A 144,179-nucleotide genomic window follows, 5' to 3' on the forward strand; every position below is an offset into this window, starting at 1 on the left:
AGCGCCCGCCCTGTGGAACGCCCTCCCATCAGAAGTCAAGGGAATAAACAACTACCTGACATTCAGAAAATACCTGAAGGCAGCCCTGTTTAGGGAAGTTTTTAAACTGTGATATTTTAAATGTATTTTAATGTTTGGTGGAAGCTGCCCAGAGTGGCTGGGGAGACCCAGCCAGATGGGCGGGGTACAAATAATAAATTATTATTATTATTATTATTATTATTATTATTATTATTATTATCTTTATCTTTATCTTTATCTTTATCTTTATCTTTATCTTTATCTTCTGCCTGCAACTGCTTTAATGATTGAATTTCTAAATAGCAGCCACACTGTACGGTACAATCATACCAAACAGCCACACTCTATGGTACAATCAATAGTGCCTCAGTCACAGTACATTTCAACAGAAACATTCACACCCATTTTACAAGAATACTTTTCTCTAACACAGGGTTATTGTGACTTCAAAGAGATGGCAAGACGAAATGAAAAATGTTCTTGCAGATAGACAACACAACACCAAGAAGTCTATGATAACAGAAGAGACCTAAGCCCTGTTGAGAAGAATGTTGTGTGATCGGGTTGTGGGTGTTTTCTCACTAATTTGATACTTTGCCAGTTGCCCCACTCCCATGCATACAGCATGAAAACCTTTGCATATAAGGAAGCCTTTGTATAGAAGGTGTTGGTACTCATATAGAAAGTCCTATGCAGCTTGGGAGCAGGATATCTAAAACATGTGGAACTTAAGCTCTTTAAAGTGTTCAGGAGGTAGCATACCAGTTATGCTTCCGTGGCTTCTGTTGTGATCTTGTTTTGGTCATCCATGCTTATTTCCTAACACAGCAGATTATAGCTATGGAGTGATAGATATTCCCTTGCCAAAATCCTGAAATAATAAGTACAATTCATGCTCCATTGAAACCACTGACAGATCTTCCTTGATTTTAATAGATCTGGGCAGCATCTAGTGTTTTTATTTATTTTACTCCTTCCTCTTTGTTTTAACAGTGAGCTGCCTTGCATTTTGTGCCTTGAACGCACAGCCAAGTGTTAGATTCATGTGGCCCCAGTTGAGTCTGTGTCCCTTATGAAAGTTTCCAAACATTCCAGCAGATTTGAAATGGTTTTATCACAAGAACACATGCTTTTGCTTCCCCATGGAACAATTGTAACCACATTGTCTAGATCAAGTTTCCATTTTTATTGTCCTAAGGGAGAAGGTAAAAGTCAACAAATGGAATGAATCGCTCTCTCTCTCGCTCTCTCTCTCTCTCTCTCTCTCTCTCTCTCTCTCTCTCTCTCTCTCTGACTTGCAGAGAATGTATCCCTTTAGATTCAGTACCAAAATCAAGGAAAATATTTCTTCTGGAAATTATGTTTTGACTTCTGGGTTTAATGTTTTTCCCTTCTAGTTTAAAGAAGTACTGTTTATAAGAAACAAACGTGAAGGGGCTGCTACATCTTGGTCCCCAAGGAGGGAAAGTGGAGTCCTCGGTGCCTCACTGGGAACAGTTTGCAAACCATTTTGCTGATAAAGCTGCTCATACATCTTCTGAATTGGAGTACAGTGGTACCTCAGGTTACAGACATTTCAGGTTACAGACCTGAAATAGAACTTTGCTTCAGGATGAGAACAGAAATCGCGCGGAGGCAGCACGGAGGCAGCAGGAGGCCCCATTAGCTAAAGTGGTACCTCAGGTTAAGAACAGTTTCAGGTTAAGAACGGACCTCCAGAACGAATTAAGTTCTTAACCCGAGGTAGCACTGTACACATTAAGAGCAGGATATATGGAGGTACCTTTGGGGTCTGCTTGCCCAATTTGGATGGATATGTTGCAACTGCTCTGGCCTAAGTGGATATTTGCTTGGAGGGCTGAGGCTAGGGATGAACGCATCTGTCAATTTTGGTTTTTCTTACTTTCCCATTTTTTCCAGTCATAAGTTCAGTTCTCCACATCCGTTTGAAATGTCCTCATGAAACCCCATCAGCATTTTAGTGTGAATTTGTATGAAATTCCCATTTTCTATGCAATTTTGCCTAATTTATCTTGTATTCTTTTATGTTGTGAACTGCCTTGAGATCTACAGATGAAAGAATAATTTAGCCATTTTTTATAAACTGGTTTCCCCCCATATTTGGCTTAGTTGACACCATCTTTGCATTACCAGGAACATTTCTCTCTACTGCATTACAGAGAGTCAGGGTGATGTGGCGATTAGAGTGGAACGTGGGCAGATGCCTTATACTAGTTCAGACCATTGGCCCATATGGTTCAGTACTGTCTACCCTGAGTGCCTCTGACCCTCCAGGAGACTTTCCCTGCCCTACCTAGAGATGCCAGGGACTGAACCTGGGAGGCCCTGCGTGCAGAGCACATCTCTACTACTGAACTATGACCCTTCTGGTGTGGGACTGGGACCTGGAGAGACCGGGGTTTGAATCCCTGTTCAGACATGAATATCACTGGTGATCTTTGGCCAGTCATTCTCTCTTGGGCTGTTGTGAGGATAAAACAAGGAGCAGATAAATCACATACATCACCTTGAGCTCTTTGTAGGAAAGGTGGGATAGAAATATAAAAAACAACAACAGGTATATATCTTTAGCCAAACAGGACCGTGAATGTGAATATGAATAGGAATGCTTTGATGGTGTTTCCTGCTTGGCAGGGGGTTGGACTGGATGGCCCTTGTGGTCTCTTCCAACTCTATGATTCTATGAATATGTGAACACTAATTATTATTATTATTATTATTATTATTATTATTATTATTATTATTTCTGTTTAATTGCCTCGTAAATCAGAACCGGCCTGCCTCAGCACTCCCTTGGAAACTCCCTTGGAATCCAGTAATGCTGGTTGCGACTGTGTTCGATCCGGTAGATCAGCAACAGGAGGAACCACCAGCCAGAGGTCCGATGTCTCCGGAACCAAACCATCCTCTCTCTGCTACCACTGTTGGCAAATGTCCCGTCCGGGGCCAGTTGTGAGACTGCCCCAAGACTGGAACAAAGCCTTGTGCACATTCCTGGCTACTCGAGACCGGTGGCACATTCAAATGCGATTATTCCCCAGCATGAAGAACAACACACACAAGCCATTAATGAGACTAAACAGTTTATTGTAGGTAAAATGCAGAGTATGTCTCTGCTTGCCAGCTCAGATAGTCAGAGCTGTGCATAAACACATCCAGCATCTCTCGAGCCAGAAGAGAAAGTAAAAAGTACAATAACATCACATGAGAAAGCAGATAAGACAGCTGGCTTTCTCACGGGTAAAAACAGACACAAATCACACCAGCCTTGATGCTGGTGGTTTTGCAGCTTGGCCTGTACAAATATCCCAACAAAAACAAGGAGCAGATAAATCACATACATCACCTTGAGCTCCTTGTAGGAAAGGTGGGATAGATTTTTTTAAAAAATCAACAGGTATATATCTTTAGCCAAACAGAACCATGAATGTGAATATGTGAACACTACTACTACTACTACTACTACTACTACTACTAATAATAATAATAATATTTGTACCCCATCCATATGACTGGGTTGCCCCAGCCACTCTGGGCAGCTTCCAACACATATAAAAACATAATGAAATGTCAAACATTAAAAACTTCCTAATACAGGGCTGCCTTCATGTGTCTTCTAAAAGTTGTATAGCTATTTATCTCCTTGACATCTGATGGGAGGTCATTCTACAGGGTGCATGCACTACTGAGAAGGCCCTCTACCTGGTTCACTGTAGCTTCATGTCTTGCAGTGAGGAAACTGCCAGAAGGCCCTTGGAGTCCGGCTGAACGACCGGGGGGCAGGGGGAGATGCTCCTTCAGGTATGCAGGGCCAAGGCTGTTTAGGGCTTTAAAGGACAGCACCAACACTTTGAATTGTGCTCAGAAATGTACTGGGATCCAGTGTAGATCCTTTACGACCAGTGTTATATGGTCATGGTGGCTGTCCCAGTTTTACTTTGGGGCATGTTGGAGGGCATGACTAAAACTGGCCCCCAAGGTTATGCTGCAAAAAGATACCTTTGGGCTTTGCTACAAGCAACAGAAGACAGACAAGATGAACATAAGTTATGTGCACTGTAGTTTACGTGAGTCCTGAAATGAAAATAGTTTCAATTCAAAAATACATTGGGCTGCTTTCCCCTCCCATGAATTGATGATTGGAAAGAAGCATATTTTGTAAACAACCTTTTGATCTTCCCACCCAGTAACAGCTCACGTGACTGACCTTTACAAGCAGTGTTCAGTGAAAAGGCACATACATATTTTCATATGATCTTTATTGCCATTTCATATTACGCATGCGGAAAATGTAACCTTTCGGATGTTAATAATACGAATGATTAAGATCACAACTGAAAAAAAGGACTTAAGACAGAGTGTAATTAAAAGCAGTTGAGCTGCTGCCTTAAACAGATTAAATTAAAACAATGTTTTAAAACATATGTGGAACTAGAGAAGTGAAGGGCTGCTTAAATGCATTGTCCTCCTGTATCCAGCAGATGGCAGGTACAGTTCTTCAAACTTCAGAAAATAACACAAATAATTCATTTGCTGATCTATTTTCACAACCAAGAGCAGTAAATATTGTGTACTATTTCTCTAAACAGATTCATTGCATATAATAGATAACAATGCATAACCAAGTTTTATTAAAAACAACAACAACAGATTGTTGCTAGGGGGAAAAATGTAGAGGGAATAAAACATTGAATAATGGGAAACAAACAGAATGGCCCAGTTTGCACGTAATGTTAAGCCAAACCATGGCTAAGTGTGAGTACACAAGTGTTCAGGTGCTGACAGTAACCATTTGCAGTAAGCCAAGAACAAACTTTGGCTATAGATTGTAGATTGTCTGGCGATAGACTATAAACCCGGGTTCAGACATAACACAAAGGCAAGCTATGGATAGCAGAGCAGCAGGAGGATCAGAAGAGGAGTGAAGCAGCCATGGTTTTTACCATCAGTATCCATACACTCACATGCTCACACTTAGCCATAGTTTGACTTAATATTTCATGCACACCAGGCCCATGCATCATGGGCTGCCATGACACAATGCATGATACAAACTTAGACGGTTGTCACTAAAGCTGCACTCCAACCTGATGCATATTTCTTCAGAAGTCATTCCCGCAGTGTTCAATGGGATTTACTCCCAAGTAAGCATGCATAGGAATGCAGCTCAACAAGATGACCTAAAACACAGTGTTATGCTTGCACTAGCATGAGGAGAGCAGCACAATGGGGAAATGTCATGGTTAATTCAGAGGAACAAAGAGATCTTCAGTAAAGACATGTGGAATGGAGGAGCACCTAGGACCCTCCAGGTGTTGCCAGACTAAAGCTCCCACCAGCCTCAACCAGCATGGCCAATGGTCAGTGTCATGGACTGGCTGGATGCAGAGCACTGGTGGGAGGTACCAGCTAGGGAACACCCAAAGGAACCCCCAAGGGAAGAAGGCTCCTAGCCAAGGAATTGGTGGTGGGATGATGATGAGAGGTCAGAGGGAGAAGAGGGAACAGACTGGGCGGAGACAGTGTCAGAAGCTAAAGAGGTAACAGGGTTTAGTGAGCAGGAAGAGGCTGTAGCAGATATCAGTCCAGAGGCAGAGGCAGAAGCAGAGGCTTAAGAGGAGTGGGGACCAAGAGGCAGAGATCAGGCAGGCTGCTGAAGAAGCCAGGGAATCTCCCCCTCCTGCTGTGACCAGCTCCCTTCTTCCCTAGTCTCCAAGAACAAAGGGTGGAGCAAAGAGAGATAAGATGAAAGAGCCTTGGGTTGCTGGGGAAGGACTTGTGGGAGGAGGAGCCATAGAGAGTGGTGGAAAATGGGGACCTTCAGTCCTTGCAACTGCCTCATTGGGGCAAGACCTGTGCTCATTAGGCCTGAGCTGTTTTGTTCCTTTCAATAAAGAGCGTTATTGCTGATTTAATCCCGATTCCAGTCTTGACAGTCAGGAATGATAGAAGTCGCAGCCCATCAGTATGATAATATTCCTGGTCACTTGCTCAACAACCCAAATATCCAGTTATTCCCAGGTAATGTTTATTGCAGCCTCCCTAGCCCTGCATTTCTCCATAGGCAATCATTCAACATGCACCAAGATAAGGGTGTTCCATAAACAAGGAAGGCCCAAGAAACAACAGTGGCCAGGGAGAGGCTCCTCATCCTCTGTGTCACTCCCCTGGCTCTGAGCCTTCTTCCCTTGAGGGTTCCCCAGCTGGTGCCCCACACCACTCCTCTGCATCCAGCCAGGCCATGACACTCTGTGGGTTGTCAATGTTCTGTTCCAGCATGGTCACTGTGGCTTTCTCAATTGTGCATCAGAAAGTAATGTAGCAGGCTCCATGCTACCATAGCTGTCAACTTTTCCCTTTTCTTGCAAGGAATCCTATTCGGAATAAGGGAATTTCCCTTAAAAAAGGGGGAAAGTTGACAGCTATGAATGCTACCCAATGCATTGATGCAGTGTATGGGGCAGCTGAACATGTCAATCTGCTGTCAGATATCTCTATGAGACTGGGTAGGTTTTCTTGTTCAACACCTCATCCAGGTTGAGGGTCTGCATCCTGCCCTTACTCTTTCCACTGAAGCACTAGCAAAAGTGATTGTGGGGGACGGGAGGAGCCAGTTACTCTGTTTTCCTCTGATGTTCTTCTATGGCTGATGGTGAGCTAAACCAAACAGCAATGGAGGGAGCCCAAGAAGGGAAGGTGGGAAATGGAGGGTGGGATGAGTTGAATATCAGTTAAGGCCAATTGGTCAACTGAACAATCAGATGATGGAGAACAGCTGAAGGTGAGGAAGCAAAATTAAAGGCACTATGAAACAATAGGGGGTTGCGACACCTTCCTGCACAAGGCTATTGGGACATGCCCTACCTCATTAGCAATACTCATTTCAGGTGTGTGTATCTTTTCCCATCTCTACTCTCTAGGAAACAAAGCCAGGGAATATAGAAAGCACCTCATGTGAGCTAAGGCTGCACCTTTTCACTGACTTACAGCTCCACATAGGGTGCCTTCCATGCTCACCTTTATGAAGGGCTGGTGGGGAGAGATTGTCATGGGCTATGAGGGCCCCATCATGTATCCCTTGTGCGCCCATGTGGTTAGAGTGTTTCTTTCTAGAGGTGCTTTCCTGGGTTATTCCCCGTTTGTGTATCTCTCCACAGCAGGATTCAAAGCCCCATTTCCTATTTTACATGGCACTGCTACTTAATCCATTTCTCCACACTGATTCCCTAATCCTAATCCTGCTCAAGGTGCTATTTATCCTGTCAGGGAATCCATGTAACTAACAACCCTGTGGCTGCTTTTAACTGAAGACAGAACTATTGAGTGATATCATCAAGTTTTCCCCAACATTTCCCCCATTAAGGCATTCCTTCTCCTATATCATCAAGTATGGGGTTTTGAGTTCCTTCTAAGATCTAGAACATTTTCAATGGAAAGGATATGAAAGAGGCTGGTTGGTTGAGGGGTCTGTTCTTTTCTTTGCATGCCAGCACCTTCGTTAAATCCATACACATTCCCTCCTGTTACCTAAATATCACAATACTCAATCATTAATGTGCTTTAATAGCTAATCAATTAATTAAACTATTTACGCTAGGGAAGAGCAAAGCATCCACTGATACATAATCACCATCATTTCAGATGAACCCCCCTGTCAGTGGCACATTTTGAAATGCATATATAATTATTTGGCTTCTGGGAGTGTGCTTGTCCTGCTTGATCCTGAATCTGAATGAAAGCCTTTCACTTACGTTACTGCCTGCAGCGAGCTCGCAAAGGTTGCTACAATGCTGTCCTTCAGTAACCTCTCAGCATCCTGTAGCCAGCTGGGCATAAAGGAAGCCTTCATTCAGAGAATGGGTTGCATGCAGCCTCTCCCTATGCTCGACTCTTCCTTTGTTATTTTCCTACCCCCACAATCCTTTGGTTTTGTAACTCCAGAGTGGGATGCAATGTACAAGGGAACAAGCGAGATGAGTTCTGGTGCAGCATTCTTGATGTGGAGCCATAGTTACAAGTGTGACAGCAGGGTCCCCAAAGAATGCACACTACTGTTCAGAATCACTTTGCTGGTTTTTAGATGCCAGGATATAACGAGTGTTGAGGGATTACTTTTGGAAAGGATCGTTTTCCAACCTAGATTGGGCCCTATTATAATATACAGCCACATCTATTTAGATTTACATTTCACATGAGATTCCAGTAGCGGTGAACAACTGATCTTACATCATTTATTCTCATTTTAAATTAATTCTTAAGATCTTTTGGACAGAAAAGTACTGTGTCCTCTCTGAATGGAGGGATGAAAAAGAAAATCTGGATAAATTTGAGTAGCAAGAGTTCACCCAAGAGGATGAAATATCTGTAATGTTCCTTCGGTCACTCGGAAGCTAAGAATCAAGCATCCAATGTTTTACAATTGGTTGGAAGCTGCCCAGGGTGGTTAGGGCAACCTAGTCAGAAGGGCAGCATATAAATAATAAACATTATTATTATTATTATTATTATTATTATTATTTCCTTCACCTGTCACCTAGTGGCAGACATTACATCAGGCTGTAGCAGAGAAGGGATTCAGAATTCATGACCATGCCAACAGCTCAGCTGAGAGACTTTTGACTCCTCTCGAACTTTTCAATGAACCTACTCTAGTTTGATGATTTCCTCCTTCCTCCCAACATTTTCTTTTTGTGCTGTGCCTTTTTAGGTTGTAAACCTGAAGGCAGGAATTGTAGTGATCTGTAACTTGCTCTAGAAGCCTTTACAAAAAAACAACAACCCCCCCCCCATAAGTAGGATAAAAATTGCTTAAATACCGGTAAATAACAGGGGAAGGCATTTTCTCGGTTTTCTATAACTTGATAAATTAATAAAAAAAAATTGCTGAGTTCTAAAGGAAGACAAAGCATTGCTCAAGTCACTGTGCCATTTAGGTGTAGGGAAGTTCCAGATTATCCCATATCCAGGATCTGGGAAAACATGAAACTGATTGTAATCATTAGCATTACTGCTTCTCATAAATAGGAACATAACAGCAACAAGAAACACCTGAGTCCACCCAGCTATAGCTAACTCCAGTGCCACCTAGTGACTAAACTTTATAAATACATTATCCACATAGTTGTAATCCAGAACCTAGGGCAGCTCGAAATGCCAATGCACAAACAGAAGGGTCTGGATATGGCCTGTGGGTCACAGGTTAGCCACCCAAGTGATAGAACTCTCTGCCTATTTGTGGGATGTAAACACAGAGCAGCCAAACACAACACTCCTAGAGAGGACATGAAGGTAACTCAGTCCTCCAGGCTTAACTTCCTGTTTACCTGGACTGAGTTACAGGAACCAGAAGTAGGTGTGGTCTTACCTGGGAGGAAGATCCCAAAGAAGACTCTCCATTTTGCCTCGTCCTTTGAAGAAGCAGCATGCTATCTCTCAGCCTGCAGCTGAGAGAAGCAGGGGTGAAGGCTGTTCCCCTATGGAAGCAGCTTCACTGCATGTAAATACATTTACCTAAGTTTGTCTGCCTCCTTGAAGCCTGTACTGTGACTCTTGGATGTCCGTGAGTAAACTCTATTATATCTAATAATCAGTACTGTATTGTGTCTTTTTGCTTTTAAGAGGGAACAAGGGGAAATATACCAGGAATATAGCTGGCTTAAGCAAGCCTATGCAAACGTTTTTTGCTGTGTTTTAAAAGGGAATGTAAACTCTGCTAAGTTTGGAGCTTGCTCACACAAGCTGGGATTGAGATATATAAATAATATATACTCATCCACACTCCTAAACATTCCCACAAAGGGTTATTGGCCCCAGAATTGCATATTTTTGTGTATTTTTGAAGGATTGCATTGGATTGTGTTTTTGAGTTGAGTTGGATTTTTTTTTAAAGTACTTCCTGGTGAGCACATGTTTCTTTGTCTTTGTTCTTTGTGCTGAAAAGGGATTAACCCCCTCCCCTCCCTCAGAGTTTACAGTACTCAGAGGCAGTGAAGATTTATTTGAGGTTTTTGTATTTTTGAGCATTTTTGAGGTTTTGATTTTTGGAATTTTTGACAAATTTTTGGATTTTTGAAATTTTTTCAACTTTTTGAATTTTAAGATGGCTAGTGTAGCTTTTGTTAGTGAAGCAAGGCCAAACTATATGCTGCTGAACGACCATAATTTTGTGCACTGGAAGCAACGCTTAATGGTATATCTGAGTGCAAGGAACGTTCTGCAGGCTATAAAAGATGAAAAGCCTACAGGAGATAAAGAAGAAGATTTAGCCAAAATTGAAGCCTGGGAAAGGAAGAATAGCGAAGCCAAGCACATAATTTTAAGTGCACTTCGCGATGAGCACCTATCCTTAATAAACATTGAGGATGATGCATCCCAGATTTTAAAAGACATTGAGCGGATTTATGGAGCATCTACACAGAACTCCTACAGGCATTTGCTAGATAAATTGCTCAAGTTAAAGATGAACTCCAGAGAGCAGTTCACAGAGCATGTTAAGAGTTTTTCAGAGATTGTGCAAAGAATTGCTCTCACTCCTGAAGCTCTTAATGAAGTGACTAAGGTGACTTTCTTGCTAGCATCGCTAGGACCAGCATTTTCTTCATTTAGAAGCCTAATGGATCACACAAAAGATCTGACTTTTAATGAATTAATCAGCCACTTAAGAGAGGAATGCAGAGAAAGCTTGGATTCTCAAGAACGCAACTCTAGGAGAAGTGACTGTAATTATGCTTCTAAAGCAAAGAATTCCCAGACCTTTCAGCAAAAGGCAGAAAGGAAGGAAAGATTTAAGTGCTCCATGCTGTTACAAGAGAGGAGTTTAGCTGTCCAGAATTATGAAAATGTGCATAATACGTGGATTTTAGATTCTGGAGCGAGCTCCCATTACTGTTTTTTAAAAGAATATTTTAATGAATTAAATGATCAAGAATCTGAGATCGAAATAGCTGATGGCCGCATTTTGAAGTCGGAAGGTGCAGGTTCTGTGCATTTGGAATTCAATGTAGATAATGAGTCTTTTAGAACCAGAGTGTCTGATGTTCAGTATGTGCCAGAATTGAACTGCAATTTACTCAGTGTGTCCGCTTTGGACAAGAAAGGCTTCAAGATCACATTTGAGAATGGACAATGTAGTGTAACCAAAGATGGTGAAGTGTATGCTGAAGCCAGACTAACAAATGGGGTTTATGAGCTTAATGTTTCAGAAAAGCAGTCTGCAAAAGTCGCCCATTCCAGCCAGAAGGATGAAGCAGATTTAACGCTGTGGCACCGAAGATTGGGACACAGAGACAGAAACGTCATTCTGGATCTACAAAAGAAGGATCTTGTAAGAGGTTTGCAGGTAAAAGGGAGCAACAACCAGGCTCCAACAAAATGCATAAGTTGTATAACTGAAAAGGCTGTAAAACCTTCTTTTCCACGTTGTGCAGAGCAAAGAAGTACTAAAGTTTTGGACATTGTGCATTCAGATCTATGTGGACCAATCAATGTTCCATCACTTGGAAACAACAAATATATATTGATATTTCTTGATGATTTTTCGAGATATTGTGTTGCATATTTCATCAGAGAGAAATGTGAGACAGTAGAAATGTTCAGAGACTACATTGCCATGGTCAAGAACAAGTTCCAGAGAGCTCCAGGTGTGTTGATGAGTGACAATGGAGGTGAGTACTGCTCACGTGAAATGCAAGATCTCATGTCCAAGGAAGGTATCATACATGTAACCACAGTCGCATATACCCCACAACAGAATTCGATAGCCGAAAGGAAATTCAGATCCATTATGGAAATGACAAGATGCATGCTAAAGGAAGCATCCTTGCCCCAAAGACTATGGGGAAATGCAGCCCATACAGCCGTTTATCTCCAGAATAGATTGCCCACCAAGGGGGCAGAGCGCACACCATTTGAACTTTGGCATGGAAGAACGCCTAATTTGTCACACATACGTGTGTTTGGTAGTCTGTGTTACTATCACGTGCCCAAGGAACACAGACACAAGCTAGACTCCAGAGCACAGGCAGGTATCCTGGTTGGGTACGCCTCTGGAGGAAAAGGATACAGAGTGATGGACTTACGAACTGGTAAGGTCAGCGCACAACATGCAATCTATTTTGATGAGCATGCAAAGGTTGACACAAGGAAGACTGTCATTGACTGTTCCAAAGAGTCAGAATGGACTCAAGAACTTATACACTTTCCTTCTGTAACCCCACAAAGTACTAATCTGCCTTCTAGTGTCATAGCGCCCCCTACAGGTGATGCACCAGAAGACGCAGAGGACCAGAATCCTGGCGGCTCCAGAGACGAAGAGGATCCAGAAGGGGACATGCCAGCGTTGGAGGATGATGAAGAAGCTGATGCGGTTCAGGAACCAGAACCAGAGGTCAGACGCTCATCCAGAACCAACAGAGGTGTTCCACCGGTAAGGTTGTCCTACCTTGCAGGGTCGGCGTCACCACAGGAACGTTCCACATGGGAAGAGATTCAGCGGATGCCAACTGCAGAAGCCAGTTTCTGGAAGAAGGCTGCGCAGGAGGAGATAGATGCACTGCATCAAAATAAGACTTGGACCCTCACAGAACTACCTCCGGGTAAGAAAGCCATTGGCTGCAAGTGGGTTTTCAAGGTTAAGAAGGGGTCAGAAGGGGAAGTGCAACGCTACAAAGCAAGACTAGTAGCACAAGGCTTTTCACAGAAATATGGTGAAGATTATGATGAAACGCTTGCACCAACTGTAAGATACAGTAGCGTGAGAATGCTTTTGAGCATAGCAGCCTCTAAGCAAATGGACGTACGTCACATCGATGTTTCGACTGCGTTTTTGCATGGGGAGATTACAGAACAGATTTATATGAAACAGCCTAAGGGTTTTATAAAACCGAATGAGGCTCATCTAGTCTGCAAATTAGAAAAGGGACTTTATGGATTAAGGCAGGCTGCTAGAGCTTGGAATCAGAAATTGCACAGTATGCTGGTGCAACTTGGATATAAGCAAGGAAACGCTGACAAGTGCTTGTACAGTAAGTCAAATAATGGACAATTTTCTTATATATTGGCTTTCGTTGATGACTTGATTATCGCAACATCTAATAACAGAGACTATGTGCAAATTGTGAAACACCTCAGCAAAGAGGTGGGAGTCAAAGAACTAGGAGACGTCAAGTACTACCTAGGAATCCAAGTGGAAAGAGAAGAAGACGGATCATTTCTTCTCAGCCAGCGACAGAAAATAAATGAACTGATTGAATGCATGCAGTTGCAAGATGCAAACACAGTTGCAACGCCCATGGCCACAGACTTCCTGAAGAATCAGCAGGATTCGAAGCTGTTGCCAGATAACAGTGAATATAGGTCGGTAATTGGTAAACTTTTGTATTTAGTTACCACATGTAGACCTGACATAGCCAATGCAGTGGGGATTCTTAGCAGGAAAGTGAGTTCTCCCACTGAGCATGATTGGGCTGGTGTGAAGAGGGTGGTGCGTTATCTGAAGGGTACAGTGAACTGTAAATTAAGGTTGCCAGCTGTCAGTGACCCTAAGTTGGTGGGGTACACTGATGCAGATTGGGCTGGGGATAATGCTGACTATAAATCAACAAGTGGTCATGTTTTTATGTTTGGGGATGGACCTGTTGTGTGGGGCAGTTATAAACAGAACTGTGTAGCATTATCTTCCACAGAAGCTGAATATATTTCTGCATCGGAATCGTGCCGAGAGATTGCCTGGCTGGATGAACTCATCAAGGACTTTGGTTTGGTGAGAAAGGAACCTGTCAGTTTGCTGGAGGACAATCAGAGTTGCATAAAACTGACACAGAGTGAAAAGTTCCTTGCCAGGACAAAACACATAGGTGTGAGGTACCATTATATACGTCAGGCAGTCCAGGATGGACTTGTGGAACTGTCGTACTGCTGCACCAATGAGATGGCTGCGGACATCCTGACGAAGCCCCTCCCAAGAGAGAGTTTCCAGAATCTACGTGTCAAGCTGGGACTCTGGGTGGTTGAATAAAGTTGTATGTTTTTGTATGTTGTGTTCGTCTGAGAAGGGGTTTGTGGGATGTAAACACAGAGCAGCCAAACACAACACTCCTAGAGAGGACATGAAGGTAACTCAGTCCTCCAGGCTTAACTTCCTGTTTACCTGGACTGAGTTACAGGAACCAGAAGTAGGTGTGGTCTTACCTGGGAGGAAGATCCCAAAGAAGACTCTCCATTTTGCCTCGTCCTTTGAAGAAGCAGCATGCTATCTCTCAGCCTGCAGCTGAGAGAAGCAGGGGTGAAGGCTGTTCCCCTATGGAAGCAGCTTCACTGCATGTAAATACATTTACCTAAGTTTGTCTGCCTCCTTGAAGCCTGTACTGTGACTCTTGGATGTCCGTGAGTAAACTCTATTATATCTAATAATCAGTACTGTATTGTGTCTTTTTGCTTTTAAGAGGGAACAAGGGGAAATATACCAGGAATATAGCTGGCTTAAGCAAGCCTATGCAAACGTTTTTTGCTGTGTTTTAAAAGGGAATGTAAACTCTGCTAAGTTTGGAGCTTGCTCACACAAGCTGGGATTGAGATATATAAATAATATATACTCATCCACACTCCTAAACATTCCCACACTATTGACATCAGGAAGGTGTTTTCACTGTACTCTTTTCAACACCTGCTAGTTTTATTGTGTAAACTGCTTTGAAGTTTTATAATAATCAAGCAGTATGTAAATCTTGTGAAATAAATACATGGAGATTTAATTGTCCCACCATTGTCAGTGATCAATGTTTGGCAGTTTTCAAATCACCACGAAACCCAACAATCTGTTTAGCAGTTATGTTTTTGGAATGGGTGTTAACATAACAACAATGCCTGTCATGCCACATTCAGTTAAACCAAGGAGGGGGAGGATGGTCAGCTTCTAACCAAAGCTGTTCAAAATCATTTGAAATCTGTGCTCATTTTTTCAAGGGATGATTGATCACAAATCTGTTTCTGTTTCTCTTCGCATTTGTTGTGTCCTTGTGATTGCAAATATAGCACAGTATTGCTCCTATACTCCCCCGACCGAATGTGGGCAGTTTAAGTATGTTTCCACAGAAATGTTAAAACACACTCAGCATCCATGGCTTGGAGCTTGAACTGCTGTAGAAGATAACTTGGCCTTCTATAGAAAGAAAGCATAAAATGAACATGGATACAAATAATTTTGTTTAATGGTACCTTGGTTTAAGAACAGCTTAGTTTATGAACAACTTGGATTAAGAACACTGCAAACCCGGAAATAGGTGTTTTGGTTTGTGAACTTTGCCTTGGAATAAGAACATGTTTAGCTTCCTGTTGAGTTGAGTGTGTTCCATTTGTAAATTGAGTCTCCCGCTGCTATGGGAAAGCATGACTTGGTTTAAGAATGCTTTGGTTTAAGAACAGACTTCCGGAACGGATTAAGTTCGTAAACCAAGGTACCACTGTAATAATAATAATAATAATAATAATAATAATAATAATAATAATAATAAATTTATACCCCGCCCACTCTGGGCAGTTCCCAACAGAATATTAAAAACACGATAAAACATTAAACATTAAAAACTTCCCTAAACAGGGCTGCCTTCATATGTCTTCTAAAAGTCATATGTCTTCTAAAAGTCTATCTGCCTTAACCCCATGCAAAGCCTCTTCTGCAAGATGAATAGCACCCAAATTTCCAGCATTGTAGTCCCTTGATTTGAATGATTTTTGGAACACTGACTAACAGAGGGGTCAAAGCTGCTGGGCCACTTCGGTTTGGGAAAAGGGCTCCTTTTGTTGATAGTTCCCCCCTTGGAGCCCTTCTTTTATTTCTGTTTGGCAAGACTTGTGTGCATGTAATGATGAACATGGCAGAAACCAATAAATGCAAACGCACCCCTCCTTGTTACATAAAGAGAAATGTGTAGGAGAATCTGGATATTTCCTAGCATCATGGGACACTTTGTCCGCCAAGCAGACAGTGTTAATCCTGAAATGTATGTAAAAGCTGCCCCAGCCATTTTGTTATGAAATACTGCACTTTACCAGAGCTAAATTGTGTATCCTGATGGAAGAGTCATTGAAGTTTGAGGTGAAGCTGCTGTCACCCAGGTTTCCCATAAAAACCTCCAGTGGCTCCAGAAAATATGAGGTCATTGCTGATGCTCTCAGACGTGTAATGAGGATCTTAACTCCTATCCAAATGTTATTTGATCTCTCATTTTTCTCCTGTAACAATAAGCACCTAACTCAGTAATTATGACTATCTTTTGTTAACAAGAGTCTAATGCAGACTTCTCCAGCCTGGCGTTGTGCTGTCCAGGGCCAATGGGAGTTGTAGTCCAAAACATATGGAGGGCACCAAGTTGGGGAAGCCTGGTCTAATATGTAATTTTTCGCTGCCTGTCAGTGACACATTATTTAATGTAAGGATGGGGAACCCGTGATCCTCCAACTCTCATCTACCTCACAAAACTTGGGGTTATGTTCAGTGTAGCGCCCATTCAAGCTTTCTCCGTGCCCCATCCATTATGAAGTATATTTGGTAGTGCTACAACCAGTGCTTTGCAATCAATCAATCAATCAATCAATCAATCAATTAGAAGCATTTAAACTGCTATTTTAAAAATCAAAACAAAACTAGTAAAACAGTAGTGCAAAAACAGATTCAGGGAAATAAAAAAAACAGGGTCCAATTTTATGGGTCTGGGAAAGCCTGGGCAAACAGGTATGTCATTATAAGATGCCTGAAGCAACAGATCATTGATGCTTCGCATATGGCAGAGAGAATTCCGTAGTAGAGGGGCAATAGCAAAAAATGTCTGTCTCTCTGGTCTCCACCCTATGATATTCTGTAGGGTGTGGAACCAGAAGCAAAATTTCACCAGATAATCTTACAGGTCTGTATAGAGGCAGGAGGTATTTCTTAAATAGACTTAAGTAGTATATATTTTTGTTTAAGTTTAATGATACACTCTCAAGCAGAGTAGCCATAATGGCATCACAGAACATCTGGAACAGATACACTCAGCAGATGCCTCTCAGTACCAAGCTTTAACCATCGCTTGGTTGTATTGGTGATGTCAAGCAGACTTCTTATATTAGTGGGAATAGATAAAAGTAATCCACTGTTAGGCAAGGCTATATTAATCAAAAAATAAAATTAAAAAATGAGATGGGAGAGGATTCTAGAATTTTCAAAGTGAAACCATAATTGTAGTGAGATGAGCACTCCTCATCCTACTCTCTTTTTAAGTGACTGATTCACCTACATATATGTAAATCTCTTGCCAATGGGAGAAAAATAGTTCTTTTTAAAGAACTGAAAAAGTATGGAGGAATGCAAGAACGCTCCTCTGCCCTCACTTCTGACCAGCTGGTGAAAGCCTAGCAGTGCTCTGGATAAAGTAGTTCATGTGCTCTGGTGCCTTTGAATAAGATGACAAAACATTGTACATCTGTATGATTCTTGCCCAACGTGAGTGGAATGGGGTGGGGGTGGGGATCTCCAGGTCATTTCATGTGTTTGGGCTTTCCACTACAACACCAACATGAGAAATTGCTGTCTGTGGTTGCCCTCAGAACCCTCTGCAGAAAATGTTAGTGCTTACTTGAGTATCACTCTCCTCTTTCATTTTCTAGTTCGGACTGTTATTAGGGTTAAATCCTCTGATGTTGAGAGCTAAAACACAGACATTAAGCATTGCTTCCTTTGAATTCGTGGTACTGTAGTAACTATTTCCATTTTATCGTTTATAGCAATTCTTTGAGGTTGCAAAGTGCCTTAGTGGGAAGCCCAAATGGACAGGTGATGGATGGTCAAAGGCACCTGTAATAATAGCTATGAAGTTCTTGACACAGGAAAAAAATATTTTGCTTTGATCACGTTGTTGTTGCTGGCATCTGTCTGTCTCATGAGAGAAGAAGAAGAGTTTGGATTTGATATCCCGCTTTTTACTACCCGAAGGAGTCTCAAAGCGGCTAACATTCTCCTTTCCCTTCCTCCCCCACAACAAACACTCTGTGAGGTGAGTTGTGCTGAGAGACTTCAAAGAAGTGTGACTAGCCCAAGGTCACCCAGCAGCTGCATGTGGAGGAGCGGAGACGCGAACCCGGTTCCCCAGATTACGAGTCTGCCGCTCCTAACCACTACACCAAACTGGAGAATGGAGTGTGCCTCCGGGGCAAAGTCAAATCACTGTGCTAGCAACACCAAAGTGACCTCCCCAAGGCAAAAGCCTGTGGAGTGTGTATGGAGGTCCTGGGATGGATGCCCAGATGACAAGACACCCTTCTTGGCCTCACTGATGTGACCCAAAGGAAAACACAACAATATGTTTGGAGTTGCCAGAAGGCACTATCCAACTGTTAACTCCATTCCAGATTTGTGTAGGGTTTACTCCTTAGCCTTTTCTTCTCCCAAAGATATATTGCAAAGCAGTAGAGGTCTAGGATCAATTTTTCTTCTCCTGGATGGACCACCTTCCCAGGTTGACAAGCCCCATCTGCCCTCCACTTCCTTCTACAGCATGTGCAGAAACTGCCTTCTTGACTGTTGGACTCACCATTGATCTTCTCCGCTCAATCCACCAGAGCTTGCCTTCACATGCAAGGGAAGTCCCTAACTCACAGAGGGTTTGAGACCCATTGGCAACCCTCACCTGGTTTAGCTAGCCAGTCGAAGCCATTTCCTGGGTGTGGCTGCTGTTGCATGCTGATAGCTTCTAGGAGACACAGGTGGGGACTAAAGGAGGACAAACTACCCCAGAAGGAGCACAATATGTCCCCCATCAGACATACTACCCCTCCCCTATTACCCCAACATTTTATTAGGGTTTTCTCCAGACTGTGTCAGTATTTTGTGGAGGGATTCAAATGATCACCTGAAATTTAGTTCTGTGCAAATAAAGCTGATTAAAACATGCTGTCACCCTGAGAAATTAAAAGTGTTGGATTAAAAGGATTAACGGGAAGACATATAACCATCACCGAATCCGGATTAATACTCATTGTAATACAGCCTCCATGCAAACAAATATGAATGAATGCTCAGCACCAAGGGGACAGTGTCCAACCTCCCTGTAAGCTTTGTGCATGCAAATAAGGATGAATGCTCACTAAACAGGTCATCTGGAGAAGCTCTGTTGTTCCACAGCCCCAGCAAAACTATCAAGACTTACATGTCTCAAAAACCAAACTACTGTAGATGTGATTTATAAATAGTAAATAGCTGCTGAAGGACCCCCAACAAGGACTGTGATCAGGACTGTGGCAGTGTGGCATGGTGCAGGAAAAGAGGGGTTTTAACCCCTTGCTCCCACTGCAGAACCATTCTGGACCTCTCAATCCCACAGCTAGTAACTGCATTGGGAGCCAGGTTCCTGCCGTCACCAGTGGAGTTTTCTTCCCAGTGCAAATAGCTGCCATGTGTGGAGGGGCATGGATTGTGAGTTACAGGCTGTACAAATTATATAAAGAACCAGATAATCATGATACCGCTTTAGAGGTTGCCCTAGATGTTGTCCAGTCTTTCTTTGTAACACTGAAATACCCCACAGAGATTTGGGAGGAAAAAACAGTAAACCAAAGGAGAATGAAGTTTTATTTTAATTATTGTTAAAATGCATATCCTGCTTTTCACATGTCTCAGAGTTGAGCACCAATTTTTTTAATGCTTTGTTTTTCAAGAAAACCATAATAAACTGAGATAAAATGGAAATGAAATTAACACAGTTCACTAGGTTACCTGCCTATTACGGCAAACATTTTAAAAACAATTTCTTGTGGCATTTTTTCACTTGTACAATTTTGTACCCTATGAGTCAAGAGAGTAACATGTTAACTAGCCCCAGATGCTTTGGGTTCTCTGTTGAATTAATTGTCTCCATACCTATCTGCATATAACCGAGAACAATTTGAAGTATATTGAAAGCTACAATTTATATTTTGTTTGTTGTCAAAAATTCAATTAAAAAAAACCTTATTCTCCAAATGAACAAAAACCTGTGAATCTCAAAACCTCATTGGCTCTTTCTCAGAGTAGATGGTCCAATATATGTTAGTTATTGTGTCTGGGTCTAATTAACAGCTGCCCAAACAAAGATGATGGAGTCAAAACACAGGCACAAATTAACCACTGCCTCATCATCAATTAACTTTATAACCAGCTTGTTTGAGCAAGCTCCGGAGTACTATGCTCCAGAGGCTGCCATTGTAACTTGGTACCATTAATAGCAGTATAGAAAGGGAAGCCAACAAATCAGTTCACCAGGAAGTTTTCCTGCATAAGGAATACTTAAATGAACAGGACCTGCCTAGTTCTTTTTCATTTCAATGGGGTTTGTAAGGAAACTCATTTTAACGTACATATGTGTGTGACCACAGGCAAGCAGACTTTTCTTGCACATAGTTTAGAATGAATTTGCTGCTTCCCAAGAAGATCACAGTTACTAAAATTTTCAGTAATTAGAATTTGCAATGCAGCTGTACAGCCAAATAATCCATACAAAAATGCATATATTGGGGTGAAGTGTGCATAAACTGCATATATTTTTGAAAATGATCATTTGGGGAAATTTCTTTGCAAAAATGTGCATATTGGGCAGAATTGCATATTGTTACAGGGCCTGGTGAGGTGTCCAACACAACATCTTGCCTGATCAGTTTCAATTGTGGGATCAGTTTCAATTGAACTCTGGGGATATGGACAAAGTTCTTGAACTGTTTCAGCCCACCATATGCTCTCTTGCCCCCTGCCCATCATGGTTAATTCAAGCTACCTGAGGGTGGCTGGCCAGGTGGGTTGAAGGAGTGGTTAGCCCATCTTTGCATGACATGATGGTGCTTGGTGCCTTGAAGGAGGCAGTAGTGCAACCACTCCTGAAAAAGTCCTCCTTGGCCCCAGAGGTATTTGACAACTACCAGCTGGTCACAAATACCTACTTTTTAAGGTAAGGTACTTGAGAGGTTAGCAGTGGATCAGGTGCAGGCACTCTTGGAGGAAATAGATTCATTGTGACCCATTTATCAAAACAATTGCTGTGCTTTGCCTTGTACAATGTAGCACTGGACTGGAACATGAGATACAACATCATTCCAAGACCTTTTTGTGCTTAGAATCTTGTGGGCATCTTAAAGTCCGATAAATTTATCATCCGTTTTCATAGACTAGAGTCTACTTCATCTGATGTATGAATTTGTTTTGGAAGATATATAGGGTGCTCATAGGGTGACACATAACGTGTCTAATGGAAGTGGACTTTAGCCCACCAAAGCTTATGCTATAATTTTTGTTTGTTTGTTTCTAAAGTGCTACAAGACCATGGAGGGATCCACACCATACATTTAAAACACTTGTATATCACTTTAACTGTCATGGCTTCCCACAAAGAATCATGGGAACTACAGTTTCTTAAAGGAACTGGGAGGGATCGCCTAACAACTTTAAGCAGCTTTAACAAACTACAGTTCCCAGGATTTTTCCCCTAGAGGCAATGACTGTTAAAGTGTCGGTGCTTTACTTTGGGGTAATGAATCGGAAGGTTTCCATACTCCTTCAAGTCTTATTCTTTGAAGATGGGAGTGCAGAGGTGTGTTTTGCATTTTCTCTAATAATGGGAAGGCAAACTCTTCTTTCCTCCAAGAGATGTAAAAGAGCTTCTGCTTTGTAAATGAAATTCACTAGATAGGATGTTTTTTCATGTTTGGTAAATAGAAAAATGACAGGTGGTGGGTGGGATTCCCCCCCCCCCCGATTATTCTTCACTCACAAATAAATCATTGAGGAGCAGCAGCAACAGCTCAAATGAGAGACGCAGCAGTCAGCTAAATAGATCCCTAGCTCTGTGTGGTGACAGCTTCCTCCCTCTCTTATCAGCATGTGACTGGCTCTTGGAGAAGGGGGATGGCACCACTCACTGCTGCTCTGCTGGATGAAGACAGCTAGGAAGAGTTGGCTGACAGGTTTAAGCTCCTACTTACATGCAAATCATAATAACCCAGCCCAGAAGCAGTCGCAAAAGCAGGAGGGATTCACATAGTTTCTTCAGGCTCTCCCAGCTAGCCTTGCTGTTATCTCTCACTAATACAACAGGAACAGCAGCAGCAGCAGCAACAGCAGTAGCAGTGGAAGGACCAGCCACAGCTGGGATGAAGGCAGCTTTGAAGGTACAGAGTGCTGATTTAAAGGGACAAGGGGAGCCTGGCTGCAAAGTCTTCAATCTTGAGAAGAGTCCAAAGAATTGTGGAAGGAAGGCAAAGTTGAGGTTGTTTTTTTTTAATGAAAATATTTATGGCTGGGTGGTGGAAAGAAGCTGAGGCAGAAGTATATGAACAATGGATCTGAGTGCCTTGGGGAATGAAAGGCACAGGGGTGCTGAAGAAGGGTTTTAGACTTTGGGTCATGAAGGGCCACAGGGAGAAAGCTATAAGGAACTTGAGTCCAGGTGTGTGAGAGAGAGAGGTAGTAAAGAAATGGGTTCACCCAGGCCAGCGGGATGACTAAGCTTGCAATATTAAATACACTTTCTCTGGATTAAGCCCCACTGGGACTTGCATCTGAATCAATATTGAATGGATTGACTGCCAGTGCAAGTGGAAGTAAGTTCCAATCAACATGCCAAGGAAGGGAGAGTTAACTGTAGGCACAGGAGCAGTCCTGCTGCATGGAAACATGAACTCTGAGGTAAAAGACCCAGAATCGAAATGTTATCTCCAAATGTTTTCTAGGAACTATTGCCTGGGAACATTGCAAGTTGAATCTCACCAGTATGCAGGAAGCAGAGGAAGGCTTGGGTGTTAGGGAGAAACTTTATTTATTTTTTAATTATTAAATGGAATGAGAAAGCTGTGTAGGAAGTTGGGTGAAGAGTAAAGGGAAGAAAATAGGGTGGTCAGCTTCTTCCACACTAGGGCTCTTGAACTTCTAAGAGCAACCAGATGCCCAGAGAGACTAAAGCACCACAGGTGAAGTTTTCTCCTTCCTACCAGGATCAACTTCATCTGCTCGATTTGACTTTCCACAAAGCCCTTAAAAGCCACAAGAGCCCCGCTAGAGGACAACCCCCCCCCCAAACTCGGAAGTAGGCAACCGGCTGTGGCATCCGGCTAGGCCACGGGCAAGGCTGCTACCAGCGCTGGATGCCTGCTTAGGCAAGGGCGACCCTTAAAGTTACGCGCCCGGTCCTGCTGCGCCCGTTTGCTTGGAAGCGAAGTGCAGGCAAGAGCAGCCGGCCGTGGGGTGCGGAAGGCGAGAGAAACGGCGGAGCCGGCTCCGCAGGGAACGGCGGGCCGCTGCCCCGTCTCCTGCCCCGCCACCCGGGCGCCGCCGGAGCTGCTGGTGCTGCTCCTGAAGCCGCCGGGTGGCGGCGGCGGCGGTTCTGGCGCCTGCTTTCCCGCCCTTCCTCTTCTCCCCCTCAGAGCGCGCTTGACCGCCCAGTGGCCGCTGCCGCCTCCGGGACTCCGCGCTTGGGAGTCGGAGGGTGGGGGAGAAGCTGGTGCTGCAGGCAGCTGAGGCGGCGCCATCCCCACCACGCCTGGCCGCTCTCCTCCTCCTCCTCCTCGGCATCTTTCCTTCGCCTAACGCCGCCACCCCTCCCCACCCCCGCCATTTTCAACCGGGTAGCGGAGAAGACTTTGCAGAAAGGAACTTTTGCCGGCCTGCTCTTGCAAACTCCGCCTGACTTTCTTTCTCTTCCTCCCCCCCCCCCTGCCTCTTCCTCCCTCTGTGTTGCGGGAAGTTGTCGATGAGCGCCCCGCCGGTCATCCGGCCGCCCAGCCCCTCGCAGCCGGGCAGCGGCGGCGGCGGCGGCGGCATCTCCTTCCACCTCCAGATCGGCCTCAGCCGGGAGCCGGTGCTCTTGCTGCAAGACTCCTCGGGGGAGTTCAGTCTGGCCCATGTCCGGGAAATGGCTTGCTCCATCGTCGACCAAAAGGTGAGGCGCCTCCTGTTGGGTGGGTGTGCTTCTTTCATTTCTCCCTCCGTCCCTCGCCTTTCCCCCAAGCCTTTGGATTGTTGGGATCGAGTGCCTCTGAGCGTGTGCAGAATGCCTGCCGATGCTACCCCGGCAGCTGTCCACATGGGTTTTTTTTGGGGGGGGGGAGGCGAAGTAAAGCGACAAGAAAGCGTTCGTTTCAGAGAAGTCTATACCCCGGGGATGTATCATTTATTTTGGAAAGGCGATGGTGGTCTGAAATGCACGTGTGTCTATTGTCCGACCGCTTTGTCTGCTATTAATTAATGGACCCTAAGGTCCCCGGGCGGGTTACTGCATTGCAACTCATCCTTCAACTCATATCCCGCCCCCCCCTTATACCCCCCCCCCCCTTATAGCCTACAGTACTTTTCGTTGCAACTTGTGCTCGTTGCGTCTCTGCAAGGTTGCGATTGCTACACGCGGCGGCCGGTTTCTTTTACCCCCCCCCCCCCCAGTTAACAGAGGTACTGCTCTCCACTCGATGTCCTCCCCGGGGTTTTGACAAAGGGAGGGGGGAGTTTGGAAAGAAGACGGGGAGGAGGGGCCGTTTTGAGACAGGGGCTCCCCTGCAGCTGTCTAAATAATAACAACCCGGCCCCGCAGGACCCGCTGGGGAAGGAAAGTTTCCACTTTGCAAGCCAGAAAACAAAACAAAGTCGGCACGTTTGGTAGGCTGAGCTCAGGCCAGCAATTCGACGCCCGCAAGCCGGCGCTGGGGCACGTGGGATGCCAGCTCTGACCTTGTTGCGAACGGGAGCTTACCCGGCCTCTTGGTTATGGGGAGAGGCAGGCTGCAAGGAATAGCCCCAGGCTGAAAGGTGAGGATGGCCGCAAGGAATGGTGGCTGAACAAGTTTACTCGTAGCAAGCCCCATCCATCTCTCTCCCCCCCCGTCATTCTGTACATAGAATTGCAGCCTTATAACTCAATTTTATGGCCGCCTGCTCAGAAGTAAGCAGTGTTCACAGTTCAGCCTTAAGTTGCAATTCTGTTTAGAGTTTACCTAGGTGAAAGTCCCCTTGAACTCACATGGGCTTTACTTCTCTGTAGGCAAATCGATAATATGGGTGCTGTGGAATTTTTATACTTCACACTTGTTTCAGCAGTCTTACTCATTCCTCAGAACTGCAGACCTTAAAGTGCTCTCCCACACTTTCAATGTCCTTTTTTTCTTATTACCACCTCCCATCACTTCTTAATTGAGCTCTGCCCTGTTTTAACCCCATCCCCTCCAGTGTCAAAACTTTGATATCCCCTCCCCATGCATGAGTCAGTTTGCTGTCTTCTAGTGAATACTGTAAAGCAGGGCAGGGAACTTGCAGTGGCTTCCATGGCTGCTGAACTCCAACTCCCATCAGCCCCAGCAAACATGGCCAATGGTAAGTGATGATGGGAGTTGTAGTGCAGCAAATATCAGGAGGGCCACAGGTTCCTCAGTCCTGCTGCAAAATTTGAATGGGAGATGTGTATCTGTAGATGTGTGAGGCATGCACTTGACTGAGGAAAAGACTAGTCAGAGCTCACACAACCAGCACACATGTGGAGTGTTCATTGTTATTTATACCATTTCCACCAAGTAGACCTGTGTGTGCCTTACATGTGGTTTCCAGGTGGTCTCTCATCTAGGGCCAACCCTCCCTTACTGTAAATTGTAAAACAGAATGGTTCTGCAATCAGGCCATTTTATTGGCAGGTTTGACTCTTTGAAAATGATGACATTTGCTTCAGGACATGCAGTCATGCAGGAAACCTTCGAAGACAGTCTTACGGCATGAGCCAATTTCAACACCATATCTTCAAGTGTGTTAAAGGGACTGAGAAGGCAGCAACTGATGGAGGCAGTTGGCTGTGAAAGTTTGGCTCACTAGAAATCAGGGAGTCCATGGGATACTCACATGTCACCGTTGGTTGAGTTTTTGCCATCTTGGTGCTAACCGTCATTTGTTTCCTATATAGTTCAGCTTCCTTCCTGCTTAACTTCTGTCTTTGTACCTTCTTTTGGGGGCGGGGCGGGGGGAGGGAGGTCATCATGCTGCCAAATAGTAATAAAAGTCCTGGATTTCTAATTTCTCATATGTGCAGCTGTTCTTTTTAATCTGGTCTATAGACAAAAGAAACTGCCAAGTTTAGTAAATTCTTATGTCTATGACGTGCACCTTTTTAAATATTTCTTGAATAAACCAGAAAGTTGGATATGCAATGGACAGTAGGTTCTTATATACTCTGATTTGACCAGTGCATCGTACAATTTCGTATAGCTCACTGTGTGTGGCGGGGTGTGTGTGGATATGCCAGTCAGGTACAATGCTCAGACAACGTCCCACCTTATTTTACTCTTACCTATGTTAGTCATGACCTAAATTGCCACACTCTGTTCCTGTTTCATGGATTTATTTATTTGTTTTATTAAGAGTCAGAGCAGGATAAAAAGAGTTCATCCCCTTTGTAGCAATTCGGTAAAGCTGAGCGGTGGTGATTTGCTCAAGGCCATCAAGTGACCTTCATGGTCGAGTGAGTGTTTGAACAGGGACTTCCCACATCAAAGCCCAACGATCTGTCCAATATTCTACACTGCCTGTAAGTAGATGGGGTGTCTGTGTGGGTAGCTATACATAGTTTGCAACTTTTGAAGCAGAGCTGAGTGTTTCAGCATACCCTTCAATGAGAATAGGGGGGGGGGGAGAAAGAAAATCAAGTACAGTAATCGGTTGATGTGAAATTGCAGGATGGTGGGGTGAGGAAAGAGATGTCTGTGTACTGTTGTTTTTTGACCTTCTGTTTAAATTGCGTTTTTCTAGCAGCAAGCTGTTGTGGGTTTGAACACTGGGAAAATGTGAAATCGAGCAACAGAAACACTACTGCAAGGAAAGATATGCCAATCCTGCATAACAAATCAGTGCCGACTGCATATCTATTATGTGAAAAAAAAATGACAGCCTGAAAATCTCAAAGGTGCCAAAGCACTTCTAGTCATGGAAAGTTGTGGAATAGCTATTGGAAATCATTACGATGCCCTAAAAACATAATATTCTGTTTGGTTAGATAGATGTATGATGGAAGCAGATATTCTTGTTCCAGGCAATCACAGTTCCAAGGGGCAGTCATGCAAGTTTCACATGCTCTCTGGAGTTTTGATTTTAACATTTTGCTGGGAGGGGACACCTCCTATCCACACGCAGATGATTCTGTTAACCGAAGGGTGGAGGCTGAAACTTTTTAGATTGTGGAGGGGGAAATGGCAGGAGCATAAATATGGAACTTATGTGTACTTGCTGCCCATTTTCTTTCCTACTGGAAAGATTTTGCCTGAAAAGGCTCAAGCAGGATCCAGGATATAAGGTGCAGGATTTTTGGTATCACACTGCCAAAACCTGTCATCCCAATTTATTGAAAGCTTCCTCCATGAAAGAGGTTCCTGTTCTCCTGCCATATTCACAAGGTGCTTTAGATTATTATTATTTTTTTGTGTGTATAGGGTTTAGCTCACCTTACCATGGTGAGGTAGCCAAGGTGGTTTGTGTGTGCTCTTTCCCATGAAACACTTCTCCTGAGCACTTCAACCTTCCCAGCTGCCTGTACGTACTGATCTAAAAAAGGGAAAGAGCTGCCTCATGTTGCCTTCCCTTTAATTGAAGACCAGAAAGCTAGAGAGGCTTAATGCCAATCTTCTGGGATTGGTGCACTCTCTGATTTCATAGTTAAGGGAAGTCTTTACTTTTACTTTGACAATCCCTCCCCCTGCCCTAATTTCTTTAAAAGTTAACTTAAAAAATAACAATGAAATGACAGTCAGGAGCATGGTAGATGGCCTCCATGGCTTCCTGCTCTTACAGAAAAGCCCAGCCAAGGCTGTTACGAAGTTTTCAGGGCGTGTGAGCACCTGGGGAGGCTGCAGAACACAAACTACTGGAGAAAGAGCACTTGCACCATCCCTCAACCACAGAGCAACATAGGAAGCTGCCTTGTACTGTCCACCTAGCTCAGCCAAACTGACTGGCAGTAATTCTCCAGGATATCCAATAGGGAGTCACTCCCTGTCCTATCTGGAGATGCTGGGAATTGAACCTGCATGCAAGGCAGATGCCGTACCACTTAGCTATGACTCTTCCCTAGTTGGTCCTACTCTGATTTTCAGTGTTTAGTCTGCTTCTCTAGGTCCTGCTTTGGTCCTCATCTCTGGAATGCAGAGTTACTGGCATTATGAAAAGAAAGGGCTAAGTTTTCGCCTTCTAGGTGGTAAAGTGATAGGAGTTGTGAGAAGGCAAGGTAAACAGCACATTCTCTTGTTCTGACACCTGCGGTGTGTTTAGCATGCTTTTTGATGCTTATGAAAAGCTTGTTCTTGGGGGACAAATTGAGCTTGGTGCAAATGGCTGTGATGATAAGTGTGTCAGGTCCCAGGCTGCCCTGGACAAAAGGGATGTGAAGGTAGGCAGGAGTCTTTCAAGTGGGCTGGTGCTGAATTTCAGCCTGGGGAATTGGCAGGTGACCTCTGTGCATAATGAAGGTAATTGAATAGCACTTAGTCAGCAGCCTGAACTATCTAGTTATAGAACCGCTGAAGACAAAGATGCTGTAACACTGGATAGAAATCGTTACCTACTTTGGAACCAAAGTCACAATTCTTGTCATGCAGCCACTATATTTTGTATTTAATTTGTGATTTTGGAAAAAATGCTTGTGACTGACTGGTTCTACGAAGCAGAGGAGTGCATACCTAAGGCTTGTAGGATCTGCTTTGTGTTTTGCTAGAACCATGAGATTAATAAAATGGAGCTTTGTGCAAAAGGTATATACATTTAGAATTAAATAATATGGTGTCTTTGAGTGCTGCTGAGCACAGGGACTCTGGGATGATGTAATCCTGTTGATTTCCCTGAATCTTTCATGGTTTTGATCCTTAAACTATGGTGTCTTTCTGGAATAGGGTAGGGGTACTGTACTTTGAAATTCAGTACCTACTTTGCCGAGAGTTTCTAGAAGGTTATTCTGAGATATTGTTGTTAGAGCCCTTGATCTGTACCATGTTGCTTAATATCTAGATGAAACCAGTGAATGAGGTCATTTTGAGGTTTGGTGTGGGTTTTTGTCATTATGTGGGTGACATCCATCTCTGTCTCCCTTTTCCATCTGGACAAGGTGATGCGTTCTCTGTTTTCCTCATTAAATGAAAATACTAGGTTGCATTTTAATAGAAGCTTCTGGTTTGCACATGGTTTCTATTTTCTAGTCCCCCAAATGTTGGCAGATTAATTTGTGCATTGTGTATTGTTACAGTAGTTTATCCACAATTTTAAAACCATGTCGTGAGTTGGTAATGAGTTAATCATCCCACCCACCCCCTGCTTTACCACTCTAAATTGCTCAATTCAAAGTTCTTGCATAGGAAGGAAATATGTTTGTTTTTGTCCTTGGATACTTAGGTATATTTTAAAAAATAAAAATGAAGAGAATTGTATGTTGAGTTAAATCTAAGGATACAATCCTGTGTAGTAGTAGTAGTAGTAGTAGTAATAATAATAATAATAATAATAGGATGCAATCCTGTGCACCTGAATACAGTGTCCTTTACTCCTGCAGTACCTCAAAGGCCACTTCTCCCCACATAAACTGCAGACCCTGCAATCATCAGCTGAGGCCCTTTTTCATGTGCCTCCTGAACAATTGGTCTGGAGGGTGGCAACATGGGAACGGGCCTTTTCTGCAGTGGCTCCCTGTTTGTGGAATGCTTTCCCCAGGGAGGCTTGCCTGGCACCTTCCTTACATATCTTTTGGCGCCATGCGAAAACGCTTCTCTCTAACCAGGCCTTTGGCTGATTAATGTCCAATGGCCTTTGTTATGTATTGGTTTTAAATGTGTTCGTGAGGAGATTATTGGTTTGTATTTGTATTTGTTTTATTATATATTCTGTGTTCTCATTTTGTATTATGTTATGAACAGCTCTGTGATCTTTGGATGAAAGGCAGTATACACATGTAATAATAATAAAATACAGTAGTACTTCAGTGTAGCTTTTGTGAAATACAGTGCAGACACTCTTAACAAGACGTCTAAGTAAACTGGCATAAGAGTGCAAGAAATGCATTCTAATGGGGAAAGGGGGAAATGATCTAAAAGTGGAATAGTGCATATTTAATGCTGTGCTAACCTTTGTATGAAAATAGAAGATCACATGATAAAACTGCTTCTCTAGAAGGGTTCCAAGTTCTAGAAGAAAAGTCCCAAGTTTCTTAGTTCAGTGTAGGTTAAACTTTGTAATTGGAATTGTATTTTGGTATGTTATAGGAAGCCAGTGCATATTCTGCATAGTTGATATAATGTGATTTCAGGGATTCTGTATTCTGAAAAGTGATGTCACATAAACTTGTATGGCTAGTAAATCTGTAAAGAGTTTGTGAATATAACATGGTTGTGTGCTGTTTCCACTGGGAAATGTCATACTTGCTCACACATATATTTTAAATCTGCACTACAAGTGATTATGAAGCTAATCTGATTAGATTTGCACTGCAAGGATCTTCTGGCAATTGTTATTTTTTTTAAAAAAAATCTGAACAGAAGATGGAAAGCATCTAGGAAGGAATTGCTAAACTTCAATTAGTTATGCTAAATTTCCCACCTATTTTCAGTGTATCATGATTAATCCCAGAGTATGGTTTTACAGCTTAATTACAGTATCAGTTACTTATAAGTAAGTTCCACTGATTTCAGTGGCTTTGGATGTAAGAAATCCAGCTTTATATCCTACTGTATTCTGAAGCTCACTGGGTAACTTTGTGCAAGTTTCAGAACAACCTACCTGTCAGGGAACTGTCCCTGCTCTCCCCGGCGCAACTCAGGGTGGTGGAAGGGCTCTCGGGATGCTACAGAGAGCCCTGGCCCCACCTGACCAGCAGCACTTCTTCCTCTAGCGGGGGAAACAGTGACGTCTCCAGCGGGGAGGGGCAGGCAGTTCCAGGCCTTCGGAGCAGAGGCTCTGGGGATGCTGGAGAGACCCTGTACTCCCCTCGTTCAGCGGGTGGGCGGGGAGGGAGGGAGACACGCCAGTTCTGGTGCCCCAAATGCATAGAGGGGTGAAACGTAGGGAAGGGAGGCGGAGATTTGAGATTCCGAAATTCATATGTTGGGGTCCCAGCCGGAAGGGGCCACTCCCGGATTCTGCGAGTGACTGATACAGACTTGTACTTGTAGCTCTGCACTGTAAATAGTATGGACAATAAACCTGTTAAAAGACAGGTCAGAGTCTTGCCTGGTTACTCGTGAGCAACCACCCCACGGACCCTACATTACCTAACAGGGTTATGCTGAGGATAAAATAAACCCCCATTTAAACTGCTCTGAGTGTGTTGGAGGAAGATCAGTAAGCTTGTGGCTTTTGAAGTTGGTTGGGTTTTAGTGTTTAAGCTTGCATCTTTCCCCCTGACTTATTCAGAAATAAGTGCTTTTAATCATGTACAAAAAACCTACCAATGAAAAGCAGCTAATATCTCACTGTATGCAATGATGGAACAAGAACTTCCATATGAAAGAAATATGGGCTTCAGACTAAGTACGCCTCAGCTCGTCTCATTTAAAAGTGAAGACTTATTAGCATAAGTTCTTGAACTCCTAAGTTTTTGAAAATGACAGCACACAATCCTATTGATTTCCTATGCTATGATTTTGTTATTGTTTTGCTTTGTTATAAAATTGTTGCAATGCTATTGTTTTGTTATGTTGTTGTGAAATTTTTGTAGCGTTTGAAATGCATCCCTGTTTCTTTGTTGTAAGCCACTTTGAGCCTGATTTTCCATGTGTGTGGAAAAGCAGCGATACTGTATTGGTCTTTACAGCCACAGCAGGCGCTGTAACTCAGTGATTTGACTTGACCCCCGAAGATGCACTCTTCCATTTTGTCTCCTGAGACAGATGGATTCCAACCAGATGGATTCCAGCCTTCTGACTGTGCAGCTGTTGGCCAGTTTGTCTGAGCCCCAAAGACAACAGCCCATCATCTCTGACATATGGATATGGCTATGTTGGGGGAAGGAGAGACTTATCTGGCTGCATCCCAGCTGGAGTCATTACCTGACTTGTTCTGCATGGTTCCCTCCTGCTTCCTGAGTCTGAAGTACCAAAACAAACAAACATGATGCAATTGTCTTTAATTGTATGCCTCCCTTCTTTATTCAACCTTTGATCAGGGGGCCTCCAACCTTCAGCCCATAATGCTAGAGATGCCACTGAAGAGCAAATACAAATATGGAAAAATAACACTGAGGATGTTTGTGTACTAAAAAGCCCTACTTAGATGTTTAAAAGTGACTTTTGAAAGCCACAGGAGACCTATGAGTTCATGATTAAATATCTACCTTTCGGTTATTCACATGGACAAACCATTGCTGGCCTGGGAAGTTTCTGGCTTGTGCACCCAGTGTTCAAATGTTGGTGGACAGACTTCTGCTTCTATTTTGGTCTCCTGGCACTTGGGAATTCAAATGCTGACAACAGGGTACATTTGGCACACTTGTTTGAGCCATATGGAACAATTTGCTCTGTGTACCCTGATTGTGATGCCCATGCTTTTTGCTTGTGACATAAATGCCTTGGTTCTGTGTGTGTGTGTGTATGTGTGTGTGTGAGAGAGAGAGAAGAGTTTAAGGCAAAAATCTTAACCCCAAGGCCTCCTGTCCTACTTTGAATGTATCCTTGTGACTTGAGAATTGATTGAAGCTTTAGAATGATACAATAGTTTGCATAAAGTTGACTTGGTTTTGAATATTTTTAGGATGAGGTTTATCTAAAGTTTTTGATACGTTATTTCTGTATGTTACGTGTGTGTGGAATGACAAAGAGTGGAATGCAAGTTTTCTGAGAGTCTGCTCAAGCATCTGCAGTTAATGTTTGCAACTGAAGAAGCATGCAACACAAGGACATGTGTGGATGAGAACCACAAACTTTGATGTGTTAGAATTGTAGTACTGTACAGTGTGCATTGACCTGATATGCTAAAGTATACAAGAACTTCTGTTTGATTATTATTATTTTTTACAAAAAAAAACCTTTCATAGTATGAAATGCTTTTTACTTATCTGGATATTTTCATAAAGACTTTGGTCGAAGATAATTGCTAATACATATTCTTTGAGTTGTTTGTCATGAAAATATATTGTTACAGAGGTTGTGCGCCACCCCGCAATCTCTGCCAGGAGGTAGGTAGCAAAATTCCAGGTGGTTCTAGGCGCTTACTCAGGGTCATGTTTCCATTGGGAATCGGGCACATCAGAGACTGTAGTGTTTAAAGATACATGACAAAATAAAAAATTCTTTCCAGTAGCACCTTAGAGACCAACTAAGTTTGTTCTTGGTATGAGCTTTCGTGTGCATGCACACTTCTTCAGATACACCGAAACAGAAGTCACCAGATCCTTAAATATAGTGAGGGAGTGGGGAGGGGTATTACTCAGAAGGGTGGTGGGAATGGGTGATCAGCTGATAGGTGTGGAAAACCTGTTGACGACTCTCCAATTAGCCTTGCAGGGAAAGGCAAGGGGTGAGATGGCAAGGAGTGAGTGTATCTGAAGAAGTGTGCATGCACACGAAAGCTCATACCAAGAACAAACTTAGTTGGTCTCTAAGGTGCTACTGGAAAGATCTTTTTATTTTGTTTTGACTATGGCAGGCCAACACGGCTACCCACCTGTAACATGGGTTTATTTTACACCTATATACACCTGGGTCTAGGTGGAGGAGGTGAGTTCACAGCATTATATCTTGAGAGGGTCTTGCTCCCCGCAGCAGCACAGCATTGGAGTCCAAGGCATCCCACCCACCATTCCTGTGGCTCTGTCCCAGCCTGCCAAAATGGTTTTGCCCCACATGACCTGTGCCTGGAGTTCTGGCACCTCCTTCCTCCTTCCCAGAAAATCCTTTGCCAAGCAATTCCCACCTTCTGTGACAATTTTCCTCTGTAACACCACACCCACGTCGCCCTGGCAACCTTTCCCTCTGTTACTTGCAGGGATTTTTATCCTGTAGATGGCTTAATGGCAAAACTATCATCTCTCCCTCTGCACCTCTGTCTGGCAGAAAAACCAGTTCCGCATACCAGCTTTGATTAAACCCCAGTACCCAAGAATCTAGAGGGGGAAATATGGCACCCAGGGTGTGTGTGTCCCTGTTCCCCCATTAACCTATAACGATACATTTGTTATGCACTGTATTTATGCAATCATGGTCTCAGCTTATATGGTATTATATGATTATAGGCCCTATTCTGAAATTCAGGGTGTTAGAGAAATTTTATGCTACAACTATCTTCCTGTCAATCACATGATGTCACTATGATATTACATGATTAACACACAGGTTGCCCCACCCACCTTTCAAAATCCCTTGTGCAAACAGTGCTTGATTTAAGGCAGTCCCCGCCACAGGGATGACAGATCTGAGCAAACTAGAGTAACACATGACCTTCATTTCTGCTTCTTTCATTGCTGCATAAAGGACTGCATTCAGTTTGAACTGGGATGTGTAAAACTGCATCAGACTAGGACCCCTTTGTTATGAGTAGTATAAGTCCCCAGTGGTACTTGCACAACTCCAGGCATGTCACTATCCTCGGATCTGGAACAAAGCATTTTCATTTTTCAACAACTGGAAATATTTGGAAAATGTGATTTTCCTAAAGTTGTGTTTTTCTTTCAGAGTGGTATGCAGATTATACATTGAAAGAACAACAGGTGCATGATTTGTTGTAAACTGATAACCAAGTGAGGTTGTGGGTAGGTTTGGGCAGGTTTCTCAAGTTAAATTTCCCCACAGGACTCTGAGTAAGAATTGGAAAGTGCTTCATATGCTTAAAAATGCTGCAGAAATGATTAAGAACGATTCTTCTGTGTTTTACAGAGGATTCTCTGAAAAAAGTTTTTAAAAGCCTTTGAGTGTCTTCATATGGTTTGCTCATTCATCACCTCAAGTGTGGCAAATCATCCAAGTGGCCTTGTAGTTGAAAAGGATTAAAAAGTCATCCAGTGACTTTATCAGCACTTGAAAAATATCTCTTCCAGAAAGAGAGTGATTTATGCAGCAGGATACAAATGTTATACTTAGCAGACAATTGTTTGAAATGTTGCATTTTAGTCTCCCATTGTAAATAACAAAACCACTTCTTCAAGTTAAAGATTAATGAGAAACATTGCATGCAACAATTTGGCTTGTTTGCCAAATTAGGGAAAATAGATTTTCACATTTTTTTTCAATCATAGTTCCAACTTCACATGGTTTTGGACAATCATTTTCCTGCCTCTTTTAATTGCATTGTCATAATACAATGAGAGAAAAATATTTGTTTTCAGACAAGCTTATGTGTTAGCTCCATCTGCCACCCTTACATTGGCAATTTACTGGGAAAAACTAGTTCCTGTCACAATGCAGGTAATTAACTAGTTTATTTAATTTTATTTATTGCATTTATATACCACTTTTATCTTCCAAGGATCTTAAGGTGGTGTACATGGTCCTCCTCCCCATTTCATCCTCACAACAACCCTGTGAGGTAGGTTAGGCTAAGAGATGTTGACTGGCCCAAGGTCACCCAGTGAACTTCATGGCTGAGTGGGGGTTAGAGAGCATAGTCATTTCTGCTCCCCTCCCCATTCCCAACATCATGCGGTCCATGGGATGTTAGCTGTGTTCTGCTTGTCCTGATAGTGGAGATAACAGCTGTTAAAAGCACAGGAACCCTGTTTTTCCCATGCCAACCCTAAACTCAAGCATAGGCTTCCATACTGTAGCAAGCCCCATTAAACACAGAGTGGCTTGCATCTGAATAGACATGTGTGCCATTGTACTGTAAGTTAACCATACAATGAATTTTAATGGGCACCTGGCTTTAGGGTTTACACGGCAAGTGGCTAAGCTGCTTGCAAAAAGTTTCACATTTTGCAATTGCCATTTGGGAAGGGGATTCTTTAACATCCACCCACACTTACTGTGTAGTAGTATTTGCAAAAAATTAATGTCCAGGGCAGTGTTTCTCTGCCTTTTTAAACCAATGCTACCTTTCAGCTAATGTAAAAATTCCACATGCAGTTAAATCCTGGCTCCTGTGATCATTTTTTAAACATTCAAATAGCTTGAAATATCATGGCGTTTAATTTTTAACTTATATTGTGCATATTCCCAAGATCTGCATATGCCCTTCTTGGGGGGGGGGGCATGTGTTCCAGTTGAGAAGCAGTGATCTAGGTAGTTGCTGATCTCAGATAAACCCACCACAGAAAAGATGCACCCTGGGTGTTAGGAAAAAAGGAAGGGCAAACTATGGTGAAAACACACAGCTCTGTAGGAACTCAGGGATGCATATTGCCTGGTGTCCAAACAACTCACTTATCAACCACAGTACTGAATTCACTCTGTTACGCCCTCGGCACAATGCACTCATTGGCTAAAACACTGACAGAAAGGAGTAGCTAGGCTGGCTCATTTTTCAGAAATTGCTTAGAAGGGTACCAGCACAGTTTGTTTCAAAACTTTCAATCTAGGCAGTTTTTCAAAGCTCCCGTTGTTCTAGGCGCATTTTGCGACAGGGAATTGCATTAGCGCGAGCAGTTTCCGAGCTCTGGGTGCAGTACTGTGCCTAAGATTTCAGATTCAAACTGCAGAGTGGAAGGAAAGGAGGGCCTTTTTTCTGCCCCCCTCCCCCGCTTCCAGTTACTGTACTCTCTGAAGACCTTCTTAAGAATATTAGGGGGGTGGGCAGGGGAAGGACTAGACCATGTGAAAAATGAACATCATATTTTAGCTGCGTTTTATTCATTTTCAGCTTTGTATTCTTATAAAAAAGCACGCCTAGACGTGCACTTTGTTGCACCCATAACCTAGGTTTAAGGTGCCATTTAGCTCCTAGATTTCATATCTGTTTCTAATACTGCTTCTAGGTAGGCTAGAGACTTGCGTTTTTTTTAAAAAATGAAAGCTTAGCTTCTGGGGTCTTATTCTGGGGGTGACACTGGAGGAATCGACAGGTGGTATGGCACCCACAAGCACTATCTAGTGCAGTGCTGTGACTTTAGTTCCTCAACTTTTTAGAAGATTTCCCCAGCTCTGCACGTCTATCTTTTTAGCGAGAAGTAGCCAGGATCCCATCTAGGGCATTCGGAAAGCTAAGTATTTGTACCTCTTTGTATCAAGTTCATTCTCCCTCTCCCTGGTCCATCGGAGATGCAGAAGGTCCACATAAGGATGTCTATGGAAAACAGCCTCTTCCCCCTTTTTTTGCAACCAATGCTGCATGATAAAAATGCATGCATGAAGCTGCTCTTATTTTGGAGGGCTAGGCAGACAAACCTGTCCACACGGACTGAGTGGTATTTTGACTGTTTATGTAGCCACATTCACTTTGGGGAGAAGCTCCTCCTTTTCACATTACTAATTAGCATTGTGTATACAGTTTCATCACATATGAGTGCAGCTACCATATTGTAACTGGAGTACACTTTCTCCTTTGGCACAATTCTCATCCATAAATGTAGTGTGGTGATCTAATAAATGATTATTGGTTCAATTCCATTTTCTTGCTGTATGTGTCCAGATGTTTTTTTGGATTATGCATTCCAGTAGGGAAGAGCTTTAGCTCAGTGGTAAAGCACATGCTTTTGCATGCCTAAGGTTCCAGATTTCCCCTGCCATCTCCAGGTAGGACTGGTGAAAACTCCACCTTGCTACCCTGAAGATTCACCATCAATCAGGGTAAGATGAACTGATGGTCGTACTTGATATAAGGCAATTTCCAATGTTCCTGTGTCAGTGGCAGGGAACCATTTTGGTCTGACAGGCCCAATGTTATTGATCCCCACCCCTGCAGATCAACTTTGACAGGTGGGTGGGGCAACTCTCCAATCAGTCTTTAGTTTCTACAGGATTCAATATGTTTGGTTTTTAAGCAGTTTCCTCGCCTACTAAAGTTAGTAATCACTGTGTGTGTGTGAGTGAGAGTGCGCGCGCAAGGGGGTGGGGTGGGCAGGCAGGCATCAGAGTTTTAGCTAACAGATTCTTCGGTGCATTGTTATGAAGGGAGCATGAGGAATCTCTAATTTTAACAGCATTGCATCTGTCAAACCTCATCCAAATGTAACAGCAGCAGTTGAAGCATAATTGCTTCAGCAATAAAGAGGATGACATAAAGTATGCAGTGGCTGGAAGGAAAATTATGCCAAAATTGCTGCAACCCCCCCCCCCCCCAATCTCTAGGAGAAGTTATTGTATGATTAGAATCACATGTTGTGAATACTATTTTTAATTTCCCGTTTGACAGTGCATCTTCCATTGGGGGTGTTGATCTGGGTTGGAATCCCAATGGGGACCATGTTGGACATAGATGTGAAATGCCTCTTGGTTACTGGCAGAAGACTTGTTTCATAATTTCACAACAGGAGTGCCTTCTCATTGCATGTGTGTGATTATGCTTAGATGGACTGTCCTGGAGATTATCCTCCCTATGAAGGTATCATTGATTTTCCTGATGATTTAGGCTGCAATCCTTTAGCCACTTACCGGAGAGTAAAATCCACTGGATTCAATAGAACACATTTCTGAATAGACATGGTTAGGACTGTGCTGTTTCATTTCTTGTAGTGGAGAATGATAAAAACTGACTAGTATTAAGGTTAGTAATGTGGGCTTCTGGAAAATTTGGAACTGGAAAAAATGTGCTGATGCCATAAATTGAGTGGGTTCTGATTTAATATGTTCATTTTGACTTTATGGAAAGCACTCTGTTCTCTGTCATTGGCCAGGGAAGCGTAGGTCAATGGAAGGCTGCGCCTGCTGCCTCTCAGAAAGAATATCATGGCAAAGGAAAAACCAGCCTGAGGCTTACTTCCTCCATCCCTCCCAGAGCACTCTGCTCTAACTACCAGTCTAACTGTCCTGGGACTTCATAGAAACATAGGAAGCTGCCTTACACAGAGTTAGACCATTAGTCTATTTAGCTCAATGTTGTCTACACTAACAGGCAGTGACTCTCTAGGATTCTCTCACATTTCTGTCTGGAGGTGCCAGGGACTTAACTTCTGCAGATGCTCTACCACTGAGCTACAGCCCTTCCCCTTCAGAGCAGAAGAGACACATGCTGCGTTCTCAACCACCGTCCAGAGAACTCTCTCTGTGTGTTGGCTGCAGGGGAAATAGGTGTGAGGGGCTGAAACAGTGGCAGCTTGCCAGTAAAATTGTGTGCGGTTGGGAAAATGGCACTGTGGGTACATATTACATACCACTGCGGCAGGTATTCTAGAAATGAAACTTCTGTGTTTTTGCCTTTGTAGCTATTAACTTTTAATCATTAACAATTGCAATTAACATTGCAGTGCAAATGCCCTTCTGTTACCTGCTGTGGTCTGTGAATAGGATTCATTATATTAGATTATAATTACAGCTGACTTTGAAAAGATCAAGGAGGGTTGCATTAGTTCAAGGATACAGCTTGCCACTGGTTTGCAAGTTTTGTGGGCTGATCCCATACAGTTCTACTTGAAAATTACTTTTTTTAAGTGTTGTTGAAACAGCCGTAGAGCCTGTGAAAGTTTAAATTTAGACCAAATGATACCTTTGCATCCCTTTCTTGTTTTTTTATAAGCTAAGTGGCCTATGAAGGCGGTGTAAACTTGGCAAACTGCTTTCTCCTGAGTTTGGATAAAAAGCCTTTTTGATATTTGAATAAAATAAAGTGTCATTTATTTGTCTGTCCCAGAGTCAACTCTTAAGCCTGTAGGCCAACCATGGGAAACCTGTAACACTCCAGATGTTGTTGGACTCGATAATTTCCATCAGCATAGTCAGTGCACAGGGATGATGGGAGTTGTAGCCCAACAGCCTATGCAGGGCCATAGGTTTCCCATGCCCACTGTAGATCATTGTCAAAGATCCTCAAGACTTGACTGACCTTGGTAGCCAAGCCAAAAATTATTAGGATCCTGTGTGCTTCTGTGCAAGATTGGAGAAAAACCCCTGCTCTTGTCTAGTTCCAAACTTGAGGGTGGGTGCAAGGGAATGGCAGCAGCAGGCTTGTCTGGTTGGCTATGCAGCCCTGGGATACTCTCTTCCCACCTGTGGAGCTGGGGATGGCAGCATGTTTCATTGAATAACTGGGGATGTTGCATCATCATTCTGCAGCTCCCAAGTTTAGGAAGAAGTCTGGGGTTCATAACACTCTCTAGACAGCAGTGGCACACTTGCAATGAGTAGGAACACAGAGCCATGGCCAAGAGAGTATTTTGATTCATCTGCAGGGCTGAGAGCTTGATGATATGTAAAGTTTTGTGAAAATGTGTCAACAGTTTGATTATGTAACAAAATACCTATAGATTTGGGGGGGGGCATAGAAACACTCTCAAATTAATTATTCAACAAGTGGAGTTGTAGCATTTTTGTTTTATTAAACAGATCTACTAGTCTATATATTTGTCTGTATACACACACACACACACACACACACACAAAATGTTAGAGTACTAATAGAGTAGTAACCCTAATAAATAATTAGCTGAAGCTGTGTGTGTTTGATGCAATCATATTCAATTAATGTTTGATGTTTTACTATGTTTTTATATATGTTGTAAGCCACCCAGAGTGTCTGGGGAAACCCAGCCAGATGGGCAGAGCATAAATAATATCATCATCATCATCATCATCATCATTATTATTACTATTAGTATGTCAGGTGCCATATTGTATATGAGAACTAGCAGAGACCAAATGCTTCTGACATCAAGCGCCAGCACTTGTCTGCTTTAATTTTGGCTTATTTTTTACATGCCCGCACTCCCCCCACCCCACCAAGAGCTGGCATTGCAATTGTATGGCATGGGAAATAACAAGCCGACTGCATTACCTTCTTTTATCTCCTTACTGAAACCAGAACTTGGGAGGGTAGGGGAATGCATCTTCCACAAAGCCCAGGTCCTGGCTTGTCTGGACAAAAAGATTGTCCAGTAGCACCTTAGAGACAAACTAAGTTTGTTCTTGATATGAGCTTTCGTGTGCAACTTAGTTGGTCTCTAAGGTGCTACTGGACAATTATACACACACACACACACACACACACACACACACCTACCTAACAGGAGAACTTATTTTGTGATGCTAGTAGCATTCATCTGTGTTTATTTCAAGCTGACCTGATTAACTTGTCCTATAAAAGTGTTCAGAAAACAGTCCACATTGAGGCTGTTGTGCATCTCCCCTCCCCTCCCCCTTCTTTTTTTTTCTTTTTTGACATCTGCAGTTCATGTGACTAAATATTTGATTTGCTGAAATGTACATTTTGGATTTGACTGTCATGGTGTTTGCTCTGATATGACTGACATCTTACAAATGCCTCGCAGCAGTAATTGCCTCCAACTCCCAGCATCACATTTGAAGATATTAGTATGCATGGATGTGTGTGAAAAAGAACTGCAGCTGAAGGGGTGTGCTGTTGCTCATCATACTCTGCAACCTAATCTTGGTTTTTATTTGTTTCATGGATTGAATGAAAATGTGGAGGGAATTTGAACTAGGGTTATTATCAGTTTTGATTGCACCCATTTTTTCTTCTGCTTCTGTTAAAAAAAACCAACCATGTATTTTAAGGAGTAATAGGAAGGCAGTGGGGAGGAAGCTGGTTCAACAATATGTCAGTATCATAATTGATGAGTGGTGCTGCAAGAAAAGGTGTCATTAAAATGGAAAGGGAAATATTTCAGTGGGTAGAGTAACACATGTGGTCTGGCTAGGATACATTGCAATTAGATATTTACAATTAAGAACTGGGTGGAAAAATTAAGAAGGTGAACTACTAGTAGTTGGATTATTCTTAATATGTCCATACTGTTGCCATACAACTGCAGAACTGAATGGGGGGGTACTTTGTAGTGGTTATTTTGTATTCTTGCAGTTGGTCGGTCAGTTTGAGTGCTGATAGAAAATGAGAAAAAATGATGGCAAGTCTAGCATGGCAGGAAATTGTCTTTTTTGAAAATACTGTATTTTGGATGGTAAAATTGGCACTAGACACTCCCTTGCAAAAAAAAAGAAAAGAAAAGAAAATATCATTGCGGTCTGAGCTAAATGCATGTGTGTAGAGGTCAGTGTGCAGCTGTTGGCTTCTAGACCCAGAGGGCAGGCTGCACCTACCGTACTTGGCCTGTTTTGCCCCCAAAACCATTGTGGCAGATCTGATAATCACTTCCCCAAATGTGTCTCTGGTTTGTGGGCTTTTAGGTGCTTTTCATTCACATCCTTATGCCCCTGAGGTTGAGGTAAGGAGAAGAAAGAGCTGGAGAGGAACTTCATAAGGAGCAAAATAAAAAAATAAAAAATTCATTCCAGTAGCACCTTAGAGACCAACTAAGTTTGTTCATGGTATGAGCTTTCATGTGCATGCACACTTCTTCAGATACACTGAAATAGAAGTCACCAGACCCTTATATATAGTGAGAGAGTGAGGAGGGGTATTACTCAGAAGGGTGGTGGGAATGGGTCATTGGCTGATGGGAGCATTGCAAAGGTTTTTTTGTGGTGTTGATGAAGTTTCAGAAAATGAATGAGTTTACTTTGGGTTTGGTCACTGAAGGGTGACTCAGCCTTATATTTTGTACCTTACACATTTGTCACTGTTGAAAGCGATTTGCTCTTTAATATTTTAAAGTGACCTTTGAAATTTGAATCATTGTTTGTCTACAGGACTAGTAAAAAGATTTTATGTATTGTGTGTATGAAGAAAGCAGACCAGTTGGCACAAAGGAGTAGTAATATCACATTACTCCATTCCCGAATATTCTTGCTGCGTATTATTTCAGTTTAATCAGTTCCTCTGATCTACTGTTTGTTCTTCATTTGTTTTTCACCTATTGATTCCCCCCACCTCCTGTGACAAAGGCTTTTACCATAGAGGATTATTTGATAGATTTGCGCTATGCAGCTGGTGTGGTGTTTGTATTTTTGTGCAATACTTCAAAGTGCCTGTTGGGCCAGGTTTCAATTTACAAATTTTGGAGCTTACTGATACGATCATGGATTCTGAGGAATATTGCTACCAGTTCTCACAGTCAAGCAATTAGACTGTGTTCTTGGAGTTTCTGTTGTCTTCAGTTGTCACCTTGGTTTTTGCCATGTTTATGTATGTGCGTAGACATACTAGGCTATGGAATTTTCAGGTCTGATTTGGCATTTGGAAGATTAGCTATTGCAAGTATGTGTATTACTAGGGGATGTGTCCCTGCTTTATTCACTCACCAACCCCAACTACTTCCCCAACCCTTTGCCAACCCCAGTCCTCTTAGACCTCACTGAACCCACCTATTCCCCTTACAGTGCTTCCCATCCTCCCTGCAGTGCACAGTTGGCTCATGTAAAAAAATCCCCCCTTTGCAAGCGTGTTCAATGTCACATGGGAAGTACTCATAAACATGGGTTCCCAGAGATACATGTAAAAATAAATATTTCTGATTTGTTCAGTCATGTAACTGCATTGTATATTTATTTACTTTGGGCTCACAATAACGAGTATCGGGAATTTTAAATCAGGACATAACCCTTTTAGGCTCTGCACCCCAGATCTTTATCAAAATTGGCCTCGCAGGCCAATCTGACAGGTGGGAGGGGTTTCTCAGCTCCTCCCAATCCCAATTCTCTCCCTGCCGTTGGTATAAGCAAGCCTTCACTTGCAAAATGCTGGTATTCTTCTCTTGCTTTCCTCAGGAGCAGCAGCAGGGTGGAGGTGGGGCAAAGGGGAGAAAGAATATTTCTCCCCGCCACCACCCTGCCAGTGGGCTAAGTGACAGCCCACATTTTAAAATGCAGGTTTATTCAGAATTAGAATTAAAAAAACACAGAATTGCAGAGTTGGAACAGAGTTCTGTTGCTTACTCTGGAGGACTAGCAGGGGGTTGGGGGGGAAGAGATATGAACCACCCATTCCTCTCCTGCCCTGCTGCTGGCATAAGTAACAGAATAAAGTATGTTTCCTTCACACACACACACACACACACACACACCTGCCCCACCACCACTGCTGCTGGGATAGAAAAGAAGAAGAAGAAGAGTTTGGATTGGATATCCCGCTTTATCACTACCCGAAGGAGTCTCAAAGCAGCTAACATTCTCCTTTCCCTTCCTGCCCCACAACAAACACTCTGTGAGGTTAGTGGGGCTGAGAGACTTCAGAGAAGTGTGACTACCCCAAGGTCACCCAGCAGCTACATGTGGAGGAGCGGGGACGCGAACCTGGTTCCCCAGATTGCGAGTCTACTGCTCTTAACCACTACACTACACCACACTGCACAACACTAAACCATTTCTGCCTCCTTGAGCAAAGCACACTCCGCTGGTGGTGGTTGGGAGCATGCCTTGTTCTAGTGCAAAAGAGCAATCGGGAGCCCAGCTCTGAATTGTTTCTTCATGTCCTACCTTTACTCACCCTATGCCTGATGTCATTAAACCTCTCTCTCTCTCTCTCTCTCTCTCTCTCTCTCTCTCTCTCTTAACAAACAGAATGGTCTTTGCTGATGCTCTGTTGCAATGGCAGAACAAGGGTAGCAACATTAGAACAGTAAACCAGCTGACTTTTCAGAAGTCTCCTACCCTTGTCATGCCAACAGTTTACAGCATTTAATACCAGCAACTGTAGTATACTGTGCCAGTTCTTGTACATCAATCCAGTATTTAAGGATTTCTTGCAAAGGCAACAGGTTTCCCTGTACATATTGCTAAGTGTTGCTCTCCTAATTTCCACAAATTTTGTCATCTTTAAAAACAAACAAAGCAGAAACAAAACTCTGGTTTTTTTTTCTCTTTTGACCATTCCTTCCATTTGAAACTGGATGAATGTTAAAATTAGAGGGTATCCTTGTTTGTGATTGGATGTCCCTTTATATCAGGAAATATTGTCATAAGGGTGTTGTTCCCTCAGTGTAAATAAATAACACCCTTCAAATTATTCTGTTGCAAGTCAATAATTTTAGAGATTTTACTAAACTACTAGATAAGGATAGAAAATCCTGACATAAATTAAACTTTGCTATCAGGAAGGTTTGCAGCCGTAAAAATGAAGACCTCATCCAGTCTTCGTTTTATTTTTTCTAACCCTTTTAATATCTATACCTCAGATGCTGAAGAAATAGCAGATCAATTTGAATTCTTTTATCACAATGGATGTAAACCTGTGATTTTCTCAGGCAATTCTATATAGAAACATTACGGGGGATTAGATGCATCTAACTCAAGAAATTATTACAGAACATTTCAGTTAATGCAACTCTTAACCTCTCAAAATTTATGGCTCATAATGGTTGCCTTTTGGAGATCAGTCCACATAAATGTTCTTCATGGAAATCAGTGCCTATTATTCTTGCAAGTTTGCAAAAACTTCATGAGATTGGTAATCCATTCCCCCCAAACTGTATTATTAGTCTGGAAAAAAATTGGGCAAGTCAACAGTCACCATTCTGGTTGTCTCTAATCCCTGTTTTATACTGTAGGCTATGCTGTTTTGGAAGTTATGGGATATGCAGAATACACAATCTGGTAAATGGACCCATTCCTCTCTCTTTTGAAGCGCTTCTTACAAAAGTTAGGAAAACCAGGCCCTAATATTTTCAGATTTTCTTTGTGCAGCATTTCTCTTCTTAAGAAAACAGTAATAGGCCACATCCCCATCTCTTTAACTGAAGTCGAGAAAGTAGTCTTTCAGAGCTCTCATGCCACTAAAAGGGTGATCTGTGAAATCTGTAATAGTACCACTGTATTCCGCTCTGGTCAGACCTCACCTGGAGTAGTGTCCAGTTCTGGGCACCACAGTTCAAGAAGGATACTGACAAGTGGAACGTGTCCAGAGGAGGGCAACCAAAATGGTCAAAGGCCTGGAAACGATGCCTTATGAGGAACGGCTTAGGGAGCTGGGTATGTTTAGCCTGGAGAAGAGAAGGTTAAGGGGTGACATGATAGCCATGTTCAAATATATAAAAGGATGTCATATAGAGGAGGGAGAAAGGTTGTTTTCTGCTGCTCCAGAGAAGCGGACACAGAGCAATGGATTCAAACTACAAGATTCCACCTAAACATTAGGAAGAACTTCCTGACAGTAAGAGCTGTTCAGCAGTGGAATTTGCTACCAAGGAGTGTGGTGGAGTCTCCTCCTTTGGAGGTCTTTAAGCGGAGGCTTGACAGCCATCTGTCAGGAATGCTTTGATGGTGTTTCCTTCTTGTCAGGGGGTTGGACTGGATGGCCCTTGTGGTCTCTTCCAACTCTATGATTCTATGATTCTACTTCAGTGGAAATTTAGAAGGGCTAAGAAGTAGTATGAAGCAGATACAGGTGAAGTAATTGTGCTACAAAGTTGGCAAGGGTTGGAGGGAGAAGAGTAGAGATTCCCCCACAATGGAATAATAGCCTAGTAAAAAGAATTATGGGCATTGTATCTATGGGTAAATTAACAAAACATATTCATGCAAGAAAGAAACCAAAAAGTGCTAGATTATTTAGACTCTTTTATGGGAAATTGGTGTCTGTAGATCTTGCTTGTAAATAACAAGCAATTGATTAAATGTTTTCCTGAGAGACATATGTTATTCTTTTCATTCAGCTTACATTGTGAATCACTTAAGCCCCGTTATAATGATGTACTGGCAGAACAGTCCTTTACTTCATCTTTGCTAGCTGAGTTGGCAGTAGGGTGGGTTCTCGCATACCAAAATCATCAGACCAAGCAAGTCCCTCAAGCCAACCAGCAATGTGAGGTGGTTAGTCAGGCAGCCTTCTCTAAAGGTGCATCAGGGTGCTGACATTAAAGTCGAATTCCTTCCCAGCCCTCCCCAAATGTAAAGTTGTCACAAAATTAACCACAAAATCCAGACCAGAACAGTGCGGAACAAGCAAAAACAAGTAGCATCCCAAGGAGCATCCAGGTAAAATCCCAAGAAACTTTTAAATAATAATAATAATAATAATAATAATAATAATAATAATAATAATAATGCCAGTGTGGTGTAGTGGTTAAGACAGTAGACTCATAATCTGGTGAACCGGGTTCGCGTCTCCGCTCCTTCACATGCAGCTGCTGGGTAACCTTGGGCCAGTCACACTTCTTTGAAGTCTCTCATCCCCACTCACCTCACAGAGTGTTTGTTGTGGGGCAGGAAGGGAAAGGAGAATGTTAGCTGCTTTGAGACTCCTTAGGGTAGTGATAAAGCAGGATATCAAATCCAAACTATAATAATAATAATAATAATAATAATAATAATAATAATAATAATAATAAATTTATTTATACCACGCCCATCCAGCTGGATTTCCCCAGCCACTCTGGGCGGCTCCCAACAGATTAAAAACAATATAAAACACCAAACATTAAAAACTTCCCCAAACAGGGTTGCCTTCAGATGTCTTCTAAAAGTCAGATAGTTGTTTATTTCCTTGACATTTGCTGAGAGAGTGTTCCACAGGGTGGGTGCCACCACCAAGAAAGCCCTCTGCCTGGCGGTGGGGCTAACTCCCTCTGCTCACAATAAGCAGTGGAGGGACCTTTCCACAATAATGACGGTGAAAAGGCAGCTGATAGGCATTGTGGTTTCTTGATCAGAATAGCCAGCGAACTTAAAACAGCAGTGATAATAACTTAATACATGTTAACATCTTACTGATAACAGTTAACATTTATTTTTAAATAGAGAGAAAGGCATTTGGATTTAAAGCAATGGCGATTCACATTTTACAGCTTGAAAAGTTTTGCTAGCTAACACAAACAAGTATCCCAGACTGATTATATGCAGCTCACTACTGTGACTTTAAACAAATTTAAGATTACCCTTATTGTCTAATGATATGTTTGGAAGGATGAGGTCTTGGAGATTCTTAGTCTTCCAGATGCTCAGACAATGTGCTTTAACTACTGCATTCATCGGCCAGCCCCATAACACAGAAGAATTGCTATTTTAAGATTTGTATAGTGAATGATGTGTGCAGGATGACAAACCCACTAGCGCTTGCAATTCTGGATAGCTTGAATTAGCTAATTAAGGCCACAATCCTGTCATCTCTGCATATATATAAGCCCTATTGAAAACTGGGACTTCATACATGTGTACAGGATTGTAGCTTTAAAATGTATTTTGAAATTATATAAGCAGAGGAGCAACTTCTCTGTTTGAAATATTATTTCATTAATATTATTTTAACAAAAAGGCCCACGATCAATCAATTTGTGGTTGCTATTTGGTTTTTACTATAATGCAAACAGAAGTAGTTTATGCAAGTGGTGACAGAAAATCTAAAACAGTTCAAGAAAACAGAATTGCTCATTTCTAACAACCCTTTTGGTTTGTGTAGATTTTCAAGTTAACCAAATACAAAAAACTGCATTTTGCTTTCTTCTGTGTATTGTATAAGTTGTATTCATCCTCTGTTTTATTTGCACATTAAGTGGTGAGTCAGAATGTGGAATGAATGTGGAAGAGTGAACAGCTCTTCGTAGGAGCAAGGCTGTTGATTCACCCTTTTTTATCTGGGGAAACAACAGCAGGGTTATTATTTTGTGGGAAGAGTTCCATAAACCAGCACAACGATCTGTGACTTACTGAAAACAGCAGTGGGATAAGGTGGAAATGTCCTGAATTTTCTTGTTTCCTTTTGCATCTGAAGATAAGGACCATAGGAGTTCCTTGACTCAATAAGTGTCAGGCCAGGGGTGTAGCAAGGGGGGGGGGCAGCGGCCTGGGTTCCATAATGGAGGGGGTGACAAATTATCAAGGAACATTTTTTTTTATTTTTTTCTTTGAAAATGCCTGCTCCGAAGGTCTTATCTTACTATACTAGGGATTATATAGCTATTTATGAAATTTCATGCATATCGGTTCTTGACCCACCTCCACCAAAATAGCTGTTCACTTGGCTGTTTTCCTATGTCATGAAGGCTGAAATTCCAGTTCAGTGGAGCACTTACTGTTCCCAACCCTAACCCTGTGGAAAGCCATCTAATTTGACTTTAATTTGATTTTGAGATGTTTCTAGGAGGTAATTTAATTATTGTTTGATTTTATACCAATGTTATGTATCTGATGTTAGCCACCCTGAGCCCGACTTTGGCCGGGGAGGGTGGGATATAAATAAAAGTTTTTATTATTATTACTTGTTATTATTCCTTTGTAAGAAAATATGAAATAACGTAAAACCATTTTTGCGGGGGGGGGTATCAATGGGGGGGTTTAACAAGAAATTTTCTGTACCGGGTACCACCTGACATTCCCATGCCTGGGAGGGGGGGCGGGTTGGCAATATTTTTTTTTGCCCCCGGGTACCAATTTACCTTGCTACGCCACTGTGTCAGGTTCCCCATGCCTGCTTTAGGGAACTTCAGCTCAAGGAGCACACTCCATCCTCAGCAACATTTCAGGGGCTGCATGCTGGTAGTGGATAGTGCCAGACATACTTGCTCTCTTTCCATGTTCCATCCAGTCAGATTAAATCAAAATTAGGCCTAAAACAAAATTCAGACCCAGTCAGTGATCCTGTAAGAAACATCTAGTTTCCATTGAATTAAAATAAGGTGCTGCTTCCAGCATTTGAGGCCCCTTGCCATTATAAAAATTAGAAAATGACAACAAAGACAAAATAAGGCATCAAAAATGAGTAGTTTCTGTATATATAATCAACTTATCTGGGGCAATGTAGTCAGCACGATCTGATCTAGTGCCATGGGCACTGATGTGTTTTTAAAAATAATATTTAGTAATATTTCAAAACTCTTTAATATGACAAAATCAGTATTGGTTAACAGAAAAAGTCTCACCAAATCACATCTCTCGTTTTCTTCTATTTGCAGCTCTTAAGCTGAGAGTGTGTGTCACGTTTTGCTCCATTATGCATAAAGACAGGTTGTAAAACCTATGAAATGCCCCCCCCCCCAAAGCAGCAAGTGTCTAAATTGGAGGCCACCTTTGAGCTTCAGGTTGGGCCAAATGGCCCTCCTGCCCTTTCACTCCACCCAACTGGCCTCACTGGAGATGGGGTGGGGAATCTTGAGTTTGTCATTCCTAGTCTGTAGGCAGCTGAGGTTGTTGAGAACTGATGAAGGTACAACTCCTGGCACCACCACTGTGGTTGGATTCAAGGTGTGGTACCTGGGCAGCTCTACAGGAGGATCAACCCAGATGGCTGAATTCTTTCTACTTCTCATTGATATTTGTAACTCATGTTACAGGTAGGTAGCCTTGTTGGTCTGCCATTTGTAACTCATGTTAGTGTTGACAATGACTGTGGGGAAAACATGACCACATTGGGAACAAAAGAAGAGCCCTCCTGGATCAGATCAAAGGCCCATCTAGTTCTGCATCCTGTCCTCGCAGAAGCCTGTAAGCAGAAGCTGAGCATAACTGCACCACCCCTCTTAGATTCCCAGCAACTGATATTCAGAAGCAGAACATAGGCATCATGGCTAGCAGCCTTGTCTTCCATGAATTTGTCCCATCCTCTTTTTAAATCCCTCCAAGTTGGTGGCCATCAGTACCTCTTATGGGAGCAAATTCCTTAGTTTGTACAGTGTGAACAACTACTTCTATTTGTCCACCCTGAATCGTCCAACATTCAGCTTCATTTCATGACCCTGGCTTCTAGTATTATGAGAGAAGCATGAAAACCATTCTTTAGCTACTTTCCCCATGCCATGTATAACTTTATACACCTCTGTAATGTCCCTGCTTACATGCCATTTTTCTAAGCTGAAAGCCTCAAATGTTGTTGTGAGCTTTCTTCATAGGGGAATTGTTCCAGATCCATTGCCATTTTGGCTACCCTTTTCTGAACACTTTCCATTGCTACAATATTCTCTTTGTGGTGCAGCAACTAGAACAGTGTTTGTTTGTTTGTTAATTACCTGCCCTTCTTTTGCAGGCCCCCAGTATTCTAAATGTGGTCAAATCATAGATTTGCATAATGGCATTATGATATTTGCAGATTTACCATATATTCAAACCATTTCCTCATGATTCCTAATGTGGAATTCCACAGCTAATGCACACAGGGTTGACATTTTCATCAAGTTATCTGCCTATTTCCTGGTCAGTCGTTGCCATTTCATATCCCACAAATATGTGTGTCCCAATGTGCATCACTTGCTGACCTTGAACTGCCTGAAGGCAATCCTGTATTGAGAGTGTGTGAGTGTTGTTAAAATACCTGTTGTTAAAATACCTGCATATGAGAGTGTGTGAGAGAGGGACAGATGCTGCTTTATTCTATCTTTATGGTGTTCCCACTGTTCATTTTTTTACATTTTATCTTGATCTTTCACATGACTTAAAATCCACTTCTGGAAAACTAGTGGAATGTAGTTTAGCACTCTTTTCTGTCTTAATTGTTTCCAGAAAATATCAATTTGCAACTTCATTAACTTGGAGAATTGTGGGAGTTTCACACTGATGAAATTTGGGGTAATATACTGGCCTACGGTTCTTTCCCACCATTTAAAATTTAGCATGGCACGGCAGTATATTGATAAAAAAACCATAGTTCCATAATGCAGCAAGGTCCTGCAGTGTGAAATGAACTTTAGAAACTGGAACAGAAGGCCAGCATTGTCATCAGTAAAACTTAGGCAATAAACCTCCACATCTGAATGCAGAGACATAGAGAGAAGTGTGGATTGGACAGAAAGATCAATCGTATGGAGGTCTATTCAGAAGTAAGTCCATTAAGTTCAGTGGGACCTACTCCCATGCAAGCATGTCATACCGTCCACCATTTCTCTGATGAAAATAGGGACATCCCATTCCATAATGATACTTTTAATATTTATACCCCAGAGCTTCCAACATATATAAAAACATAATAAAACATTAAACATAAAACCCTTTCCTATACAGGATTGCCTTCAGATGGCTTGAGGGTCGAATTACTACATGTTGTTGTTGTTGTTCAGTCGTTCAGTCGTGTCCGACTCTTCGTGACCCCATGGACCAGAGCACGCCAGGCACGCCTATCCTTCACTGCCTCTCGCAGTTTGGCCAGACTCATGTTAGTAGCTTCGAGAACACTGTCCAACCATCTCATCCTCTGTCGTCCCCTTCTCCTTGTGCCCTCCATCTTTCCCAACATCAGGGTCTTTTCTAGGGAGTCTTCTCTTCTCATGAGGTGGCCAAAGTACTGGAGCCTCAACTTCAGGATCTGTCCTTCTAGTGAGCACTCAGGCCTGATTTCTTTGAGAATGGATAGGTTTGATCTTCTTGCAGTCCATGGGACTCTCAAGAGTCTCCTCCAGCACCATAATTCAAAAGCATCAATTCTTCGGCGATCAGCCTTCTTGATGGTCCAGCTCTCACTTCCGTACATTACTACTGGGAAAACCATAGCTTTAACTATACGGACCTTTGTCGGCAAGGTGATGTCTCTGCTTTTTAAGATGCTGTCTAGGTTTGTCATTGCTTTTCTCCCAAAAAGCAGGCGTCTTCTAATTTCGTGACTGCTGTCACCATCTGCAGTGATCATGGAACCCAAGAAAGTGAAATCTCTTACTGCCTCCATTTCTTCCCCTTCTATTTGCCAGGAGGTGATGGGACCAGTGGCCATGATCTTAGTTTTTTTGATGTTGAGCTTCAGACCATATTTTGCGCTCTCCTCTTTCACCCTCATTAAAAGGTTCTTTAATTCCTCCTCACTTTCTGCCATCAAGGTAGTATCATCAGCATATCTGAGGTTGTTGATATTTTTTCCAGCAATCTTAATTCCGGTTTGGGATTCATCCAGTCCAGCCTTTCGCATGATGAATTCTGCATATAAGTTAAATAAGCAGGGAGACAATATACAGCCTTGTCGTACTCCTTTCCCAATTTTGAACCAATCAGTTGTTCCATATCCAGTTCTAACTGCAGCTTCTTGTCCCACATAGAGATTTCTCAGGAGACAAATGAGGTGATCCGGCACTCCCATTTCTTTAAGAACTTGCCATAGTTTGTTGTGGTCGACACAGTCAAATGCTTTTGCGTAGTCAATGAAGCAGAAGTAGATGTTTTTCTGGAACTCTCTAGCTTTCTCCATAATCCAGCGCATGTTTGCAATTTGGTCTCTGGTTCCTCTGCCCCTTCGAAATCCAGCTTGCACTTCTGGGAGTTCTCGGTCCACATACTGCTTAAGCCTGCCTTGTAGAATTTTAAGCATAACCTTGCTAGCGTGTGAAATGAGTGCGATTGTGCGGTAGTTGGAGCATTCTTTGGCACTGCCCTTCTTTGGGATTGGGATGTAGACTGATCTTCTCCAATCCTCTGGCCACTGCTGAGTTTTCCAAATTTGCTGGCATATTGAGTGTAGCACCTTAACAGCATCATCTTTTAAAATTTTTAATAGTTCAGCTGGAATATCATCACTTCCACTGGCCTTGTTGTTAGCGAGGCTTTCTAAGGCCCATTTGACTTCACTCTCCAGGATGTCTGGCTCAAGGTCAGCAACCACATTACCTGGGGTGTATGACACCTCCGTATCTTTTTGGTATAATTCCTCTGTGTATTCTTGCCACCTCTTCTTGATGTCTTCTGCTTCTGTTAGGTCCTTTCCACTTTTGTCCTTAATTGTGGTAATCTTTGTACGAAATCTTCCTTTCATATCTCCAATTTTCTTGAACAAATCTCTGGTTTTCCCCATTCTGTTATTTTCCTCTATTTCTTTGCATTGCTCGTTTAGAAAGGCCCTCTTGTCTCTCCTTGCTATTCTTTGGAAATCTGCATTCAATTTCCTGTATCTTTCACGATCTCCCTCGCATTTTGCTTGTCTTCTCTCCCCCGCTATTTGTAAGGCCTCATTGGACAGCCACTTTGCTTTCTTGCATTTCTTTTTCATTGGGATGGTTTTCGTTGCTGTCTCCTGTATAATGTTACGAGCCTCCATCCACAGTTCTTCAGGCACTCTATCCACCAAATCTAAATCCTTGAACCTGTTCTTCACTTCAACTGTGTATTCATAAGGAATTTGATTTAGATTGAATCTTACTGGCCCAGTGGTTTTTCCTACTTTCTTCAGTTTAAGCTGGAATTTTGCTATAAGAAGCTGATGATCTGAGCCACAGTCAGCTCCAGGTCTTGTTTTTGCTGAGTGTATAGAGCTTCTCCATCTTTGGCTGCAGAGAATATAATCAATCTGATTTCGATGTTGCCCATCTGGTGATGTCCATGTGTAGAGTCGTCTCTTGTGTTGTTGGAAAAGAGTGTTTGTGATGACCAGCTTGTTCTCTTGACAGAACTCTATTAGCCTTTGCCCTGCTTCATTTTGAACTCCAAGGCCAAACTTGCCAGTTGTTCCTTTTATCTCTTGACTCCCTACTTTAGCATTCCAATCCCCTATAATGAGAAGAACATCCTTCTTTGGTGTCATTTCTATAAGGTGTTGTAAGTCTTCATAGAATTGATCAATTTCAGTTTCTTCAGCACTGGTAGTTGGTGCATAAATTTGGATTACTGTGATGTTAAAAGGTCTGCCTTGGATTCGTATCGAGATCATTCTATCATTTTTGAAATTGCATCCCAGTACAGCTTTCGCCACTCTTTTGTTGACTATGAGGGCCACTCCATTTCTTTTACGCGATTCCTGCCCACAGTAGTAGATATGATAGTCATCCGAACTGAATTCGCCCATTCCTGTCCATTTTAGTTCACTGATGCCTAGGATGTCAATGTTTATTCTTGCCATCTCATTTTTTACCACATCCAGCTTTCCAAGGTTCATGGTTCTTACATTCCAGGTTCCTATGCAATACTTTTCTTTACAGCATTGGACTTTCCTTTCGAATTACTACATACCCTCCAACATTTCTCCAATGAAAATAGGGACATCCTAAGGAAAAGCGCAGGGGTCAGCAAACTTTTTTGGGAGGGGGCTGGTTGACCATTCCCCAGACCATGTGTGTGTGCGCGCGCATGCACACACACGCACCGGAGGGGGCCTCTCTCTCCCCCCTCCCCCCAGCCTACCTATGGTGCGAGCAACAGAGGCGGCAGTGGTAGGACCAGCAGTGAGAAAGGTCTGGCTGGCTTTGGAGAGGCTCTGCCCTCCACTCTGCCAACTGTGGCTCATGCCTGCACTTGCGAGTGGCAGAGGCGGGTGGCGGTGGCGGAGGGATGAGCGGCCTGAAAGCAGCCCTTTCTCACAGCTGGTCCCTCCGCCGCCGCCGCCCGCCTCTTGCAAGGGCAGGCACAGGAGCTGTGGTTGGGAGAGATGCCAACCGCGGCTCCTATGCCTGCCCTTGCGAGCGGCGGCGGTGGAGGGACCAGCGGCAAGAAAGGGCTGCTTTCGGCCCTGGAGAGGCGCTGCCCAAAATGGCACTCAGCCAGCTCAGCCCAACCCCCTTCCTCCTCTACACAGAGCGGGGAGAAGCCAGGAGGAGGGAGGCAGGACAGGGGAAATGGCGCCACAAAAAATGGTGGTGGAAAAAAAATTACTGGGTGGGGGGGAAATGATCAGAATTGATCCATGGACCGCCCACGGGCTGGATCCTGAGGGCAATTGGGCCGGATCCGGCCTGTAGTGTGGCAACCTCTGGAAAAGCGGGACATTCTGGGATCAAATCAGAAACCTGGACGGCTTCTCTAAATCAGGGACGTCCCTGGAAAATAGGGACAGTTGGAGGGTCAAAATTCCAAATGCACCCACAGGCCTCAAAACCTCTTCTCTATATGCTTGACATTTTTCTTCACCAATTCTTTCAAGTTTACCTGGAACAGATGTTAAGCTATATGGCCTGTAATTTCCTGCAGCCCCCAGATTTCTTTAAAAAACTAAACAAAACATAAAACATGGTGTTGCATTGGCCACTTGCCAGCACTTATATGCAGAGACCAATCTTAGGGATCAGTTACATACTTTTCTCAGAAGATCGGCAGTTTGGCATTTGAGTTCTTTATGAACCATTGTATGGCTACCATCTGGAATCAGTGATTTGTTCAATTGTAATTTGTTGATGCATTCTAGATCTAATCACACATCAGGTTCCGGTATGAGCTCGGTATTTCTTCTAGCAAATCAGAAAGTGGAAGTAAAGTTTTACAGAAATAGACCAACCAAACATAAATATTAATTGCTTTTCTTAATGAAGAGTATTATTTTCTTTCTAGACATACCTTATTTTGATTTAGCAGTTGTCCAGTCCTTAAAAGAAACTAGTATGTAGGCTACAGTAGTCATAGTCGGTTCTCAATTCTTCATCTCTAACTGTTCCACCAAAGGCTGCTTCCATATACAGAAACAATTTCCGTATTTAAATGCTTTGTCCACTTACAAAAAACCCCACATTTGCCTGCAGCCAGAACACTTGGTTACACAGATCCTTTAATATGAAACCAAGGAATGGTTTTGACAGATACAGTAAACAGTTTAAACCTGACCTGAGGCATTTTTTATGGCTGTCATCCTGATAGTTGAAATTAAAGGTGACATAGACCTTGCTTTTTATAAGAATGACATTTACTTGGAAGGATTATGTTGTAGAAATATGCTAGGCAGAAGCCAGCAAGTGGAGCCTTGGAACCAATAAGCGTGGATTTCAACAGGAAATGAAATGTACTGGTTCCAGTGTTTCTCTTTCTTGAACCCATGGAGAACCCACCAAGAAAGGAATACTGTAAATAAATTGTAACAATGAATCATCATTTATTAATGGTGCTGTAACTCTCCAACAGTTTTACTTTCCCCCAGATGGGGCACTCTTCCATTCTCTCTCAAGAAAGATGGATGCATATTCAATACTGGTAGCTTACCTTAAATTTGTTTTATGTTATTTAACATTTATTAACAGTTATTGTTCTAGAAATGCCTTACAAAATGTTGGCGTTTGCTATTCCAAAAGGTGGGGAAAGGGAGAGATACCCCACTTGTTTAAGAAAGATACTTGAGGATATGAAATATTGCTACCTCAATACTTTGGTGTGAAACTGCATGGTGTTTGTTTGTTTGTTTAAAAGGAAGAATGCACTCTATTTGGCCACATTCTAATTAGTTTAAGGTTAGAACGAACAAAACCCTTCTCCTTCTTTCACATATGAGATTTTGGAGAGCGAATCCCTCTAACTTGCCTCACAAAAAGTCCCTGGATATATTTGTCTGCAATTTGGCAGTCTTCATCCTGCAGGGCCTCTTGTACCTGAATTTTAATCCATGGCCCAAAGGGGAAATTTTATAGCCCCTTTTAGATTCTCGATGAGGAACAGAGAGATTGTTTTTATACAGAGCAGCTCAGAACCCAGATTATAGATTGCAGCAAAGAGTATGGAAACAGATTAGAATTTTTTTAATGTGCACAGATACAAGGTCAGTCTTGGGGCCCATGTGCACAGCTTGTAAGGTCAATATTCCCAAGATAAAATGTATTCCTTGTCTGATTTTGGTCCATTGATTTCAGTGGATCTACTCTGAGAATGACATAGTTGGATGTCGCCCAAACTTTTGTTGAATCTATTCTTAGGATTTGCATTTGCATCCAGAGTTATTCTTTCTCTAATTTGTGTGTGCATGCATGCATATGTAAAATAGTCTAACTTTCTTAATTCAAAATTCTTACAACTATAGTTTTAACTTAATATTATGCAAATATAAAATGAAATTCTTGGCTTATTGAGTTGTCATCTTTTTAAAGTTTAAAATCTGCTTATTGGCTTATTTCCTGGTTTTTTATGTATAAAAAATTAGCTATTTTAGAAGTGTGACAGCACCATCAATGTGATTCTTGTTCAAATTGTTATTAACATAATTGCTAGTTAAAGATAAAGTCTTCTGTGTTCTCAATTATTTTTTATTATTTGCATGAGAATTTTAAACTAAACTAGATTTTCTTCCCAAAATTGAGCTACCTCCCCTCTTCAAGTTCTAAAGTTAGAATGTAGAGTTGTTTAAATGTATCAGAGTAAAAATGTTACCTTTTGAGAAGTAATTTCAAAAGAAAGAAAAAAAGACCATCTAAATTTTGGCAAGATATGGTATTATTTCTTTGTTCCTCATTGTGATATTTTGCATGTGAATAAATGTGCAAAGTATGAGAATAATGAGAAATGAACTTTTAGATTACAGGTACCAGTAAGTATTGAGTCCTAAGGCTGAAGTTCATGGGTTCTCTCTCCTGTGCCAAGAATGTGAATTCATTTCAGGGGTGGAAATAGTTTACACTTTTTCTGCTTTCTTCAATGTATAAACTATACCATTTAGATAGTATATTAAATGGTAAAATCCAATATTAACCTCAAGGAGCAAGGTGATTGCCATTGATGTTGAAATCCCTTTCATGGTTGACATCCAGCCCCCATGCCAAGAGAGGGAGATAAATATGGCAGACCTGCATCAAAATGATTTTACCCATCTATCACCATTGTGAAAAAAGAGCTTGATGGTCATCCCATACTAAAGATAAAGCATTTACAAAACCCAGGGTGAACAAGGTAGTCAAATGGAATGCTTACAGTTATGAGATTGTCAAATGATTAAATTATGACTTTGCTGTCTTCAACCACAAGAGAATGTAATGGAAATCAACTTTAAAAGATGACTGATTGCATCATTATTGATACTGACCTGGTTGAGAAAACTTTCCAGTGCTACAGAAGTCTGCTTATTCTACTTTTGTATAGACTAGTGATTATTGCCTATTTCCCCCCTATATTGTGCTGTTCAGATTTTAATTAGGAGCCCATCTAGGGTGCAGTGTACAGTATGTGAGACAAGTGGGTTAGGGAGACAGGTAGGGCTGGCATGAAACTGCAGGACCTTGGATAGCTCCAAACAGGAAAGGGAAAAAAAGCTCAAGCTCAGCTGAGGTCTTTTATTCCCTTTGCACCTTTGTTGTTTTCTTCAAGAATGTAGCCTTAAAAGGATAGTCTTCTGGACAAAAGTCCAGCACTCCATTGCCTCTGTCAGCTCCTTGCTTATGCAGGCAAGCAGGTAGTAGGGAGCATGAGGCTCCCAGTGGGCTGATTCTTCAAAATCAATTGGCCCGGTTTCTGGAATTCCTGCCTCAAGGACTCCAGTTCATGCTTAATTCCTGTTCATGCTTAGTGCTGGGGCTAAGCATTGCCGTAAGTTGCACCAATGTTTTATTGATCTGTCTGCTTCCTACTCAACTCTCTAACCCTGGCTGCTGCTCAGGGTTGAGGTCATGATGGTGGGACTCCACAGTCATCAGAATCCTTTCGTCTTGTTGAAATTTGAAAGCTACAAACTACTAGTTTCCAACAAAGAGTATATGGAATAACCTGGGTCATTAGTGTGTTTATACTTATTTGTAAGTACTGTTTATTCACTGAACCACAATTACATTTCGACTGACAGCTGTGTAATGTTGGGTCCATTTCCTCTTCTGTAGTTGGGACTGGTCTTAATTCCATACAGGATTCCTGACTCCTTCTCTCCAGTGGCTCTTCCTTTTTCTATTTGCCTGCATTGAGTCTGAATGCAGTTCCCCCCATAGTAAAAGTCTTATTCTATCATCCTTCTTTGCCGGAGTAGTTCATATCTGAGCTATGGAGAGTATCTAAGAGGACCACTTCATCCCAGTTCTTTGTGGCATTCTTGGAGTTCAGTTTTCTGTGAATAGCTGGGGATAGAATGAAAAGAGGACATCTGCCTTGCCAAGCGTAATAAGTGGCATGGGACACTCTAAATAAAGCAAGATATTTTAGTCTTGCCTCTGAAATTGCTAGTTCAAGCCTCTTATTTTCTAAGTTCCTGCACCAATTGATAAACAATGACTTGGCACCATGCTTTCAACAAAGAAGACGCTTCCTATAGAATGATTGGGGTATGTTTGTGTGCATATATGAATGCAAGGCAAGAGGCATTTTGAAACAAAGATTTTAACTGTTTTCTTACAACCTTTAGGCATAAAAACACAAATGAAATAAATTTGGACATTGACCTATTGTGGGAGCCCTGACTTTGGAAATTCAGTGGCTGTTTAAATGTGATTCTTCTTTCTCTTCCTTGCATGTATTCATGTGCACTATTTTTGACGGGGAGACTTTAAAGACAGTTTGATATTCCTTAAAGGCAACTTTTTAAAGCTGTTATATTTATAGTATGGAATTGCATGAGTTTATCAACTGCTATTCTGTTCAGAAGCAACACCTACTAGTTGGCTAAAATTATAGTGCTCTCACAAGGGCAACCCCCCCTCTTTTGTTAGGTTTACATATTTCTGCATGTTTGATATTATTCTGAAGGAACTGTTCTCATTCTTGGCAAAACATTTTATTTTTAGCACTCTAAGAGTGAAATTTTACTGCCTTTTTGAAGGATATCTAAATAATCAAAGTGTAGTTACATAGGTTTTATCTATAGTTAGAAAACCCTATAAATTTCAAGTCCCATTGATAATTTTACCAACCCTGAACTTCCTGCCATATGACAGGCCACATTGCAAAGTAAAATGTTGCTATATGTGCTGCCATAGCAGGACAGACATGGCAACATACAGTCAAAGTTAAGACAAATTGACACTTTTCAACTTACTGAATGTATAGCTCTGCTGATACAATACTATAAGAAAAGTGAGAGCGGTTTGGGTACCGTATGAGTTGTCATCTTTACAGTGCTTTCTATTAATATTTATTCAGGGTGGGGTTCAACTAACATGTCTACTAAAATCTGCTCTGCAGAGCTGGAGAAAATTCCAGAACAGGTTTAGGGGAGCACGGGGGGGGGGGGAGGCTGGGAAGTCTCATTGTGCATGCAGACTTTGTTCCTTGTGCACATATCCCACTTAGCACTACATCAAATTCTATTTTTCATTCTTAATAAACATGTATAGGTTTGGGCAGGCATCACTGTATTCATTTGAAATCACCTGACTTGAAAAAAACAACACCACTAATGTATCTCATTTCATATCCAGTCATGGATACCAATTTTTACAGATTTTTATCTTTGTTGCTTTGAGTTGCTCGCACACTGCTTATAAACAATAATAATTAAGCAGTATATAAATTGTCAAAATAAATGTTTGAAACATACTTTTCAAAATGTCCTTATTATACACCACTGTATAATATACACCACTGCTGTCACAATTGGGAAGAAGTTAGTTTGCTGTGCTCTGTGTTATGAAAGTATAAATTATTGACGGATATTTTAAAAAGTATATAGTTGTGTGTGTATAGCCTGGCGTGCTCTGGTCCATGGCGTCATGAAGAGTCGGACACGACTAAACAATTAAACAGCTAAACAAATATAATACATAGATCTCCCTGAAGTCAGTCAGTTTACAGAGGCTTATTCTAAAGTGTTCATAAAAGCTTGGATCCTAACTTTTTCCTTTGTTCACAGAAGTGGAGTTGAACTCACTTTTTCCTTTCCCTAATACAACTCTTTTCTGTGAGCAGAAGCTCCTTTAGATCATGGAGCAAAAAGTTAGGATTCATGCCAAAGTGCCTTAATTTGTAAATACTGAATATTTTTAATTTCCTTCCGGTGATATCTTGTTATACTTGTTCATTAGGCAAAATCGGTTTATCAGTTAGGTACACCCAAGGATTTAGTATGTCCAATGGGATTTTTGACTCTTTCCTTCTTTGGACAGCAGATTTTCATCCTATATTATGATCTGGTTTAATAAATGATGTCCCATGCAGTGTGCTGGGGTTGCTGTTAAAAAAAGAGAGGAAAAACTTCAAAGCCTTTTTGAGTAAACCTCTTTGGGACCAATTCTGGTAAAACGCATAGAATTATTTAAACTGGATAATAAATAATGTCTCTAGCCCATGGAACTAGTTGCAGTGTTTTGGACCCTGGCCTTGATTTTAACATTTGTGAATTGCTGAGTATCAGAAATTCTCAGTGAACTTCTGGGACCAACTGTAGAGGCAGAGCATAGCCATCATGATTCGTAGTCATTGATAGAGTTCTCTTACATGAATTTGTCTAATCTTCTTTTAAATCGATCTACATTGGTGGCCCTCACTGCCTCCTGTGGGACCAGGTTCTGTGTATAGCTTCTATACACTCTGTGTGTGTGTGTGTGTGTGTGTGTGAGAGAGAGAGAGAGAGAGAGAGAGAGAATGAATGAATGAATGAATGAACGAATGAATGAATGAATCACAAAGCAGATTGCAGACAAAGGTTTCATGTTAGGACATGTTTTTGTTCCAACATAAAAGTGTAAGATAGTTAACATAAAAGTTACTTAGACAGAACCGTTGCACAAGTTGTACAGCTTCATAACTTAAAGAGAGATTTACTGGTAAATATGATGGGCAAAACAACTTTTTCTCATATTCCTCCTTGGGTTTTTGCTTCTGAAGAGGCAAAAACCCACTCTTGGCTTTCTTGTCCACCCATATTAAATTGTTAACAATTTCTGGGTCATGTTTAATGACTGCCATGTTTAATGAGGGATTTTAATAAAGAGGAAAGGCGGGAGGTTAATTTTAGTTGTGGACCCAGTTTCTGTTTCTTCTACCTAACCAACTCAGTTTCCATAGTTTTTGTAGCAGGTAAAACATCCTTTAAAGAGATTATCTGAATTACCTGATACATTCATTCCAAAATATTCTACCGGTGTGTTTGTAGAGAGAATGCCATGGGTCACTGTGGAATGTTGATGTGGATTGTGAATAAATTAACCCTAGACAGAGCATTGAAGTGTTTGTGGAGTTCACTGAACAGGCATAATCATTAACAAACAACACATGCTTCTGAAAGTACATTGGTTTAAAAAGGAATTCAAGGTAACATAAGAGGGTTACATATTTCTTTGTTCTTGGGGATAAGAAAGGCATCTATTATGATAATGTAGTAGGGCTATACAATGGTATTTTCTGTTCTAAAAGATATATATTTTGGCAAAAAGACCTTGCTAGTCACACTAGCTACACACAAGAAAATAAATCCATCAACAAAAGCTAGTTTTAAAATGTAAGAAGTTGAATGCAGAAACAAATGTGCAATATAGATTATGATCTAAACAGTCCAACATATGTTAAAAAGTAATTAATAATCCCTTTTTTGCAGATACTTAAAGCTGCAGCCTTGCTATCTCTGTGCACAGAGAGCGAGGTATAGATGGAATCTAGCAACTCTCCTCTCCTGCTATGCTGTCTGCAACTGCATCAGTTCTGTGCTGGTCTCTCTCTGGCACAGCTGAAGCACTTCCACGCTTCCTCTGTTAGCATATAGTGGCTTGCTCCTTCCTAGATGCTAGTGCACTCGCTTTGCCCTGTGAGAACAGCAGACTTCCAACATTTCGTGGACAAAAATAGGGATGCATGCACCGGCCAAAGGAATGCCATCAAGAGCTACTACCAAGGCTTAGAAAAGTTAATTAAAGGCTCACATGAGCCCAAAGCACCCACTTGCACAGAGGCTGCCTGCTGCATCTCTGCATGATTATCGGGTCCATCCAGTCATATCTCCTTCCAATCAAACTCTATAGGGATGAATGGTTCTTGCATCCTCTGGCTTGGGTGTGGATGGATTACTCCAGAGCACCAAATTCCAGACAGAGGTTAAACAGAAGTACCTTGCTCTCAGACGAGGTTCCCAGTTCTATCTCTGTGTGAGTCGCTAGCTGGACTTGCCTCCATCCAACAAAAAAGTGCTGCCAGATCTGTGAGTCATGGAGGAACCCAGAGGGTGGGCACTTCCATAAGTGAAGAATTATTACTCTTCAGCTGCAAACTTAGAGATATTTGCAGGAGATTAAACATGACTGACCATGGTAGAATTTACTTCTGAGTAAAACAAGCATAGGATGGCATTGCAAAAGATTTGTGCAAAAGAATGTGAGGGTGAAGTGAGGCTCTGGGATGGTAGAGAGCATTAAAATAAAGTCAGTTCAGTTCAAGGAAACTTTAATACTGATTATTTCATTAGGCAAGAAATAAAGTTTTCTCTAGTTGAAGGATGATTATTTTATTAGGCAAGAAATAAAGTTTTCTCTAGTTGAAGGATGCATTTCAGAAGAGAAGCTCATCCATGTTGGAGCATTCCCAAGACTAGTAAAAGAAGCCAAAATAGTTGGGGGGGGGGAGAGAGAGAGTCAGTCCTGTTTGCTCCACACATTGTAAAAAGTTGGTTGTGAGAATCATTTCCGAGTCCATCCTGCTCACCTGATCAGGATGAACTCCCACTCCCAAGTGTAAGTAGGATGCCAATGGGAACTTTTTAAAAAGCCTCCGCTCTCCCGCTCTCTCTCCTGCCCCCCTCATTGTACCACTAGCTTTACCTCTTTCATGTAGAGATACAGTATCTTCTAAAACAGTCAGCTTGCCGTAGACTTTGAAAATGTTTAATGCACACTGAGATACCTTCATTTTATTTCCCTGTCCCTCCCTCGACAACTCAACAAAACCTTGAGGTCTTAAATCTTATTTGAGATACTTGTCACACCGGGGGGTGGGGGTTGTTTGCATATCTTGTAAGTTTTAAGCCAATATGCATTTGTTTGTTCTGTCCAATAAATAAAGTGTTTAATCTGCTAAAAAGCCTGGTTGGGTTGCCATGGCAACCAAACAATGATTGAAACTCAGCTGTCACAGTGACTTGTCTGGCTTGCATTTTACCGCTCTGAAGCTTTTATAGAAACGAGGCCTACGAAATGCCATAGGAATCTTCATGAATGAGAAGAGAAGACCTTTGTGTGGAAAAGAATGCACAGAAACAGTCTGAGAACGAAAACATGTCCTTGCCTTGCACCTTCAGACCATAGTGGCAAAAATAGATGTGCTTATTTCTAAACAGTTCCTGATGGGCCCGATGCGCACAAAGGAACCTTCATCACACCTAAAGGTGTTCAGAACCTTAAGACAACAAATTCTGCATTGTTAATAGAATTGGGAGTGCCAAGGTTATTTTGCAGGCAACTATTCTGGTTCTGCTCTTCTAAGTGAACTTCATTGGCAGTAGATTTGAGACAAAGAAAAGCAAGTATTTAACACAATGCATTTTTAAAAATTTCAGTGCCACAGTATGTGACAATTTGTATGAGTTTAGATGGCCTGAAGATGAATTGGACAAATGCATGGGTGATAAGTCTACCAATCAGCCATGCCACTAAATATCACTTCAGGAGGGATTCCTTGGAAATATGTAGCTGACCACTGCTGGTAACAGGATTCTGTAGTAGCTAGTTTTTTTCATCTGATCCTCTTGGGCTGCATTTATTCATTTTTTAAAACCATGAGTGGGCAATTTTGTTTCTGTTGAAGATCTCATACATTTGTGGATAATCTGTTGGGGGCTGTGTGTTGGTGGTGAGTGGAGACAAAAGTTTTCTGGATTAATTAAGAGGGGATGAAGACCACCCTGGTGCATTTTTCACCATGGCTACCTCAAATTACAGTTCGCTATCTACTCAGAAGTAAGCCCCACTGGGTTCCTTTCTGACTTTTGTATGCTATACATGTACACACAGAGCACAGAAGCCTGCTGTTTTGTTCTTGGCCAGAAGCCTCCTAATTTGTTCTCAGACAGCTGGGGGAAAGCTGCTTTTACCTGAGCAGTTCAACAGGAAAATGTGTTTAAAAAAATCTGTTTATTTTTATTAAATAAAATACTTCCCCTTCTAGTTGTTCTGGAACTACATAGAAAGAGGTTGGGGGGGGGGAGAATAGTTTTAAAAGCCAGCAAATAATGAGGATACAAATGAAATGAAATGAATTTATGGGTTGGAAGAATGGGGCAGCTTCAGAAAGCATTGAGCATTGAAGGTTACCCACCTGTATCTTAAGGGAACAATGTCATCTCTAATTTGTTTACATGGGCAGGTAACAATCCATCAAAACATGGGTGCAGAAGAAGACTGTATGTGTGTGCTTGTAAAGACACAGGGCAGTGTTAACCTAATGAACCCCATCAGCGGAAGCCCTTGTAGAAGGGGAAGCAGGTCAGAAATTAAGGCTTCTGATATTTATGTGGGTTGCACAGTGTGTTCCAGAATTTCATAGAAGCCTTTCTGCAAAAAACTTGATGTAGCCGAAGCCATAGAATTACTGACAAAACATAGTCAAAACAAAATAAAAAATAAAAAAATTCCTTCCAGTAGCACCTTGTTCTTGGTATGAGCTTTCGTGTGCATGCACACTTCTTCAGATACACAAATCTGCATGCACATGAAAGCTCATACCAAGAACAAACATAGTTGGTCTTTAGGGTGCTACTGGAAGGAATTTTTTTTTTTTTGACTATCGCAGACCAACACGGCTACCTACCTGTAACTGTCAAAACATAGTTTTTTAATCTTAAAATTTTGGAAGGATACTCTAGTATGCAAAGGGAAGTATGTGTGGTCTGGAGTCAAAGTTAATATTTGGAACTACTAACACTACTGAGATAGAGACAGGGGAATTGTGATTGGAGTTCAACCTTGCAAGTTCAGCAGAGTTATTAGCTTGCATGGTTTTTAGAAGCTTTCCTTCCAACACCTTCTATTTGACAATGTCTTCTTTCCTTAAATATGCAGAGGTGCCTTCCCCCTGTCTCGCAATGGAAATTAAAAAAATATGGAGAGAGGGAAGGAGAAAATAATGACAAACGAAATGAGTAGCAAAAAAGCCCCAAACAAGAGAATCAGAATAGATCAGCAGCAGGAAGAGAAAAGAGAGGAGTCCTTAATCAATTTGTAAAGGAGGACAAGGAGAAGCCCTTCTAAATGCCAATAGGGGAGTGAAAGTGTCAGGATGAGAAATAGCAGAAGGTAGCAGAGGTTTGGTAAGATGACCAGCATTTGACAAATAGCAAGAGGAAGAAATAAAAATAAGTGACAGGAACATGAAGAAACTAAAAATGTGTAGTTTAATCTTAATATCGATAATGGAAGAAGCCAGGGAAAGCTGAGGCTGTGTGCACACTATACCTTAAGACACATTCTTTCCCTCAGAAGATTATGGGCACTGTAGTTTGTTAAGACTTGTGAGTAATCTGGGAGTAAACTGGATTGAATTGAATGGGAATTATGAGTAGGTATGGTTGGGATTGCTACTTTAGTATCATAAAGTTTAAAAGCGGCTTACTTCGAGTTACCGGTAAGTGTGTACAGGATTGTATCCTTAAACTGAAAAACAGGAAAATTGCTAAGTAAAATATATCATGGCAATCATCGTGGGATGGAATGAGCCTCTGAATAAGGGTGTTTACATGCAATAGATAAGAAAATATTTGTTTTTAAAATATGTAGACATAATTGATAAGAGCAGCTTTGTGAAGTAAAAAGTGAGATAGCATCCAAGTTCTTAACTTGCAGTGGAATAAAGAAGAATGGTGATTTCTACGGAAGGGAAAAGCAAATGTGAAATTAAAAGCTTAGGAGGCAAGACAATAAGCACTCTTCTGGTTGAGACTGTGATGTGATGTGCGAGGCTATGAAGCAGTTGGAAATATCAGTAGACTAGAGGGAGGGAAGGGAGCACAGAAAGATAGAGCTGGAACACCAACAGCTTAACAATAATACTGCAAGTCGAAAGAAGATATGAGACTTCCAGTGCAGGAGTTTAAAGTGTGTGAAAGGAAGTGGCTAAAGAATTGACATACACACCCTGCCCGAAAGCCTGCAAAAGAAGGAGAAAGCAAGGAAAACAGAAACATTATTCCTTTAATAATAATAAAAGGCAACAACTCAGCACTACAACATCTTAAGGAATGAAGTGAACTATGAAGCAGTTTCCTGTGAGAAAACAATAGCAGCAGAAGTCTGAGGTAAAAGAGAGGTGACAAATCTTGTTTAAAAATGAACATAAACTTAAGTAAGATAACCAAAAAGAAGCACAGAAATACTGAGAGCAACATCACTGGTTGGCTGAAGTAATAGATAGGAAAGTAGCAAAATCTAAGAGCGGTTTTCAGTTCCCTGTTTCAGTTTTGAAGAGCAAGGACACCTGATAATCATAGTCCATCTCTTTTTCTCCTTCAGCATAGATACTCATACTTATCCCCCCTTTTTTTGTAAGAAAAGCTTGTTGGTGGCTAGATTGCTCAGTGTTTTCTTTGGGTATTTTCCAAATAGTGAGTAAACTTGTTTACCTGAAGTGTTTGGAAAAGCTGACGTTATATTAGCATCAATGTTTGTTTTAGGGAAACTGCTTTTCCTAAGTGCTTGTTGGAGCAATTTACAATCTTGGCAGGTATTATGGTGAGAAAGACTGAGAAGCAAACGAGCTGGGCAGACTTCCTTACTTTTTGTTGTTATTTTGAAACAAGATCTTAGAAGGGACATAAAAGTTCTTCTGGCTCTTATTTTAAAACTTTTAGGCTATACCCCCCCCCCCCCGTCTGCAGGAGACTGGCTACCCTGTACCTTTTTTGTGGTGTGTATGAACTACAAATGTAGCTATTGAATTTTATTTATATACCTGTTCTTTGCATGCATGTGTGTCTAAATCACAATCCTGGGTTCATGTTCAAAATTGCAAGTCTTATCAATTTGAAGTCTTTGATGTGTATGTGAAATATCTCATTACAGTCGTACCTAGGAAGCCAAACGGAATCCGTTCTGTAAGTCCGTTCCACCTCCAAAACGTTAGACTTCTAAGGCGCGGCTTCCGATTGGCTGTAGGAGCTTCCTGCAGCCAATCAGAAGCCGCGGAACCCCCGCCGGACGTTTGGCTTCCAAAAGAACGTTTTCGATTGGAATTTCTATTTGTGCGATGGAAATTCTCCCTTCTCCTCTCCTTGCGTGTACCCCACGCCCACCCCATAACTGCTCCAGAGGTTGGGGTAACCCCCAAAACAGATTTAGGGAGAAGAGTGGGGAAAGTTCTGTTGCATAAGCAAAACACATTCACTGATGAAATGAGTAAATTGGATACTGCCTATAATAAATCAAAAACAAATAAACCAATATGTATTCTTGTTTTTCTATAGAAAGTTTACATGTTAATTTTGAAAAGACTGTGTTTTCAGAATCACCATATAAGAATTGCACTTTCCAAATCTAAAATGGAATGTATAAGCAATATCATCTCTACTCTTGCAGAAAAGGGCTGCTGGTATTATGATTTGTGGTTTCTTTCTCAGGAATTTCAGTTAGCACCTCAGCCAACATTGTTTCTCCCTTTATTGTTCTGATTCAAACTAACCAAATAATGCTTGCATACTACTTGTAACTGAAACAAATTCTCAATATTATTCATTTTCAGTTTCCTGAATGTGGCTTTTATGGAATGTATGATAAAATTCTACTTTTTCGCCATGACCCTACCACTGAAAATATTCTCCAGCTGGTGAAGTCAGCTACTGATATCCAAGAAGGTGACCTTGTTGAAGTTGTCTTATCAGGTAAAAATAATATTTTTATGCTTTATACTTTATGTATTTTATAATTGCTTTAGTATGGGAATCGGTAACAGTCCCCATTAATTTGGGAATAGTTCTGGCCATCAAGCCTGTCTCCTGACTCCACCAGCAGTTTGTCAGATCTTTTTAGAAATTAAGAACAAAGAATAATTCTGTATCAAGCCAGTCCAGTTTCCTTTTTCCAACTTCTAGGAACCCAGCAAGGTTACCTTCTTTGAAACACCAGGCAAATGCTTTCCTTTTGACCTGGGCTTTTGGCCCTTAGTTTCAAGCGTTTTTAAGTATTCACAGCTTTTCTTTTCTTTTTTTGGCATGACGTGTCTTTATTTGTACAGATAATGTGGTGTTGAGGTTTTTATTGATAGTGTTTATTGTAATTGGTTTTAGTATCTCTGTTGCGATTGTACCGGTAAGTCACTTGGAGTTATTTTTAATTAGTAAAGCGATTGATAAATGTTATCAATCATCATAAGCATCAAAAGAATCTTCCCCTTTTTTGAAAACAATAACCAGTCAAGTTAGAGTGATAAAAAGGTTAGGCAGACATGCCTCTTTATCTATCCCGTAAATTGCCTTTACAATGTATCATTGATTTGTATGCACCATAAGCATGTAAAATCAAGTACTGTACTGTATTTTCCCGTGTATTGGACGAGGTTTTTTGACTCGAAAACAATGTCAAAAAACTGGGGTTGTCCAATACATGGATAGTGTCATGTGGGGGGGGGGAGAAGCTGCGCACCGCCAGCCAGCTCGTTGGTAGGAGTGCAACCTCCCCCTATGCCACTGCATGCGGCAGACGCTCCCTGGGTCATTTCCCCCGCACGGCGGTGGCATCAGGGGAGGTTGCACTCCCATGGGAGTGCAAATTCCCACGATGCCGCTGTGTGCGCCGGGCACTCCCTGGATCATTTCCCCAATGCGGCGGCATCAGGGGGAGGTTGCGCTCTCGCCAACTGGACGGTTGGCAGGAGTGCAACTTCCCCTGATGCCGCTGCGTGCAGGAAACAATCTAGGGAGTGTTTCCTGCCCGCCGCTACATGGGGGGGGGAGAGGCTCAACAACTTTGGGCCATCTCCCGTCATTTTCCTAAAATTGAGTCCCCCAAAATAGGGGGGTCTTATACATGGGTGCGTCTTATAGGCGGAAAAGTGTGGTATATATTTAGGGCCCATCCATGCTATACATTTAAAGTAGTCTGTGGTTGACCCTCAGATCTCAAATTTGAGTGGCACTCTGTGCGACAGCAAGATTTAGTGCCCCCTGCCTCTCAACACTCCATTCTAAATAATAGTTGCAACATCCCCTGTGGTGCTCCGAAGGTTCTGTGCCCCTCAATCCACCAAATCATCCTCGGAACTATAGTTTGTTAAGTGTACTGAGATTTGTTAGGAAACACCTTTTCCCCTCAGAGCTGCAATTCCTGAGAAGAGGGATTGATGGCTAAACCACTCCAGGAATTGTGACTCTGTGAGCGGAATAGGGATCTCGTAACAACTCTCAGCACTATTAACAAACTACATTTTATAGGATTATTTGGGGAAAGCCGTCACTGTTTTAAGTGGTATGATGCTGCTCTAGATGTATAGTGCAGATGGGGCTTTTCCCTCTTTTTTTAGGTAAAGAGTTGAAGATAAAGAAAGAAAATAGAGATTTCAGATGTTAGCATTTGTAAGTTCTCTAAATCCTATTGAATCTAAACTTTATTGAAATAGGAAATTCCATTGAGTTGACCTGCAGAAATGAAATCATACTTGTTAATCTTCCAAACCAAGTTGCAATATATAAGATAACATTCTCTTAGAGTTACAAGAAGGCCAACTGCCAGGCATTTGCTAATGGATCACAAACTTTAAGTACATGGCTTGGAAACATCAAATCCAAACTTTCCTTTTGTTCAGTTATAGCAAATTTATCTTTTTTTGTTCCAAGAAATGGCTTGTTCCTTCAGCAATATGATCCCTGTCCTGTTTATTTTACCATATTGCCACAATACATAAAGATTTCTATTTGGCACATGGGTATTTCTCCTTTGAAATGCAGACAACATTTTTTCATTCTACTGAAATTACAAAAGCAGCTGTATGATGATGATGTAAAACGATAAAGGCGGACTGCTTACCAACAGCAGAGGGAAGTATAAGGACTTTATTTGATTTTATTGTATATTCATTATACAGTAGACTATATTTTATGTTCATCATTCTTTAGGAATGCCAAATTTTGTCAGAATGACAAAAATTCTTGACTTTTTTGTACTCTAATTATTAATGGATCCTGATGTAATAAGAGGGCTTTTACTGACCTGGTTCACACATAACACTAAACCGTGGTTGGTTATACATTATATATTGCCTTAACTATGGTTTGTTTACTGCCAACAAACCACAAGCTAAAACCATTGTTTGTTGTTGGCTTATAAACCTTGGTTGGTTTTAGATATGACTTTCACCAAACCATGAAGGCGTGAGGCAAGAGCAATTGGGGGGGGGGGAGAGAAACAACCTTAAATGCTGGAGAAACAGAACATGGGTTGTTTGTCTGTGGGATAGTTCGTAGTATGTTCAACAAACTATAGCTTTAACCAACCACGACTTAGTGTTATGTATGACTTAGTGTTGTGTATTTGGCTATGCAAAATAATTTACTAGCACAAATGCAACAAAGCGTCTTATTTAATCATGCATACTCCTTCCCTAGTTCTTCTCCAGTCCAGAACAAATTTCCCCTCTCTGTCACAGCTATCATTAAGTATTACTTGGACAGCAATGTCAGCAAATGTTGGCCTTAACCTCCCACTTGAGATGGGTGTTCAGACACACACCCCTCACACACTGCTGGCACACACACCCCCCCAGGCCTACGGATGTGTGTGCTGGCTGTAAATTTGGCAGCCACGTGAAGTGGCCCTATATATGTGCATGTTTAGCGCTCCTTCATGATGGGAGAGGAATCCTGGGACAACCAGGGTTTTACCTCAAATGGAAAAGCTCTTTTCAACTTTTTCGTGTACAGCCTTTACATGGGGTGGGAAGTGTGACTAGCTGGCACTGTCTCTTCACACATCAAAAGAACATCTCAGGGAGTTCAAGTGATCCCACGTGTGACCTTACCACAATGGTTGTGAGTTGTGTAGGGACTTAGTGAAATGCCAAGAAGGCTGTCCTCCTTATCCCCTACATAACTCAAACTTGTTGTAGTAGCACAATGAGAAGGGCCCTGCTAGCTGACTTCAAGACCTGGGCTTGCTCATAAGCATAGAAACATCCCAGTAGATACCTAAGTATCATGTTTTTCAAGGCTTTATATTTTAGCAACAACCCCAATTGGGCCAGGTAACATACAGTCAGTCAGCCTCAAATGACGGAGATGGATCATTGTAAATTTACCAAATACTACAGGTGGAGTCACTTACAATTAGAGTTCTGAGACTCCTGGGCTACCTGTCTAGTTATTGGTGTTAGTCTAGCTTCCCTTCTCTTTCTTTCCCTTCTCTCTCTGTTATTCCCTCTGCTGAAATTTAAATTGTAAGTTCCTTGGGGCAGGGATCAACACTTTTTCTTTTGCTAACTCCGAAACATGTCATATGTGATGATAACAGTACATAAGTAAACAAATCTCAAATATTTTATGATGCAGCAGAAAGAGAAAATCAGAATCAAAATGAGAAAGAAAAGTTGTTTTTCTTTTAAATGTAAAGATTTTTACCTTTTGCATTTGCTTCCAAATATCTATTATGTATAAGTTGTACATCTTAAATTTGTCAGGTTCCACAGTCATTTTTTTTAGGAGGAAACAAAAAGCACAATAAATACATTTTACTGAAGCTGGATTGGAAGTCATCTGCTTCCTCACACATTTCAGATCTTTTTTGTTCAGAAAAAGAACAGTGCATCTAAAATAATGTTCTATAGATTTGAATAGGCGTTCATTTTGAGGTGATCTGTCTTCTCTGGCATGTAAAATTACAGGGTTCTTATGTAATGAAAAAGTAATATGCTTGGAAGAGTTTTCACAAGTTTCTTATGTGAAACACTAATAGATTAAAACTTAAAATAAAAAATCAGGTTGACGCTGTGCCTGCCAGCCAAATTCATAGCATAATTTCATCAAAAGAAATGAAAACTATTATTGTAGGATTTTACCTAAAATATTAAATTTTATACAACAATAAGATTGTCCAAATTTTGTCCTTGAAGGCACATGGAAATCATTGCATATTGCTTTAGTATAATCAGAGAGAAAATGGGATTTTTAATACAGTTTTTTTTTCTTTAGAAGGGAAGCTAGTGAGATGTTATTGAGCTTTCACACAGAATTTCAAGAGGTGTTTTTTTTCACCCGTTGATGGCAAATGTAATTGAGTTTTATTTAAGCTCTTTTCTATATCTGAATGCCACATTGGATCATATGAAAGAACACTGCCCTAATACATGCCTTGATGTTAGATAGAAATACTGAATTGTTCAAGGTATAGTCGCCTAATGAGCAAAGTTGATTTATGATATGAGAACATGAAGTGAAAAATAATATTCGGTGGCCTTTAGGCGTTAGCAAGAAATTTCCTTATCGACTGCTTCTGTGAATCAAGCTGGTAGATATACTTGTAGTTTCATATTTGAAGACCCCTCTCCCATTTCAACAGCTCTGTTAGCAATGTGGGGCTCCCTTATGCTGTTTCATGGTATCTAAAAGTAAAACTATTATTTTAAAAGAAAAATGCTTCTTCTGTACATTCCTAGGAATGTAGCAGTAATTACTACAATTGATGGAGGAAATGTGAAATTAAGCATAAAATTAACATTCTGACTCAATGGGGAAAAGATTTTGCCTTTCTTTGCAAGATGCATGTTATTATTTTTTTTACAAAAAAGAGAGAACAAAAACCAGCCATGTTGAATGAAAATAATTCCATACATATAGTTTTGTGAGTCATATTTATGTCAAGCATCTTTGAATCAGTGTAAAGTCAGACTGGTATCATAATTGTATGATGTCATTTTTTTGGTTAAAATGATTTGAAAAGAGATTGTTTTATGGAAAAATATAAAATTTGCATCATAAGTTAAAAGAAAAATTATTGTGTCTTTTTGGAGTATCATGAGATGAGTTGATTTTTTTTCTTGTTAACCACTTAGAGGTTTTACTACAATATAGTTTTGTGTGCGCACACATATAAATTTAGGAGAGTAACTTTTGTCTTCATCTTTAAGTTTCATTCAACTGAAACTTCTTAACATATATCTGCTGAGTTCTAACAACTCCCAAGCTTTTTGGAGAGAGGTGATCCTGTTGACTTTGCCTGCCAACTTCCTTTTTACCAACCCCCAGATTTTTGGAAAGTTTCCTCTTTTGAAGTAAATGTGATTGTATTGGGCAGAAAGTGGAACAGAGCTATCATCCCCCTAGTCAAAACAACCCAGGGAGAACTTGGGATGAAGAGTGAAATCAAGGAAGAGGAAATAGTAAGGGGTGACACAGATTGGCTACAAAAAGGGAAAACTTCTAGATACTCTGAATGATTGTGCCATAGAAAAATTGGTCATGAAACCAACCAGCAATTCTAGACTTAAATAATGGATGGCACCCAGGAGCTGGTATGAGATAAACCAATTGGGAACAGTGACCATAGTGCTATTAAATTAAATATACATGGAAACAGCAAATTGCTCAGAAAGTCCATTATAGCAATGGTGTCATTTAAGACTAAAGCACTTCAGTCTGCCCAGCTTGGCTCAGAGGCTTCTAGAATTAGCATAGATCGGGGAACCTTTCACCCACCACATTACCAGCTGTTAACCAGGCTTATTGGAGCTGCTGAGAGTTGTAGTTCAGCAACATCTGGAGGGCCAAAGGTTCCACACACCACCATTAGTGCATAAACACTTATATACAGTGTCTCTCTTCATGACATTCGCTTAATCGGACTTCATTTTGGCGTCTCTGAATTGCTGTCCTGCGCTCCTGCACTCACAACCCCAACTCTACTCCCCCCATAATTTTGTTTCAGCTTCACCCCAGCTTCTGTCAGCTTTCACCTCACAATCTTATTAAAACTTATTAAAGGGTTTTCTAAGAGCTGCTAGAGTACTTGAATTCAGATGATGCCCTTCCAGTGTTGTTGGGCTCCAGTTCCCATCACCCCCAATCATCAAGGCCAATAGTTAGAGATGATAGGAACTGTGGGTCAGCATCTGGGGATGCTGGCAATCATGACATCATTGTATAGCCCAGGAACATATGACTCAGTATGTCTTGCTGTTTGCCTTTTTCATGCCTTTTGGAACAGAACAATGGAATAGGAATTGACCAAACCACAGAGAAACAAGAATAAACATGGTGGGTGTATTTTATTTGGCAAGTTTGCATTTGAAAATATGTTAATCCAAGACTGAGAGGCTAGATATATAGGGAGAGTACTGGGATAAATTAAGGTAACTTGAATGTAAGGACATAGTGGGGCACATAGTAAAACAGAGTGAAGGATTTAGTCAAAGGTAATCAGTTTTAAGTTCAACTAGTGTCACTGAAAGATATTTCTGCTATTGTTATGAATGGGGAATAAATGTGCTTTATTTACAGTGCAATTCTACAATGCCTACTCAGAAGGTAATCCCATTGCATTCAATGAGGTTTACTTCCAAGTATGTAGGTACAGTATAGGACTGCAGCCATAGGCTGGATTCTACTGACAGGAAAATATGTCTTCAAATGTACTCAGAATTCTTTCTGAATATTCAGACTGGACTATTCCTCTAATTAAAAATCTTCTACAGATGCCTTTAAAGCATAGCTTGTTACATTTCTATTTTAAAAGTTCATCTTAAATTATCAAAGAACAATTTGCATTGGCAAACTAAATATGCCGGTCCCCCTTATGTAAATGACTTCTGTGTGATTCCTCTGGGCTATCCTTGTGTGCAGAGGTCAGGTGGTGGCATACATCATGTTAACTAATACTTGACTGATAAATTTCCACTGCAGTTTCTCTCATTGCCACCTCTCCTTTTGAAGCCATTGTGAGGATGGAAATCACAGTGTAAGTGTATTTGCAGAGTACAGTTTCCTGTACTCTTCAGAGAGACTGTGTTGGTATTATTTATGTCCCTGAAGAAAAACTCCACAAACTTAGATTTATGAACATCAGTGGTGCTGAATTTCTAGAAGGAAAGCTATTGGAGATCTAGCCTTCCTAACAAGTACAATTTATGGACAGGAAGTGTCTTCCTGGCTCCATCCTACTTTTGCACTGGCTTTGGCTGTTGATTGCTTTGGGAGAAGTAAAATAAATAAATAAAAATCCTTCCAATAGCACCTTAGAGACCAACTAAGTTTGTTATTGGTATATAGTTGTTCTCTAAGGTGCTACTGGAAGGAATTTTTTATTTTATTTTGTTTAGACTATGGCAGACCAACACAGCTACCTACCTGTAACTAGAGCTTTGGGAGAAGTGTTTTTATGACCTAAAAGGCACTCATATTGTTTTTTTTCATATGCTTCGGGACTCAAAATATGTTCTGTGTTGAAGCCTTCTTGAACCTTGGCTAATTATAACCCCTGGCCGGTGAGTTAAATTATGGAACAGGAGATGTGTAAAAGCTTTAATCTTCTCACATCAAGTCTATTTGATTTTTTTTAATAAAAAAAAATGTTTTGAGTTTAGTTTCTGTGTGTATGCTGTGTTTTCACGTATTCCGTAAAAGTTCACAAGCGCTGTTTTTATGTTAAGGGTTGTGAGCTGTGCTGACCTCATAATTAATCTGCAGAGAAACTAGTTGGATAAGTTTACAGTTTAATAGGAGAGGTGCCAATTACTTCATTGCTAGCTGACTTGTAGCAGAAGGCTGCAGACTAGGAAGTGATTGTTGTTGAAGTCAGTACTGAAAAAAACAAATTCAAGAATCCCTAAGTTCCAAATGGAAAGGGTTTAAAACAACTCAGTAATGAGATCATTAAGATGGTTGAATAAGAGCGGTTTCCGTGAATTCCAAGCAGGACTTCCATGAGCAGAAAGAGCGGTGCTGCTTTTGCTGAACCCCCTTTCCTTTGCAGCTGCTTCGTCCATCTCCTTAATCTGCTTCAGTGGTTTGAGGAACTCACTGGAACAGCATTGTAGGTAGCACAGCAGACTTTAGGAAAAGGGGGAGGGATAGTCCTTTTGACTAACAGAAGCCTCCACTGGATCAGATAGCCTTCACTCAGCAGAGCAACATTATTTGATCTGACCCAGTATAAAAGAAACAAGAAACGCAGTTCCTTGAGTAGCTTGAAAGAGTTGACTTCCGGCGGCGACGCCATCGCCGGGTGGTCGAAGGCTGCTTCGGGTCCGAAGCGCCTTGTCCATCCCGGGGGTTAGGAGCCGCGCTACCGCAGCGCGCGGCTCCGGTTGGGGTGCGGGAAGAGCGTCCCGCACCCTGGGCTCCCCGGCTGCGCCCGCGGAGGCTCTGAACCCTTCCCTTGCCCCCCCTGTAAAGGGGGAGTGGGGGTGAAGGGCAAACGGAGCCGGGCTTCGGGGACATGCCCCAACCGGGATGCAAATGCGGCGACAGAGCCCGCGGTGAGCGTCCAAGTTCTACCTGTGAAGAATGGAGCTAAAAGAACCCGGTGGTCGTGAGTAAAGAATTTGATTAGAAATTGTGCTTTTGGAACGATCCGGGGGGAAGGAGAATGGCAGCCTGCCCTCCCTCCCTTCGAGCTCAAGAATCTAACCAATTTGAGTGATTGCTGCTACAGAACTGGTTACAATGTATTTAAAATTGACACAGGAGACTGGCAAACTTTTCTTTTGGGAAGTTAACTAGAGGAAAATATCTCCTTTTAAAGTTGCGGTATTTGCGCTCCAGTTCAGGAAAATGGCGACGAACAAAGAGGGGAGTAGAAATATGACACCCGCTTCCTCCTCCTCTGCCAGTATGCTGGGTTTCGTCCTTGAACTGGCACTGAACTCTGGACTAACGGACGAACAGAGACTCACTGCCTTGAAGGTGGAACTGCTTTATAGAAAAGTCAAAGTCTTGTGTGGGGGTCTGAAATGGAACCAATTGCCCACAGAGGAGGCTTACAAAACTTTTGATACTTTGGAAGAAAGCCTTGCCAAAGAGCTGAGAGGATGGATGCAAAGATGGAGTAAAATGAATGAGCTACTTCGGAGAAGAAATTCGCCTTTTGGGGGTGGCAGCCCCAAGGCGACGTTAAAATTTCGTATATCCAGTCCCCGAGGTGTGAGCTCGGGGGCCAGGGACAGAGAATTAAGGTATCTACAAGAAGAAAAGGAATGTTACAAAGAACCGAAGAAGCTGAGAGATGATGAGAGGGACACCTCTGAACTCGCGGCAAGGAGAGGTTTGGACTGTGCCTGGATCTGTGGACGCTTGGAGAGGGAAGAGATATGGAAGTTCAGTGCTGATGCCATCAGGAGAAGAATAATGGACAGAGGGGGTGTGGGGTGAAGCATTAAGTAAAACTTTAAGCAGCCTGATATGGTAAATTGAAATCGGAGGGTGAATACTGTCAACAACACTTTGTTATATTTTTTATTTGAACATGAAAGGAGATATTTCAAGTTTTTACGTTACTAGCAGCAACCTTAAGGATAGAAGAGATAGATTAGATGCGAATGATTTGCGAAGATCTATGAGGTGGAGTATAAGCAAAGTGAATTTAAGTGGATTAAGTTTATGGATTTAGAAGATTAAATGGTGAGGTATTATTATGATGATGCATTTTTAGTAAATGTTGAAGATATAATTGAATGTAATTATACAATTGAAGTTAATGTTTTTTTTTGTAGGAGAAATGGTTACAAAATAGATCAAGGATACAAACTCGAAGGTGAAAAGGCAGGGGAAGTCAAAAGTCAAGATATGGAATTAGAAAATTTTTTTTTTCTAGAAAGATGCAATAAGAAAGCTTGACATTGTTTGTATTTGTTTTATCTGTTTTGCATTTGTTTAATTGTAGGTGTGGGTGTGGGTATATGTTTGTTATAGAAAAATGCCAATAAATTCTTATAAAAAAAAAAAGAAAGAGTTACACTAAAGCATTCTTCTTTTTGTTTAGTTTGCGTAAGAATCTGAACACAAGCTGCTCCGAAAGGGATCCTGTCTATCAAAACAAATGGGAGCTGTGTATCAGAGAGAAAAAGAGCACCACAAAATGTTACTATAGTTTATTATTTTAAAATATAACAAAATGCATTGCTTCCTTCTGACTTCAAAACATGATTCAAGATGCTGATTTTGACCCATCAAGCCCTCAGTAGTGGCACAGAGAGAGCATTTTCTCCTTTGTTCCATCATGACCTAATCATCAAAGCAGAATGGTGTCTTCACTGTCCAAACACAAAAGAAGGCTATGTACACATATCTGAACAAGTGTGCATGCACACGAAAGCTCATACCAAGAACAAACTTAGTTGGTCTCTAAGGTGCTACTGGAAGGCATTTTTTCATTTTTTCATTTTGTTTTGACTATGGCAGACCAACACAGCTACCTACCTGTAACTAAACATTACTATTTACTCTATACCCACTAAGCTGCCACCACTGGTTTTTGAAGCAATATGCACATGACGTTAGCCACAATCCATATCTATTCTGTAGTTTCGTGAGAAATATTTAATTGCATCTTTTCCTCAGTTTCATCTGAACTGAAAACTTAGGGCATGTTCACTTTGTAGTTAAACTGAGGTGTGTACACTAGAGACAGCTGTGGTGTGCATGCGGATAACTGTGCATGGACAGATGATAACTTCACAAATAGTTAAGAGGGTACTTGCATCCCAGACCCTTTCCTCATGCTGGTGTGGACAAACTGGCTGACTTAGAAACACGTCAAATCTAACTGATGTGTACAGCAATGTGTAAATGAAATTTGAAGCGCAGCCGGGGGGGGGGGATGACCTTGCTCCATTTTAAACTGGTAATAACTAAAGAGAAAAGCATTCTAGGAGACTGTGGTGCAGTTTTGAAAATCCCTTCATCTGGCGTACTTTGCCAGAATCTGAATAATCTTTTAGAAGTGTTGTTAATTATGAGCAAGTAGGAAATAACATATATTTGACTAAGTTTTTTGTTTGTAGTTAGATTTTAATTTCTCTTAAGCTGTTATTACTCCCAGCATTTAGTAAAGTACAGAAGAGAAGTTGAAGTAAATAAACCAGTACATAAGTGATTAAAGAAAATCAATTTGCTGTTGTCAGAAAAGTGTGATGTTCATGATCTTAACTATTTAAATGAGGGGGGTGGGAGAGAAGTTCCTGTAAGGGAGGAGAGGAAGGAAGTGTACATGTGCCAGAGTGCTGGTGGTGTGCTAGCCTGCAAAGTGTTCCTTAACATTAGAGACCAGGCACTATTACATATATACCAACCTCATGACTTGTGCTTAGCCCAGCCTTTGCCAACCTGATGTCCACTTACAATCAGACCCAGCCAGCACAGCCAAACTTGCTGGGTCTTATGGGAGCTGTAGTCTGCAGTCCAAATCCTTTGGAGGGCACCAGGTTAATCTATCAGCCATAGCCTAGAAATCCCCCCCCCCCCCCCGTTTAGCTAGTTCAGAAGATCCAACGGCATTCTTCGTTCTCCATTTTTATACACACACACACACACACACACACACACACACACACAGTATTTGTTTGCAGTGAAATTGTGTTGGAGATGGTGGAATAGATGTTTCTTATTGCCAAGCTGATTTAAAAAAACAAAAACAAAAAACCCTGCATTTTTAACCCTGCAACACAGTGGTTGATCTGCTTTTCTGTACTTTATAGCACTGCATACTTTTGGAAATGTAACTTTAGCTGGAATGATACAGTTTACGTTCCACATACGCTGCAGAATTTCACTTTTACTGTCCTCTTGAAATAGCAAACCTTTGTTTTATACTTAAGTCAAACAAAGGCCTTAGAACTTAAATCTCTAGTGCCAAAATGCCTCAGGCATTCTATTGTTTGACAAGTAAGACGCCGTGATAAAGTAAGTTGTAAGTGTAGCACTTATGACTATATGACAGTATTTCCTGATGAATAACTTTTCATATTTATACAATTTATACATTTACACACACACACACACAAACTCAGAAAGTTTTTGCAGACAGTAAATAAAGGATCACCAGCATGATACTTGCGAGTGCAATGATCTCCCTCAAGTCTTTCCGAGGTACCCACAAAGCCTCTTGAGGTGGTCCCCCCCCCACTGTCCCTTTAGTCATGAGGTGACATTTTCTCTTCTGTCAAGTATGTGGAACTAAAGGGGGATGTTGCATATGACTTTGACCCAAATCTCTTAGAAAAATGAATTGTCTCTCTGTGTGCAGTTTCTCTCTTTCTGCCTCTTGAGAGGGGGGTCTAATTTGGGGAGATAAATAACCAGAACAGGTGGTGCCCATGGCTCTTACTCAATGATATAATTTGATAATGGACCCAAAAAGGTTGGCAACCCCCTACAATAACAGATTAAAAGAAATACAGGATGACATCCAGTTTGCATGAGCAACACAGTACATGGTGAACTTTAAAGCACAGCAAGACTGCTGGTCAGTATCTTCCCCTGAATATGAATTCTTCCTATGAATGATATGGCCTTCAGTGATTGAGCATGAAGTATATATCCTTTGTGCCAAAGTAGGATTTCTCCTAGTGGTTGGATAAGGCTTTTAGTAATGTCGTAGGGTTGGGGTTAGAAATGGTTGAAGTTCAATCTAGGCTGTTACTGGGGCTTCGTTGGTAACAATAGTTTGGTTTTATATAGAAGAACTCATGATCGAAACCAAAGAAAATCCAGAAATATTTTCCCAATGTTTTTTTTTAACTCCCTGCTGTTATCAGTTTATCTGAGCTAAACCACTTGCTGAAAAAGAGTAGTTTTTAACGTAGCAATATTAGGCACAGTTAGGCCTCCATAATCATCGTCGTCGTCATCACATTTCATTTTAAACCTTTGGGAAATCTTTTCTTTCACCAGCTTCTGCAACATTTGAAGATTTTCAGATTCGACCCCATGCTCTGTTTGTTCATTCATACAGAGCACCAGCCTTTTGCGATCACTGCGGAGAAATGCTGTGGGGTCTTGTGCGGCAGGGACTCAAATGTGAGGGTGAGTTAAAGATTGGCCTCTGTGCATTTGCGAAAGAAGTCTCCAAATATATTGCAAGTGATATAAATGCTCAAAAATTATGGGCAGCGACAAAGAAATCAATCAAGTTTAGACCATACAATCATAACCCCTCTCCTTGGAACATTCTTTATGCTCTCTCTTATTTTACCATGATTAATTCAGTAATAAACCACTTTGAGGTTTTACCACAATCAACTGGTATATAAATCTTGTGAAAATAAATAAATAAATAAACAGTACTAATTACTACTGAGGTTCATGCTCAGATTTACAATCTCATTCACTTCTATTGGAGACGTTTGCTTTTATGGGATAAAGAGGCTACAACAGGGGGTGCTGTTGAGGTGGGAGGAAAATCATTAAGCTTGACTTAGGCATGCACATTCACATGTGCATGCATACGTGTGCCCACCTAAACTTATCTATCGCCTATCCCAGGCATAGGCAAACTCCGACCCTCCAGATGTTTGGGACTACAATTCCCATCATCCCTGACCACTGGTCCTGTTAGCTAGGGATGATGGGAGTTGTAGTCCCAAACATCTGGAGGGCCGGAGTTTGCCTATGCCTGGCCTATCACCATACATGCTGCATGATTCGATAGACACAATTGTTCTTTTCCTCTTTCATGTACTATAACCAGGTCATCTCTAACTAAACCATGCTTTCAATAGACCTACTGAAATGTAGGGAAATGCAAGAAAACGGTCTGCTGGTTGCCATCAAAAGAGTTCACAATGACACCTCCTTTTATCCCTGATCCAAATGCAAGCCAGAGCCATCCTAAGGAAGCACTCTGAGCTGGCTCAGGAAATCAAGGGTTAGTGCCCAACTTACTGAGATACCACCTAAACTCTGCACTGTTGAATAAACTTGCTTATTCAAAAGCAGGTGTTTAAGAAATCCTTTACAAATTTCTAGTTTTCACCTGTTGCTTTAGATTGAAATAATCTGAAATCAGCATTATTATTTTTAATTTTCAGGATGTGGCCTAAACTATCACAAGAGATGTGCATTTAAGATCCCTAACAACTGCAGTTGTGTCCGGAAGAGACGGCTTTCAAATGTTTCCTTGACAGGACTTAGTAATATCAGGACAGTGTCTGCAGAACTTTCACCTACTACTCCAGATGAAACTCTCCTGGTACAAAATTTATAAATATTAAACATAGCAGGTTCTATAATACTGAATGAATGAACACTTGATCATTACTTTTCCATAGTTGTTGTTGTTGTTTAGTCGTATCCGACTCTTTGTGGCCCCATGGACCAGAGCACGCCAGGCACTCCTGTCTTCCACTGCTTCCCGCAGTTTGGTCAGACTCATGTTGGTAGCTTCGAGAACACTGTCCAACGATCTTGTCCTCTGTCGTCCCCTACTCCTTGCGCCCTCAATCTTTCCTAACATCAGGGTAGCATGAAAAAAACACACCAGTTTTTATGTGCTAGACTACTGCAACAGGGCTGGCTCAAGACTTTGTCTTGATGATATGAAGGGCAAGATGGAGGTCCCTCCTCTTCTCACATATAGAAGCTGACTGGACAGATATTGAATTCCACACAGATAGATGCCCTTATCAAACATTCCTTGTGCATAAGGAAGTTCCAGTGTGTACATGAAGCTCTCATGCATGCATATGCTTCCTTATTCACTGATTTATATAATGGCACCATACATGTCGGTCTGGCAGACACCCACACCTAGTAAAATTTTAGTATAAATGTTAATTTGGAAAATATTGCAAGCCATAATCAGCTAGCCTGCCACAGAAAACGAAAGCTAGATTCACTCTTAATCAGCTTTAAAAACATCTATTACTTGCACTTATCATGCTAGACCTATATAGATTATAGTTTGAACTATTACATTAATAAAAAATAACAAGAGATTCCCCCCCCCCCTATCCAAAATACAAACATTGCTGTAAATAAACTCTCATGGGATTTAAAAAGTAATTACTTATACATTCCACATGTTTTCTTACATGTGCATCTTTCCCATGCATATTTTTTATCAGTGCACTCCCACCCCCCTACATATTTTACCAACTGAAACTGTTTGAGCTTTCTTTTTCTTGTGGAGTCACATTCCATATTTGAGCTGTAATATCCATTAGAACAGAGTCTGTTTATAATATGCCAGCACTAAAAAGCTCCATTAAGAATTATGAGCACCCACTGTCTTAGCAAAGTCTGAAGAATAATAAGGTTTAAAAAATCCCTCTGGTGTAATTCCTGTTCTCTTAATGTGATATATTGCTACTTAGTTGTGTGCATGATTAAGTAACGTAGCAACGTGGCCCCTGGATACACAGCGCCCAGTCCAATAAATAAGGTCACTACAGAAGTGTTGTCGGCATTCTTTTCATACGTTTTGGGGGTGCATAATAATTTTGCAAATGCTGTGAGGTTCAGTGGTCTTAGCACTGGAGCTGTACCCAGGTTCAAATCCCCATTCAGGCACACACATTCATTGGGTTGGCCTTGCTGTACTATTGACTCTTCCCAATCAGTTAACAGCAGGACCTGTGAGAGGAACTTGCGGACAGGAATTGCTGTGGAAAGGAAAGCGCTAGAGTTCAGTAGAGCAAAGGATTTACCTGCAGAAGGCATCAGATGACCAGATACAAAAGATAACAGGCTTTCCTAAGCTGTAATAGTTGCATGACAATCTTCACAGGCTGCAAATTTCATTTTTTTCTCTTCTACACAACTATTAATGCTGTAGGAGCTCTGTCCACCCTTTGCATCTGGTCACACCATGAAGGCTCTAGGTTCATTCCCTGGCAACTCCGGATAGCAGGATTGTAAAATACCCCCTTTTCTCTAATGCCTTGGAGAGGCATTGGTAATCAAAATTAGGCTATAGGCTACTAGGGTAGATGAGAAAATTAGTGGATTTGCTTTATATGGAGATAATGATAAAATCATATAAAGCACACTGCACTTCGAAAGTGAGGTGTAAGAATGATGTAAGAATAATAAAGAACAATTATAATAATTAATACACAGAGAACTAAAGAGTCACAATCTGCCTTTAAAGATTTCCTCTATGTCCAAAATGACTTACTACTGTGACAAGATGGAGGGCACAAGGAGAAGGGGACGACAGAGGTTGAGATGGTTGGACAGTGTTCTCGAAACTACTAACATGAGTTTGGCCAAACTGCGGGAGGCAGTGAAGGATAGGCGTGCCTGGCGTGCTCTGGTCCATGGGGTCACGAAGAGTCGGACACGACTGAATGACTGAACAACAACAACAACAACAACAACAACAACAACAACAACAACTGTGACAAATCAGAAGCTCACTGTTCTCAACACATGGAAGTACCTGCAATGTTCTTTGGACATTTCCAACAATAGTTGGGATTTATCACTGGGATGTAGTGTTTGAAGGAGAAGAAATTTCACTAGGCAAGCTCTTTGGCTTGGTCAAAGGGGCTGACACATTTACACAACACAAATTGCTGTCTTTCACTGCAGGACTTATAACAGATTTAATAGCATTTCAAGCGGTAGTAGGGCTAACCTAAATAAGAATGTGTAAACATTTGCATTGGCACCTTTGAAGAGTTCAGAAAGTCCCGTTGTAAGACATATTTTGCGAGATTGTGCCAGCATAGCTCTTGGGCCACTTCATACAAAGTGCTTTTGTTCTGATGCAGGAAATCTTAAGTGTGGGTGGGACATTACTTTCTCACGTGTCTTTTTCATGTGATACGTGGCAAGAATACAATGGGGAAAAAATTATTCTTGCTTTAAAATTGTACATATAAATATATATTCAAAACATTTTATCTGTGAATGTCAGTCAAGTATTATTCATTGGAGTTCTATTATTTGGAAATTTTCAGTTGATTCCACAAGAATTGCAACATGCCTTTATCAGTGTATCATGGTATCACCTGATAGCAAAGACAGGAGTGACTCTGGGATAATATTTGACAAGTCCATTTGCAAATATTTTTTAAAGCTTCAGGACAGATTTCATTTTAGTACAAGCTCAGTGATGTAAGATAAGTTTAGAGGCAAACTTCGTCTGGACAAAAACAATAAAACTAGATATTATTTACTGACAGTTAAATAAATGTGCAATCCTATGCATGTCTGCTCAGAAGTAATTTCTATTGAGTTCAATGGGACTTATTTCCATGTATTTTTGTACAGATTTGTAGCTTTTGATCATATATAAAATGCCTATCTATATCTCCTAGATATGCCACCATCCAAACACAAGAAGGGAAGTATTAGCAGGTTTGCAGAAGTACACAAATCAGTAGTGGGGGTGGGAAGACTATAGCTCCCTAGTTGGAATAAGGGCATTCCACACTCCAACATTTTGTTGCAGGTCCCATTTGTTGGAAGTACGTACAAATAACAGCGGGATTAATCATCTTTTTTTGTAATCCAAAGGTCCTATACATTTTGTTTTTGACAGTTTTTGAAAGTTGTTTTCATTAGTAAGAAGTCTAACCCTCTGAATCCTATTTGAAGCCCTAAAGGCAAAATAGAAATAAAGCAAACAAATATAATAGAAAATAGAAAAAAAAGAAAACAAAATCCTTCCAGTAGCACCTTAGAGACCAACTAAGTTTGTTCTTGGTATGAGCTTTTGTGTGCATGCACCTGAAAGCTCATACCAAGAACAAACTTAGTTGGTCTCTAAGGTGCTACTGGAAGGATTTGTTTTGTTTTGTTTTGTTTTGTTTTGTTTTGTTTTGTTTTGTTTTGTTTTGTTTTGTTTTGTTTTGACTATGGCAGACCAACACGGCTACCTACCTGTAACTAAATATAATAGAAGTTTGAACAAATAATGGTGTTGGTAGATAAATTCAGGCTGGTTAAACTTTTTTGTTATTATTTGGAGAATTGAGCTTTATGTTTGCTTCCCAAATAACATGGCTTTATGTTTTGTTTTTCTCTGTTTGTTTTGACTGTGGTCTTCTTTATCTAGATTCCTACAAGCCCTAGCTTTGAGGTATGTACTTATTTTATACTCCTGTCTAATATGGCTAAACGGTAGATGCTCAGCAATTCAAATTTTGCAGTGCATTAATTTCATAATGAAAGAAGAAGAGGAGTTTGGATTTGATATCCCGCTTTATCACTACCCTAAGGAGTCTCAAAGCGGCTAACAATCTCCTTTCCCTTCCTCCCCCACAACAAACACTCTGTGAGGTGAGTGGGGCTGAGAGACTCCAGAGAAGCGTGACTAGCCCAAGTTCACCCAGCAGCTGCATGTGGAGGAGCGGGGACGCGAACCCGGTTCCCCAGATTACAAGTCCACCGCTCTTAACCACTACACCACACTGTGCCACATTTCTTTCATTTGGAAATGTGATAATACTTTTCATATATTTTGATCTTAAAATGTATTTTCAACCCCAAAATTAGAAGTTCAGATGCTCTTTTGTAGTTCAGTCTTGGGAGATAACCAACTAGCTCATTCTCAGAGTTGACTCACTGAAATCATAGGAGCACGGGAAGTCTGACCATTGGACTATTCTAGCTCATTAGCATCCACACTGACTGGCAATGGCTCAAGCTTGGCTGTAAAGGATAAAATATTCCTTTGCAGGCACATCTTGAATTCAAACCAAACAGTAAAAGAACTTCGTGTGTTTTGAAGTCACTTCAATACCCGCTTTTGGCAGAGATCAGCTATCTCTCAGGAGTTTAAGTGTTCACAAAAGGGCTTGAAGTTACCACTGCTCAGCTGCCTGGGTCCATGAAAACCCTCAAGCTACATAGATATGCCCATGTGGTTGGTTCTCTTTTTCAAACAGCAGCTCTGAACCATTTGCCCAACCTTATGTGAAGCTGGGCCAGGGGCAGTAATTACCTCCTTTGCCTGTATAAGTCATATGTTCAGTCTATGGCATCTCCAGTTAGAAAAGACATTGGAGAGCTCCTGCTATATGTTTGTATGATGTGTGTGTGTGTGTGTGTGTGTGTGTGTGTGTTGGCTGTTGTTTTATAAGTAAAACCCACAGAAGGCTGCTTAAAATAAAATAAATAATTTCTAACAATAATAAAGTAGTATACAATGAAAGGCTCCTGCAAAGCTCACAATTTTAATAAAACCACTGATAATAAATAAACAAAAAGAAAAACAGCATTTTCAACCAACCCAAGAAGTTCAATAGCAGCACAGAACATCGCTCCCAAATAAGCCAGCAAAAATAAATAAGTGGTAGTTTCACAGAGGTCATGTGGCAGTGAATTCCTATGATGTGGGGGCCACCACAGATAACTCCCTCTTGTGGCTACCAGTTTCACTGATCTTAGCAGAGGACAAGTGGCTCCGTCTTGATCTTATGGTATGTGTGTAGGCAGTCCTTCAAACAACCCTGATGCAAGTTTTTAAAGGTAGTATTTTAAAAATATTAATATTTTAATAGACATCATAAAATTGTCTCTCCAGGCATATTCCAGGCTTGTAAGTCCTAAATGAACCAAGTAAAAGAGAACAGACAAGCCATTGTTGCTATTTAGCAGCTGTCACTCTCTTATTTCAATCATTATTTCAATTCATCCACAAAGACCTTGCCATTGTTATGTAGAAACAGGTGCCATTGCTTTAGTTGTGTTGTAGCTTCTGTTAGCCTACCCAGATCTCTTTAGCTACCTCTTTAATTTTGTTGTGTAAAAAGGACACAAAGCTGAAATCTATTTTAAAATTGGATTTTCTCCTAAATTTTACTGAAGGCAACGTACCTTGCTTATTTTTAATCAGGTAAGTACAATACAGCCTGCCTAATAATATTTTTATTGCTTGGGTTGAATCAGCTTTACTGAAACAGCTGGGCAGCTGTCCAATTAAATATCTGCACATGTGAAACCTTCTTAGGATTTGCAGAAGGTGCTTGAAATACAGTGTTGTCCAGTCTAAAAGCAATATACTTGTTGAGAAATAATTGTACTGATTTGCTTAGTGCCTGGAGGGGTTGCTGGCTTCTGTAGTTTCCATAATGTAATCTAGTTAAGCAATTGTTTCCTGGTAAGTGTCCAGGCTTCCTGAGTCAGGAATCTGGCTGGCTATCCGGAAAAAAAAATATATTCACATCTCTCTTTAACTAACCACCAACACATTGGATAAAAAAGTATGAGTCCAGAGTAGTAGATCTTACTTTTAGCAAGCATTTTTACAATAAATTTGTATTTTCTGATTAAAGGCTTAGTTCTTGACCTACATTGTTAGATTCATAGAACGGTAGAGTTGGAAGGAACCCCAATGGTCATCTAGTCCAACCCCCTGCAAAGCAGGAATGTCAACTAAAGCATTCATGACAGATGGCCACCCAACCTCTGCTTAAAAACCTCCAAGGAAAGAGAATCCACAAAACTCCATCCAATGACAGAGGTGGTATTTTGTAGCTGTCACCCAGCTTAAAAAAAAACTTAATTGTTTTTCTAATTGATTTATTACTTAATCAATGCATAAATTTGCATGTGTTAAATTCTGAAGAGGAAAAAGCATATCTCATTTTAAAGTATACTGAGTCAATCTGTTCTGGGGCAAAAATGCAATGCTAAATGCATGGCTCCCACTGAAAATAGCAACTGTGCACCTAGTCCTTCAGTAATGCCCAAGACTTTCCCATGCCCTAACATTTCTTGGTATCACACTTCCCTGAAATTTGATTTTCACTGCAAAAGCTGCCATGGAAGGCATGAGAGTGGAGAGGACAGTGACAATCCCATGTAATAGACAGATAGATAGATAAAGATATAGATAAAACATGCATGCGCACACATATGCACACACAGCCAAATTTGAATGTACAAGATTTATGTTTGTTAAAAACAGCATCTGCTAAAATGACTTTTTAAACATCTTCCTCCATATATTCACATTCTAGCAAAAATCACCTCCGGAGTCTTTTGGGAGAGAGAAGAGATCCAATTCACAGTCATACATTGGGCGACCTATTCAACTTGACAAGATTTTGCTTTCCAAGGTTAAAGTGCCTCATACGTTTGTGATCCATTCATATACACGGCCAACGGTCTGTCAGTATTGTAAGAAGCTACTGAAGGGACTTTTTAGACAGGGCTTGCAATGCAAAGGTAAGTGTATTTAAGAACTCGAAGGAGCTCTGTCATATGCTTCCAAGAAATTTCAGTTATATATTTTTAAAAGTTCATATGTGTTTTTGTTTGTTGTTTTGCTGCTGCTACTTATGGGGTTGGGTCCAGAGATAAGTGCACACAGAAGTTGCCTCTGCCTAATCTTGGGGGATCCCCTTCCCCCATGCCAAGCCATTACATGCAACAAGAACCCTGGACTATGGCAAGGATGGGAGGCTGCTGAGGGTGGAAGGAGGGATGAGAAAGTCCATTTGTGCCAGTTCCCTTCTGTGCTCTTCAGAAGAGCTATGTTGGACATGGAAGCATTAGCCCACAACTTCTGGACACCCTACTGCATCAATTATGACTTTGGCAATTTCATCATTTATTGACCACAGAATCATCAGACATTGACTATAGCCACAGGAGGTAGAAAACAAGAATGTGTTGTTTTTTAAATGAAAACATGAAGTTCTGAGCATTCATGCAGAATGGTCGATTGCACACAGCTTTGATAATACTGCTCTCATCATTAGTGGGCGTGACCTTTGGCAATCAAATTGGCTGTCAAAGTAAGGCTTCGGTTCATTGACCCATGAAGATAAGACAAAAATATACAGGAATATGCAAGGCTTCCATATACATTCCTGGATCAAAACCTCCTAAGGAAAAGATGCTCTTCCTGAGAACCTTATTTACACAACATTCTGCTTTTTCTGTTTATATATAATCTGTGAGTAATGTGATTCTGCAGGGGTGCAGAAAAAGCACAGTATGTGGAATTTGGCATAGAATGCAACTGAAAATTTCAGCTTCAAGCTGTAAACAAACCCTCCATATTTTTTGGCCTTTATATCTGCAAAAATATGCTTGAAACTGAATGTGCAGTGCCTAATGAGATCTCAGTAGTGGGCAGGTGGCTGCAGGCTCAGTAATAAAACCAGTGACTACTTACTTGTCCCTTACCATAACCAGAGAAACCCAGATAAAGTATAGAAACCATCTTCTAAAGACATCTTTTTTCCGAGGCTTTCCTAGACCTCCTAAGAGTGGGTGCTTTTATAATATCTGCTATTATATGGCTTTTGTAATACTGTTTTATTGGTATTTATGTTGCATCTCTGTTTTTATTATACTGTTTTTATTGTTTTTATTTTGCATTTTTGGATACTGCTTAGAGGTATTTAAATGTTAAATCATGTAGAAATACTTTCAATTAATTAAATAAAAAGATGCAGATCACAGAGTTCAGATTTTTGTGCAGATTTCCCCCCTTCTGGAGGTATAGATGTAGCAAAATGGCATTTTTGCTAAAATATGGCATCGCTTAAAAAAAAGTATTCAAATAAACATCCTGATGACTACGCATACAGATTTATGGGAAAGTATGCTGTATTCTGGGGGAGAGGTGGGGGGGAGAAACCAATTGTTTTGATAATGTTATGCTTATATCCTGTTTATTGAAAATTATTATTAATAATATATATATTTTTAAAAAGGAAGAAAAATGTCATTCTGTATACTGACTCATGTAAGATACAATTTCAAACCACATTTGGTGTTGTGTGAACAAGTCCTATCATTCAGCCGGAAAAGTAAGGTTTGCATTTGCCCAGCAAACTAGGATCAATTCATGTTTTGCAGTCCTGGTTCATGGGGAAAATGCAAACCAAACTTTGCAGAATTGGACACAATGGAAGGGAAGTGGGGAATTGCAAGTGCAGGGTTTGTAAGCCTGAGGTTCACTCCACGCTTGTTTATGTTAGCACCAAAGCAGAGTTTGGAATTATGATTGAACCAAAAGAGACCATCTTACAATGATCCTTTGTTATATGCTGCAATGTACAAATCTCAACACCTGTTGATGTTGCAGTATCATTAGGTGAAATTATGCATCTTATCTTTAATTAGATTGCAGGTTCAATTGTCACAAACGCTGTGCACCCAAAGTGCCAAATAATTGCCTTGGGGAAGTGGCCATTAATGGAGGTAAGTTGCATTGAAGGCTGTAGCAATGCATGTTCTAAAAGCCTGTCGCATAGAGAGAAGACACTCAGAAGTAGATGAGGGGTTATTTTTTAAGAAAAGTCATAGGTTGCATTGATGGTAAGTGAAAACCTTCCACTTGTACAGTAAAATATTAATTGAGAATGATCTGCCAATATCATGCTTTAAAATGTGACAAAGTGAGCATATTTACAGTCGTACCTCTGGTTACGATTGCTTCAGGTTGCGTTCGTCACGGGATATGAACGCGCCGAACCCAGAAGTACCAGAATGGGTTACTTCCGGGTTCGGCAATTCACACATGCGCAGAAGCGCTAGATCACGCTTCGTGCATGAGCAGAAGCGCCGAATCGTGCCACGCACATGCGCAGATTCGGCACTTCATGTTACAAGTTGCGTACGGGGCTCCGGAACGGATCCCCATTCGTAACCAGAGGTACCACTGTATTAGACTTCCAGAGTTATAAAAAAATGCAAAACCAAGGCAGGTTAAGCGAATCTTCTACTTTATCTATGTATGTGAGTAGTTGCTTCTTTTATAAAGGCAGAGAAGGAGGGGCATATACCTGAATCTTTTGTCAGACAATCTAGAACGAGGAATACAATATTTCTTATATATAAATGTGTGACTGTGTTCTGGACAACTAAAAAGAGGGGAGAAGGGGTGTCTCTTCCTACCCCCTCCCTTCTCTTCTCTGGTGTCTGGTAACATTCCACCATGACAAGAAAGGTCCCACTGGCCCTTTGAAAATGTAGTTTTATACCTAGAGAAAACTTTAGGAATCCTAAAGCTTGCCTCTTCTTTGAGATAAGTATTGCGTGTCTCATAAAAGCTCATATCTGAGCCTCGGATAAGCTAGTTTCACCAGCATCTCTAGATGGGCATTTTGCTTGCATACATTTGGATTCCGTAAAGCATTACTCAGTGTTCTGTCCCCAGTAGAAGTTTCCCAGAACCTATTGTGTACTCTTGCTCTGTGTGTAGGCAGTCCTTTCTGTGAAAGCAAGCTCTCATATGCCACTGTTAGAAAGAGAACCATTTCTCCTGGCCTCGGTGGAGGTTGTTATGCCTGCCAAATCCTTGTCTTAGGGAAGATGCCTCTCAGGAAACGACAGAAGAGTGTTTGTCACCGAGGATTGTCATCCATCCAAGGATTACACAAATGTTTATTAAAAGTTCGTTCCATAGGTGGGAAGCAAGATTGGTAGAATTATAAATAAGCAAGGATCATTGGGGAAAGACTCAACAATTTCCTCCTGGCACAAAACATGTATCAGCAGACAGAAATGAAACTAGAGAACTGGCCCCATTCCACCAGTGTGATGTTATTTCTGGATAAAGCATAAAAGAAAATGCACTGGCTACTCTTACAGTAGCTGCAGTGTTCTAGATTCACTCTTGATGCTTAGAAAAATGCTATTTTTAAGAAAGTTGAGGAGAAGTGTTTGAAGCTCATATTCCAGTATTACATGCTGTCATTAATACAGTTTTGCATTTTCAACATTTTTCTCTGTGCTATTTGCTTTGTGGGAATTTTTCTAAAGCTGTTAGTTAAAAGAAACTTCCCCATCCCATTCTGGTTACACTTGATATATTCCCCCCCCCCCGTAGATTTCTCAAAGCTATTTTAGAATTAAAGTCTTGATTGTTTGCTGGATATGCTCTTTTAGAAGCAGTATTCATATCTACGAGCTTAGTTTCATGCCAGAGTTAACACAGGATCTGTTTTTAAGGCTTTCACAATAACGTGGTCGAAATAATTCCAGATTTGCTTAGCCCGGGTGCTGAGTCTGATGTTGTCATGGAAGAGGGAAGTGATGACAACGACAGTGAAAGAAACAGTGGACTCTTGGATGAAATGGAGGAATCTGTGGGTCATGATGCTGAGATGGCAATCATGAACCAGAATGACAATGGAGAAATGCAGGATGCTGATCCTGACCAGGATGAGAGTAATAGGATGATCAGGTGAGTTTTTGCACAGCAGATAGTTGAACTTGTTTCCACTGTTACCTTTGTTAGCTATAACTGTCAATATATCGCCCTAGGAGTGATAGGTTTCACCTCTTTTGAAACTTAACATGCCACTAAAAAGTTAGTGTCTCCTGCAAATATTAGTGTATAAGAATAGATGTGGAAAAATGCAGATCTAAAAGTCCAAACCACACATTAGCACCCCTGTGTAATGCCCTTGTTGTGCCAGAATAATGCTACAGTTTGTAACCAGGTCAGATAAAGGGACCCCTGACCATTAGGTGCAGTCGTGTCCGACTCTGGGGTTGTGGCGCTGATCTTGCTTTACTGGCCAAGGGAGCCGGCATACAGCTTCCGGGTCATGTGGCCAGCATGACTAAGCCGCTTCTGGCGAACCAGAGCAGCGCACAGAAACGCTGTTTACCTTCCCGCTGGAGCAGTACCTATTTATCTACTTGCACTTTGACGTGCTTACGAACTGCTAGGTGGACAGGAGCAGGGACTGAGCAACGGGAGCTCACCCCGTTGCGGGGATTTGAACTGCCGACCTTCTGATCAGCAAGCCCTAGGCTCTGTGGTTTAACCCACAGCGCCACCCGCATCCCTTGTTACCAGAGCAGTGTATAATTTTTTATTGTTTATTTAGTATACTTAAGTCAACTGCTCTTCCTCCAAAATCCCTCGGAATGGCATACATGGCGTGTGGGAGGAGCTACCTAGTGCTTCATTTGCGTGTCATTTTGGTTGGCCCAGTAAAAGTATTGCTCTGATAGGACTTTAGAATTTTTCTTATGGGCCAACAGTACTAGCCTTACTCTTTGTTTCTCTTGTTCTGCTGGAGACATAGCCACAGAGAACAACTAATTAACGTATCTCGCTTTAGAATGCTTTGTTTTGCATGTTTATTCAAATCTATTGACTGGTGTGTGGTTCCTTTTAAGCCCTTCGACAAGCAACAATATTCCATTAATGAGAGTAGTGCAATCTATCAAACATACAAAAAGGAGAAGCAGCACAGTGATGAAAGAGGGGTGGATGGTTCACTACACAAGCAAAGACACTCTGGTAAGAAAGATGTTAAGCAAAAGAGGTCTCTGAACATCACTGATAAATTGTGACTCCCAAATGAATTTGCTGGTGCTTCCCTCATTCTCCTTGACAGCAAAGGCTTACTGCACGTGTACAAAATGCCTTGGGGCCCTCCAGAGACAGACCAAGGCCACAGAACAAAATCTTGAGCAGAGGTATGCCTGAGCAACTTTATTTAAGAGCGAAAGAGTCTTTTTAAAAGAGAAAGTCAGTCATGTATGCTTGCTGTTTCAGACTGCAGAGTGGAAACTTTGAATGTGAACAACTTGAAGTATGTTTTAAGGAAGATTTGCTACCTTTGTCAGGGCTAGATTAGACTTCAAAACAAACAGATGGGTCAGATTTATCCCTGGCATGCTGTAGAATGTGAAGCACTTTGAAGGAAACCAAATCAAGATGTGGAAAAACAGCTTTCGTCAGAGTATCTTTTTGTTATTGTTGTTGTTAGATAAAAAGGAAATCCATAGCTTTCATGGGGCACATTTAGAATTATAGCCCTGCACAATGCAATGCAGTGGTGCAATGCTGTAACATGAGGCACTCTGAGATAAGACTTAGGAGGAATGATATTCGCCAGTTTCCTTCATATCTGTTGGACCTGGAGGGTCCAGTTTTGTGTTATACCTTGGACAAAGCAACTATTTTTGTACCTTAAAATACCTCGGATTATATTGCTCATGGAAACAGTCTTAAAAGCATCTTTTTTTCAGAACTATTGTCTATTCCCTAATTACATGGGAAACTGCCTTATAATACAGATTCACACAATTGGTCCATCTGGCTCAGTATTGTCCTGACCATCAACTACGCTCCTTGGCTCATTGCCATGACATCATTGCCTCAGTTAATGCTGGCACAGGAAGGATAGACATCATGGCAGCAAACATTGGCCATGTCTTCCAAGGCCCTGGAGCTGCCTGAGAGGGACACAGACAAGAGTGGTGCCTTTACAACTCAAGTAAAGTCAGATGGAGCCCTAAGGTGCTCTCACAGTGCAGGCCAGCTATTATGCATGAAGAGGGAAGGAGCATTTAGACTCCAGCAAAGTCCTTTCCCCCCTCTTGATCACTCTATCTAACATGTGGTGCACAGGTTGATCACCTTTTCGGCAGAATGGGTAGAAATGAAAGGAAGGCCTATACTGAATAGGTTTGCAGGCTCTCACTATTCTTTTCCTAGTCAGCTTTGTAAGTATGCCAGTGTACAACAGAGGGAGAGAGATTCACACAAATTATCCAGCTTCCAATTAAACACAAGCTTCCAATTACATTTTGTTACCCACAACTTAACCTTAACTCTAGTTGGAAAAAATTGCCCATTTTTTACAGCTACAACATAACATAACTTCCATTACCGCCTGGTAAAGACATGTCTAGGTAATCTTAACCATCACTCAGGGTATAATACCTGTTAGATTCAGTCTGCATATGGTCAATTAATGTAGAATGCTAACTGTTGCTGCTAGTAACATTCTGAAACTCACATGAGGGCATGCTGTATCTAGATATTTCTGGGGGAAGCCAAGTATACATCTATGATGAAACTTACGTAGAAGAAAATGCAGTCTTCAGGGAACAACGGGGGGGGGGGAGAAGATTTTTTTAAAATACCTATTACTTTTGGATAAGTTTAAAACAATATCATTGAGTATTTCTCTGTATTAAAAATGAAATTGGTGTCCCTTCGTCATTCCTCACAATCTTCTAGTTGCATTATATCATTTAATTTTATTTCATTGTTTCTTCAAATTTTCTTAAATTATTTTTGATTGTTTTTATTTCAACACAGAGGAAACGTCACTACTGGAGATTAGACAGCAAATGTATTACACTGTTTCAAAATGACACTGAAAGCAAATACTACAAGGTAAAATTGTTTTCTGGTTTTATATAATGTATCCCAGAATGCAGCTATGATTGAAGTTTATGTTGTGTTTGTTAATATTTCAAAGAGATTGATGAGCACCATACACCCACCCACACATGCACATCTGATTGAATTGGAAATCAGCTGAAAATTTCCCCAAAGATACAGACATACCGGGACATAGCTTGACTTGTGCCTAAACCAGTCCAAATTCACCAGTGCCTCCATGAACCAGCAGCTGATGGTGGAGGAGGAAGAGTGTGCATAGAGACACCAGAGAAAGATCTGTGGCTGGTGTCCTTTTTCCATCCTTGGGACCCCCTGGGAAACTTACCAAACCTGCTGTTCCTGGAAAAATGCAGCTGATTTCTGAATAAGACACAGCCCTAGGCAGCCTGAGGAAGTTGCATCCATCTTGAGCCTGCTTGTAAAAAGAAGCCCTCCTCTTTGTGAGATTTTTGGTGGGTGAGCTGTGAGTTTATTTGGGCCCAAGGAGGATGGGTGGAATCCTGGGGGAGAGCCAGGAGGCTGAGAGGGGAGGCATGTTGATATCAGTTTGCATTTATTAGAGTTTTCTATTTATGCAACATTTTCATATGTAGCGGTGTATTTTTGTAATATTTTAGTTGCCTGTTGCTTTATTTTCTTGTACACTGCTTAGAGTATATGTGTGTGTGCTTGTGTGTGTGTGTGTGTAAATAGAGCCGTGTAGAAATGATCTATATAAACCACTAACCTCTGCCATCCAGCCAGCCACTTTCCACCCTACCAGCACATCACACGCACACACACACACACACACACACACACACACTTTATTTAAAGCTCATTTCCCTGGCTGGTGAAAAGAACTATAGAAAGAGAGAAGAGAGGCTACAGGACTGAAAACTATGGATGGGGGCTCACAGCCCACTAAGCTTCTCCTAAGGGCCCTCAATCAGAGTGGACTTTTGTCCTCACCCCCTTCCCCTTAGCAGGTTGGGGAGTTAAAGCCTTTCGGGGGGAATTATTTTCCAGAATGGATTTTAAAGCTTGCCTTTTCTTTCAACGAGCATTATGTGATCCCCAAAGTTAATATCCAGGCCCAACCCAGATGAATTTCTTAGGCATCTCATTGTTAAGCTAGTAGTTATTATTTAACTGTGCATCGTAGTAGTGTCAAAATGGACTTCCCTGAGTGCAGTTGTTCCAGGCTCTAAACCTAAACCACCTCTGATTTATTTCATTGGTGTTTATTAAGGGAAATGATGGAAGAGAGTCCTTAGCTTCTCTATTCAGCTGTTATTCCAGCAGCCAGGAAATCCATTCTAACATTTGTGCCAGGAATCTGATCGATGCCTAAGTACTAGCAGGATCCACAGGATATCTGGGGTTTGTGGAAGTGGTAGGAAGAAAAGGGGAGATGGGATAGGACTGCTGTTACTTGCAAACTAATAATACTGACAAAGTTCACCCACGCCAGGCTCAAATACAAAAATTAGGAGTTTTAAAACCTGCAGATTCTTGTCTGTCTTGGATCAGATTCAAATCATGCCTTGGACCATGTTCTGAAAGTGTTGCAGTTTTGTTCACACCACCCTCTTTGTCCACAAAATCCCTCTTTGCCACCCCTATCTCCTCAGACAACTTTCTCTTGCCTTCCCTGTCAAGCAGCCCTGGGGGCAGCAGATTTCCTCCTTTCACTTTCTCCCTCTCCGTCAACCTATTGTAATTGTCAGACCAGGGAGCCATCAGAAAAGCATGAATCCCAAAAGCTGACGATGAGATTTGCAACAGCAATCTCGGAAGCTGTAAGCAAATAGATGTTTGAAGTACTCTTTGTTCATGAGAAAGTGTTTTCAGAATTAATCGCCATTATCATTTTTCATAGGAAATTCCATTGTCTGAGATTTTATCTCTGGAACCTGCAAAAAACTTCAATTTAATGCCACAGGAAGCTATTCCCCATTGCTTTGAAATAACCACAGCAAATGTAGTCTACTACGTCGGGGAAAATGTAGAAAACCTGCCAAGCCCTCCAGCTAATAACAATGTTATCACAAGTGGTTGTGGCCTAGATGTTGCAAGGATGTGGGAGATGGCTATCCAGCATGCCCTCATGCCTGTTATTTCCAAAGGGGCATCCACTGGTTCAGGACCAAGTCTACACCGTAAGCTAATTAATTTTCTACTTTAAAATAAGCCACTGGATGAAACCATGTGGACTAGACTCTCTTTGTTGTCAGTATAATTATGCTGTGCAATTTTACTCGCACACTTTGGTGTATACTTTATTCTAAGGTAAGCAGCTAGGGACATCAACCTTTCACTTACGCTGTTATCATCCAGCATGTGGTTTCCAAGGAGGTTTAACATGGATATCATGATGGTTATACAGATTAATTTCTCACAAGATCAGTGTAGGGGTGAATCCCATTCCTCAGTCCCCAGACCTTTGCAGGAGCTGTGAAAGGCTGTTGACATATTGCTGTGGAATCACAGATCAGGCAGTATTACTTCAGAACCAAAAAAAACACTTCCTAATGGATGGTATGGTTAGGTTCGGGAATGTTACACCTCTGCTATATAACAGCATCAATTTAATAATAACTGTATATCACATACATCATTATCCAGGAGGGGAGGCTCATTCTAGAAGAAGAGAGGTATCTTCCTCCAACACACCTCATCCCTGAGCCCACCACTACCGTAATACTGTGAGGGTCACGGTGGTGGCAGTGGGGCTTTTCTCTACTACGCCGAGGAGGGCTCCAGTGGATTCATAGCATTCTGTGCATTCACAGCAGAAGTAATTTCCATACATTTTCTTTCTAGGAAATATATCCATCAGTATCTCTGTGTCAAATTGCCAGGTCCAAGAAAATGTGGTAAGTTTTCTCAGTGTTTGTGACAGATGTGATAGAACTCAGCTTACAAAGTCATTGATCTGTTTGGAAAACTTTGAGAGGATGTCTAATTGGGCATTTTCTTTAGAGAAGGACAAAAAGTAGCCATTGGAGACATTATTTTTACAGCAGCTTTGATTTTTGGTTTCCTTTTTCGTAAGGCCAAAATCTTGGGGGTCAATTTATATTCCTCTTTTGTAGCATCACAATAAGATTACACCAATGTAAGTGGTCTGAGATTAGAACCATGTGAAACGGTTGTATTATATTTTCCACTGAATTCCAGTTACAGATTCACAAGTAGGGAGAGTGCTGTTGTGTTTCACTCCTGGTTTCAGGCTTCTGGTTGGCCTCTGTGAGAACAAGATGCTCATCTAGATTGGCCTGATCCAGTGGGCTCTTATGTTAACCACACAAGTCCATTTACTTGGACTTAACTGTATGTTGAAATCCCACCTTCCTTTTTGGAATTGAGTTGGTTCAGGGAACCTTCCAAATAACCTAAGGCCTACACTACATTCCATCATTGGAATGTGATGGAGTTTAGAGCCCTTTAGAAGAGTTGCTTCTCCCTACCTCACAGGCTCATAAACCCAAAGTTTCTTCAGAGTGGGGAAGGAAGTATGCAGAGTTATTAAATGCTACTGAACATGTGATGGGTATTTGATAGCCCTCTTCACTTTTGTTGATGCCTAGTTATTTTGAATGTACTGCGCATCTGCACAAACATTCAGGGTCCATTTATACACTTCAGGAAGGACCAAAAGTCATTGCACAGAATTCCAGAATAATTCCATAATTCCAGATGGGTTCTGATGTGTTGCCTTACCAGAACACGACTTCTGCCACCGAATTGCATTTTGAATGGAATTCAGCAGCATTTCTGTCCAATCATTTTCTGAATTGACTTTCTTTCCATACTCATCATGTTTAACATGCAGCATCTTTGTACTAACAGGATATCAGTACAGTATACCAAATCTTTCCAGATGAGGTGCTGGGATCAGGACAGTTTGGAATTGTTTATGGAGGTAAGACTGGTATCCCACAAAGTCATACTCTGAGAAGATTGTCTGAATCATTGGACAAAGTAGGTTCCAATCCTAATCCCATTTACCTGGGAGTAAGACCCATGGAACATGGTTAGGATGACTACTCAGGTATGTCTGAAATGCTCCACAAGCTCTACAACTTCATTAAAGTTTTCCAGATCATTGCAGTTAAGATCAGCTCTGCAAGAGATTGACCAAGGTGGTGGCAAAAGGGCTGCAGAGCCAATCTGGCACTCCTGCCAATGCGTTGCCCATGTAAGCAGCAGTGCCATGGCTGTTGACAGGGCTACCCCATGAGGGCATGCCACCTGAGGGGGTGAAACTTAATTTTTGCCAATTTCTTCAGTGAGAAACTGGTAACAAGTCTCTGCCAGTTCCAATTAGGTTGCTCATATACATGAACGTCCCCAGTCCTATTCTCTTGTTTAGAAGCCATTGTAGGTCAACTCCCACTAGTTAGGACAGTAGTAGCAGCACTGATGGAAAAGTAATTTTTAACACACTGATAAAATTCCTCAACCTTTGAAAGAAGCAAATACAGGTACAACACAACATTAGTGAATTATATATGTGTATGTGTAATTGTAACATACAATTTAATACAAAATATGTATAATATATAAATAATAATATAATACTAATGCACCATATAACTACAAGTACTTGGCAATCATTTTTAATGATTTTATGCAATTTTACACACATTTTTTTTTAAAAAAAGAAGACAAGTTTAAAATTATTGGAAATTCCACAACAACCTAAAAAGTCAATATTTTATGTCATTATTTGCCATGTAAAACTAAATTATATTTAACCATAATATATTTTGAGTTCCCAAGCCATGTGACAACTTTTTCAGCACCCCTCATTTTGGGAAGTTGAAAAATTAAACACACGATGTACACAGATGGATTTCTGGAAAAAGGAGTCCTGTATTCTTCCAGACCAGGGGTCAGCAAACTTTTTCAGCAGGGGGCCAGTCCACTATCCCTCAGACCTTGTGGAGGGCTGGACTATATTTTGAAGAAAAAAATGAACGAATTCCTATGCCCCACAAATAACCCAGAGATGCATTTTAAATAAAAGGATACATTCTACTCATGTAAAAACATGCTGATTCCCGGACCGTCCACGGACTGAATTTAGAAGGCGATTGGGCTGGATCTGGCCCCTGGGCCTTAGTTTGCCTACCCATGTTCCAGACCTTTCCCTCCTATGACATGATGGGAGTCCTGAGGACACAGGGTGCTTTGTACTATAAACAATGCCTGTTTATTTAGTGGTGCTGGATTACATACCAAATTTATGGGCCAAACTAGATGTGAATGTCACACAAGCTTTTCATATTCCTCTTTATTAAAGGCAGGGCTGAGGATGCATACTAATGCAGAAGACTAGGGTGGGGTAGGGGAGGGATGATGGGCTTTTCACCCTTTCCCCTTACACATTTTTCTTCTTCTAAAATTGGCCTCCCTGATTTTTACCTATAAGAGGAAATATACAGGTCCCTCTTTGCCTCAAAATCTGTCTTAACAATTTCATGAAATTAAAGAAAGAAGTCTGAATGGTTTAGAGCATTCTTGTCTCAGAGGATACCTTGACAGTTAGGTTTTGTATAAAACACACAAAAAATACTTGAGTTCTGGAAAGGTGACGCTTCTCAGAGCTGATCATGTTAATTGGCATATTTTTCATCAAACAGGAAAACATCGCAAAACAGGAAGAGATGTAGCAATTAAAATCATTGACAAACTGAGATTTCCAACTAAGCAAGAAAGCCAACTTCGTAATGAGGTTGCAATTTTACAGGTATCTTTTATTTAATTACCAATTATATCCTGTATGTATTTAATTTAGAGCAGGGCAATAAAACTCTTTGAGAACAGGTTTCGGCAGTAGAAATCTATGTACCTCATTAAGCATTGGAACTACAGATAAAGTTTTCATGTGATGTCTCTTTCTGAAATAATGTCTAATCTGCATTAAATATAGGAACTTTGCACCAAAAAATTCAGCAGTTTGCTAATCTGCATAGTCAGAAATAAATTTGCTTTTGAGATAATCTAGCACAATTACCCAGTGGCTGTTACGAGATCATGTTGTCTGTCTCTGCACACGTGGTAACAAAAATAAAGCATTGTAAGCCCAATTTCTTGTGCTATGAGTTGAGTTAGGGCTGCATTCCTAAGTTTTGCTTCATATACCATAAGCCTACAACTTACGCACATTTAACTTGTGTGCATTCAGGTTTACACATGTGGCAAAAATCTTAAGAAATTCAAAAGTGGGTGGAAAGCGGGTGAGATTCTGGGGGAAATGACTTTGAACCCGTTGTATTTTGACTATACGTAATTTTGCCTTTAGGCTCTATCCCTGGAACATAACCCCCACATAAGTTGCAGACTTACTGTATACCAATAGGGAACTCATTCTCTGAGCGCCAATCCATATATAACACGAGGGGGGGGGATATCAGCAGGTTGGGGTGTCTTCCAAACAAAAACCTAATGGAGAAACCTCCCAAAATCACTTAACAAGGACTGAGCACACTTCATGACGCAAGGTTGATATGCAAGGTATGGGATTGCTTTTAAGATCCAAGAGCAGAGTACTGGAAGCAACCTGAGGACAACATGGCTCCATTCTGATACTCTGAAAGAAATTGATTTGGACAAGGTCTCATTTCCATATAGAAGTTTAAAATGTTATCGCTGACAAAGCATATTTTTGACAGGTTGTAAGCATGTTTGGGCTGTCCTCTCAAACTTTGCATAGCAAATCATTGCTGGCATAATTCTGGCTGTTTATACTTTTATGCTGGTGCCAAAGGGCTTGAAAAATGAATGGCTATGTCATTACCTAATGTTTCCTGAGCCTTGTCATTGGACCTAAACAAATTGGGCTCATTCAAATAGTGTTTTTCTTTGATCATAGAATCTGCATCACCTGGGGGTTGTAAATTTGGAATGCATGTTCGAGACACCAGAAAGAGTATTTGTTGTTATGGAGAAGCTCCATGGAGACATGCTGGAGATGATCTTGTCAAGTGAAAAAGGGAGGTTGCCAGAGCGAATCACCAAGTTTTTAATTACGCAGGTAAGAGCCCATTAAGTGGTGTCAAATGTTTTTCTTTTTCTATGATATTCGCTTCATACCTCGGACAGCACAGCATGAGACTCTTAATCTCAGGGCTGTGGGTTTGAGCTGCACGTTGGGCAAAAGATTCCTCCATTGCAGGTGGAGTGGGTAAAGTCTAATTAGGGTAACTTCATTTTGCATTGCTAATATGGCTTTATCAAGTTGACTGGGTGCTGTGCCTTTCTCTGTATCTTCTCTCTGATTAAGACTAGCTGTCACGTGCTTGACTGCATTGGTCTGAGCTTAATGTACGATGGTAACCACAAATCATGATCTACAGTGCATCTCTCAGGTGTGGTACTTGGAAGCCTACGCCAAATCCTTCTTGCATGTTGGGGCTAGCATGTAGCCTGCATTTCTCTGATGGACCCATCTCCTCTCCTTCTCTGACACAGGCAGGGGTCCTTAACCAAGTTAGCCAGCAAAACATTTGGGAGACCATTCCTATGCGTTCAAAGAAGCTGTGCTAGTGCTCAGAACTTGGGTGCCCAATAAGTGCCAGATATGACTGGTGGTTACATTGCCTCAGTTTGTTCTTTTTAATCCATAAATAATCTCACCTGGTTTGCAGCCATATGGAAGCTAGTATGGTTTGGTGTGCAATATGTAGAGTGTGTGTGTGTGTGTGTGTGTGTGTGGCATTCAGCGTCTAGTTATAATTTAGATGGTGGCATTCAAAGACCTCTTAGAATTAAGCTTATAGCTCACATTATGTAAGGTTACCAGATTTTTTTCAATGAATCCAGGGACACTTTAAATAACTAAATAACTAAATACTACATGTTTGGGACATTGATGCTGCAGCGATGGCGGGGGCAGAGGGGCGGCCACCACCTTGACCTCAACTGCCACATTTCCCCTTCCTCCAAGGCTTCTATCTCCTTTCTCCATGAGCCTGGGCAGCCCCTGAGTTGTTGGTTCTTTGGTGCTGGTGGTGGGGAAGTGATGTGCGGTGGGTCAAGCATGGAAGGTGGAGAAGGAGGGCCGAGATCGGCGGCGGCGAGCCTTGGGCAGCGCGATGCCTCCCTTCCCATTGGAGCAGCCCCAATCCCATTCCTACTTGCATGCAAGCAGGAGGGGGCAGGGATCCCAAAGCTGGGAAGGGAGGCTCCCTGTTGCCTAACTGAGAGCTCCCTGCTCCCTCCTGCTTGCACGCAAGCTCTGATAGGCAGCATGAAGCCTCCCTTCACAGCTTAGTTGCAGGGTTCAGGGAAGTTGGAGGCAGCCTTGAAGCTGCATCTTAGAGCCCCTGCACCACCATCATATGGGGACTTCCCAGCAGCTCCTGAAGCCAGCCAGGGCCAACTGCTCCGGGCTGCTGAGACTGCTGCTGCTGCGTTTCCCGGGAACATTAGATGAAATCCGGGGACATTCTGGGGATGGAATTTGTCTGGGGACTTATTCGCAAATCTGGGGATTGTCCCTGGAAAATGTGGACGTCTGGTAACCCTACATTATAGGCAGCATTCTCTCTTCCCCCAACCACACGGTGACTCTGGGGGGTTGTGAATGCCTCCCAAATGTTTTTCCACCCCCACCCCCATCTTCCAGATTAAAACTTTGCTTCCATTATAATAGATAGTACCAGCCTTTAAATTTCTGGAGTTGTCTGTACCCCAACTGCTGATCACTAAAGTTGGAGTACTTCCCCTAACTAATAAGAGCACAGCTGTATGCACTGCTAAAAGAATGCTTTGTAATAATAGTAGGAAGTATTGCTACTTGAGGATGCCTTTAAAATTAAGTCCCTTGTGCTTTATATTCCTGTTTGTTTACACAGCTTGGAATAAGAGCATAGAATCGCATGAATTAAGATGTTGCGCTTGAGCTTGCTTGTGCTTACTACTTTTCATCTCGTCTCTGGGAAAAACATTGAAACAGAAGTAAATATTGAGCAAACTATGTTACAACAGGGCTGGTTTGTTTCTTTACAGATCCTGGTTGCTTTGAGACATCTTCATTTTAAAAACATTGTTCATTGTGATCTCAAACCTGAAAATGTATTGCTGGCATCTGCTGATCCTTTCCCACAGGCAAGTAGAAATAAACTCACATTGTACAGGTAACATACAGTTCCTTTAGATAAAGCCAAATGATTGTTGGATGCCACCCTAATCTCTCCGTGGTAAGAGACTCCAGGGGTCCAGGCATTTACCTGGGGTTTGGTTCCCCTAGAATGAGGGACAGCAGAGACAGTGGTGTCTTTAGGAAATAAGGTTTATTTACACATGTGTACAAGCTGAGCCTGCGATGGAGGGACTCACAGCATTAACACCCCAAAAGGATCTTGCTTCTCCCATAGCCATAGCCTTGGATTCCAGCCAAAAGCAGCCATGGCTCTGTCTCTCAGCTGCCTCAGCCTGCTGCTAGCTTCTAGCTCACACCCCTCAACTCTGGATTTTTCCTTCTAATTATCAGGCTGTTGAGGGAGGGGGGGCACCCATTGTTGTCTGGCACAGAGCCACTTCCTTTGTTACCTTAGCAACCCATGCTTAGGGACCATTTTCAAGAAACTTGTCTGGCTATTGCAGCAGTTGGATCCTTGTTGGAACGAGGAATTAGAAGGGAATCGGGAAATACAGCCTACCTGCCCCCTCAAACTTACAACATTATTATTACTGAAAGATTTGTGCTTTGTTCTTTTTCAGTTTGATAAATAGTTGAAATGGCTTGATTTAGTCAAGCACTCACCTAATACCTAATAAGTCACTTTTACCTCAACATATGCAAATTAATGAATCTACCCTGCAGTCTAAGCTGTATATGCACAGACCAAACCACATGAAGATACCACGTGCTTCCACTTGGTACACTGGTACACAAATCTGCTGTAGTCAAGAGAAAAGTAGGAAACAGGTGTGTCCTTATTTTCAGAAGCCTCCCCAGGTCTCTAATCTCTCCCAATTGGTTGTTGTTTTTAAATGTGAAGAAGAGTAGCAAAGATATCTCCCCCACCTCTCTCTCTCTCACTCACTCTCTCTCTCTCATACACACACCATCTGTAAGTGCCAATAAGTTTTTGGGTGCACCCAGATGTGCGTAATTTCAACAATGAACCTGCTGTGGAAGTGCATTTGCCCAAATAAGATAAAATATGTTCTTACTGTGTATAGCCAAAGCCTGCTATTGCAGTTGCGAATGGCTGGCTTCCTTTGACATATTGATGTGGTCACTTCCTCCTCCCTCTCTGGAGCAGTTTTTCAAGTTGGGGGAAAAAATATTGAAGGCTGTTTTTGTTTTTAAAGTCAAGGAACAAACATACAAGTAATCGGAGGTATTATTATCCTGTGCTTTAAAACACTGTATAAGACAGGCAGTTTGCATGAAGCACAGAGGAAGGGGGAAGACAATCAACTGCAAATCGTTGCATCTGCCGTTGATATTTCAAATGCAGCAGGAAGCTGGGCTCACCTTGCTGGGGAAACATGATATAACTCTTGGGTTTGTGGACATTTAGTACACCTACGTGAATCTGCATTTACTAGGGGTGTGCAATGGAGCCAGATAACAAAACAAATGAAGGTGATTTTGATGTCTCTCCCCCTTTCCCAGTTTGAAAGTTGGTGTCAATAACACTGCCACTGTGTGAAATAAGGGCTGTCACAAAGCCCTGTGTTCCTCTGTCGCTCTGTTTTTGTACTTCACTGTATCTTGTTCCTTTATGTTTTCCTGTATCTCTAAGTTCCTCTTGGTACGTGTACTTTGCAAGTATTGAGGCTGTCCAAAGTATTGCCTGTGAAGCACCGAAGAGCTCAAAGTTGGTTTTTTCTTAAAGTACAGCAGTGGGGGGTATTATTATTTTTAAAGTTAAAAGCTTCATCCTCTCATTGTTTGAAGTAAGTAAGAAAGAGAAACCCTCTCAAAAAATATGAAACTACTATGGATTATGGAGGAAAGTCAATCCCTTCCATTTCCCCCCATAAAAAGCCCCTGAACCTATTTGTCTGAATTTTGGGAGGTGTTCCTGTGCTTGTAAATGTAATCCAGTTGGCTCAAAGTGGTGAAAAGTTATAGCTGCTTTTAGTTTTGGAATGAAGAACGCAGCTTCAGTTTACACAAAGCGACACAGAACCCAAAACATGAACTGAAGGAGCACAGGGCAGCTTAGAAAGAGATTGGATTAAAAAAAAATGCAGTTACAAGGTGAATGTTGGGCCCAATATATTTGCTAACACACTTCTCTTACCCCTTCTCTATTGTATCTGCAAACAGTGGGGACTGGTTCTGTCCTTTTTGAATATACTGCAAGGCACTATGTACTACATATCGTTTTACTTGATAATAACTATAGGCCTTTTGGAAAGACTGTTGTCTGCTTGAAACATTCTTTGCTCAATTATGTGGGGGGAGAAACAGCTTTACACATGCTAAATTGATTTATAGATAATGATAACACAAGCACCGTGTTGACTTGCACATTGTTTCTTTGAAACCATCGGAATGAAACAAAAAGTACAAATTTTATTATAATGGTTTTATACCAAACAGGTGAAACTTTGCGACTTTGGTTTTGCACGGATCATTGGAGAGAAATCATTCAGACGTTCAGTTGTGGGTACGCCAGCCTATCTCGCTCCTGAAGTCCTGAGAAACAAAGGGTACAATAGATCGTTAGATATGTGGTCTGTGGGGGTTATTATCTATGTCAGCCTTAGTGGCACCTTTCCATTCAATGAAGATGAGGACATTCATGATCAAATCCAGAATGCTGCTTTTATGTACCCACCGAACCCCTGGAAGGAAATCTCACATGAAGGTATTTAAAAAAAAAAAAAATCTAGTAAATACATATTTGAGAAGAATCAAAATATTTACTTATTTTTTATAGAAAATATAGATTTCATCTTTTCACAGGGACGTAGCAAAGGGGGGGGTGGGCCACCCCGGGTTCCATAATGGAGGGGGTGACAAATCATGAAGAATTTTTTTTGGGGGGGAGGACTTTTTTTGAAAAGATTTTTGATTTTTTTTTTTAAATGCCTGCTCCGAAGGTCATACTAGGGATTATATAGCTATATGTGAAATTTCATGCATATCGGTTAATATCTTGACCCTCCTCCACCAAAATAGCTGTTCACATGGCTGTTTTCCTATGTCATAAAGGCTGAAATTTCAGTTCAGAGAACACATACTGTTCCCAACCCTAACCCTGAGGAAAGCCATCTAATTAGACTTTAATTTGATTTTGAGATGTTTTTAGGAGGTAATTCGATTATTGTTTGATTTTATACCAATGTTATGTATCTGATGTTAGCCACCCTGAGCCTGACTTTGGCCGGGGAGGGTGGGATATAAATAAAAGTTTTATTATTATTATTACTTGTTATTATTCCTTTGTAAGAAAATATGAAATAATGTAAAACCATTTTTGCGGGGGGGGATCAATGGGGGGGTTGACAAGAAATTTTCCGCACCAGGTACCACCTGACCTTCCCACTTTTTTTTGCCCCCGGGTACCAATTTACCTTGCTACGTCCCTGTCTTTTCACACTAGCTGCCCAAAACATCTAACCACCATTTAAAAAATGATCAGAAATACAATTAAAATATTCAATTAATTCCTCCTCCAGGTAGACCAGTTGAAAGAAAAGAACCTTAGTGAGTCATGTCCATTAACTTCAAGGGGTCGGGTCTGATTAAGACATTCTGAGTATGACTAAAACTGAATACCACCCAATAAAATCACTTTCTAAGACTCATTTGCTCATTACTTTACTGTGTTTATATAGATGCTCAATAACAGGAGTCCTCTGGGTAGCTCTTAAAGCAATAAATAAATAACTATGCACCAATACAATACATTGTGAAACAAGAAAAACCATAAAAATTAGAAAAGTGAAACGAAAAATTAATCTGAGAAGTCCAAACTGTTAAACATAGATTGTTTAAAAGGCCTGGGTGAAAAGGTGAAGGATCTTGCTAGGCTGTTTCATAATCAGGGTCCAGTTGCTCAAATGGCCCTGTCCCTTACCCACCTTACTTTATATATGATGGAGCACTTAAAGAAGGGCCTCTGAGAAATATTGTAAGGGTCAAGTGTGTACAATTGCAAAAGAATGTGTGTGTGTGTGTGTGTTTAAACCCAGCCAGGTGTAAGATAAAAGCTAGAGAATATTGCAGCAGAGGAACAGAACAGAACAGAAAGGAAGGTCCCTGCAGTTTGACTCAGCCTCTCTGAGAAGAGAGTTCCTGAGCATGAATGCAGCCACTAAAAAGCACTCTCCTATGTCCCTGCCAGTCACATTATATTGGCAAGGAGAACCTCTCCTAGAGATCTTAATACACGGACAGGTTTATAATGGATAAGACAGTCTTTCAGGTAACCAGGTCCAAAGTTATCTAGGGCTTTTGAAGTAATAATGCATTATTCTTGGAGAGAAAGCTTTTGAAAATTGGAATGGAGATCTATTCACTTTATTGCTGCCTTGCAATATCTTTGGTTTCATCTCTCGAAGTGCATGGCAATATTATTCGTTATAAGGCGGAGAACAAAATGTATGATTGCTAGGCTACACTGACTAATGTTTTAACTCGGTACAAAGCTGTTTAATATTTTCAGTGATGGATGCTTGATTAGCAAGTTTGGGAGTTGTGATCATTACAGCTGTGTGAGGTAGTAACTTGGAAAAAAGTTGTATTTATTTATTTAAAAAATCAAGCTAAATCAACCTGCATGGCTGTCATAAATAGATTTATTAGTTCTGTCTCGCAATTTATTATTTCTGTCACTGCCTCTGAACCGTATGAAATTTGAAGAGGTATTTGAGAGTGATGTCTTCTGAAATTATGTTTCTTCTCCAGCTATTGATCTCATAAATAATTTGCTGCAAGTGAAAATGAGAAAGCGCTATAGTGTGGACAAGACGTTAAGCCACCCATGGCTACAGGTAATGCTGTAAATTTCATGCCTTTCACCTTGTTTGTAGTGAAGATATACCAAACACAGACAAAAAGTTTACCACAGCCACTCCAAAACTTCAGCACAGTTACCTCGATGAAGGCTAAATATTACAATCCCATCTGGAGACTGTGGGAAAATGTGCACACTTTGCTAGGTGAGGCCCTGGGAGCCAGGATGTAATATTAGCATGTTTTCCCTCCTCAGGCATTTTGCACACAGTAGGGATCTGGAGCCTACAGCCCTCTAGATGCTGCCTGACTACAACTTCCATCATCCCTGGCCATGCTGGCTGGGGCTGATGGGAGCTGGAATTCAACAATATATAGAAGACCACACATTTCCTATCATCCTATTTATGCAGGCCAGGGTCATAGCTCAATGGTTGACCACATGCTCCATCATCAGAGTTTTCCTCTGCTAATCTTGAAGCATAAGGAGTGTGTGTGGAGGAAGCAGTTGGCTAAGTTTGCCCTGGTCACCCAAATAAACACTATTTTAAAAATTCCTGTTGTTGCTTGGTGCTGCTCTTGCTTTTTGTTTTTACGCTGTTGAGTTATTTTTGTCTTTATTGATTTATTGTCATTTCATTGTCTTGAAGGCAGAAAGGTGTGGTGAAAATACTTTTGATAAATTATACATGCAAAATTTCGAGGAAAAGACTCCATGAAACTCAGGTCCTGGTTCTGGAACGTAGCCTTTCAAAAATACTTTCCAGTGAACCTAGACACGTTGATGTGTTCTCATATCCAACAGTTTCACAAAAGATGCTGTGAAAGGAACATGTGCTGCATCTCTCAAATTTTAACAGAATTTTGGGGAAACGGGCATCCATAGTAATATATGTAAAACTGCCTTTCAGATATTAATTTAAGCATATTGCTTTTCTCCCTACAGGATTACCAAACCTGGCTAGACATGCGTGAGCTTGAATCTAAAATAGGCGAGCGTTACATCACCCATGAGAGTGATGATTCACGGTGGGAACAGTATGCCGGAGAAAATGGCTTGCAGTATCCAACACACCTTATCAGCCCAAGTGCTAACCACAATGAAAACCCTGAGCCAGAGGAAGCAGAGATGAAAGCCCTCAGTGAGCGTGTCAGCATCCTTTAAATTGCAGCCCTTGTAATCTGTCAAAACACTGTGGAACTAATAAATACATACGGTCATGTTTAACATTTGCTTTGCAGAACTGCCATTATTTTCTGTCAGATGGGAACAAAGCTGTTACTCTGTTACCACCATTGATGTATGGGAGTTGCCAAGACAAATCAACAGAAGCATTCCCCCCCCCCCCATTTTGTGTGAGCAACTGTGTTATATTAACAAAAAGTTCCCAGAAACACTCAACCTGTTGTTGTGGATGATTCCTGTTGTACTCGGAGCATTCAAACCTGTTTCCACTGTGCCTTCTCAGACAAGTGTTTCCTCTTACTCATAACTTTGTTGGGTACCATGAAGCATTTCCAGGTGGATGTCTTGTTTTGTGTGCATCATGAAATTAGTATTGTACTTGTTTGCAAACTCTTGAAGAGTAGATTACTACTGCTGTTCTGTGAACAACTTTTAATGTTTTCGATGGGGTTGGGGATTTCTGTTTCTGTTTCTTTTTTATTTCTTTTTTTGCTTTTTGCTGTGGAACAATATATTGAGATACTGATGCAAGGAAGCATTTTTTTTAATGTAAAAGCAGCACACAGCATTGTAAATTTGCAGGTGAGATGCCCTAGTATTTCGGACATTTATATGGATGCCCCCAACCAGTCATGGTGCAACCTTTCTTTAAGCCTAAATGCCTTAGTAATGTAAATTGCAGTCCCTGCTTGTTCTTATAACATGCTGCTGTAACATATACATTTAGAAGCTGAACAATATGTTGCCTTTGTGTATGTTTTGAATAAAATTATGCTGGAAAATACTTTTTAAAAAACATTAAATTACTTTACCAGTCCAAAGACTTGTCAAGCTTTGAGGTTCTGTCAAATAAGAATAATTAATCCTTTTCAAAGCATTACGTTACTGTGATTGTAAAGATGATTACATCTGGCTGATAAGAGAAAACAGAATGAGAATTACAGTTTACTTTCTTTACAACTGTTGGCTTGGATTGCAAGATTGAGCACACTCAACACTGAAGTAAGTACTGTTGAAATCAACGGTGTTCCACTCCCCCAAAATAGTTATTCATTTATTTCCTTAATTTTATATTCTACCTTTCTTCCAAGGAGCTCGAGGCAGCATGTTTATTTATTTTATTTCACAAAATTTATATAACACATGATTGTAATGAAACCTCTAAGCGGTTTCCAAAACCAACACATTATGCATAAAAAAACAGTTAGAATTAAAATCGTTTGAAAGGTAATTACAATGGACAGTAAGCAAAAGAGATTATAATACATGTCCGAGTAGGCTTGCTGAAACAAAAATGTTTTAAGCAGGTGCCAAAAAAGGCAATGCAGGAATCTCAGCACGTGGTCCCAATTGCAAGTGTGCTAGCAGTTTTATTGCTGCACCACATGCCATTGTTAAATCCATTGAAATGTTCACTATATAGCTCTGAAACTTCAGTGGAATGAAGAAGAAAAGTACAATAAGAAAAGGCCTGCTGGATCAGACCAAAAGTCCAGCATTCTGTTCCAACCAGATGCTATGGGGAGGCCCATAATCAGAACATGAGGGCAGCCACCCTCTATTTATAGCCATTTAAAGAAATAGCTACTCTCATCCTAGGGTAGTGTACATAGAGAAATAGAGGTCTGGGTTTACCTGGCACTCCATGCTTATCCTATAATGTTGTGCACAGGTGTGGTGAGGGCTGTCTCTTTCCTTACCCCTATCAGCAGGTGATAGTGATGGTGACTGAAATATGAAAAGCAGCCAGAGAATCCTTGCAGAGACTTAATAGGGAAGGCGAGAAAGGTAATATGAACACAGTTGCTGTGAACATACAGGTGATTAGGAGAAGGAGCAGATGGAAAACTAGCAAGGGGAGAGTTGCTGGAGTCTAAATGACAGGTGTGCCATATACATCAAAAGTTTTAAAAGGGTAGGCACAGTTATGGGTGGCTCGGCATGACAACCAGCCGTATGTCAGGGACACAAGAGGAGAGTATTGAATGTGATGTGCAAAATTACATGTGATGCTCTGGAAGAGAGGGAGTTAAAAGTTTGGCTTAGACGTGCTGGAAGGAGCAGAGTTGGGATGAAAAACCTATGTCTCCAGTTTGCTGATGGATGAGATATCCAGGAAATGCTGGCAAAACAGAGAGATGGGACTGGATAAGGGTAAGTGGTCAAGAATGGAAAAGAAATATGAGTCCTCAGCATAGTGGTACCTAAAACTATGAGCATAAGTGATTACATTAAGTTATAGAATGTCAAACCAATATGCTTAAGGCAGTTTCACCCACGTGTCTTATCTAAAAGGTGGTATTCAAATAAGTTTTACTCAAGAGTAGTTCCACTGAAATTAATTGCTGTGACTTAAGTTAGAGCTATTGATTTCAGTGTGGCTACCCTAAGTAAAACTTAGTTGATTCCCACTTGGTAAGTTTTAAGCTTACACCTAAAATGAGTTGACTGCAACAAATACCGGTAGGGTTTTTTTTTTGCTTGCAAATACCTGCATCAAACTTACATGGCAAGGAGCCAGGATTGGCTTCAGCTGAGTGTACACTCAGTTGTATACCTGCGTTTTTCTCAGCTTAATGTGTGAACTTACAGAGACCAATAACAGTTATTTTTAGCAGCTACTTTTTGGTGAAGAAATCCATCTACTCTTTTTAAATTAATTTGCTCTCAGGTTTGAAAATCTGCATGTAAAAGGAAGAAGCGTCAGCGGCAGATGGCCACTGACAAATGGAATATTTACAAAGAAGTGTTAGGTGTAACCAAAAGGAGATGCAACCTTACAGTACATAGGAATAAAATTGAATTTTCATGAAGTCACCCAGTAATGCTCAAGTACTTTGCACATCAGTGAAACAATTTAGTTTACATTAGTAATCCTTAGGAGCAATCATGTTGTGATTCATATGTATGCCTTTTGAGAGAGTCCTTGCTGGATTGTGTACAATTGATGGTGTGCCTATGAATGCATATCGTGGCCGTGGTCAATACACTGTAGGTGATTCTTCTAGACAGGACTCACCTAACCAGCCCTGTCAGTGGAAACCCCAAGTAGTGGCTTCCACTTGCACAGTGGAGCTTCCACCACCCCCCACCCTACATGCCCCCTAAAATTGACTCGGAGGGGGGGGTTGGGAGAAACCTCGTGATGGCACATGGTGGAAGGAGATGAGGGATCAGTCCATCTGGCAAGCTACAATGTTTGTGCAGATGGAATGACGGAAAGATGTTGAATTCCACCTCCGTACAATGCCAATGTAGATTGATGAGCACCTAGTGGAAAACAGCAACCTTTAGTTTGACTTTCAAAAATAGGTTAAAATGCAGAGGCCTGAATCCTAAATTAAGTTAACTGAAGGAAGTTTATGAAATGAAAGTTACATGTTCATCATCCCTGCTGCCACTTGTACCACCCTAGAAAGCCATCCTTAACAGTGGGGGCAGCTGCTGGATGACCCTCTACAATTCTATGAACTTCAGTTCAGGCTTAGGTCCTAAGAAAAGGGAGATAATTGAAGTTTTTTCCGCAGACACATCCCAAAGTGGGTGGTCCAGTGGTTGGAGTGTTGAATTAGGACCTGGGAGAGCAGGATTCAAAACCTTGCTTGGCCCAGTCAGCTCATGGGGTGATATTGGGCCAGTCATTGCCTCTCAGCCTAACATACCTCGCAGGTATGAAGAAGAGGAGAACTTTGTGTGCCATCTTGAGTACCTTGGAGCAAAAGGTAGGATATCAATGTGGCAAACAAATGAATAAGTTTTTTTTTTAAATGCTTTATCCCACATTGTTCAGGAGCCCCCCCCCCCATATCCTCCACAAAATGAATTGTCTGCAGACCAACCCTGGCAATTGTCCATGTTGTCCAATGTTGGGCAGGCACACCCATGACATGATTCCTCCAACTCAAGAGTTCTGCTTCACAAAAATGACTAAAAAGGTGGGGAAGACCATAAGAACCACTGCTGGGAATCATTGCTCTTTCACTTCTGTGTGGTTATCTCCAAAGCACCTGCAAGGTAGCTTGATTTTACATCGCACAAAGGAGTTGGGCAAAGTCAGGTCAAGTGAATGCTTCATAGACGATATCTTTGCAAATATTTTCAAAACAAAGAGGCTATTCTTTACAGTTTCTAAATGATGTGGCAGATAAAGAAAGCATACACAGCCATGTGAGAACAAACTTCTTTCTCCGCTGCAGCACAAATAGTCTCATTAACTGTTATTGTATTTGTTTTCATTTAAAAAACGCTTTAACCATTGAACACCAACTGAATCATTCTTCCCCTTATAATGGTCTGCAGGGGGATTTGTTTTTGAAAACTTGTCAAGATTGGAGGCTCATGCAAGGAAACAACACAACTGTGGCTTTTGTATGGCTAATTTTGCACAATTATTATAATTAAGTTAAATTTCCTCTGACGTGAATGGGATACATAAAATCTGCAAAGTATGTTAACTTTTATTGTGTTCTGAAACTTACAAAACCTGTTTATTGTTGGGAGTTATACCTAGAGATTAAAACCAATACAAAAGAGGCTGCAAATTAGTATAATCTTTCAAAAGGAGGCAATTTGAATGAGTTGTTTGCCTTCCAGCTCAAACTGGATCACATTTCTGAGGCCTGCTTTGAATTACTCTCATGGAAGTGCAAGGGGAATGAGCTCTGGCGAGGGGAAAGGAAGAAAGGAGAGGTCCGTGCCAAAATGTAATGTGTTTGTTTTTATATATTTGAATTTATATGCCCTGCCTCTTCTTGGGGACATAAGGAGGCAAGGTAAAACCAAATAGCCTACAAATAAAGCTAGAAACTCAAGATTTGGGTGGCTTGTTCAAATCTAAACTAATTCTCTTCCTGTACTTCTGGCTTTAAGAATTTAGGAAGCTGCCTTAAACTGAATAAGGCTGTTGGTCTTTCTTATCTCAGCACCGTCTACACCAACAGGCAGTAGTTCTTCAGGGTATCAGATGGGGCTTTATATTTCCAGTTCTAGCTGAAAATGCCATGAATTGAACCTGCAGCGCAGATGCTCTGAGCTCTGGCCCTTCCCATTATTAGTCTTCCCCTGAAACTTTAAGAGGGTTAAAGACCAACAAATGTTTGATGTCCTAAGCTTGCTCTTTGCTCCTTGTTTGATTGTTTCCCAGGCATCAAGTCTTCCTATATTCTCAAGGCTTCCCCTGCCCTATTCAGTCACCTTGCCTCCAGCTCCACTTCCTGGCAGTTGGCCCCCCTCCCTCCCTGTCCAGCACCACATCTTCTGTCTCATCCTGACTGCCTGCAATCTGTAGCTCTTCTTTTTCATGGTCTCAGGCAAAATGACCTTTCATTTCCCTCATGGAGCCGGCATTGAAAGAGTGTGTGTGCAAGCCCCTGATGCTGTAATAATTCTATACTCACAGGATATACAAATCTCACTGGAATCAATGGGTGGAATCCAACATAGCGATCCATCAGCAGAAGCATTTCTCGTTGCCTGGCTGAACTATCTGTCCTCTTCTCTCCCTGAACCCTGTTCCAGGGGTTCCCCCATGCCCACACAAGCCAATTTGGTCTGCAGGAGGAGGAGAGGGGTGAAGCCTGCAGGAGTCCTCATTAGCTGAATCCTGCCCAGTAAGACTTGCTTCTTAGTTGACGTGGTCTTAGAAAGTGTGCAGAATGCACAGGATTGCACTATCAAAGATATAAACGATGTTACAATCTCACTCTTCAGGCCAAATTCATTGCTGCAGAAATGCAGCACAGAAGCTCATGTCACAAGGAAGGGCCATAAGATCCCCTGTCTGAAATCCTGAAGAGCTCCAGCCCATCGTTGTAGACAATATTGAGTTAGATGTGTTGGTGGTTTCACTGTACTCACGACAGCTTTCTACAGTCCTTTGCTTTTACTACACTGTTCCCAATGTTTTGTAGGAGTAACCAGGTTTTAGCATGATAGAAGGCTGAATATCTGGGAGCAGATGATGGACATCCTATAGAAAATTGTTGCTTCTTGGTCCTCGCTGTTGTTAGCACACATTGGAAAACAGAGACCAGGGCAGGCAGCTACTGAGGCAGGAAGAGTGGCCAGAGCTGTGAGTGTCATGCGGTCTGCTAACCTCAAGTGCAGTGGAAGACATTGTCCTTTCACCAGTATTGGAATAAGATTCAACTACCAGTCCAGTTGGCTTCTGTATGTGCTACTGCTATATTGTCCTTTGCCTCAGGCGGCAAAATGTCTTGAGCTGGCCTTGACAGGGTCTACTTGTACCTTTAGTCATCCTTAAACCTTCAAAGAGCAGCAGTCTAAGAGCCTCAGCAGCGGTAAGGAAGGCACTGTCAGTAATTGGTTCCCAGATCTCAGAATGGGAGGTTTGCCAGACAGGGTTGACTCCCTCTGGATAAATGGGCAGGTGGTTTATGGGTGCTCTAGGAGCCACCTTTGTCCATGAAGGCCCAGGTGACCTCTGTGGTGAAGAGTAGCTATCATCAGCTTTGGCCGGTGTGTCAACTACACAATAGTTGCCTGGACAGGGATAACCTGGCCAATCTATCACATGCGTTGGTATCCTCGTGGCTGGACTATTGTAATGCACTCTGTGTGGATCTTTCCTTGCTGCTGGTCTGGAGGCTGCAGCTGGTGTAGAACCCCACAACCTGGGTGGTGGGTGCTGTTCCTTACTGGGCACATATCACACCAGTGCTGAGGGATCTGGCTGCATATTAGCCACCAAGCTAATTACATACACAGCCTTAAATAACTCTGGGCCATTGTTGTTGGCATCCTTCTGTCTTGAGAGACAATGGAGGAGTGTGCCTTAGGGAGCGAAGTCAAACTGTTGAAAGGTTGCATTGCTTGCTGTGGCTGTGGAGAGACTGAGAGACATGTTTTGTTGCAGCTGGGGCAGATGAAGCCAGTTATGCTGCTGCAGACGCACCATGGCATTCTAACAGTTTTAATTGTTGTGTTTGTTCATTGTTTCTTTTATCCAATATTTTAATTAATGATGTTTTAATGTTATGTATCTCAGTTATGTATTGGGGTTTTTGTTGTTGTTGTTGTTGTTGTTTGTTGTTGCAACTTGCTTAGAAGCCATGTTGGCCCATAAGTGGTATATACATTCATAAATAATAATAATAAAATGAAGATAAAGAATCTATGGCCCTTCAGGTGTTCTTGGACTGCACCTCCCATCAGCCCCAGCTAACATGACCAATGGTCAGGAATTATGGGAGTTGTAGCTCAACAATATATGGTGGACCACAGGTTTTCCAGGCCTGGTCAAAGGCCTAGGGACCTTTTTCAATATTTCTATCTTCTCCCTATCCCACAAGCCTTCAAAAGTAATTACTGCCTTTAAAAAGGAATGATTGCGATATATTTACTTGGAGGCCTGTTCTCAGGCAGAAAGGCAAGCTATAAATACTTTAAAGTAAAATAAAGAAATAAAAACTTACACGCCCTCTGAACTCAAAATATCCACTCTGGCTTTAAATAATTTCCAGTTTGACCAAATTCTTCTCGAAATGTGGCAAACACTGCTTAATAATTACAAATACTACCAGCCCAGTTACTGTTAAGGGGTTCTAGTAATTAAGTTGCTGAAGTGCAATAGATAGATTTAAAGCATACAATTTCTCACTTATAAATGAGAAAGAGAGCTGAATAATGGCTTTACACTTTTTTTTAGCAGACATTTCATTTGAGGCTCATTGAACTATGATCACAATCAGCTTTCTTTCCAGTGTGCAAGCAGTGAATTCTCGCCGCCGCCACCCCGCCCCCGTCCTCAAGCCTCCTCACTCAAGCTACTGAGCATGCCAAACATATTAGAGAACTTCTTGTACAAATATTTGTTGGTTTTTATACTAGAATGTGTCATTATTAATCAACAGAATAAATTGCATTTCCCCCCACTGCTGTCCAAAAAAAGCTTATGCTGTGAAATCAGAACTGTTTGCAAATCAATCAGGCAGACACTCTCATGAATTCTTAAGATAACCGAATGATTGCCAAAATCACTAGAAAAAGGGTGGACTTCCGGTTAGGTGCCGAGTCAATGGCGGACGGGAGTCCGACGGCTCCGTCCTCCGTTAGGCGATAGGGAGCTCCGTGCCTGCGCCACGGGTCCCTTAAAGCCACGGGAAGAGCGTCCCGTGGACCGACAGCTTCGTGGGTCCCAGACGTGCTGTCTTCGCTCCCGATTTACCCTCGTAAGGGGGAGAATCGGGTGAGCGGAGCCCCAGCACGGGACTGAAGAAGCGGCTGCCTGCGGAGGATCAAAGCAGCGATCCCGCCAGACCCGAGCACCCGGCACTTCCTACATAGAAACTTCCAAAGAAACTCTGTAAGTTAAAATTTTGGATTATCTCACAAGTTTAAAGAGCACTGCTTGCAGAGGAAACTCTAAAAGGAAGCCTGTTCCCTTTGAACTGTTTGCGCGAGCTTGGTAGCGCTAAAGGATCAAAGCCGCGGCTAACGGGAAAGTTTTGCGAACTCTGCCAAACTTTTTAAAAGTGATTTAAAAGTTGTTTAAAGCTTGTTTAAAGTTCCAAAAACAGTTGATATGGCAAAAGAAGAAGCCCCTCACCCTCTGGATTAGGATTCCGGGTCAGTAGCGGGCTGGGTTATATTGTTGCCATTTTTCTTTGTTGGTGTTCCAGTGTTACAGTGACTGTTTACCAGTGGAGATACTTTGACTCTTTTACAGCCAGATACAAGTTACTTTAAAGACTTGGTGGTTACACTGCAAGTGAGAAAACAGCTACTGGCTTGGGCTATTTAAAATAGACTCTTCTTGGCTTTAAGGAATTTACAATTCTGAAAAATCTGAACTCTTTGCCTAAAAGTTGGATTAATGGACTATTGTGGACTCCTGGCTCAGCAGCCTCTTTGTTCTCAGAAGGCTAGCTGCAGGCCACCTGGTGTTTATTTTTGGGACTGTTGGTCTTCTGCTGTGAATGTCTGAGATTGTTACTATAGCAACTGGAGTGACCTTGAGACTACAGTTACAGAGCCCACAAGGAATGGAACTTAGATCTAAAGGAACTGGCTCTGAAAAAAGGAAAGGCTCTGTTTCCTTAACTCTTCAGGAACAAATGGAGAAATTGGCTGCAAGTGTTGCAGAAATTGCAGAAGGCCTAAAAAGTGTCACCGAAGGGTTGAAGCAAACACAAGAATCGGTTAATGCTATTGGTGCATCAGTGAATACAACAGTCAACTCTGCAATAGAAAAGCTCCAAGTGGATATTAAGGCTGATATCAAAGCCTCCACCCAAACGTTAGAAAAATCGATTGGACAAATCGAGGAAAACGTAAGAAAGAACAGAGACGAAATTAATAAAATTGGGCAGGAGGTGACCACGTTAAAAAAAGACTCGGAGGAAATTAAAGTGGTCAGAGAAAAAATAAAAAAGGTGGAGGAAAAATTGGACAATCTAGATTTGGAGCAGATCGAAAATATTGGAACACGACAGAGGACTGTGGAAGAGTCTCTTGCGTTTTTGCAACTACATCAGAGAGAAGGAAACCTAAGAATAAGGGGTCTTCCAGAATTGGAGGGGGAAGACCTGAAAGCTTATATTGTGAAATTATTCTCGACTTTTTGGGAGTTGGAAGAGGTAAACGTCTCAGCACGCATAGTGAAGGCCTTCAGATTTGGACCAAGAGGTTCCAGAGGAAAGAAAAGCACTAAAACAGTCAGTGACTGTTTGATTGTGCTACACGATAGGCACGACAGAGACTATTTTCTGGACTTACACTATAGAAACAACCTGGTGGTACAGCAGAATAAAGTAATTTTTTACAAGGACATCCCCAGATTCTTTTTAGATAAAAGAGCTCCTTACAACGACCTGGTGACGGAGCTAAGAAGAAGAAAAATCTCCTTCAGTTGGGAATTTCCAGAAGGCCTGGCATTTACGTTTGAAGGAAAAAAGATAAGAATAAGGTCCTTGGCGGATAAGCAAAAGTTCCTGGACAAGCATCTGGAACATTTCAAAGGAACTCCATTGGATCCAGCACAGCTCTACAAGTTTCCAGAAGTATTCCCACCACCGCCGGGACCACCAGGACCAAGCCAAGATCCAGAACAAGATAAGAAAGGACAGGCAACTGGAGGAGAGGAATAAACAAAGAAATGGCGCTCAAGTTAATGACTTGGAATGTTCGGGGATTAAACCAGAGACCAAAGAGACGCAGAGTGTTTTACAGCATAGAAAAGAAGAATTTGGATATAATATGTCTACAGGAAACCCACATAGTTCGGCGTCACAGAAGATTGCTACAGAACAAAAAATTAGGCCAAGAATTCATATCATCGGACAAGGTCAAGAAGAGAGGAGTAGTGATTTACGCAAAGGAGAAATATAGCCCAAGACAGCTATTTAAAGATGAAGAAGGGAGATACATCGCAATCGAAATTAATGTACAAGGCGAAAAATTTTTAATCCTGGGACTCTATGCACCAAATGATGGAAAGTCGATTTTTTACAAAAAAATCCATGACTTGCTGTTGGATTATTTGGACTATAAGGTAGTTTGCCTTGGAGATTTTAATGGGGCAGTTTCCACATTAATGGACAGATCTCAAAGAACAAAATTAACAAATGACGGGAAACTCCCAAAGACTTTTTTTGAAATGGTGGACAATTTGAACTTGGTAGATTCTTGGAGATTAAAAAATCCCACAGAAACAGAGGCAACGTACTTCAGTGAATCTCAGCAGTCATGGTCTAGGATAGACTACATCTGGATCTCGAATGAATTGGCTCCAAAACTACAAAAAGCAGAAATCGGTCCTAAAACGCTTTCAGACCACAATCCGGTACAGGTAAACCTAAAAATGATTTCCAAGGATTCTTTCAGATGGAGAATGGATGATGCATTGATGAGAGATACCAAGCTAGTAGAAAGAGCGGCGAAAAAGATGAAAGAATATTTTCAAATCAATTGGAACTCAGATGTGGAGAAAAGGATTGCCTGGGATGCAAGTAAGGCAGTAATGAGAGGATTCCTCATTAGTGAAAAGGCAAAAAAGAAGAAACAACAAAGTGCAGAGATGGAGAGATTGTTGAAATTAATCAAAGAAAAGGAAAAAGAACTAAGAGGACATCCTAGATGTGTTAAAATTCAAAAAGAAATCAAATACTTGCAATCCCAATACGCTAATATTATGAATCAAGATATTGAATGGAAAGTGAAAATGATGAAACAAAGAACATTTGAATCTGCAAATAAATGTGGAAAACTACTAGCTTGGCAATTAAAGAAAAGACAAAAGGCAAATGTCATCAGTAAATTGGTAGTAAATGGAAAAAATGTAGAGAAACCGGAGGAAATCAGATGGTGTTTCCAGAGATTCTATAAACAACTGTACAAGGAGGAGAAGATAGATGACGCAGAGATAGACCGATTCCTGGAGAAGAATGGACTGCAAAAGGTCCCAGAGGAAAAACTAATAACTCTCAACCACCCAATAACGACACAAGAAATAGAAGATGCAATAAATAACATGCAATTGGGGAAGGCTCCAGGACCGGATGGATTAACAGCAAAATATTACAAGACATTGAAAGACTGGCTATCACAGCCGTTAAGAGAAACTTGCAATAGAATACTAGAAGGAGATAGGGCACCAGAGACGTGGAAAGAAGCCTTTATCACACTGATTTTAAAACCAGATACTGACAAGACTCAAATGAAAAATTATCGTCCAATATCCCTTTTGAATGTGGATTATAAAATCTTTGCAAATGTTTTGGCTACAAGGTTGAAAAGAGTGTTGAAAGACTATATACATAGAGACCAAGCAGGTTTCTTGCCAGGAAGGCAAATAAGTAATAATACGAGGATCATTGTGGACATTTTAGAAAAACTGGAGAGAGACATAAACACAGATGCAGCACTATTGTTTGTGGATGCAGAGAAAGCTTTTGATAAAGTATCCTGGACATTCATGAAAAAGAATTTGGAAAAGATGGGAGTTGGAGAAAATTTTTTAAATGGCATAAAGGCCATCTATACAGAACAAAGAGCAAAAGTTATTGTAAACAGTGTGATATCGGAGGAGATCGAAGTAGAGAAAGGAACAAGACAAGGGTGCCCTATCTCCCCTTTACTTTTTATTACGGTCCTGGAAGTCCTTCTGAATATGATTCGGAAAGATAAACAGACAAAAGGAATTAAAGTGGGAGAGAAGGAATACAAATTACGTGCCTTCGCGGACGATCTGATGCTATCCCTGCAAGAACCAGAAGGCAGTGTCCCCAGAGCCTTGGAATTAATTGAACAATTCGGACTTGTAGCTGGCTTTAAACTAAATAAGCAGAAAACCAAAGTTCTAGGTAAAAATATGAGTGCAGAACAGATCCAAAGAATTCAAGAAGCCACTGGCCTTAATTTTGTCAAATCCGTAAAATATCTAGGTATCAATCTCACAAGTAAGAATTTGAACCTGTATAAGGACAATTATGAAAAACTGTGGATGGAGATAAAAAAAGACATGGAGATTTGGACAAGACTCAAATTGTCGTTAATGGGAAGAATAGCAGTGGTCAAAATGAATGTCCTACCAAGGATGCTGTTTTTATTCCAAGCCATACCAATTTTGGACAAATTAGACTGTTTCAAAAAATGGCAAAAGGACCTATCGAAATTTATATGGCAGGGCAAAAAGCCAAGAATAAAATTTAAGATTTTAACAGACTCTAAAGACAGAGGAGGCTTTGCCCTGCCGGACTTAAGGCTTTATTTTGAAGCTGCGGCCTTTTGCTGGTTAAAGGATTGGTTTAAATTAGAGAACGTGGATGTGTTGGACTTGGAGGGACACGATAATATGTTTGGTTGGCATGCATACCTTTGGTATGACAAGGCTAAAATCCACAGAACTTTTAAGTCTCATATTGTGAGAAAATCCCTATATCAGGTTTGGACTAGATATAAAGACTTGTTTGAGAGAAAGACTCCTAGATGGATCTCTCCAGTGGAGGCCAAGGCATATAAGAGACCGAATATGTCTGCAAACTGGTTAAGATATATGGACATATTGCAGCAGGAAGGGGACTCCTTTAAGCTAAAAAGCTATGATCAAGTAAAAAGTCAGGTCCCCGACTGGCTGCACTACTATCAGGTTTATGAAACATTTAAAATGGACAAAAAAATTGGTTTTCAAGTAGAAAAATCAAAACTGGAGACAGAACTGATAGAATCGAACTTTAAAAACCTTTCCAAAATGTATAATCTTTTGCTAGAGTGGCATACAAAAGATGAACTGGTTAAATCGTCAATGATAGATTGGGCAAAAGATCTCGGACATAATATTATGATGGATGACTGGGAGAGATTGTGGCAAAAAGGTATCAAATTTACTGCTTGTCATGGTTTAAGAGAGAATATAATGAAAATGGTTTATAGATGGTACTTGACACCAGTTAAGATTGCTAAGATGAATACCAAAATGTCAGATGTATGTTGGAAGTGTAAACATGCGAAGGGTACCTTTTTTCATATGTGGTGGTTGTGCCCAGTGGTTAGTGCCTTCTGGGACAAGATTTATAATGAGCTTAAGAAGGTAATGAAAGTTACCTTTTGTAAGAAACCAGAGGCATTTCTCCTGAGCATAACCAATGAAGAGATACCCAGTCAGGATAGAGTGTTTTTTATGTATGCCACAACAGCAGCTAGAATTTTATTGGCAAGAACATGGAAAGGTGAAGAGATACCAACGGTGGAGGAATGGCAGATGAAGATGATGGAATATATGGAACTCGCTGAACTGACCGTCAGAATCCGAGACCAGAGGGAGGGGAAGGCGTCGCAGGAGTGGAAAAAATTCAAAGACTATTTGGTTAAATCAGTTAAACTGAATATTTGAGCAGAATTAAACAGAATATCGGCTTTGGTAGATATGTGTTAGATATGAATGGTAAGGGGAATTGTTGTTATGTGAAAGATGTATATGTCAAAATATGTTAAGATAAGTGAAAGTTAAGTATATTAAAATTTGGGTAAAAGTGAATTGAATAATATATAAAGCTACCTTGAAGAAGTATATGTTTTTTTTGAAGACAGTGGAGGGAACGGGGGAAGTCCCCAAACAGAGAAGTTAGAAACAAGAAATATTCAAAGAAAGATATTGGTTAAGGTTTGTATATGTCATTTTTATGTTTTTATTGTTGTTATTGTTTTCAATGTTGATTATGTTTATTGTTTATTGCTGATTATGTTCAATGTTTATTGTGTTTTTTATTGTTGTTTATGCTATGTGTTGTTGTTATATTTTGTTCTCTTTTTTCTATTGGAAAATAATAAAATCTTATAAAAAAAAAAAAAACAAAATCACTAGAAAAAGATCATTGCAACTTGTTTACTAAAATGAAGAGGCAATGGGATGGTCTCGTCCTAACATGACCCCTCACCTGCAGATTTACCTAATGCTGTTTGCTTGCTTGCTTGCTTGCTTGCTTACCGTTTTCTAGATAACCAGATGTGTGACATGCTTTATTTTATAAAGACCATTGCTTTATTAAGAAATGAAATGGAAGTAAGGGCAACACTGGTACCACCAATTTGCAGATTATACCGAACATTCGTAGTGAAAAGCTTTGAAGAGCATCAGATGGATATTTTTACACTCAGCAACTGGGTCACAAAATGGCTGGTGAGATCACTGGGAAAACCTGCCCCATAATTCCAGAATTCAGAATTTTATGCAAGTTTAAATACACAACAGAATATCATCCATGGACTGCTTTGTGATTTGCTGAGTTATTTGAATGAAGTGGCTTAACAGCGGTTGCAGTAAGTCATCATACATTTGTTGGACAATATCTGAGGGATTCTTCTCCAAGCAGGACAAAGCCTTTGAGTGGCATTTGAGAAGTATCTAGTGTTAGCCCTATTCAAAGAAGACCCACTTGGCTAATTTAGGTCTGTCAATTCCAATAGGTCTTCCACCTCAGTATAACCTAGTTGGCTATAACCCAAAGTCTTTCAACATTCTTGCTTTCCTCCAAGGCTGTTTAAGAAATGGTTTATGTACTCTGACTTCTTAGAAAACACACTGGTGGCAGTGGGTTACGACTAATACAAATTCTGCTCATTTATTACTATGGGGTCTGGACCCCACAAGGAACAAACACACTATCTAGTCAACCAAAACCCATGTCTCCTCCTCTTTTGGTGTTTAAAAAGAGGGGGGAATTCCCCTTGAAAATTCATCAGCATTTCATTTCCCCCCTAATATTCACTTGTGTGCAATTTTGCCTAATACACCTTTGCAAAGCAATTACCCCTAATTTAATTCACTTTTGTATGTTACTTTCACCAAATATGGATTTTTATGCACACTTTACCACAGAATGTTCATTTCTTGTACACACAACCTGGCTGGAGAACTGCATTGCAAAATTCAGGAAAGTGTGACTTTTGACGGACAACTGTGCTTCAGTTCTTGTATTGTTTTGGAAAGTGAATATTAGGGAGTTTATCCTTTAAATGCAAATGGAGTCTAATTTTTTCTCCTTCTTTACAGTCACTTATCAATCAATCAATCAAATCTAATTGTAATGAGAAATTCGTCTTCAAAAGATTGTAGTTTATTGCTCCGAAAATCATTCAATGGTGCTGCTCCCTCCCTTCCCCTCCTTCCTGAATCCAAAGAACCACACAATTAATCCCAAATGCTCAAAGGGGCTTTGCACCTATGTTTCCCAAACCACGCTTCATAGTGGGCTATCTGATATTGCACATTGGTCTGGCACTCAGGAAGAAAATTGAAGTCTGTTGGGCATGTCATGGCTCTTGAGCATCACCTACAATGATGTCCTTAATCAACCCATGCATTTATTTTATTCTGATATATATATATATTCATAGATTCTTGCCTTGTAGTTTTAGACACACCTGATTCCTTCCTTTCTACTAAGTATTACTTTACATTCACATATATATTGCTTCTGCTGTACATGCGGATAGCTGAGACGATCATTTGGAAAGAACTTATAAAGGATGGATGGTGAATTTCTGGATTAATCTGATCATTCATCCATCTACTTTATGAAGAATCATGCCTGTGATGTACCTACATGCACATTAACCCCACTGTATGGGAATCTCCTGCAGACGACTGAAGTGCCTGGAGACAGACAGTCAGGTCATGTATCCACAGCAATGAAAAGGGAGGCAGGTGGCACTGTGGTATAAATCACTGAGCCTCTTGGGCTTGCCAATCAGAAGGTTGGCACTTCAAATCCACACAATGGGGTTAGCTCCTGTTGCTCTGTCCCAGCTCCTGCCAACCTAGCAGTTTGAAAGCACGCCAGTGCAAGTAGATAAATAGGTACAGCTGCAGCGGGAAGGTAAACAGTGTTTCCATGTGCTCTGGCTTCCGCCACAGTGTTCCGTTGTGCCAGAAGTGGTTTAATCATGCTGGCCACATGACCCAGAAAGCTGTCTGTGGACAAATGCTGTCTCCCTCGACCTGAAAGCGAGATGAGCGCCGCAGCCCCATAGTTGCCTTTGACTGGATTTAACCATCTAGGGGTCCTTTACCTTTACCATAGCAATGACCAGAAGAGGAATGACCACTGAGGGAGCACAGAGAGAAGAAAAGCCAAAGCACATCCGCAGCAACACAAGCAGACACCATCTGCCCCACCTGCAATAGTACATGTCTCTCCCGTTTGGTCTCTACAACCATAGCAGGTGACATAACTCTCTAATGGTTGGCTTTACCCCCAAAGGCACACATTGTCTCTCAAGAAAAGATGGGTGTCAAGAAAAACTAAAAAAGACAAATCTGTTCAAGAAAAAGACCTTGGAATACAGTTATTGTTCGACAACTCAAGCTGCCTCATACATATATGTGTGGAATTTACCTGTTCTCAGAAGAGTCTCTCTCTCTCTCTCTCTCTCTCTCTCTCTCTCTCTCTCTCTCTCTCCCCTCCTCTCTCTGCTTTGGTGTATTTGTGTACCTTGCCACCTTGTGGCAGTTTGCGATATTTACATGGATCTGCTAACAGCTACTTAACAGTATGCACAAATGGACTCCGCAGAGCATGTTTCAGCTGTACTTCATGGAAATGCGTAATCTGCCAGCCTTGTTTTGCAAGCCTTGTAAATGCTGATTTTGCTTTATAGCTATTTATGCTGCATTCATATTTGTGGCATAAAGAGAAGCGCAAATAGACATTTGGCTTTTCATTAATAGGTGCTTGATTCCTAGGTATTGTCTAATTTGGAGGAGTTTGATGCAATCACAGCCTCTTGAGTTAGAAGCAGCAGCCACATAGCTTTTGGGGAGGGTGGGGGGGTAGATGCTTCTGCATGGGACTAAGTCTAGAATGCACTGGATCAGCTGTGTCGGTTCCTAGCATGGTGTGGGGAATCTCAGGCCTGCCTAAAGCTGTGCTTCCAAGCCTTTAGGACTCTTCCCAGCCAAATCCTTCTCTCCCATAACACAACCCACACCAACACTTTTACCTAGCTGGAAAAACTGGGATGCGTCTTTCTTGCCTGGATGGAAGATGAAGAGGTATGTGTCTGTGTGTGGATATAGAACCTTCTGACTTTTGTGTGGCTGAAATGCAGCCTACTGCAAAAAGGTAAGTCCTGTCCATTGCCCCCCCCACACACACTTTTCCTTCTGGCCCCACCCACTGCTGGAATGTGGTCTCGGGAAGAATGTGGGCCTCGTGGAGTTGAAAAGGGTTCTACGTACCTTTCCTAGAATGCTCTCCATTAGTCCACATGGTAAACTGTGAAAACTGCTGGGTCTGCATGGGTGGCACTGTCATTAGGGGAAGAATTTTGTCCAAAACTTTATTCAGCACACTACCTGCCTCCTGGGGGATCCTATATTCAGCAGTGAACAAAAGCGCCTACCAAACAGAAGGTAACCTCGGAAGGATGAAATCTGTTTAAAGCAGGCATAGGCAAACTCGACCTTCCAGATGTTTTGGGACTACAACTCCCATGATCCCTAGATAACATGACCAGTGGTCAGGGATGATAGGAATTGTAGTCTCAAAACATCTGGAGGGCCGAGTTTGCCTATGCCTGGTTTAAAGTATCCCTGTGATTAGGAATGGGGCAGGTCCCCCACCCTTCACGTAGCGTGAACCTGCCTAATTCACACTTTGCAAACGAATAAAGGTGCTGAAATGCAGCTACTGCGAGGGGTTTGTGAGGCAGTTCTCCAACCAAAAGAGTTGTGCAAAAAGGAATACGTCAGGAGGACGTGTGCACAAAGATGTTCATGGTTTCAAAAATGCATTATATTGAAGTGTTTGCAGAACTGCCTGTATTAGGAGAAAAGTCCAGAAAAATGTATACAAATTTTCATACAGCCATTTTGTTAAAAGATATTCAAAATCATACAGAAATGGACTTTAGATTGGTTTCTCTCTGTTTATCATATCCCCAGTTTATAGATTATGCCCATATCTACCTAGGAGTTATATTGGCAAGCTGTGGAAATGAAAGATGTATGAACTGAACTCCTCCGGTTTAGAAATCCCCAGGCCAGGGTTCTTGTGATCCAAACTCCTCCACCCTGGCTGGATGCTAGCTCAGCTTGTTATAGTTTGGTGCCAGCTGCCGTTTTCTCTGCTCTCCTCATCTACAAAACCATACTGGAAATGGAGAAGAGGAGCAAAGATAGCTGAGGGCACTGACAACATTTCCTGGTACCTGACACAGAACGCTTCTGAAGATGCTTACAGCCTTCATTATTGATGAGAATTCTGGGCCCCACAATTTAATTATTTCTACTAACCAGTCTTAAATATCTGTGTAACCTCTTCTTGGGCTTGATAAACTGATTTGTCTCCCTACAGAATTAGGAAAAAAAAATCTCAGGTTTTCCGAGTGCAGTTCCAAATGCAGGAACGCCGTTGCATTTCTGATGATGTCTTAAGGAATTTTGCAATCCTTTCGCTTACCTGACCTGGTGGCAGATGTTGTAATTGTGGTAGCAGCAGAAAAGGTGACCTTGTTCCTGGAATCTTAGATACCATAGATACCAACTCTAAGGGGCCGAGGTCCTTCAGCCCCCCACTAAAATATTTGGGGGGGCTGCCCCTCCAGTATTAAAAACAATCAGGGGCAGAGGAGGCCTAGTGTGGAGCCACGAGGAGCACAGTGTAGCTTTTGTGCCTGGAGGCTCCTTCTCCTCCTGCCACAGGGGAAGGAGGGTGGGAGAAGCAGCTCTGGGTGGGTGGCAGTGGCAGGAGGAGGAGGTTGAGTGCCAGAGAGGAGGAGCCACCAACCATTGTAGCTGCCCTGCTGCTGCATTTGGCTCCGCTCATAATTTAGTGAGAGGAACATCATCTGGGAATATTATCTAGGAAAGAAGAACTAAGATGCCTTTTCTATGAATCCTGGCTCTACAGCTGAAGGAATATGATTCCCTACAGGCTGAATTTGTTTAAACAGGCCATAGTTAGCCTTCCCTCAGCTCAAAGAGAATTTCAATGTCATGTTTTCCAGAAGGTTCTGAAGGGGACAAGTGAACTCTGCAAGTCTAGGCAGGCGGGTTATAATCTTTTGGGTGCCTATGGCATGCAACTGTCCATCAAGTCACAGCCTTTCCTCAGGCCCCTTTTAAAAGACTGATTGCACTGAAATAACTGGTTTGGGTTGATATGAGGGTGTTTTTGATGACCTTGTAATGTAAAGTTAGGCTTGACATGGGGTTCCTTCAGACATGTGTGAATGAAAGACTAGAGGGAGGGAGGGAGGAGGTAGAGTGGAAGAACTTAACACAGTTATAGAATTTAACCTCTACTATGATACTGAGTTTCAATTAATCACATCTGAGTCACTGTAAGTAAAGATACGATATAACAATGATTGGAGAAATTGCTATTAAATTGGTCAATCATACAATGCTCCAAAGCTAGATAGGTTCTGGGGCTGTTTCTCTTTTCCCCTTGCTCTACAACTTACCCAAAATATTTATTATGAATATAAAAGCATGATTTTTTCAGTTAAAAGCTATTAAAACGTAATAAAATATAAGCACATTTGCTGAGACATACTTTCCCTGAAAACCAGCTAATTATCCAAAGATCTTCTGAACTGTGCTTCTGAATGATCTTTAAGTAATTACCAAGGGGGGGGGGGGGAAGGGACCACAGGGCCTTTTGAAACTGTGTGGAAGAAAATAAGGATGTCAACCCAGCCAGATTAAAGTCGTTTTATCCCTTCATGTTAATGCTTTTTGTAATTTTAGCATAAACTGAGTAAACATCTAGCAAGGTTTCAGGGGCAAAAAGCTCATTTTTTTCTTTTTTTCTTTTTGTGTGGGGTAGCTATTCTTAGCAATTATCTACCAGGAGATGGCACCATTGACAAAATAATTTTGAGAGCCACAAACAAACTCTTCACAGCCATCTGTTTATCTGAATATATTGACAGCCCCAGGTGTTCACCATGGGCCCAATCCTGTCAATTAGTATTCAGGCAAGCAGGCCTTCCATTATGAGTGTCTCACTAAAATTGACTGCACTCTTGTGGAAGCTATGGCTTGCTGATTGTATGAGCAGGTAAAAGCAGGCTTTGGCTCATTTTGGTAGCAACTTTTGAAGTAAAAAAGCTGCTGGGGGAGGGGAAAAGAGCTTCCTTTCTTGGAAAACTGAATCTGTTGTCTATCTGTTTCTCAATTTGCAATCTTTTTAACACTTTCCGGGCAATAAACCCAAATGAACGCAGTCGAAATGTCTTACAAAGATATATGGATCCATATGAACTGATGTGTGAAATGAACTGAATTCCAGACATCTTGAAGGGTCACAAGATCCTAATCATTAATGAATCTTCGTCCTCTTTATGCAATGCAAGAAGTGATACTTCTACATAGGTTTGAATGGAGTTTAATTTTTTTTCAGTTGAAAGAAATCCCAGCTTATGCTTATAGTGGTGTCAACCTTCTCTGACACCCACAAAGTTGTGAAGTGAATAAGATTATTAGATTTCAAGATAAACTCTATCAAAGGCAGATCTAGGGGAGAGTGACCATAGCAGGTACCGCAATTATGACATCCAACAGAAGGTGAGAGGCAAGGGGGCGCTGGATTTTAGCATCACACAGGGTGCCACTGAAATTTGAGGCACCAAGGTCCGCCACGGACTCTATCACACCATTACCACCACATGTGTACTAAACACACTTGCGGCACATTCACACTTGTACATTTAAAGCACTTACCATAATACTTTAAACAGTCATGGCTCCTCCCGAAGAACGACGAGAGCTGCATTGTGTTAAATGTGCTGAGAGTTGTTAGGAGACCCCTGTTCTCCTCCCCAGAGGTACAATTCCCAGAGTGGTTTAGTAATCAATTCCTCTTCAGAGGCAACTATGAGAACTGTGAGGGTGCAGGTGGAGGGGAACTAGGCAACAATGGTCTTCCTTCCACTTCCATTAGTAGAGGTGCCAGCTGGATCACAAGTGGGAACAATTGGATTCAACACACACCTCTTGACACCTGAGAGCTGTGTTTTGAAGACCCACCCTGTTCCTGTGACTGTAATTTGTTGTAACTGTTTTCATTGCTGAATATTAAATTGTTGTAACCCATCCTGGGGCCTGTGGATGAAGGGCAGGTACTGCTGCTGCTGCTACTACTACTACTGCTACTATTACTACAGTCAAGATGCCACTATGATGAATATCCTATTCCATTTTACCACAAAATGTATAGTTCTTAAAGGTGGGGTGCTAAGAAGGGCTTCCCCAGAAGATCTTAAGGCCAGAGCAGGATTGTATTGATAGAGTACTAAGTATTTCATTTTGGGATAAGAACCCCCCATCAACAGCAAATTCAGCAAACCATATGATTGGAGTTACTGTATACAGTGATTTCCCCCACATGGGTGTGCTGCTTCTTGGAACAGTGTTACTGAGCTAGTTCAGTGATGGAAGCTCCTAAAACTATGAGCATAATTTGTGTGCAATCTAGGTATTCTTTAGATGTACCAAAGCCTCAACAAGCCATACTAAAGGTTCCCACGCTTCTTAGGTTTTAAAGCCTTCTGAGTTTGAGGAGCTGACTCATGACTTCTCGACAATGAGATTTAGCTATATTGGGGCTCTAAAACACCCCTGTTGGCGGAAGACTCATCTAATGAGAGGAGAGCACATCAGCCTTCCCAGTATCCAAGTATTCTTAATGAAATGCCACACAAGCGACAGAACAAAAGGCAGGTGACTAACATGATACAACAAATGTTACACAAATAAAAATCAATATGTCAAGGGGAAATTAGACACTTCTCTCTAGACCAATTCATGCAACCAATTTTCTTTAAATAAACAAAACCAGTGTATGTAACATTTTACAGTGATTGTGTTGTCTTTAACTCATTGTCTGAATCATGTGACCTGAATACAAATGATGACTCAGTGGTTCTTGGGAAAAGTTCCAGAAATAGACTGACCCAGTTGGAAGAACTGGGTCACAATCTAGCCACATTGGACTACTTCAACATGCAAAACACACAGTAATTTGTCAATATGAGTTGAAAAACTGCTTGTGTGAACTGACCGCCCTCAACAGGGGGTCAATTTCAGGGGGAAATGCAACAAACCATCAACAATAGCTTTGTATTGATCCACAAAATGTTCATTATGCATAGTTGGGATCACAGATCAATGAACGGTGGGCTAGACATCTAATAAATTAATAAGTAACCCCCCCACACACTATGGATGACTGGCAGTAAGTGCTTAATGTCAAATAAGTTGCAGATTCCTAACTTAGCTCTGCTTTGTTCTAGTTCCTTTCATGAAAGTAATGTATCTGTATTGCTGCCCTACCTCCTCCTTAGTGTTATTTGGAAAGCCATTAGATAAAGGGAACACAAAACCTTACAAAGCCAGGCTGCAAAGCAGAAGTGCAAGTGTCTTCAGGAATCTTTTCTGTATTTTATCAAGTGGGACTGTGAGCTTCAGATTACTTCAGGGGTTCACTTACCTCAATCCACGTAAGATACTCACATGCAATTTCTATTAGGTTCACTGGGACTCTCAGTTATGTAAGTGTAGGATTGCAGCCTAATGAAACAAGCTCACCAAGTTTCTCTGTGTGGGCAGATCTACAGCTGCCATATCAAGCGCCCTGCCATTTTGCTTTGGACATGGTCGGAGGTAGGAGCGGCTCCTCCTTCCCCCTTCCCATTGGCTCCGATGGGAGGGAATTAACTATGTCAAAGCTGACATAGAGTTGTACCATTTTTGTGCGTGTGTCAGGGACATGATGTGTTGTGGCTCAGTGTTAGACCACAGGCTTTGCATGCTGAAGGTGCCAAGGTCTACCTGCTGCATTGCCAGGTATGGTGCAGACCAAACTGAGCTAAATGGACCAATGGAATGAGTCAGTCTAAGGCAGCTTCCTGTGTTCCCCAAGCGGCTTCTGATACTTGTCGCTGCTGCTCTCTGTCAGATCTTGATACTTTCCACCCTCCCTTAGCTGACTGGTAGAATATCTAAGCTAGTATGTAAGGAGGGACTTCTTGCAGTGCATCAATGACACCTGTGTACATCTATCCTGTATCCTAGAGGAATGGTCCCCTTCCTGGATCACTGCCTATGCTGCTTCCTGTGGGCCCTCAGCCATCTTCCTGGAGGACCTTGGATTGCAAGTCCTCAGTTTCATTTCAGCAGCAGTGAAAGAAGCAGCTTCCACAAGTGACTTCCGCTTTTTTCCTCCGTTCTCCGAATTGGCTTTAAAAGTGCCAGCTGAAGCTAAGAAGGTTTTGAACATCAGGTGTTTATAATTTTTCTCTTTTTATATATATATTTTTTGTGATAGGTATTTTCTATAGCTCCTTTCAATCATAACCCCAACAGCAGTTTATAAAATTAGAACACAAACACAACTGGATACACACAACAGTCACACGTTCACAAAAACAGTATGAAGCAATCAGTAGGGTTACTTATTTATTAGTTGTTTGTGTAGAAATGCAGGTGTCATCCTTTGCTAGCAGGCCACGGGGTGGTATACAACACAAAAAACAATGTAACACAGCTGTAAAACTCAAAAGCCTTTAAAACTTAATAGCAATTATCTCAATACAGTTGGTAATAAAAAGAACAGTTCTTGAATTCATTTCATGGCAATTCCCCCTCATCTGAAAGGTTGTTGGAAGAAGTGCATCACCATCTCTTTCTCAAAAGAATACAGGAATGCCTCTAGGCAACCCTCCATGGGAAAAGCATTCAGCAGATATGGAGCCTCCACCAAGAATGCCATTTCAAAACCGACAGGAATACAAACATCATCCTGCACTGAGACCACCAGTTGAGCATCATCCCTAACCTTAAGGCATGGGCAGACTGGTATGTGAGAATGTGGGGTTTATATATATATATGGGTCCCACACCATTCAGGGTTTTAAACATAAGTGCAAGCATCTTGAACTAAACCCCAAAACCAATTGGCAACCAATGCTGTTGTTTTGGAATGGGAGTTATATTTGATTGACCTGCCATTCTCCTCAGCACTGTCACCTCTGTATTTTGCAATAGTTGTAATTTCTGGGCTGTCTTCAAGGACAGCCCCCAAAAGAACACACATTACAGTAGTCCAACTTGGAGGTTACCAGAGAATGGGTGACTATAACCATGCTATCTCTATCCAGGAGTGCCCATTTCTGGAGCACTGGTGGAAGCCTGGTGTAGGTATTCCTAGCCACCAAGACCATGTGAGCCTGACAGTGAGCACCCTTCCCCCCAAACTACATAACTGCTCCTTCCAGGAAAATGTAACACCATCAGGAACAGGATGTTCTGCCAACTCCCTGACCTAGGAACGACCCAACTACAGCAAATCTATCTGCTTTGGATACAGCTTCAAATTACTGGCCCACATCTAACCCATTTCCACCTCCAGACACAGATTAAAGGACCTGCATGGCCATTTCTGGTGCTGAGGTACTGATGAAACATATAGCTAGAGCTGGATAGCATAAGCCTATTGAAGACACTTTGCTTTAACTCCCCTGATGACTGCTTCCAATAGCTTCATAAAGATATTAAACAGCATGGGTCATAAGAATGAACCCTGTGGGATTCTGCAAGCTGATTTCCAGGGGGTGAGCAGAAATCACCCAATGCTATTATCTGGAAATGACCTTGGAAATACAAGTGGAATGACTGCTAAGCAGTGCCCCCAACTCAAAGATCTCTTAGGCCGTCCAAGAAGGGGGTATCAGGGTCAATAGTATCAAAATCTGCTGAAAGGTCAAGGACAGAGGTCATCACTCAGGACAACCAAGGCTGTTTCAGTCCCAAAACCATGTCTTAAGCTAGACTGAATTGGGTTTGGCTAGCCAGTTCCATTCAAGCATACCTGAAGCTGTGCTGCCACCATCTTCTTGAGCATCCACAAGAGGTAGTGATGGCCAACATCTTGGATGGCTTAAAAAAAAAAAAGATAAAGCAAATTCATGGGGGATAACCACTTTCACACAGGACATATTTCAATTGGTTCATGTAAGTTTTAGAATACTCTAGATATTCTTGCCATGCCACAGATCACATGAATCATACCATTGGCTCTCCATAGTTTCAGGAGTCTCCTCAAGTCCTATCTGGAGATGCCAGGGATTGAACTGGGCCTTTCTGCATGCAAACCAGGTGTTCTATCATAGAGCTATGGCCCTTCTGCTTGAAGAGCTATGGCCCTTCAGCTTGGCCACCTGGAGCGACAAATGCGGGGGCACCCCCCAGGGGCGGGGTGCCGCTCCATAGCATGCATGCGTTGTGACATCACAACACATGTGCGCTACGGAGCGCAGTCCGTCTGGGCTGCCGCACATGCGCAGTCCTCAGAAAAAATACAAAACCGTGTATATCACTGGAAGAATTGCATAAATATGAAACTAAACTGACAATATCATAATGAAAAGGGCATTTATAAATATTTCATCAAAGGCAAACCTATATAAGCTTTAAATCATCAAAGTGCTAGTACAAAGTGCAATCACAAAGTGCAAAAATACAAAGTGCCATATAATGTTCAATATAATGATGAAGATGGTATAGCAAATGTCTATCAGACGCGTAGGTCCATCCTCACAATGTTGGGGAAGGTTATTCAGAATACCTCCAACATGTGGGTGTGTTCTCCCGACGGGTGGCTAGCTTCAAACTTCCCGTTTCACCAACGGTTTCTTCAAGGTCTGTACTTTTTTTTGGTAACAACAATACAAACCATCAACTTCACTAGATATAAATTCAATTATACAATAAAAATTCAATTATACAATAAAAAATTCATGTACTCACAAAAGCCTAGCTTCAGAAACATTGCTGTCTCTGACTGTGGAGACAGAGCATAGTCATCATGGCCAGTAACCATTGATAACATTTCCATGAATCTGTCTTATTTTCTTTTAAAGCCCTCCATGTTGGGGGCCATCACGGCCTTCTGTGGGAGTGAGTCCCATAGTCTAACTATAATCTATTTCTTATTGACTAGGCATTTTAATGTATGATGCTTTTTGTCTATGTGCTGATAGGCATGGCTCAGTTTATTCTTAGCAAAACCACTTTTTAAAAGAAAGAATACAACCTACTGAACAAGGTAAAATTTGCATCCATTCCTCTCTCTGTCAACTTTTGCTTCTGATCCAGTACATCCCTAGCATGTGGCCTCCCCAAAGTTGCCAATGAAGGAATGTGGCCCATGGATGGGGGGGAAATTCCCCCCCCCCGGCATTAAGTGGGCCACCTATCAAGGCTACATGGTTTTAGATGCCAGCTTACTATGTTGTTTTGAATAATTGTTTCAAACTGTTTTTATTGTTTTATTACTGTGTTTTTTTACACAATCAAGTGGTACACAAATTGTATGACATAAACTGTGTAAAATAAACTTTAAACACCAGAATTTTGCTTCACATGCTATATTTTATACCTGGAGAAATTGGATAGAGTTTGTGACATAATGGTTGTCCAGGTGCCCAGTGCAACTACACCCATTTCCTTAACCTTTTCTTAAAAAGCTAGTTACACTCCAGTTGCAGTCAAGCACATTTATTTCCCTTTGTAAGAGATTCAAGAATATGTGCTACCTTGTCATTGAAATTAACTGGGCATTAATTGTAGTGAATGGTTATCTAGACCATAACCATCTTTTTCACTATAAAAGTTTTCTTTAAAAATTTCTTAATGCGCTGCAACATATTTAACTTTCAAAGAATAAATCACATTTACTTGTCCAGAACTTGCTACATAAAGCATCTGCAAGGGTGTAGAATTATTGTTTTTGTTTTTATTTAAATAATAAACAACAACATGACTTCCTTCCATTCCATGTGGATGAGATATCACACAATAGTTTTTAAAATATCATTGGTGTAAGTGTTGCAGAATAGAGAGGATATTTTAAGGGAGAACTTTGTATAATCATGTGGAAAGTTTCTAAGACCACTTTAGCACTAGGATTACTTCTAGTGTCCATTGAGTGCAGAATTTTCTACTCTGACTAACAGGGGGTTTCCAGTCTCTCAGAGAAAGATATTTCCTAGCCCTGGTTCTGATAGTGTTTTAAGTGGAGATGTAGCAATTAAACCTGGGACCTTTTTGGTCTAAGGAACAGATCCCTTTTGAAATCCCCATTATCTACATTGATGTACAGGAAACTGTGGTGGTGTTACAGAAAGCTGCTAACGGACATGGAAAAATCCATAAGAAAGCAGGTGGAGGGAATTACTCATAGTTTCATTTGTCTCTATACTAATGCATGTACCATGGGAAAGAAACAAAATGAACTAGAGTTCTTAATACAGGATGTACTAATATAATAGGCATTATTGTATTGATTTAGAAAGCCCTGAACAACTTGGGTCCAGAATACCTCAGGGATTCCACCTTGTTCAACGAGATCATCTGCAGGAGTGTCTTTGGTCATTCCCCAAGATGGTGAAGTACCTTATGTTTGACAACAATGAGAAATTGAGCCTTTAGTGTCATCGGCCCAGTCCTGTGGAACACCCTGCCAACAGATATTCAGCAGGTGCTTTCAGTGTCTAAAAACTCTTCTATTCCACCAGCCCCCAAGCAGGCAATTAACAGTACAACACCCACAATGGACTATTGATATTTATTTTTAATTTCCTTCAATTTATTTACCACCCATCATCTAAATTTATATACTGCCATTCATTCAAATATCTTTTACTTTGTCCCCAGCCAGATGGACGGGGTACAAATATTAATAATAATAATAATAATAATAATAATAATAATAATAATAATAATAATAATAATAATAACCATAAAGAAGGCTGATCGCCGTAGAATTGATGCTTTTGAATTATGGTGCTGGAGGAGACTCTTGAGAGTCCCATGGACTGCAAGAAGATCAAACCTATCCATTCTTAAAGAAATCAGCCCTGAGTGCTCACTAGAAGGACAGATCCTGAAGTTGAGGCTCCAGTACTTTGGCCACCTCATGAGAAGAGAAGACTCCCTAGAAAAGTCCCTGATGTTGGGAAAGATGGAGGGCACAAGGAGAAGGGGACGACAGAGGATGAGATGGTTGGACAGTGTTCTCGAAACTACTAACATGAGTTTGGCCAAACTGCAAGAGGCAGTGAAGGATAGGCATGCCTGGCATGCTCTGGTCCATGGGGTCACGAAGAGTCAGGCACGACTGAACAACCGAACAACAACAAAATTATTAATATAACTGTTTTTAACTGTTTATGATGCTAATGTTTGGTTTTATGTTTAGGTGTTGTTGGAAACCGCTGTGATACATTTTTATGATGCAGTGGTATATAATTATAAGTATAACTATAACAACTATAACTATAACATGAATGGTATAATTCAGGGGTATAACCTATTCAAAAGGAATAGACCAAACAGGAAGGAACAGTAGCATTATATGTGTGAACACCTGTGATTTGCACACCAGAAGGCATATTGTTGAGCCCCCTCCACTCCAAAACTGGACCCAGTGCTGTATGCTTGTCCCCTACAGCGGGGGAGAATGCATGGCAAGAGAAACTGACAAAACCATGAGTCATACAATGAGCTTCTGTTGATCCATATTGCATCATGTAAACGTTCATCTAATAGGGGTAAAAGTGGTGCTATTAATGAGATAAGAAATATTGCAGGATACATTTTAGTATACCAGAAATAAACAGAAATGAGACTTCCTCAATTTACTTGGCAGTAAGTCCCACTGGACTATGCAGGGTTACTCCTGAATAGATTTGTTTTGAATCAGGCTGTTAAGATGTGATCCTCAAAGAGCTTAAGTCCCAATGGTTTACATGGCACCTCTCAGAGGAATTTATCTTCTCTGGATTGAAATACATGCTTTCTAGGTCCTGTATACCTCAAGGAGAGTCTCCACCCCCATCATTCAGCCCTGACATTGAGATCCAGTGCCGAGGGCCTTCTGGCAGTTCCCTCACTGCGAGAAGTGAGGTTACAGGGAACCAGGCAGAGGGCCTTCTCGGTAGTGGCGCCTGCCCTGTGGAACACCCTCCCATCAGATGTCAAGGAAATAAGCAACTATCCTATTTTTAAAAGACATCTGAAGGCATCCCTGTTTAGGGGAATTTTTAATGTTTAATGCTGTATTGTGTTTTTTAATATTCGGGGAGCCGCACAGAGTGGCTGGGGAAACCCAAGCAGATGGGCGGGATATAAATAATAAATTATTATTATTTTCATATCTAGAGATCCCTAAGAGGAGATGGGCTGAAAGGATGCCCAAGCAAATAGGGTGGAAAGAAGATAGCCAAGTGAAGGGAGTAACGGATTGTACAAGTGGATGAACAGTAGAGGAAAATAAATGGCTGAAAGCACAACTGGGGGAACCTGCTTGCAGTCCAATGCTAGCCATGTTTACTTGGAAGCAAGTTCTACTTTCTTAAAATAGTGTGAGTTACTTACTTCCACATAAGTGTATATAAATTCCTGTGTGTGGGGAGTTCTTGAGTCACTGGTTTGTCATTTCTGACTCACTGAGTTTTTGATTTATTGGTGTTTTAAAATGCAGGGTTCAAAGAGAAGTTTATTATGCCCACATGCCAATCCAAATTATGTCTTAAATCTCTAAAAGCTTCAGTATATTGAGCAGTAGACTGGGCCAGAAATCTAATGCCACTGTAGTCCTCTTGCCTCCCTCCCTTCACCAGATTGCTCTATTCATTTCTGTTTCCACTGATATTACAGAGCGATGCCAGTACCAAATGATCCATTAAAAATAAATTGGTACGTGGATAAACTAAGCCAATTCAGCCTGTAGTAACATGTCACAGATTTCCTTCAGAAAGTACTGCCATTGCCAAGCTGTACTATGCAAGGAATTCAGATCTGTGAGTTGCTCCAATATCTCTACCACTATTATTTCCTATTAAGATAATCTGATTGTGTGTGTGTGTGTGTGTGTGTGTGTGTGTGTAGAAAATAGAAGATGTTCATGCATCTCCTAACAAGGAACCCAAGTTTCACACTCTTCCTATCAGCACAAATTGTTTCCCCACTTTACCCTAAGAACTAAAAGTGAAGCGAGCTAATAAAAACTCATTAAAGTCAGAGGTTTGCTAACTGTGGTCATTAGCATATCCAAAGTTGTGTGTGTGCGTCCCCCCCCCTTCTCTCCCTGTGTATTAGCACCACCAATGCAAGCTGGATGTTTAGCAAAGAGCACCTGTCAAAACAAAAGAAGAGCTTCACACCTCACAATTTTAAGCCCCAGGTAAGAAAGGCATTCTAGTGGATCAGCGAAAGAGGAAGATGTTGCAACCTGAACCGAGAAGACTTGGAGCACAGTAAATGAGATCCCTCTGGGTACCAAGAGGCTTTTGTTTGACAAGATTAAAATCCTCTTTGTTTCATTACAGACGTGAGGGCAAAAACAAACAGCCAGATAGAGATAAAGGTCTAGCAGCATTTCTTTCTCCACCCCCCCTTCCTCCATCACAATTGACACCTCTTTAGTGGGCAAGCTTAGAGGAACTTACTACCTCCACTCAGATAAAATTGATGAGGCCTTCAGAGCAGGTGTACATGAAAAGCCTTGGACATTTTTTCCATATTTTTTTTTTAAAGCGCGAACCACTTGTGTCAACGACCTGATCAAACGATAAGCATGCTGGCTTCCTTTTCTTTCTAATTAATTTTCTCGGTGTTGAAAGAAGCAGCTTAGATTTACATGATGCTAGAGAAGGGTTTATGCTTCACACCAGGGGGAAAACACATTGTACGGATGGGGGGTGGGGGGAGAGAAGAAAACCCACACACAAATAACAGCCAGCACTCCTGCAGGGCCCTGCACTATATGAAATTGAGCGTAATTGCACCACCATTGCAGCTTCTTCACATTTAAAAGCCAAACTTCTCCCTCAAAATGCTTATTTTATTGTTACGGAACACTAACTCCTTGTGCCTAAACAAACAGGGAATTCTGTCAGCTTACCAGCTCTAGGAAACTGACAGAAGCTGGGGGTCATATAGATACACATTTTAATTATCTCGTTTGAATCAGGAACATCATTAGGCAAATTTATTGCCGTGCATATATCACGAAATAATTAGTCTCTTTTACAAATCCTGCACTGTGCTTGCGGAACCCCTGTGCAGCCCAGCAAAGCTTTGGGAGCATTAAATATAATTTGCATCAGATTCTTAAGATACTTGATGTTTTTAGGTTTG

The 144,179-nt window shown here is 41.3% G+C and overlaps 1 protein-coding gene across 5 annotated transcripts; it reads left to right on the forward strand.

The window, feature by feature from the left end:
* The first annotated feature begins 22,193 nt into the window (after window positions 1-22,193).
* PRKD1 (protein kinase D1) lies at window positions 22,194-112,560 on the forward strand. Of its 5 annotated transcripts, XM_033144280.1 has the most exons (20): window positions 22,195-22,209; window positions 23,781-23,975; window positions 69,118-69,256; window positions 82,244-82,375; window positions 83,380-83,540; window positions 87,354-87,377; window positions 90,262-90,469; window positions 92,381-92,458; window positions 94,244-94,445; window positions 95,393-95,516; window positions 97,329-97,406; window positions 99,277-99,556; window positions 100,221-100,273; window positions 101,250-101,322; window positions 103,046-103,152; window positions 104,278-104,439; window positions 106,416-106,514; window positions 108,970-109,237; window positions 111,283-111,368; window positions 112,277-112,560. In XM_033144280.1, exons 2-20 carry the CDS (start codon window positions 23,787-23,789, stop codon window positions 112,493-112,495), a joined length of 2,682 nt encoding a protein of 893 aa, XP_033000171.1. In that variant the 5' UTR covers window positions 22,195-22,209; window positions 23,781-23,786; the 3' UTR covers window positions 112,496-112,560. The 5 variants fall into 5 exon arrangements, with proteins under 5 accessions (XP_033000189.1, XP_033000180.1, XP_033000171.1 ...); XM_033144298.1 differs by lacking the exon at window positions 106,416-106,514 and having other exon boundaries at window positions 22,194-22,209; XM_033144289.1 differs by lacking the exon at window positions 92,381-92,458 and having other exon boundaries at window positions 22,194-22,209.
* Window positions 112,561-144,179: the final 31,619 nt, after the last annotated feature.

The sequence above is a fragment of the Lacerta agilis genome, chromosome 1 (genome assembly GCF_009819535.1).
Source record: "Lacerta agilis isolate rLacAgi1 chromosome 1, rLacAgi1.pri, whole genome shotgun sequence".
Classification (NCBI taxonomy): domain Eukaryota; kingdom Metazoa; phylum Chordata; class Lepidosauria; order Squamata; family Lacertidae; genus Lacerta; species Lacerta agilis.

What these genes read in the sequence shown, in the direction of transcription:
- PRKD1 (XM_033144280.1), top strand. Translation starts at nt 23,787, where the DNA reads ATGAGCGCCCCGCCGGTCATCCGGCCGCCCAGCCCCTCGCAGCCGGGC. An exon ending in TGTTGAAGTTGTCTTATCAG is followed by an intron (nt 69,257 to 82,243) that starts GTAAAAATAATA and finishes TTCTTTCACCAG; the next exon opens with CTTCTGCAACATTTGAAGAT. An exon ending in ACACAAGCAAAGACACTCTG is followed by an intron (nt 95,517 to 97,328) that starts GTAAGAAAGATG and finishes ATTTCAACACAG; the next exon opens with AGGAAACGTCACTACTGGAG.